Genomic DNA, 130,263 nt, shown 5'->3' with positions numbered 1-130,263 from the left:
AGAGTCTGCCATTAGCCCCACCAAAGAGCCAGGTAGGCTCCAGTATTGGGTCGCCTCAGGCCAAACAACCAACAGGGAGGGAACCCAGCCCCACCCATCATCAGACAAGCAGATTAAAGTTTTACTGAGCTCTGCCCACCAGAGCAACACCCAGCTCTACGCATCACCAGTCCCTCCCATCAGGAAGCTTGCATAAGCCTCTTAGATAGCCTCATCCACCAGAGGGCAGACAGCAGAAGCAAGAAGAACTACAATCCTGCAGCCTGTGAAACGAAAACCACATTCACAGAAAGACAGACAAAATGAAAAGGCAGAGGACTATGTACCAGATGAAGGAACAAGACAAAACCCCAGAAAAACAACTAAATGAAGTGGAGATAGGCAACCTTCCAGAAAAAAAAGTTTGGAATAATGATAGTGAAGATGATCCAGGACCTTGGAAAAAAAATGGAGGCAAAGATTGAGAAGATGCAAGAAATGTTTAACAAAGACCTAGAAGAATTAAAGAACAAACAAACAGAGATGAACAACACAATGACTGAAATGAAAACTACACTAGAAGGAATCAATAGCAGAATAACTGACGCAGAAGAACGGATAAGTGACCTGGAAGACAGAATGGTGGGATTCACTGCTGCGGAACACAATAAAGAAAAAAGAATGAAAAGAAATGAACCAGCCTAGGAGACCTCTGGGACAACATTAAATGCAACAACATTCGCATTATACGGGTCTCAGAAGGAGAAGAGAGAGAGAAAGCACCCGAGAAAATATTTGAAGAGACTATAGTCGAAAACTTGCCTAACATGGGAAAGGAAATAGCCACCCAAGTCCAGGAAGTGCGGAGAGTCCCATACAGGATAAACCCAAGGAGAAACATGCGGAGACACATAGTAATCAAATTGGCAAAAATTAAAGACAAAGAAAAATTATTGAAAGCAGCAAGGGATAAATGACAAATAACATACAAGGGAACTCCTATAAGGTTAACAGCTGATTTCTCAGCAGAAACTCTACAAGCCAGAAGGGAGTGGCATGAAATACTTAAAGTGATGAAAGGGAAGAACCTACAACCAAGATTACTCTACCCAGCAAGGATCTCATTCAGATTTGATGGAGAAATTAAAAGCTTTACAGACAAGCAAAAGCTAAGAGAATACAGCACCACCAAACCAACTCTACAACAAATGCTAAAGGAACTTCTCTAAGTGGGAAACACAAGAGAAGGAAAGGACCTACCAAAAAAAACCCCAAACAATTAAGAAAATGGTCATAGGAACATACATACCGATAATTACCTTAAACGTGAATGAATTAAATGTTCCAACCAAAAGACACAGCCTTGTTGAATGGATACAAAAACAAGACCCATATATATATGCTGTCTACAAGAGACCCACTTCAGACGTAGGGACACATTCAGACTGAAAGTGAGGGGATGGAAAAAGATATTCCATGCAAATGGGAATCAAAAGAAAGCTGGAGTAGCAATACTCATATCAGATAAAATAGACTTTAAAATAAAGACTATTACAAGAGACAAAGAAGGACACTACATAATGATCAAGGGATCAATCCAAGAAGAAGATATAACAATTATAAATATATATGCACCCAACATAGGAGAACCTCAATACATAAGGCAAATGCTAACATGTATAAAAGAAAGAATTGACAGTAACACAATAATAGTGGGGGACTTTAACACCTCACTTACACCTATAGACAGATCATTCAGACAGAAAATTAATAAGGAAACACAGACTTTAAATGACACAATAGACCAGATAGATTTGACTGATATTTATAGGACATTCCATCCAAAAACAGTAGATTACACTTTCTTCTGAAGTACACATGGAACATTCTCCAGGATAGATCACATCTTGGGTCACAAATCAAGCTTCAGTAAATTTAAGAAAATTGAAATCATATCAAGCATCTTTTCTGACCACAATGCTATGAGATTAGAAATCAGTTACAGGGAAAAAAACATAAAAAACACAAACACATGGAGACTAAACAATACGTTACTAAATAACCAAGAGATCACTGAAGAAATCAAAGAGGAAATCAAAAAAATACCTAGAGGCAAATGACAATGAAAACACGACAATCTAAAACCTATGGGGTGCAGCAAAAGCAGTTCTAAGAGGGAAGTTTATAGCTATACAAGCCTACCTCAAGAAACAAGAAAAATCTCAAATAAACATTCTAACCTTACACCTAAGGGAACTAGAGAAAGAAAAACAAACAAACCCTAAGTTAACAGAATGAAAGAAATCATAAAGATCAGAGCAGAAATAAATGAAATAGAAACAAAGAAAACAATAGCAAAGATCAATAAAACTAAAAGCTGGCTCTTTGAGAAGATAAACAAAATTGATAAATCATTAGCCAGACTCATCAAGAAAAAGAGGGAGAGGACTCAAATCAATAAAATTAGAAATGAAATAGGAGAAGTTACAACGGACACCGCAGAAATACAAAGCATCCTAAGAGACTACCACAAGCAACTCTATGCCAATAAAAAGGACAACCTGGAAAAAATGGACAAATTCTTAGAAAAGTATAACCTTCCAAGACTGAACCAGGAAGAAATAGAAAATATGAACAGACCAATCACAAGTAATGAAATTGAAACTTTGATTAAACATCTTCCAACAAACAAAAGTCCAAGACCAGATGGCTTCACAGGTGAATTCTATCCACATTTAGAGAAGAGCTAGCACCCATCCTTCTCAAACTCTTCCAAAAAATTGCAGAGGAAGGAACACTCCCAAACACATTCTATGAGGCCACCATCACCCTGATAGCAAAAGCAGACAAAGATACTACAAAAAATGAAAATTACAGACCAATATCACTGATGAATATAGATGCAAAAATCCTCAACAGAATACTAGCAAACAGAATCCAACAACACATTAAAAGGATCATACACCATGATCCAGGGGGATTTATCCCAGGGATGCAAGCATTCTTCAATATACGCAAATCAATCAATATGATACACCATATTAACAAACTGAAGAAGAAAAACCATATGCTCTCTCAATAGATGCAGAAAAAGCTTTTGACAAAATTCAACACCTATTTATGATAAAAACTCTCCAGAAAGTGGGCATAGAGGAAACCTACCTCAACATAATAAAGGCCATATACAACAACCCACAGCAAACATCATTCTCAATGGTGAAAAACTGAAAGCATTTCCTCTAAGATCAGGAACAAGACAAGGATGTCCACTCTCGCCACTATTGTTCAACATAGTTTTGGAAGTCCTAGCCATGGCAATGAGAGAAGAAAAAGAAATAAAAGGAATACAAATTGGAAAAGAAGAAATAAAACTGTCACTGTTTGCAGATGACATGATACTATACATAGAGAATCCTAAAGATGCCATCAGAAAACTACTAGAGCTAATCAATGAATTTGGTAAAGTTGCAGGATACAAAATTAATGCACAGAAACCTCTTGCATTCCTATACACTAATGATGAAAAATCTGAAAGAGAAATTAAGGAAACACTCCTATTTACCATTGCAACAAAAAGAATAAAATACCTAGGAATAAACCTACCTAGGGAGACAGAAGACCTGTATGCAGAAAACTATAAGACACTGTTGAAAGAAATGAAAGGTGATACCAACAGATGGAGAGATATACCATGTTCTTGGATTGGAAGAATCAATCCTGTGAAAATGACTATACTACCCAAAGCAATCTACAGATTCAATGCAATCCCTATCAAATTACCAATGGCATTTTTTACAGAACTAGAACAAAAAATCTTAAAATTTGTATGGACACACAAAAGACCCCAAATAGCCAAAGCAGTCTTGAGGGAAAAAAATAGAGCTGGAGGAATCAGACTCCCTGACTTCAGACTATACTACAAAGCTACAGTAATCAAGACAATATGGTACTGGCACAAAAACAGAAATATAGATCAATGGAACAAGATAGAAAGCCCAGAGATAAACCCAAGCACCTATTGTCAACTAATGTATGACAAAGAAGGCAAGGATATACAACAGAGAAAAGACAGTCTCTTCAATAAGTGGTGGTGGGAAAACTGGACAGCTACATGTAAAAGAATGAAATTAGAACACTCCCTAACACCATACACAAAAATAAACTCAAAATGGATTAAAAAACTAAATGTAAGACTGGACACTATGAAACTCTTAGAGGAAAACATAGGAAGAACACTATTTGACATAAATCACAGCAAGAACTTTTCTGATCCACCTCCTAGAGTAATGGAAATAAAAACAAAAATAAACAAATGGGACCTAATGAAACTTAAAAGCTTTTGCACAGCAAAGGAAACAAGACAAAAAGACAACCCTCAGAATGGGGGAAGATATTTGCAAATGAATCAACAGGCAAAGGATTAATCTCCAAAATATAGAAGCAGCTCATGCAGCTCATTATTAAAAAAACAAGCAACCAATAAAAAAAATGGGCAGAAGACCTAAATAGACATCTCTCCAAAGAGGACGTACACATGGCCAGGAAGCACATGAAAAGCTGCTCAACATCACTAATTATTAGAGAAATGCAAATCAAAACTACAATGAGGTATCACCTCACACCAGTTAGAATGGGCATCATCAGAAAATCTACAAACAACGAATGCTGGAGAGGGTGTGGAGAAAAGGGAACCCTCTTGCACTGTTGGTGGGAATGTAAATTGATACAGCCACTATGGAGAACAGTATGGAGGTTCCTTAAAGAACTAAAAAGAGAATTACCATATGACCCAGCAATCCCACTACTGGGCATATACCCAAAGAAAACCATAATTCAAAAAGACACATGCACCCCAATGTTCATTGCAGCACTATTTACAATAGCCAGGTCATGGAAGCAACCTAAATGCCCATCGACAGACGAATGGATAAAGAAGATGTGGTATATATATACAATGGAATATTACTCAGCCACGAAAAGGAATGAAACTGGGTCATTTGCAGAGATGTGGATGAATCTAGAGACTGTCATACAGAGTGAAGTAAGTCAGAAAGAGAAAAACAAATATCGCATATTAACACATATATATGGAACCTACAAAAATGGTACAGATGAACCAATTTGCAGGGCAGAAATTGAGACACAGATGTAGAGAACAAACCTATGGACACCAAGGGGGGGAAGCGGCAGGGGGTGGGTGTGATGAATTGGGAGATTGGGATTGACATGTATACACTGATGTGTATAAAGTGGATGACTAATAAGAACCTGCTGTATATAAAAAAAAAAAAAATTAAAAAAAAAGATTAAGTACCAATCCGAGTTTAGGCACTGAGGATAGAACAGAATCAGCCAAAGTCTTTTCCCTAAGATTGCTTTCGGACTAATGGCCGGGGGGTGGGGGTGGGGAGACACACACTTAATAGTGCAATACATTGCAGGTTCTGTAAGAGGCCTCCACTGGGTGCAGCTAGGCCTCAGCAGAGGAGGTGGTCCTTTTGCCTGGGGCGTGACTGGAAGTGTCACAGAGTGTATCTCTATAGGAGTTTGCCAGGCAGGCACAGATGGGGAAGGACAGGCTTTCCAGTAGGTGGAACAGCATAAGCCAAGGCTTGGAGGTGTTAAACAGCCACGCAGCTTCGGCCAACTTCAGGTTCTAAGGGTAGAGGGGCAAAGGGGCAGATGGTTGGGAGGTGTCATGAGACATGAGGATGGTAAGGTAGACGAGAGACACTTCACATAGACCGCCGGTGTCCTGTAAAGGAAATCAGTTTTTACCCCATGACAAAGCTGGTCCTGACCCCTTAGCTCGTTGGCAGTGGTACTGACCCCACTTCTGCTTAAATAACAACTGGGTGCTATAATCCAGATGAGGCATTTGGACGCCATCATTCCAAGATGGCGCTCCCCACTTGCAACATGGATCACCCCAGCTAGGCCAGTGCTCTTCTCATCCCTGAGCCCAGATATCCCCAGCGTCAACACTACTCAGACTTCGCTTTCCTCTTGTGGAGGAGAGACTCTTCAAGGACTTTTAGTTTTACAAGCCCTACCTCATTGTTCCTCCCCAACCTCATGCCCCACAGTCCAGACTCCACGTTTGGCCGTCAGAAAACTTTCCATTCATTACTTGCTCTTTGGCCTCATCATCTTTAAAAACAACAACAACAACAACAAATTTTAAGCACCTATTGGGAATAGAGAACCTCTGAAGAATTTTAAGCATGTGTGTGACATGATCAGTTTTTCATTTTCAAGAGATCGTTTGATGGCAGTGTGCGGGGCTGGAGATGGAAGTACACTCAGAAACTGGTGGTCACCCAGCTGAGACATTGTAAAGCCTCAATTACACAGTAAGAGCGAGTGAAGAGAAGAGGACTGGACTTGCTCCCTATTGGATGCGAAAGTGGGAGACAACAAAATGGCTCTAAGGTTTCTGGCTGGGACGTTGTCAGAGGGGGATGCCTCTTCCCCACTCCTCTGCTTCTGTGAAGGACTTTCCCCAAAACACTGCCGGCCTTTTGTCCAGGCCTTTTTCCCGTCCTGAGATGGCGTAAGTTACCTGGTTAATGGGCGGTAGCCATTTGTCCATGTTTCTTAGAGTGAAGTGCTTAGGGTGCAGTTAGTGTGAGGGCTCCACTCCTTTTCTCCTGCCTCTCCATCCTTGAGCGCTGAGAGCACTGGTCCTCTCTGCACACCTGGATGACCTGCACTTGAAGGCTGGAAGCTGGCAAGCCCATTCTCCTAATCTCTAGTCTCCAAATTACTGCTTCTCTGTAATCAGGGCGATATTTTGGACTGCTGACTTTTGGAGCTAATTTCTCAGTTGGTTCAGATCTCAGTCAGGAAAAGAGAGCTATCAATACTTTTTAAGGGCACTCCCCCCTTAAAGCCCCAAAGCTGTGTTGGTCTAAGGTGCCTATGGGACATCCAGGTGATGCTGTCCAGGGGAGACGGCTGGAACGAGGGGTTTGGAACTCAGGAGAGGCCTGGCTAGAGACAGAGTTGGAAGCTGTAGGCTGGATGAGATAACTGGGGGGAGTGGCAAGAGCAGTGGTCAGTGCTGACTTGCATCCATCCCCAGTGACTCTTGTTAAAATGGAGAGGGTCGGGCTTCCCTGGTGGCGCAGTGGTTGAGAGTCCGCCTGCCGATGCAGGAGATACGGGTTCGTGCCCCGGTCCGGGAAGATCCCACATGCCGCGGAGCGGCTGGGCCCGTGAGCCATGGCCGCTGAGCCTGCGCGTCTGGAGCCTGTGCTCTGCAACGGGAGAGGCCACAACGGTGAGAGGCCCGCGTACCGCAAAAAAAAAATTAAATTAAATTAAAAAAATGGAGAGGGTCAGGCCCCAACTCTGGAGACGGTATATCAGTAAGTCTGGGCTGGTGACAGGAGTCTGTGTTTTCTAAAATAAGCTCAGACATGATTCTGACGCTCACTGAGCAGGGTTGAGGAGCCCTGGTGAGAGTGGGAAGTTTGAAGACAGGCCCACTCAAGGGATGTGTGTGTCTGGGTGTAGCAGGGATTATTGATCAACAGCTATTCGATAATTACCTGTGACTGGTGACATCATTAACAGAAAGGGCTTCCTGGGCAATACAAACTAGGGCCTGGACAGTACACAACCTTGTTACAGAAGAGACAAGCTCATTTCAACTATGAGATGATGTTCTAAAGAAATATATTTAAATGATTGTGCATTCTTGATAACACAATGATTTTTTGTTTTATTTTGTTTTCTAGCAGGATGGCCAGATCTCACAGTTCTAATTAGCCTACATTTCTAGTACTGTATAATTGATTACTTGCCTCCAGAATGAAAGGGGAAAGGGCATCTTGGCTTAAGCAGTGAAAAGGATTACGAGAAATTCACTTGAGTCCATTTTGGGACACCATCTGAAGAAAAGAAATGGAATCCTTTGATTGCTTAATTTAAGGAATTAAATATAGTTTAAATCCTTGATTTAGCTATAAAAATGGGGTTATATTTACACTCCTTTAAAGTATTTGTGTGACCCTGGGAAAATTACTCGAGGCCTCTGTGCCTCCTTCAGTTTCCTCATCTGTAAAATGGGGAAAATAACAAAACTCATCTCATAAGAACTTTGGAAGGATTAAACGAGAAAATACATGTGAAGCATCTAGCATAGTGCACTGGGCACATACCAAACATTCAATAAATAACAGCTGAGAAAGTTTTAGACCAATAACTAAACAGCACTACTACTTACAGATAGTACTAGTTTAACACTCAGTGCTTCCAGCACAGGAGCAGCATAGCGTGATTTAAACTTAATGCATATTACTCAGGCCTGTAAGAACCAGGGAATCTTCCTGGGCTGGGAAATAGACCACTTTCATGACAGAGCACATTCCTTGGCTATTTGAAAAGTTAGCTTCAAAGATCACTTTGAAAACTCACCTCGCCAGGAACTTATTTGGGCCTGTCTGGATGGCAACATAGCCCAGTTTGGGAAGCGTCTGCCTTGTTTTGTGAGGCGAAGGGATAAAACTAAGGAGGCCTTGGAAGCACTGTGATCCAACAGTGCTGATCAAACAATTATTCACCCATCAGTTCAATAAATGAGTATCTACTTCATGCTGAGCAAAGTGCTAGGTGTTGGGGATACAACAGTAAATAAATTCCTTGTCTCCAAGGAGCCTGTGTTTTAGTGGAAGGACAGACATACAAATATGTGCTACCATTTAAATGACGAGTGCCAGGATTTGGGGTATACACAAAATGCCATGGGAGCAGAGGGGAAGGGGACCCCTTCGGACCACCCAGGCAGTTGGGCAGATGGTGATATTAATCATTTGCACTGGGGCTCCAAGAAGAGGAGGAGGAGACGTTTAGGGGAGAAGCTTGGCTTTTGTGATGTCTGAAGCACTTGTGCAACGTCCAAACCAAGATGTCCAGAAGCAGTCGAATGAGTGAGTCTAAAGCTAAGGAGAGAGGTCAAGGTTAGAGACCCAGACTTGGAAGTTATTAGCTGATGGGCATGGACGATAAACTGTCTTGGAAGAATGTTAGAGCTGAGTGATACTGTGGAAGACTAACATTTCAAGGGCAGGCAGAGGAAGAGGGGCCAGAAAGAAAAACGAAGAAAGAATAGAGAGGAAGAACAGGCGCCCAGAGATAATGAGCAGAAACAAAAACTCAGGAGAGGATGTTCAAGATAGTCTCAGTATTTTCAAAATATAACTTTAATGACAGAGTTAGTTAGCTACTATTCCATAAAGGATTGCCCTATTTTCAAAGAATTTGCAGTGTCTTACACGTGTGTTAAAAGATTGAGAAAATAAATTAGAACATTATAATGCACACTTAACACTAAAACTACCGAGCACAATATAACTTTTAGATAGTTCGGAAGGCACTGAGGGATTTTTTTCAGTGCCTCAGGGTATCATTATGAACTCTAATTATTATTGTTCTGTTCAACTGTGGGAGCACTGATAGATGGAGAGTTAATTGCCCTCTGGTTAAACCAACTTTGACTCTGAATGGGAAGGCTGACTAGGGGCAAAAGAGCGGATATGGGGGCTTCCCTGGTGGCGCAGTGGTTGAGAGTCCGCCTGCCGATGCAGGGGACGCGGGTTCGTGCCCCGGTCTGGGAAGATCCCACATGCCGCGGAGCGGCTGGGCCCGTGAGCCATGGCCGCTGAGCCTGCGCGTCCGGAGCCTGTGCTCCGCAGCGGGAGAGGCCACAACAGTGAGAGGCCCGCGTACCACAAAAAAAAAAAAAAAAAGAGGGGGGTTATCAGAATTCCAGCTCAGGCTAGGATGCCAGCTGACCCAATCAGAGACCTAAAGCCATCAGAAAGAATTAAAACAAACCCCCGTGTGTCTATGCGAGACGGTCACCTAGAGGGAAGTTCAGAGAGCAAATCAACCTCCCGTCCCAGTATCCTAATATACTAGAAATGATGGTGACATCAGTACACATGTTTTTCAAGACCTGCCTCTCAACAGCCATCCAAAGGTTTGGATGTGAGTTCATAATGGTCTGACCTACACTTAAAATAAGTTTAATAAAACCAAGAGAAGCTGATTTATAAACTTGTTTCCAAGGCTGAGGCTTCCCTAAGAGGGACCCTCTTGGCTTTAGGAGGGATCCTAACTGACGTTGGAGGCATGGGGGGCTACGTGGATTGTGTGTCTTCCCTAGGCTCTGGGTATAAGGTCACACCATGCTTGTGAGTTAGCAAGCTGTGAATTCTGTTACCGCCATAGTCAAAGACAACAGGTAAATTTGAGTCAAGGTGTTTGGGGATTGCTCTCCCCAGACTGCCGGATTCGGGCACTGCCATGGCCACTGATGATCTGGCAAAAAACGAGGGTTTTTTCATGACAATCAAGACCGTCGACATGGGAAAAATTCCCCACTGTTCTTGCTGAGTGGGATTGCTGGATTTAGAAAGGCATTTGCTGAGTTGCACATCTCCTGGTGAGAAGGAAGTGGGAAAAGAGATGTTGGAAAAGGGAAAGGAGCTGGCTGGACGTGGGCCAGGGCTGCTTGCGGCTACCTTGTGCTGTCTGCATGGGGGTGGGTAGCTGTGCTTCTGTTTTCATGAAAATCAGCTGGAGTTGGGGGCTAGTCCTCATCGTCATCACTGTCATCATCCTCTTCGTCAGAATTGTCATTGTCATCATCGTCGTCGTCATCCTCTTCATCCTCTTCATCTTCGCCGTCATCATCCTCAGTGTTTATCTTCCCAGAAAGCACATCCTCAATCCAGTCTTCCAGCTCCTCGGCTGTGGGCAGGTCATCACCATCTGGAATCTCCATCCAGACACTGTCAGCCTGCAGCCAGAGACAGAATGAGTGAGTGAGTGAGTGCACGAAGGGTCAGCAAGGCCAGGGGGTTCCAAGCAGCTGTGCTGCGTGGGCTCCAGGTCACTTACACTTGTCAGGAATATGTGCACACTGTTAAATGGAAACGCTTAGCTGCAGAATGGCGTGTGTAGTATCCTGTTTGTGCAACCTAAAAGGCAAGGTGTATTCCATTGCATATAGATATATATTTTTCTATTGTATGTATATATGGCCAGTTAGCAATGTCCTTTTATCCTGTTGGTAGATGTTCAGTCACCTGGGAAATTCTACATTTCTTTATTTTGTAAACTACTTTTAAAATTAATAATAATAATAAATAATAATAATTTAAAATTCTGCTCAAGTTAAAACATTTTAAAACAGAACAGTAGGATACAAGGTGAAAAGCAAAAGTATTTCTGGCTGCCCTGACCCCATCCCTAGTCTCATTGGTGGTAGTTTCATGGCTGTCCTACCAGAAGTTTCATATAGATCCTATATATCATATATTCATGAACATACACACACACACACACACACACACACACAATGGTGATTGTCTCCATGGGCTTCTGGGCCCCAGCTTCCCCATCACCCATTGAGCAATAACAACTCCCGGTGTGGGTTCCCTTGTGCAAAGAGACCTTGTTGGGCTTTGGAAGAAAATATAGGAGAGTTTACTTGTGTGGCAAGTTCTAAATAGTCAGTGAACCAGGTTAGGCTGGCTCCCAAAACAAGGAAATGTGCCCATGGAAGAGAACCATGGAACAATAGGCTGGGACTGGCTCAGACTAGGATTGGGCCACACTGGCAAGTCTCCTGAGCTTTGGCAAGGCCAAGGGTCCTGCTCATTTCACATGGGGCCAGGCTCCTATACGTGATCTCATAGTCTGGGCTGCATGGCAGAAACCAGGGCAGGCTGAGGGCATTCGAGCAAACTTTCACGAGGTATACTCACATCTGTAACATTCACCACTCCAATCTGGGGCTTGAATAGGTCAATCTTGAAAGTCTTTTCCCAATAGGCAACAAGCTGTATCCACAAAAAATAAAATTAGACAGCAGGCAGAAGGCATTCCCCGTTAAAGCCACTTTTTGTGGCTGGACCCACCTGCCATCCCATCACAGTAATTAGGTCACCATTGGTTACAGGTCTCCAAAACAGCTGTGGGCACTGAGGAAATTGAAGACTTGGCCCCAGCGTTCAGCACTTTAAATAAACACGAAAAAAAAAAAAGTCATAACACAAACTGTGAAAGCATGTAATATAAAAGCTTCTACAGCTATAAGGAAGAATATGACAGAGATAGTCCAAAGCTGATTCCCAAGTCACTTGAGGCTTTTTACAGTTTATGTGTGGTGAATGAGCCATTTCCCTCCACCTCTCTTTCAATGTCTCACTTAAAAATCCCTTACCTTGCACCACTCTGCTCGTGAGATGCCCGGGAAAGCAGTGGTGTGCTGTAAGTGGGCACACGAGTAAGAAGAGGGCTTCTTCATTCATCCAGACTTGGGTTCCATGAGGACTAATCTCTGACTAGGGCAGGACTAAAAAAGTAAGGGGCCATGGGGCTAAGAAAATGGAGATATTCAGTGGTAGAAAGTCTCCCAAACATGGGACTTCCCTGGGGGTCCAGTGGTGAAGAATCCGCCTTCCAATGCAGAGGGCGCAGGTTCAATCCCTGGTCGGGGAACTAAGAACCCACATGCTGCAGGGCAACTGGGCCCTCGTGCCACAACTACTGAGCTCTCACGCCTCAACGAGAGAGCCCGCGTGCCGCAAAACTGCAGAGCCCTTGCGCTCTAGAGCCCGTGCGCCACAACTAGAGAGAGAAAAATCTGCATACCACAACTAGAGAGAAGCCCACTAGAGAAGAAGCCTGTGTGCCGCAACTGTAGAGAAGCCCACACACTGCAAGGAAAAGATCCCGCATGCCTCAGTGTAGATCCTGCATGCTGCAACTAAGACCCAACACAGCCAAAAAAAAGAAAGAAAGAAAGAAAAAAAAGTCTCCCAAACAAATATATGGTCTCATGGGGACTGGAAGAGTATATCTACCACTTACAGCTTTAACCTCTCCAGCTGTCATTCTTTTCACCTGTAAGATAGGGATTATAGGGCTTCCCTGGTGGTGCAGTGGTTGAGAGTCTGCCTGCCAATGCAGGGGACACGGGTTTGTGTCCCGGTCCGGGAAGATCCCACATGCCGCAGAGCGGCTGGGCCCGTGAGCCATGGCCACTGAGCCTGCGCATCCGGAGCCTGTGCTCTGCAACGGGAGAGGCCACGACAGTGAGAGGCCCGCGTACCACAAAAAAAAAAAAAAAAGATAGGGATTATAATAGTCTGTACTTCACAGGGTTGTTTGGAGGATTGGATGAGATGATGCATGGAAAGAATTTACCATAGTTCTAGGCAGATAGTCTATCAGCCACCCTCACTATCATTACCACTGGGCTCATGTATTGTACAAATTCTGTTTATTCTCTTTAAAACGAAGCTTAACCAAGGCTTTCTGGCCATTGATCACTGACCCAGCAAGAGTTTGGGCTTTAAGGACCTGGGAGAACATGCTGAACAAGACAGGCAGGGTCTCTGCCCTCCCTGAGGGTTTTTTTTTTTTCCCCTGGCTGCGAGGTTTGCGGGGTCTTAGTTCCCCCACCAGGGATTGAACCCGTGCACCCTGCAGAGGAAGTGCAGAGTCCTAACCGCTGGACTGCCAGGGAATTTCCAGCAGAGGTTGTTCTTAACTCTATGCAAAATGTTCATCTCTGAACATTTATTACTTAGTAACTCAGGTTGCCTCACAGCGATGGTCTCCACCCAGAAAATGAAAGAGGTTATAGTAAGGGGTGGTGTGGTGGTGGGGTGAAGGGCAGCTGTGGAGCTGCTGGCAGAAGAATTTCACCCAACACCCTTGAGTGGGCCCTGCAGAAGGACTTCTGGCCTCTAGGGGGTGAGAACAATAATAATAATAACAATAATAATAATTATTATTATTATAATAACAATAATAATATCATTATAATATTAACAATAATAATAATGATAATAACAACAATACAATAATAATAATTATTAATTATTAATAATATTATTAACAATAATAATAATGATAATAACAACAATACAATAATAATAATTATTAATTATTAATAATATTATTAACAATAATAATAATAATAATAATAACCATGTCAGGTAGGCACCAGGCCCTAAGTTCAATGTTGCCCCAGGGGCTAAGATCTCCCACAGTGGGTGGGGACAGCCACTGAGCTTCTGCAAGTGCCCCTCCTATTTCACATCCTCCTTCGTGCATCCAGGTCTCACACTAAACACAAACGTGAGGCTGTGAAGGTGGCCAGGGACGGGGCCCCAGTCTGAGCCACTCACCAGAGGAAAGTCGTCTGGGTCGATCCACACGATGCTCAGGTCAGGGTTGTCCGTGTTGTCCCGAGCAACCTGCTTCAGGATCTCCAGGAACTCATAGCCATCTGAAGCGGGATTCAAGGAGGTTGAGTAAGCCCTGTGCATACATGGCTTCTAATGTGGAGAGCAGAGTGCCGTTATTCCACAAGTGTTTCTTAGGCCATTTGGTGCATACCCTCAATTACAGGATTATTCTATAAAATGAGTCAGATGAGAACTCCAGCCACAAAGCAGCTTCTTCAAAGGAAACAATAAACATTTTGAATGAAGAAATTGAAAGTTTCCCAGGGAAGTGTCTGGTTGTAACGGAAAGCTAAATTGCATATGAAAATTGACCAGCCTTGCGTCAGAAAGTGCAACCTCAGAACAGAGAAACTCCTGTCTGGTCCTCAGGGCTCTGTGCCATCTCTTAAAACTGATAATTTATTGATACTACCCCTGAGAGTTCCCCATAGCATTTGCTCTATGGAGCAAGAATGTTTAGCCTGGATCCTTAGTTTTCTACAACCTGGAGTTCCCACAACCTTCAGACTAAGTGGGCTTCTGACTGACAGTTGGTTTCAAAGCTTTGAGATAGTAAATAGGGTTCCCTCCCCTCCTCACCATTTCCCTGCATGCTATGCCGTCCCTTTATTCAATTCGAAGCATTCATTGCCCCCCAGGGGAGGGATGATTCATAAGAAAAGCAGAGACAAGCCTCAAAGGACAAACTCATAGCTTCAAGAGCACAGAAAGCCTAAATCTTGAAGAAATGAGAAAGATGAACTTTATATCATAGACAAAAATTTTGGAAGAATGTCTAGTAAGAGAAAGGATAGCCTAAACCCTCAGTGTCTCTGCCCCACTCCCAGGGAGAAACAAAGAGTTTAGCTTCTGGCAAGCCCCTGAGAATAAGCTCTGTGCCTGTGTGTATGTGTTTGTGTGTACATGTGCACGTGCGCGAAAGCAAGCCCACGTAGAGAAACTCCACAGTTTCAGGGAGTCCCAGAGTACAGGGGATTCGTGCTTTGTTCTAAAACTCATGAAAATGGAAAGACCTCAGATTCTCTTGGCGAATCCTCTGGTGCAGGAAGACTAGGGCAGAGAAGAGTGTGAGGAGGCCCCGCCGAGTTCTCTGTGGTTTTGAGGAACACGGACAAGGCTAGTGGAGGGGGCAGATCTGAAGAAGTCCAGCAGTTGGGATGAAGGGGACCAGTGGTGACCCTGGCATAAAGCTAGAGTCCAGACAGAATGACGGACTTCTCTGCAGACGCCAGCATGGATAGGTGATGATGATAACTCTGACCAGATGCACACTTCACACATCATACCTGAGAACCAGCAAGACGCCGGATCCCGAGGGACGGTGGGTGGGGGAGGGGAGACCATTCATTGTCAGACCCAGTTTCCACCATCCAGTGGTAAAGTCTAGGTTCAGTTCTAGAAAATAAAGTTGTATCTCTTGCATAGATGAATTTGTGGCCTGAAATTTACCTTCTGTATAAGCAACTAGCTCACCCACTACTTAGAAATTCAGCACGACAACTGCTCTTTCTTTGTGAAAGCTTCCTTCTTTTGTTGGGGGCCCCAGCCATTCTAAGCCCCTCTCTGTGGCCTCTGTTGAACACACCTCTCCTCTCTCCGGCACCCTAGCCTTTGTTTGGCTACCTGGGGCCTCTTGGGAAAGGTTTTTCTCTGCACTTCCTCATAGTTAACATATTCTAGGCAAAATGCACACTCTTCTTAGGAGCTCTGCTTTGAGTGGGTGTAGTCTCTTTAACTGTAGCTAGATCACACTAAAGATTCCGACTCGGCCCCCTCAGGCCTTGTTACCTGGAAGGCAGAGCTACCCTGCTAGTAGAGAAGAGGGTCGTTATGGCCCGCCACCCTCTCCAGCAGAGATCCGGGTGGCCGAGGTGATTTTTCCATCTATGCTCTGAACTATATGACAAATTAGATCGTATGACAGACACTTGAGATGGATGGGGCCTTGTGTTTCAGCGCTCATTATCTATTACTGTAGGGGTTGGGGTGGAGATGGGAGTGGAGGTAGGGATACTCTTCTTGCTGCCTGATGTGTGGCCGAGAAAGTCAAATCCCTCCACAGTGCCACTGGCTGCTGCTACTTGGACACTACGGATCTTCCTTCTCTGGGTGTGTCGCCGTGTCACAGGACGGGGACTATGGCTGCCACCTGGGTTATCTGTGGATGTATAAATATCATTATACACAGACTGCAACAGGGGATTTCTCCTCAACAGCTTCAGTGACTGCTTTCAGCAGCCGAGAAGAGATGAATGGCAATAAATAAGGTGATGTTGCCAGTACTCTGGAAGAGGAGAATCACATGTGCCAAATCAGAAATTCACAAAGAGGATGAAACTCAACCACACAGACCCGAATTCAGGTAGAAAGTAAACTTGAAGGGCAAAAGACTAACTCACATAAAGGGCAGGCAGAAACTGTCTAGGCACAGGGTTGTAGAGGGAGGAGATCTGAACGGAAGCCGAACACACAAGATGGCACTGTGGTTTTCTGATGGAAAAACCCACGTAACGGGATTTATGAATAAGAATGTACATACAGGGATCGTTTCTATGTTTTACAGCAGGTTTGGAGATAAAAAGAGAAAGATTGAAGCAACAAAAACTGGGTCCTGCAAGAAAAATCAAATGGATTGGAGTTTTTACATAAACAAGAGAAGTCAAAATTGTGGCTTAATGCCTATGTTCAAGAATACAAAAAGTTTTTGTGAGGAGGATGTTCTTTGTGTCTATGGAGGAGCAAAGCTCAAAAGACATGCCCAGAATAAATTAATAATTGAGTTGACAAAAGCTGGGGAAGTTTCTTCCGGAGTCAAGGGCAGCTTTTTGGTGTTCAGGATGATGGATTTTATAATGGGCATCATCCTTCTGCATCCCTGAATATTTCCAAGAACAGAACAGAACCTGTTCTTTAGGGAGGGAGCCCAGCATGATGTTTCAACACAAAGGACACTTGGGGCAAACAGTCCAAATCCTGGGTCTGCCATTTAGAGTGTGACTTAGGGCAAGTTATTTAATGTCTTGGTTTCTCAACTGTAAAACGGGGATGATAATAATAGTACCTATTTCATAGAATGACTGTTAGTTAAATGTGTTAGTGTCTCTATGGCCCTTAGATGGTGCCTGGCACATAGTAAGGTTTAGCCATTATTCTTCTGAAATGCTCTGACAATCTTCTGCTTGAATACAAGAAACCTGGCCACTTATCGTTCAATGCATATGTCTTAAGTGCAATGATCTGGGCACAAGGGGGCGGTTAGACACAGTCTCGGCCCCGTGTGTCAGAGAAGACGTACTCCCAAGCAGTTACACCAGGAGGTGGTGTATCATGGAGCTATTCCTTCCGGGCCCTGTTGCTGACTCAGTGACTGAAGTCTGCAGGGGTGGCTGTACCAGGCGGTATGACTATGAGTACCTCACCTCAGTACGTGGTTAAAGCACGGTTTAATTACTTTGTTTTAAAGTCATTAAGCTAATTTGGATATTCCTGATCCAAGGCTCACAAGCCCCATACCTTTCCCCCCATTATTCCCCAGCCTTGAATATAGACCTGTTGGAATGGATTCTCATTCATCTGGGAAAGCGGAATTAAGGCAGTCACACTGGCCTCGCAGGGATTCAGTCGCTAACATTTTATGTTAGAAGTTCAGTTTCCTCTTAGGGACAGTAACTATTTCTTTGTAAAACAGGTGAGCTGGAAAAGGGACGCGTCCACTGTGGACCCTCCCTTTTTGACCAGGAAGGCAGGTGTAGGAAGCCACATTTCGCTTTTGTAATTCACTGTGAAGCAGAAGACAGCTCACAGTTGCAATTATATGAATGAATGAATGAGTTTGAAATTAAGGACTGTTTCCTTTATCAGTGATATACCCAGCTAAGAGGCCTTTTAAGATTGTGGCCATGTAGCTCTCAAAAGGAGTAGCCCATAATTTTTTTCAGAGGTAGGTTAAGAAAAAAGAGGAAATATTATTTTGAAATTTGTAGGCTAGCAGTTATTTCACCATTGAAACTAGAGGACAATTCTCTGTGGTCATTAGTTAGAGAAGCAGCCATTTTCAAAGCCAGAAGGGACTCCCAAACATCCCACAGATTCAGGCAGGTGTATAGCCCCACCCAGAACATTTGTCTGTCTTCTCTCTTGTATGTTTCCAGGGCTGAGCCCCTCGGACCTCCCTAGAGGTCCACTATAGAATCAATAACCCAGACAGACAAGAGTCGTTTTCTTGCATCCAGCTGAAATCTCCTTTTTTCTCAAGAAGTTCGTCTCCCAACTTCTTCCTTTATGAACACAGGACATTGTTCTTTACATGCAGGAAGTCTGCCATCATGTAGCCCAACTTTGACTTTATGAGTATTTCTTGAGCATTTACTGGTACTGAGTCCTTTTGTATTTAATCTTCACATCTAGTCCTGATGGAGGTTAGGAAGATGTTTTTATCTCCATTTTAAAGAGGATGAAGTTGAGACACAGGGAGAGTACCTGACTTGCCCAGCACAACACGCCAGCAAGTGGCAGAGCCAGGATTCTAACTCAGGTCTTTGGTCTGCAGGTCGAGAGCCGTTTCCACAATCCACCTGTGGTCTCCACATTCCTACCAAAACTGCTGCATCTTCTTGCTCGAATTTGTGCTTGAGAGCCCAGTGCCCAGTGTAAGAGCTTCAATGTGAGGGAAGCAAGGGCAGGGGCATGAGGAGACACCTGGGTGCAGAGGGGGGCTGGTGGCCGGCCCCTGCCCTCCCCCGGAGTAATCAGGGCTCCTTCCCCTCCTTCTAATCTGCCGCTAAGCCACACACTCCCCAGCTACAGCCTGTTTGGTTGGCTGTCTCAGCGATTTCCCTGAGTGCGCCTGGAATCTCAGAGGTGGCGCTAACTAAAGAAGAGGGGCCCGGTGCTGTGAAAGCTGTGACTCTGTCCCTGCCACACAGGCCTGGACCCTGAGATCCCACGACCCGGGGTCGAGGGCTCAGGATGGGCCAGGTTTCCCACGGCGAGCCAGAGACCTCTGGGAATCACATCCTGTGGGAGGGGAAGCCGGTGATTATGCTCTCCTCCTTTCCAGGCAGAGAGAGCCTGGGGGGAATGAGGCTGCACAAGCCCTGGGGGACCAGTTCCAGGCCAGTCGCAGCCATGTCAGGAACCAAGGCCTGTCTGGCAGAGACACGTGTGTCTCAGACCAAGCAGTGGCCCCAAAGTAACAGGCCCAGGCCCTCAGCGTGCTGCCCACCCGGCTCTCACACCATCCTCTGGACCCAACCTCGGGGACTGGCGGTGCTCATTCCATAAAGGCACTGAAAGACCCTCCCTGCCGCCACACCATGTGCAGTTATGGGACTCAGGGTCTCGCCCCTGGAGACAGGCCTAGGCTTGGGAAGCCGGGCTGTTTGGCCCAATCCTGTGGCTATTGCTTCTACAGCAGACGACACAGATAAGCAGGCATCACACAGCTTGGAGGTTGTGTCTGGAGTTTGAAGACCCTGCACGGGTCACTTAACCTCTCTGGGGCTTCCATCTTATCGTCTGAAGATGGAGAAAACAGCTCCCTTATTACCTTGGGGGCCCACTGATAATAATGATACCGCTGTTATCATGTGTGGCATTTGCAGAAGGAACTGCAAAGATTTTCGGTCTTTCTTTCCCACTCCATCAACATTTAATTCATTTCAAGTGTTAATGGGAGGGATTCATTTTTTCATCGGGCAGGTATGTTCTGAGTGCCCACATGTATTAGACCCAGGGCCAGGTGCTGGGACACACAGGTGTGGAGGGCAGTCACCTGAGAGGTCCCCTCGCAGAAAGGCCCACTCAGGAAGTGTGGAAGTCTCAGAGAGCTGCGGCAGGGCATCTGAAGCTGGGCCCTTTGGGAGCCTAGGGAGGACAAGGTTGAGAGCACCTCCCAGACAAGGCGAGTCACCCAGTCACCTGTTAGAGTGAGACATCCGCTCAGAACCGGGAGACATCGTGTGGGCCCCATGGTTCCGAGATGGCACCTGCGACATCAGAACACCCTGACACTCCTTACTACAGTCCTCCTTCTCCGCTCTGTCTCCTAACTCTCGGGGCCCAGCATTGGTGGAAAAGTCCAGCGGTACAGCTTTGCTATACAGAGGAGCGTAGGTGGTAGTTATAGAGCTTGGGCTTGGGGCTGGACTGCCTGGGCTGGAATCCCAGTTCTACCGCTGATTAGTCACGTGACCTGGGGACGCTACTTAACTTCTCCATGCCTTTGTTTCCCTATCCGCCTATCGGGGAAGATGATAGTGACGGTACCTACTGCGTACAATAGGGCTGCTGTGAAGATTAAATGTGTTGATATTTAAGGGCCGGAACTACATTTAGCATTTAGCAAGAACCGAATTTTAAATTTGACAAATCAAACTTAAATTTAGAAGCTCAGTTAAGCAGTTGCCTATTTGAGGCAACAGGTGTCAAAAACGAAACCGAGGCTGTTGAAACTCGGTTGGAACAAGGGCTTGGAGACTTTGATTCGGGGCCCCTCACTGGTTGTGCTCCGCAGGCGCAGACGGCAGCCGGTTCGCGCATTTCCAGCTTGTTAGTGCTAATATTGCCAGTGCCCTTGGAGGATATCCAACCAGCATGCGCTCACGTAGAAACGCCACTTTGTGAACCGTTCATCGACTGTTCTAAAGAAGATGTCAGCCTGATGCAGACACATCTGGGGGCGGCCGGGGAGACTAGTTCATTTTCAAACCTGTCACACAGTAGCTCTGGCGGCATTCTGAGCGCAGGAGCTGAGAGGAGGCTGTGAAAGAGGAAGCGGGGCCGCACCACAGGGCACCGGGCAAGACCAGAGAGCCGGAAATGTCCTTCCCAGCCAGGCCCGCCTGCAGGGGCAACGAGGATGAGAGCTCACCGCAGAAGAGACCTAGCGATTACGCTCGGGGCCGGAGAGCAGTCACTGCAATCCCTGAACACAAGCTCTCGGCTGCGAATGTCAGAACCGCTGTGAGAGTCCCTGGGAGACCCGGGTCACTCAGACCTTTGTTATTGCTGCTGCTGAAAAATCGTAGATTCCAAATTTGGAAACATCAGTAGGGAGGAAGTTTGACTTTTCTTCATTGATCGGGCGCTCAAGCTTCCAGATGGCTCCGCTCGCTCCCCTCACTCCCTCTTCTTTCTCGTGCGCTCTCGGCTCCCTCCGCCCCCATTCCTTGCAGCGGCTTTGCGCATGCCCAGAGCCTGCAGCTGGCTGGGAAGTCCTAGAGACGGTAGTGTGGTCAGATGGACAGTGACCAGAGGAGCCAACCAGAAATCTAAGCTTCTGTGTCCGCTGTGCCTCTAACCGTGTGATCTCAAGCGCGTCGTTGAACGTCTCTGGGTCTTTCAAATGTTGGAGGTGCAGGGGGTGGTAAAGGACAGCAGAGAGGAAGGAGGGCGGGCTAAATGGTCACCCAGACGTCCTCAGGGGTAGTAACTCCGAAGGGCCGGCAGACACAAGGCAGGGCCTTGTGGTTCAGGGTGCGGCTGGGGAACCAGACAGCGCTGAGCTTAATTCCAGCTCCACTGCTTCCCAGCAAGTCAGCGGCTCTGGGCCTCAGCTTCATCAGTTGTAAAGTGGGAATAAAAGTAGCACCTCCCACGTGGGGTTGCTCTGTCACCTAAGCATACAGTAAGTCCCCATCATCATCACCTTCTTCCTCAGACTCAGAATGAATTCTGAGGTCAAGAAAGCCTGATAGAATCTGAATCTTGGCTCGGATACATCGAGTGATCTGGGCGAGTCATTTAACCCTTAAGAATCACTTTTCTCATCTGACGCTGGGATGATAATTATTATGCATATATCACAGGGTGGCCTTAGGGACCAAATAGGACCACCTCCATAAAGCTCACAGCACAGTTCCTCCAGACTGTGAGCTCTTTAAGGAGAGCTGTATTATTTTCCTGGATGTATGACCCGTTTTCTTTGGCGAGGGGTTTGGTTGGCGCAGTGGGCTACATGTAGCTTGTTAGCAAAAGCAAGGTATATGAGGAAGTACTGTCTGGGTAGGAATGAAACTCCTAGTCCTGCAGCCAGGCCCCTCTGGCCCGGTTACACATCAGTGACCTGAGAGTAATGACTGACTAGTCGCAGACTCGGGGACTTTCACAGAAAAGCCTTTCCCTTTCCCAGCCCTGAGCAGGCCAGGCCCCCCGCCCCCCCCCCACCCCCGAAGGAAAGATGCTGTGAGCTCCTCCCCCGCCCCCCACCCCCAGCGCATTTCTTCCAGCTTCCCGGTAACAAGCCCCAGCTTGGGCTCCTTTGGGGCGAGACGCAGCTTCGGGCCCAGGGGTGTTTGTGCAGGGAGGAGGTGGAAGTAGTTTCTGGAGCCTGATTCATTACAGCAGCAATCTCGGTCAAACAGGTTCCTGCAACCTCGCGGAGGCCTCTTTGTTCCATTGTTCCCGAAAGCCAGACAGGCCTCCCCGTAATCCTGGGAGGGGGAGGGGAGGGGGAGAGGGCGGGGGAGGAAGCCCCCTGGAGTCTGGCCAGCAGGCTGCTGCGGATGGCGATCTCATCTCTGTTCACACAACACCAGGGGATCCCATTCTGTTTGATTATAGCTTGTAAACCTTGGGCAACTGGCTTTCTTTGCTATTTTCTTCTCCAGGGGCTGAGGGGTGGCCAGAATCTGTGGAAAAAAGCTGGAAGCATACTGGTATATTTTTTTTTGGACGCAGGCTAGATTTTCTTGAAGAGTTTTTCCAAATCTGCAAGTCAATGATAGGAAAACTGGGATATCAATGGACATTCAAAAAAATTAATGGAAAAAAAAGGGGGAAGGAAGCTTTCAGATAATTTGCAGCATAAATTTGTTTTTCATACAATGGAATATTATTTGGCCCTAAAAAGGAATGAATTATTGATACATACTACATACAGATGAATACTGAAAACATTATGCTGAGTGAAAGATGCCAAGCACAAAAGGCCACGTATTACATGGTTCCATTTATATAAAAGATCTAGAACAGTCAAATCCATAGCGACAGAAAGTACATTAAATGGTTGCCAGGGGGTGGGGGAGAAGGGAATAGGAAAGGCTGCTAATGGGTATGGGATTTTTCTGAGGTGATGAACATGTTCTGGAATTAGAGAGTGGTGATGTTGGCACAATTTTCTGAACGTACTGAAACTGCTGAATTGCACATTTTAAAAAGGTGAATCTTATGGTATGTGGATTATATCTCAATTTTAAAAATTGCATGATAAAACATTTGGGTTTCAGCCTGTAAGAAACTATGGAGGCTGATAGTGTGTTACCAAAAAACAAAACAAAACCCAAAAAACTACTGGTCAGACAGTGAAGAATCGGGCTCAGTCTCAGTCAGTCATCTGCCTATCTAATCAACTGCCCACAGGCATTTATTGAGCACTTTCTATGTGTCAAGGCATGGGCGAGAACCAGGTGTATATTGATGAATGAGACAATCTGTCCCTCCTTCATGGCCTCCCTCTAGCTCATTGTGCCCTCTTGGGCAGTTCGTTGAACTTCTCTGACCCTCTGTTTCCTCATCTGTCCCTATGAATGTATAAGAGCCTGAGGTCCTAGGAAAATACGACAAAATTGTATCTTACCTGGAACAGTGGTTCCCAACCCCGCGGTGCATCAGCACTTGCCTCAGAGCCCCGTGAACTGACAGGTGTCTGAAGGTCCTGTTTCAGTCAGCCCCAGGTGGCTTTGTGGCACTATCAGGTTGGGAATCCCTGCCCAGGCACCTCATAGTCCAAAGCCTGACTGCTTAGCCATCCCAAAGGAAGTTCCCTGCCTTCTCTGGTTACATTCTGGATTGCCCCAGGTCTTCCAAAACACACTTCAGAATCACCACTGACACCTCCCTTTGGGGACCCTTTATTCACAGAGCACTGCTGAAGGGACCCGGCATTTTACCACCTGCAAAATTAATTTTTCCTGCACTTCGCTTTCCACTGGTGTTAAAAAGAGTGAAACCAGGAAAAAGTTCCAAAATAAAACAAAATTACATATCCATTTATAGGGTCATTTTGTACTTTAGAAATAAGCTGCTCGTTTTGCCCAGTTCTGATTATTTGGGAGAATATGTTCTATGAAGTCTCCTAAGCACAGACAATATTTTTCAGACCAAAGGGTACATGATTGTTATTTTAAGGTAGGATTGTGATTCACATAGGCTAGGTCACAACATTGGTAAATGAACTTTAAATGTGAACAGACGTTTACGCACACACACACACACACACACACACACACACACACACACACATCCTTAAAGCTAGGACGTTTTAATATCCTCAACCTCAGTACTTGGTGCTTCTTCCTAGCTGGACAGGTAGGCAGAATGAGGTTCAACGTTCTGTTAGCTGTGTGCACATTTGAAGGTGGAGTCGTCCCTAACAGGCGACCACCAGGGGGCGCCCGATACCTTGCGGTTGCGAAAAACCGGAAGTGACGGAAGAGAGGATGAGGGCTGACAAAGGTGAGAGGTCAGTCAGGCTTAAGGTGTACAGGAGCAGACAGGGGGCTTCCTACCTGGATCACTCCTCTCCGCAAAGGCCACAATGTGGATCCCGTTCAAATCATCTTCCTATGGGAGAAAAGAATCAAAGTAACTCTCCTGGGTAGAGAGGTACCAAGGACAGACTCAGAGACTGGAATGGAAATGGGAGGTGGTGGAGGGGGGTGGACGCAGGGGCACAGAACAGCCGAGCAGGGCATGCATTGAGGACAGGAATACTGATGAGCCCCTGGGAGGAATGTGTGGAGTTTGATCAGTGGGTTTGCAAGACAGGAAAACACCAACTGCACACAGACATTAGCACTAAAGGGGCCTCACCCCGGTGGGCTGGTGGGTCCAGGAGAACAGCAGTAAAAGGCAAAATGAGGAAGAATGTGAGTCTGGTTTATCAGGAGCTCTGAGGGCAACAAGCATTCTGGACACAGCTCAGTGAGTGCGCACGTCCGTCTGTGTTCTCAAGAATTCACCCCCAGCAAATATAATCGGCGATATACCAGATTGTGGAAACTTCCGAATGCTGCTGACAGATCCTGAAGCTGTCCCCAAACAGGCAGCAGACAGGACTCTATGCGGTAAATTAGGATGTGAGTCTGTTTTGGTCACACGAGGATCATATGCAAGTGTAGTGCTTCCCTGTTAAGACATCTCTTATTGAAGGAGCAGAACCTGTGTGGTCAGTAGGGGACGCCTTGCTGACTGTGACCTCCAGGCTGTTTCCTTGGGGTCCTTTCTGCTCTGGAACCCAAGCTTGCCAAAGCAGGATAGGCCTCTAAAACATGTCATGAAAGTGGGAGGCTACAGGGAGAGTCTGGAATTTGGAGTTAGGGAAGGTTGAGGGTGTGACAGTAAAAGTGTGTGTGGATGTGAAGGCTGGGACGAGGTAAAGAATCTAGAGAGAGTATTTCAAATCCAGGGACAAGCAAGTGGCATTCCATGTTTCTATGTCCTGGGCAGAAAGGACCATATATATGTGCCTTGTGTCTCCTCTGCATTGATTATTCCTGCAGAAGGAGAAGCGAGAGCTTAGAGGGACCCTTCTTTGGGAAATGTGATCCTCAGAAGACCTGGAGAGGAAGTTGTGTGAGAACGAGGCACCGGGGACAAACCCAAGTGAATATGATTATCACTGACACCAGCAGAGGGATTCACTGGATGCCCTGAATGTGTCATATCAGAATCATCCTAGGGAAAAAAAAAAACTCCAGGCATCTCAACCCTCCCATGATCTCTGTTTCCATTTCAATTGATTTTAATGCGGGTGCAATCCTATCTAAATGCTAATTTTTCCCCTTTGAGTTTGGAATGGACAAAAACCTCCAAATAGTCTAAGAGAGATTAAATGGAAACTATTATTATTAAAAACAAGAGAGTAGGCACTGCCATGGTCAGACTCTCTGGGGAATTGAATTTTACAGATAACATGTGTGTGTGCGTGCGCGCGTGCATGAGTGTAGGTTTATTACACAAAACCGACAGCAACCAGAAGGGGAGTCTGAGGTTTCCCTATTTTACATTTGCTATTATCGCCAGACAGAATATCTTGATCAGTTCTCATTAGGCTGCCCCGTGTCTCTGTCTCCTGCCATCAGTTGGAAGTAAGCAGTGTTAATTCTGTTCATTTCTGTGTGCCCTTCTAGAATGCATTTGGAAATTGGTTTTAGAATTAAGAATCCATATTCGTTTGCTAAGAGGCTGCTTATAATACAGCTGTCACTCCCCACGCCTTAGGTGGTCCCTGGATGGAGAGCCATACGTAACCCAAAGAAAGAGCCTCTCTCTCTGTGGGTCTCAAAGATTCAGCCCACAAACCTGTATTGAACACCTGCAAAGAGGCAGGCGCTGCTTAGTGCCAGGTGTTTTCAGTATTTTCAGTAATAAACTCACAGAGCAAGAATCCACGGACAAGCCAGTAAGTCAGGGTTACTCGATGAGAATCCAACGTGCATGGGGGGAGGAAGAGCCGAGCTGACCATCCACGGGCCTGAGAATACCCCAGGGGCTTTCTCTGAACCCCACAGCCTTTGCTGCCCAGATCACCCATTTAGTCATCGCCTTGCCTTGGAAATAACCTTTTTTTTTTTTGTGATACGCGGGCCTCTCACTGTTGTGGCCTCTCCCGTTGCAGAGCACAGGCTCCAAACGCTCAGGCTCAGCGGCCATCTTCCCGGACCGGGTCACGAACCCGTGTCCCCTGCATCGGCAGGCAGACTCTCAACCACTGCGCCACCAGGGAAGCCCAGAAATAACCTTTTTAATTGCACAAATCTCTTCTCAACCAGATGGCAAGCTCTCTGAGGGAAGGCATTATGGCTTAAAATGATAATGATGATGAAAATGGAGACAATAATATTTGCCACCCTCTGTATCAGTACTCTGTAAATACATTGTTTCTAAATCTCAAATCAAAGTCTCATTCCTATTCAATGCTTCAAGAATTAAGTGACTTACCTTAAGGCATGAGATGGTACGTGACATAACTGGGATTCAAGCCAGTTCTGTCTGGCCCCAGAGCCCATGCTCCTTCTCACTGAAGGGGTCCAGAATAAGCCACTGTGGCATAAAAACTATTTTGGCTGAAGGCATTTGAATTCCTGAAATCTTTTATCTGCCTGAAAGTAGAGCCTCCCCAAAGAACTTGTCATCACTCTAATTTTCTTTTCTCAGATAGACATTATCACAAAACTATCATATCTGCCATCTCTTCTCCTAAGGGCCCATTTATCTTTCCAAAAAGTCATTTCGTTCTCCCAGAAGTGCTCCTCTGCCCCTACCCCCCCCCATTCCCCATTAAGATGGTATATAAGCTCCTCCTTGAATCACGTTTGTGAACTCGCATGCATAAATAGCTAATTAAATCTTTTTTTTTTTTTCTCTCTTGCCAATCTGTCTTTTGTCAGGTTAATTTGTAGGCCGTAAGAAATGAACCTAAGAGGGTAGAGGAAAGATTTTCCTCCCTGACATTATGAACAACAGCAGAATGGGCTCCTTAAATCTATTGTCTCTCCACGGGCTTTGCAGAAGATGTTGCAAACTCTGGTCAGTGGCTCTTATTTAAGTTGAAAGAGGCCAAGAAGGGGCTTTTATACAAAGTGGCTGAGCACCAGATCCCCCAAAGAAGTGGAAATTTGGGAGTTACTTTGGTGAATACCTTACTCTAGATTCCCTAGCACTTTGTATGTCCCTTTGTCATAGCGGCAAGCATACTGGGCTGGTGTTGTATTATTGCAACTGTTTCATCTACTTAACCTCGAATTCCTAAGGACAGGACAGCAAGGCTTATTTTTATAACCTCCGTACTTAGCACAATGTAATAGGTTCTTCTTAATGTTTATTGACTTAAAAAAAAAAGAATATAGTGATAAAAATCTTACATACCGCTTGAAGAAAATTAGCAAATATTAGAGATACCAAGGAGAAATGAAACATCAATTACCCACCAATCAATTACCATTGTTCATATTTAACTCTGTTCCTTTCCAGTCTTGGTTGAATGTTTGCTCTCATGTTGAATGAAGAGATGCAAAGGAAAAAAAGAAGCAGTTAAAACTGTCAGACTCCCTAACTAAGGGGCAGTGAAGTGGTGCAGGGGCTCACCTGGAGGAGCTCTCTGCCCCTCTCTGGGAATTACTTGCCTATTGCAACCAAGGGAAGATTCTTTTAGAAAGAACTGCTGACTCCCATTTCTGTGGGCTTTTGCTAAGGACTCTGGCTGGCCACTTGCTAGGATGGAGAGCTGGTGGAGTCTCAAAGAGGAAGGACAGGTCAGCATTGGGTCTGGACCACCCTGCTCTACCTCGACATTCTTTGAATATTCTAAATAAATAAATAAATAGCTGTCTGGGGCTTCTCTGGTGGCGCAGTGGTTGACAGTCCGCCTGCCGATGCAGGGGACACGGGTTCGTGCCCCGGTCCGGGAAGATCCCACATACCGCGGAGCGGCTGGGCCCGTGAGCCATGGCCGCTGAGCCTGCGCGTCCGGAGCCTGTGCTCCGCAACGGGAGAGGCCACAGCAGTGAGAGGCCCGCGTACCGCAAAAAAAAAAAAAAAAAAAATAGCTGTCTGATTTTCACACAGCAAATATTACTAGGCATAATGTTTTTAGGAATAATAAGTTATGTGTTTTCTATGATTTGCTGCTTTAAAAACCTGTAGAGTTTGGGAGAGAAGAAGGTCAATAGTTGCTTTAGCTCTACCTAGTTTTACTATTTTATTTAAATATCTTGCAATGTCTAAGGAAGTGGGTATTGAAGATAAAGACTTTAAAGTTCATGAGCTGGTCACTTTCCCCAACATGTGGGGTTTAAGTTGCTATGGCCAAGTAGCCCAGGAAGATGCTGCTTTGGGGGTGGGCACATGTGGATGGGTTGGGGATAGGCAGAGGGGTTCCCCAAAGAGCCTTCTGACAGACTGATTTCTGCTCCTCCTTTTTCAGGATGTGAAGATAACCCTGGATGGCCTGTCTTGCCCTCCCTCCCTAGTTGGAGACTTGGATGAGGGGCTGACTAGGTCTGGCTAGAGCTTCTGGGAATCACGTGGGTATTCCATGATGGGGTGTTGGAAAGCAGTAAACCAGTCTGGTTGCCCTTTTCTCTACCTGGTTAACTTCAATCCACAGCCCTTTCCCAACTAGAAAACAATTGAATATATAATAATGTGAGCCATCACTGTTATCTTATAGTATAGCAAAAGCTGTATCTTACTAAGTGAAAAGAAAGCAGAGGATGGGTTCCAGTGAAGCCAGGCAGTGAACTTTCTTCCTGAACATCTACCTCCGATATGGGAGAGAGAGCATTTCTTCAGGGCAGTGTGGAGGATTAGGGGTGTCTGTGAAGGAGGGGACAGGACCTCTCCCGCTATGGTGTGGTGGTTCGGGATGTGATACTGCTATGTCCATGAGGAAAGGCCTGAGAGAAGGGTTCTACAGTTTTGCAGTGTCTCCCTTCCAGGAGCCTACAGACTTATCTCTTAAGAATGAACAAAGTAAGAAGAAGAAGTAAAGATAAAGGCATAGCAGAACGGAACAGTAATAATCACTCTCGATTTAAAATGGTACCTTGTGTCATGAAAGACAAAAACCAATGACCTCTTCCAGATTAAAGGCAACTGAAGTAACATAACAACCAAACATAAGCCTGTGATCCAGGATTGGATCCTGGGCCAGGAAAAAACAAATGTTTTCTCTTGCTATAAAGGATATTAGTGACAACTGGTCAATTTAAACGTGGAATTGTATTAGTATTAATTTCCTGATTTTTGATAAGCATACTATGATTGTATAAGAGAAAGTTCTTGTTTTTAGACAACTTCTGAAGTATATAGGAGCAAAGGGGAATTGGCTCTGCTACTTAGTCTCAGACAGTTCAGGAAAAAATCTGTATATCACGAGAGTGTGTGATAAAGCAAAAGGAGTAAAATGTTAACATTTGGGGAATCTGGGTAAAGGGATCATGGAATTCTTTGCACTATTTTTTATAAGTCTGAAATTGTTTTAGGTGAAAAGCAAAAATAATTTAAAAAGGAATATTATTTTCAAAGCACTGTTATATGCTTTTTGTTATTTTTAAATCTAATAATGAGACCTCCTAAAGGTTAAATTTTTGAAAGGTTTAAATGTTAGGAAAAGATGTTTCTATTGTGCTGTGTTGCTCTTCTATAGTTCTCTCCTCTGGACCAGATCATTTGCCTTCGGTGTGAAATGTTTGTTCTACCTTCAGACATCCAAAGAAGTTACGTGCCAGTAAAACAGAGGGTGTCAAGTTACTCCACGGTTCTGTTCATCTGTCACTTTAGACTCTGAGTTAGAGAGTAAATATATGCTTCCATGTTAATCCCTTTCTGCCCCCTCCCCGCCAGAATGTTGCCTTATGGGGACATGGCCCACTCTAGGAGGTATACTGGAGAAATGAGATTTGGCCCCAGGTGGTCTAAATTTAAGTCCCAAGATCTAATGCTTATTAGTTATGTATCCGTGAGTAATTAATCTAATCTGTATGATTGTCAGTTTCCCCAGGAAGCTAAAATAATACTTGTTCTATATCACTTTCTAGAACTGTTGAGAGATCCAAGTAAAAAGATGCATGAAATGCTTTGAAAAATGCTCCATAGACTTTGGTTGTTACTGTTTACAGAATTTTGTATAAAGCTGGGGGGTGGGGTGGGGGGAGTGTATCTCCAAGGCCCTCTTTCTAATGCAATTTGACCCACCTTACGTCTTGTCTGTGACACAGACCTAGGGGACAGTCTGACTCAGCATTTTCCAGTGCCTTGAGTTGATATTTACAAAAACAGCTACCATGCATTAATGGAGTGCCCCCTATGTCTGGGTTCTTCACACCTTTCATACTTACAAAAAGCCTGATTTTAGATACAGAAATTAAAGCTCAGAAAGACCACGTGACTTGATCTACGATGCAAAGCTACTAGGTGGCAGACTGTGGGCTTCAGCTCAAGTCTGTATGTAACTCATGGTCTGAGCTCCTTCTACCACGTGACCTTGGGTCTCTGGTGGCCAGTGAATGAAAGCCAGTAGAAACTCTAGGAAATGAACTCAGAGATAGAGTAATTTTGCCTACTGGCCAGCCCAGAAGAACTGGGTTGTAACTCAGTGTGATATTGTCCACATTTCAAACTCTCCACCATCCAGACATCCACTCCAGGCAAATAAGACTTGGTTTGAGTTTTGGAACTCAAAGGGGTATCCCTCCTGGGGAATATACCCATCTCTACAAAGCAGAAAGAGTTTGCCACTTTCTTACCCATGTTTCAAACATATCTTCTGGGCGCAAGCGACGTAGAGTGGGTCTGAAAAAAAAAAAAGATGAGCTTTGTTGAGTAGGGATTACCTTGGCTGACTCCAAAGCCTCAGCACAGTGAAACGTAGAATGAGATGTTAGTCCATTTTCAAGAGTGTCTACGTACCTGTTGTCTCCCCTAAGGAGACAGAGCAGATTGACCCTGTTGTGTCACACACAGAGCTGGGCCTAAAGCTCTCAGCCTTTTCATGGGCTCATTTGATCCAAGGATTATAAAATCTATTACAAATAATAGGTCAGAGGGCACGGAGTCAGCTCACTCCCAGGCCAAGAAGCCATTTCCCTCCTCACATACAGCTGCCACTCCTGAGAACCCAGAGCAGGCCCAGAATGAGGAGACCCAGGAGAGGAAACAGCCCAGAACTACAGTTGTTTTATCACAGGGTCATCCATCAAAAGCCCTTTAGGGAGGAGCAGGTTGGGTCTATCTTTTGCTCATGGTTTCATTTCTTTTTGAATGTTGACAAATACTGTTAGACATGCTGATATTTGTTCCTCCAGGTGCTGCATCCCTGGAGGGACCAAGCTGACTGGGTGATGGAATCATGATGCTCCAGGTTCAACGAACCTATGCGAGCATGTGGAGGGGAGGGTGGGTGGGTGAGAGGGTGAACCACCACCATATTCCATGTTCCAGTATTGTCCCTCCCTTAAGAGCTGGGGTCAGCAAACTACAGCTGGTGGGTCAAATCCAGCCAATGGCTCCTGTTTTTATAAATAAACTCCCTTTGGGACACAGCCACACCCATTTGTTTACATATGGCCCGCGACTGCTTGCACACTATAACGGCAGAATTGAGGGTTTGCAACAGACACCATCTGGCTCATAGAGCCTGAAATATTTATTATCTGGCCCTTTGTAGAAAAAGCTTGCTGATCCATGCTAGAGCTGGTGGTATCAACGATTCCTCTCCCAGAAGTTCTAGGCATAAAGTGTTCATCCTTGACTAAGTTACTCAACTACCCTGAGCCCAATTCCTTGATCTGTAAAATTAGGATGATAATAATTACCCCATAATGTTGAAGAGTCGGTAATATAGTTTCCAAAAGCACCTAACATAGTACTTTAGGAGGCTGTCACTACATCACTATCATTATCATTGTAGAATTTACTTACATCCTACTGTATGAGGTGATTTCCTCACTGCAGGGAGGTGGTCTAACCTTGTTTGCAAGTGTAGACCCATATTCAGAAAATATAGCAACATCCCTGCCACTGATCAATGACCAACAAAGCCACACTACTGAGTTCAGTTCTGCTCGGTTACTAACTCCAGGTTGTTGCCCTTGGGGGTCTGAAATGGTAGGACTGAGAGGCTTTTCTCCATCTCCCAGGCCCTGGATCCCCCCTGCCCCCACCCCTGCATGCCATCTGGGACACCTTTGGTGCTCCTTCACAAACTCCACAAGCTCCTCTTCTGTGTAGGGTTTGTCAGGGATGGCAATGGGCTCGTCCATAAATGGCTCATAGAAGTCAACCTCATTCATCTTCAAGGACAATTTCTTGGCAACCTGTAACAGTTAGAAGTAAGACAATAGTTTCCTTGAACACTAGTCTAGAGTAGCAATGGGTTGTCCGGCTACAAGTGTGTGTGTTCTCTGCAAAAGACATGAAAGTGTATGCATGGTTTTTACTTAAACATTGAAATGATAGGAACTCATCACCTAACTCATCGGTCCACCTGGCTGGACCGATCTACTTTTGTGATCAAAGGACAGATAGAAAAAAACTTCTCTGGCAAATGAGATCCAATCAGGGCCAGAGAGCAGTCAGAATGAAAGGTGGGAAATTTAATTCCATTATCACCATCACTCTACTGTATTTGCCAGGGGCTGGAGGAGGAAGCAAATGTCAACAGATCATGTTCAGTGTCCTGGGATGTATGGATTTAATTGAATCAGTTTTGATAGAACAGGCAATTGACAGAAACCATTTAAAGCATACAGGTACTCAGAATCAGAGGCCAACTCAGGAATCTGTCCTCGATCAGCTCATAAACCCTAATTGCTATTTTGGTTGAAGCATTGGCCCAAGGGTTGTCTCTCAGTCCTGGGCTTGTTTTATGGTTTCTCAGGCTCTGGGAGCTGCCTGGTTAGTTACCTGTCAGAAGGTGACCCACCATCCTGGTTTGTCCAGAGTGGAGGGGTTTCCCAGGATTCAGACTTTCAGTGCTAACACTGGGTTAGTACCCAGCAAGCTGGGATGAGTTGCTCACGCTGTACCAAATAAAAAGCATGGGGAGCCAGCCCATAGCCTGGGAGCCATCTGCGCTCTTCATTAACGTGGCCACGCGGCCTGGTCAGGGCAGAATGGTTGCTGTGTTCGCCTGCAGAGCTGCTGAACTCTCATCTCCTTTTGTGAAATGATTTGAGAGGCCTGGAATGTGCAACGCTCTGTAGAAAACCAAATGTCATTCTTTTCTAGTTCAAAGCTGTGGTCCAAGAAAGCACAGGGATGAACAGTGGTTCCCTTGAAAATAAAGAGGAATTGCCTAAGAGCTGACGCCCTGTGGTGGTAACCAACAGCGTGGAGGCCCAGGGCAGCCGTGACTAATTGGTGACGAGGAGGAACTGGGTATTACATAAGCTGTTACACAAGGAGGTCCATTCTGAGCACACACTGGTATCCCTATGGCTTTTGTCATCAATTGCTATTCATCCAGGTCACTCTATTCCAAAAGACATTTCTTAAGGACCTAAGGGAAAGAAATACCAACATCCTACTCAGAGCTAACGAAAACAAGCTGTGTTAAGAGCCGCAGTCAAAGAGATTTAATGGTCATGCTGATTTGGTTTTAAAGGACAAGAAGGTGTGGGTTTTTTTTCTTACTTTCTTCCCTCTTCAGTGGGGTGGGGGTGAGGAGTGTGGTTGGAGGAGGGGAGGAAAGAGCAGCTCTACAACCACTGTTTGGGTTTACGCACAGTTCTTCACAAAGCTGGGCCCATCATAGAATGGGCTTGAAAATGACATTGGATTCTGGTTTTCTGAGTTCACGTACTACATATTCTAGGAACCAGGAAACTGTGTTTATATGAAGTAGGAAGTGAGCAGATGAGCAAAAACTAATAATAGCAAACATATGGAGTGCTTACCATGTGCCAGGCACTGCTGCAGTGTTTTCAGTTGATTACTTTATGAATCCCCACTTTGACTGTATGAGGTAAGAACTATTATTATACTAATTTTACAAATGACAGACCTGAGGCACAATTTGAGTTCTCAAATTGTTCTCAACTAACAATTTGCCTCCGTTCCAACTTTCCTCTCATCTGAAAATTACCTTCTTCTTGACACTGTACAGAAAGGAATTTATGTCCCTTTAAATATTGCCTTGACACTGCGCATGTCACAGGGAGAGGCTTCCTTCTACCTCTTGTAACATGCTCTCATCAGTTCATCCCTAGCACAGTCTGCTAGAACGAAGGCTTCCTGAAGGTGAAAAGGAGCTCATCAGACCCTCCATTGAGGTAAGCAGTGGAGACGCACCTATGCACATGAGTGTGCATGTGTATATGTGTGTGTATGTTAGGGTCTGTAGTGTTAAGACCATGAATGTAAAGTTGGATTATGATATTCGTAAGTTTAAGTCTTTGGAACCCTGAGCAAACTTTTCCAGAGACCTGTTCACTATATCCCCATCACTACCATAGATTTTCCTCCTTTTGAATCTCAGAGAATTCCATTCTTTTAATTGTATCTTGGATGGTAAAGACTGAAGGAGATTTGATTGATTGAGGCATTGATTCTTTCATTCCTTCAATAAATATTTAGTGGGGTCTACTATATCCAAGGTTCTGTTCTGGGAGGAGACCTGTTTCATGGATGGTAAGAATGGATTTTACTATTAAAAACTCAAGAGGTCCGTATAATGAATTCTTTTGTACTTAAAAAAAAATAGTTGGAATAGCGTATGCCAAAGACAAGAAAGTTACAAAGTACAATTTTTTTGACATTTGCATGTGTATGAATTTTGATAACAGATGTTTTTCTACAACTTAGCAAGCCATTTTGGTTGTTGCAGATGAAAACAACTCAATGAATTTAGGTTTTCTCAACATCTGTCTTGCCCATCAACTTTGTTTAGAGAATCACAGCTTCTTTTGGACCAATATGGTTCAAAAAATGATTTTGCTTCTCACTGTTCACTCCAAGAAAAGAACAGGCCAGTGGGAGAGAGCATGAGATGATTAGAACTGACATTTTTCAGGCTGTGAGGTGCCACAGAGTGGACACCATCCTTAGCCCTCTCACTGTTGCTCCATTTGCTTCAGGGAGGTTAGGCCCTTGTGTGGCTTGATGTAGGATCAAGATCCACAGATCAGTGCTGGTCCCAAACCTGTGTGCCAGGTAAAATCTCTCAGGGAGCTTTTAGAAAAATGCATATTTCTGGGCCTGGTCGCAATGCTAGAAAAATCCAAATTTCCAAGATGGGACTCAAGAATCCTTGCTTTTAAAAGCTCCTTGGGGCATACCAATATGGACAGTGGTTGGAAACTACTAAACTCCCAAATCTACATCAGCGGCCCTGATAGCTCGTCCTCTTTACAGTTCTCCAACTCATATAATACATTTAATATAATATATTTATTGGATTGTTTACTTACTTTCTGTCTTCCCGTCTTTTCCTCTCCCAGACCTTACCCACCAATCCCATATACTAAACTCTAAATTCTACAAGGATAGGAATCTGTTTTGCTCAACGTTGTGTCCCTGGCATCTGGAAGAGTGCCTGGCACATAACAGACACTCAATAAATGCTTGCTAAGTGAGTGAATGAATCAATAAATGAAAGATCCTTCCAGTTGAATGTCTTCCCAGCTTGTAGAGATTAGAGCTCATCACCCCATCTTATGTTCCTATATATAGATTCTTCTTCCTAGATTTCCTAATGTTTTCAGTAGCTTTACAATCTTTGCTGTCTTGAAGCAGAGACTTGCGATCTTAAGTTATTGGTGTGTCTTCTCTCGTCTTTCTCTCCTTCATGTCAACAGAGGCCAGGTCCTCTAGTCATCTCAACCTCTGCCAGTTAGTTTGTCATCTTTGGGACTGTATTAGGGCTTCCCGGGGGGCCCTTGCCTCTCCTGACTTCAAACGTCTAGAAAGCACCTCCCCTTCCCCAGGTCCCTCTGGGATTCCCTAGGATGTGTCTCACAACCAGGTCCTTCCACCCACCTCTTCTGCTCTAGCGCCCCCTGCTGGACACCACTGAGGCTTAGACTGGGGACAGCCATGGCTTCTGGACACCACCGTTTCCCCCACCCCGCAACTGATGAGTGCAACTTCTCAAGTCCCACATGGCACGATCTGGTCCGCTCAGTGAAACAGCTCTTCCTTCTGTGTTCTCTATAGAGGTAGAGAGTGCAGCTTTCTCTTTATAAATGTTCTAAAATCCCACAAGTCTCTATGAACAAGGGCACTTATGACTCAGTGTCTTACAGAGTTTTTAGTGAAGAACCTTCTGAGTTTTTGATTATAGCCCGACCTCACCTTCTTCATGGTCCACAGATATGAAGCCATATGGTCGGGCCGGGAGGCACACCTAAAAACAGACACTACCCTGAACTCAGCATTGGACCAGCCTTCTAAGAACTGAGGCTTTCTTGCTTAACCTGGCTTGCCCACCTGACTCTCTCTTTCCTCAGATGAGTTCTTACCCAGAAGCCACCTTATTCACTCCTGGCCCATCGTAACCAAAGGCCAGCGATGAATTTCCTTTAGGCTCCTCTGGACCTCCCCTTCTCTACTAATATCCCCTCCCAACCTCCATCCTCCTGGGCTTAGAGGACTGCCTCTTCTTAGCAATAGTACTGGCTAACATCTACTGAGTGCTTACTACGTGCCAGGTGGCAGCTAATCATTTGACACGTAGTGTTTCTCTCTCTGGGGTGCAGAGCAGTTGACTTTGAAGTCAGCCTAACCTACTCACTGTGTGACCCTGAGCAAATCACAGATCACTTCATCTCTTGGCGCCTTGGTTTCATCTTCTGTAGGCTGAGAATCCTAATCCCTCTTATACAGGGGTGTTGAGAGGATTAAATGAGAAAACCTGTGTAAAGCTCTTAGCACACAGCCTGACACATAAAAAGTACTTAATAAATGATAGTTATTATTCCCTTTGATATTCTTGTTCAAGCTCTCTCCTAACTCTAATCCAAACCATTAGGGTAAACTTTCTTCAAGTTTAGATTACATTACTTAGATTATAGAGCTCCCTTCTGGATTATAGGCTTGTAGACTGGGGTCAGATCCATAGAAGTGGTTATGTCTATATATTTAATGCAATCTCTTTTCACCATACTCCTTCCCTGCTCCAGCACCTACAGGCTGCCTCTTGTTTTTCACAGAAAACTTGAACTCCTCAAAGTAGCAAGGCCCATGAGCACTGTTCTTCAATGCCTTACTCCTCAGTAGGAGTAACTTTTACCTTTTTTACTTTCAACTTTTACCACTTGGATTTGATCAGGATTTAGTTTGTCCTAGATTTATTTGTTCTAGTAAACGTTGTGATTTAGGGCTTTAGTTGGGGTACGTCTGTGTAGGAGGGCGTGGATGTAAGTTTGAATGTATGTGCACTGGGAGTGTTATATATGTGTGGGTGTGAGTGTGATTGTGTGAGGAGGTATGTGTTATGCTTGTATGTTGTGTGAGTGTGTGTACTGTGTGTGGTTATATGGGTGTTGTGTATGTGTGTTCTGTGTGTGTTGTGTGGATGTGAGTATGAATGTGGGTGTGTGGGTGTGCACCCTGAATCTCAAGGGCAGAGTTTGCTGCTTAATGGTGTGGTACGGAAGAAATGGCATGAGTTTTAGGTAAAGATTGTCCTAAATTGTGATCTCAGCACTACTACTAATTCGCTGGAGACCTTGGATACTACTTAACCTTTCTAAATCGTTTTTCTCATCTGGGAAACAGGGTATTTTACTTTTCAGAGTTGTTTTGGAGTTGTTTAAAGGATTCGAAATAGCATAGATGCAATATATCAAATTGTGCCCAACACACAGAAAATACTCAATAAGTAGCCATTTTAATAGTAACTGGAGCCAGAATGGAGTACTGCAACCTTAGTAGACCCCAGATAAATTACCCATTGATCCAAGATCCCTCTATCTCTGCTGTTCTTTGGCTTAAAAAAGAACTTGCCACATCCAGAAAATATAGATCCATTGAATTACAGACAAGTACGTCAATAGCTTCTCCTGAGGATGAAAGTAACTTTCTGAAGCACCAGGGCTTCAGATGGTCAGTGCTCCTCTCCACTTCATCCCCCATCCTGACCCAGTAGAGGGGGAAGTATGCAACCCCAGGAAGGCAGAGGATGGCCCTAAACAAAAAGGAAGCAGTGACCAGTGTCCTGGCACACTCTGGGCTCACACACTTCCCATTCTTAGTGTTGAAGGTGATAAAGAGTGGTTCATCTCTCTTTATTGGATGCTTTCAGAAATACCCTTATAGAGATTCTGAATTAATCATCTTCATACTCATCTCTTATTCACTGCCATATTTCCTGCCATATTTCTAACGCTTCTGGAGAAAGTGTTAATGGATAGAGGATGGTTAATGTGGCCAAAAGAAAAGTGGTGGGAAGTTCAATCTTTAAAGCAGTTAAAGTGGGTTTTCATAGGTACTTACCCCTTTGTCGAAAGTAGCAAAAAATTTGATGTACGGCTGGAAATGTTCAGCTGCCTCTTCAAAAGCCTTGTAATCTAAGAGGAAGAAGATTAAAACGGAGAGACATTTTCAAGATACACACTGCATCAGAAATTTCTCTTTTTAAATAACGTAGAGAAAGTGGGAAACCAATTAATTCTGATTGGATAGTTATTTAGTAGCCATTATTTAGATAGATAATTATTTGATATTATTTTAAACCCCAAGGAATTTGAACTGACTGGCATTCTATCACCCAAAAGAGGAACTCTTTATCACACTTTTCTGTGTTTTAGGAAATTGGGTGACAGAAAGGAGAAAACAGAAGAAACAAAGAGAGGACAAGGGAGAGAAAAACCAAAAGAAATTTTTTCACTCAAACTCACTGCTAGTTACGTGTGCCCGCTAAAGAGTACTGCTGTATAAGTGAGCACTGAGTAAGAAGAAAACCACTTAGTATGCAAAGCAACTCAATCAAAAATGACACCACAGAAGAATTTTAAACTTCTTAACAGGAGTACTTCTTTGGGTAACTCCTAGTTTTTCTTTCCCTCTTTTTAAGTTTTCTTTTTTCATTCTGATCTCCTGAGAGATGACTTAAAATTAACCAAGCCCAGGGACTTCCCTGGTGGTCCAGTGGTAAAGACTCCACATCGCAATGTAGGGGACACGGGTTCAATCCCTGTTCAGGGGACTAAGATCCCACATGACACGGGGCAACTAAGCTCGCTCACCACAACTACTGAGCTCACACACCTCAGCTAGAGACCTCGTGCCCCAAACTACAGATCCCATGCACTCCGGAACCCACACACCGCAACTACAGAGCCCACATGCCCTGGAGCCTGCGTGCCACAACTAGAGAAGAGAAAACCTGCACGCCACAGCTAGAGAGAAGCCCGTGTACCACAACGAAGAGCCTGAGTGCCACAACAAAGATCCCGCGTACCACAACTAAGGTACGATGCAGACAAAAAAAAAAAAAAATTAACCAAGCCCTTGCTTGATTCTGGCCCCAAACTTGAATCTAAACTGGTCAAGATAGGCATGAGACCACATGAGTGTGGCCATGCTGTGCCTCACTACACCTAGATAGTTATTGTTTGGTAAAGACATTCGTATTCCTGTCTGATATGTGAGGGTGATGGTAATGGTGTTGGTGTTGGTGGTTGTTCTGCATAAAGTCTATAACCCTGAGAGTCAATGAACCTATGATTCATTCTTAACAAGATTACCTTTTTTTCCATTTCATGGAATTTCATATCTCTTAATCATCAGAGGCATAAACTTTAGCTAGAATCCCAAGAGCAGGCAGAATTTTCTAATATTCAATGAAAAACATTTCAAGAATCATGCTGACTCAGGGGACACCAAGACGAGTAAGACAAGGACACTGATCTCAAAGGCTCACAGCCAAGGAGGGTTATGGGCCCTTAAAGAACCACAATGCAAATGATAGCTGCTAGAATGGAGGAAAGCATAATAAACACAGGCGAGACAGGGGTTGAAAAATTTACAAGAACAGCTGTACAAACTGATACACGTTTACACAAACTCATTCCTCATAAAAGTAGTTGTGTCATCAGAAAATATATCGTAGGGCTTCCCTGGTGGCGCAGTGGTTGAGAGTCCACCTGCCGATGCAGGGGACACGGGTTCGTGCCCCGGTCTGGGAAGATCCCACATGCCGCGGAGCGGCTGGGCCCGTGAGCCATGGACGCTGAGCCTGTGCGTCCGGAGCCTGTGCTCAGCAATGGGAGAGGCCACAGCAGTGAGAGGCCCGCGTACCGCAAAAAAAAAGAAAATATATCATAAAACCTGAGAGTTGGGATAGAGGATTAGGTGGAGGGGAAGAAGATGGGTGAGAGATGTGGAGAATGAATAGAGAGACAGTGGGAGAGTGTAGAAAGTGGAGTGGTTATAGCCGTACCTGTTATTTACGTCTCTCTAAGGCAGCAGTGGGCTCCATGAGAATCCTCTGTCCCCTCTTCCCAGACCCCCTCTTCCGGGTGAACCTCTCCCCACCTCCATGACCCCCTATCGTCATAGAAAGAATGGCCCTGATCTGTGTCCAGAGATCTCTCTTCTTCACTTGAGGAGCCAATCTACATCCCTTTCAAGATGAAGAAGGGTAGAGAAAGGTAATTCTCCAAGTTGGTGCTTCAAACTGTGGTTGAGCCTTTAGCCTTGCCCAAACAACAGCTGCCTTCCAGGAAACCCGGTCTAGTCTTCTGCTCTATTGATCTCATGTGATTCCCTAGATTTTTCCTGCCCTCGTGTCCTGTTTTTGTTTGTTTGTTTCCTCATTCCCCTCTGGAATGGGCTCCTGAACATCCAGCCTTCAACCTCCAGCTTATTGCAGACGTGTCTTAGCATTTTCTCACCTTTCTTGCCCATCCCTCCGGGTTTTCCGTACTGGGTATTGACCCTTTAGCTCCAGATTTCCCCCAGGTTGGCATTCTTAACCATCAGCTGAGTTCCCCTAGGAAGTTCTTGTCACGCTCACTCAACGCTAGCATCCACAGCTACACGCTCAAGCTGGAGATGGACTTTCATGCCCAACCTCCCTGGAAGATGTAGCCTCCCAGTTCTTCCAGGTCCTTTCTAATCTGGTACCAAATCTCTTAGGCATCCTTTTCTGCTAAGACTATTCCAGTCTACTTATGTTTTAAATCCTTCCAGTTTCTCCACTGCCTCCATTGTTCTTGTTCTATAGAAAAGCTTGGGACCATTTGCAAAGCCAATGCCTTCTGTTCCATTAAACTTTCCTGACCAATCACCCTCAAACTACAGCAGAAGTATAGGACTCTCAACAACTTCTTCCCTGGGTGCCTTATCCACTCCTAGCTTCCCCACCCACTGACCTTGGCCTCTTTTGAAAGGCAAGAAGAAACAGACAGAGAGATGGGAATGCCAAGTAGAACATCCTGATGCTTTCAGCCAGTGTGTGATGGCCACGGGTATGTTACAAGGAGCTTGATAGACATAAATTTTTTTGGTGATAAATCTTTCTAGATGTTTTCTACAGCCATTCAGACTTTACGGTAGTTAATATTATATTTGAAAACAATGGCTCCCTCTATAAATGTTCTGTTTCAATAACAATTATTTTGTGCCTAAGACTAGCGAGCATCACAGCTAGAGAGAGGCTGCTCCCCTGTCTTCCCCACTGGATCTTCTCGGTGTGATTGTTACTTTAGTCCAAGTTTGTTTATCATCAGTGAAATTTTTTGGTTTGTGAGACTCTAAAGTATTTAATTTTTTTTTTATTTAATTTACTGTAATGTTCATATTTTTCTACTAACACTAATGGAATGCATGACTGCTATCTGTTTATTAGGTTAGTAATCATCGTAATCAGTATTATCAACAAAATATGGCATTCGGTATTCCTAAAGAGGGCAAAACTGATTTTCTTAATTTTCTGAATTATTCAATTTATCCCTTCCTTCCTACCATCCTTTCTTCCTACCTTCCTTCTTTCTTTTTTCTAATGCCTGTAAATATTAACAATTAGCCAATCTAATTCTAGATGGAGTTTTCATAATGAATTATTGTTTGTCTTTGTAAATTAAAAATATTTCTTTCAAAAATAATCATTGGACATAATATAATTAATTGATTCATTAAAGAGGACTGTAGGCCTTTGGCTTCAGAACTGAGGGTGAGGCTGTAATGACAAGAAGGTGTAAATAAAGACTGTGTTGTCAAGTTCATTCTGAAAATCTTGATATTCAAGCAGTATTTATTCACAGAAATTCTTTGTTATATAAACTTTACCTATTGGTCTGAATTCCACATATAAGATTGTTATTAAACAGGTGATCCTGGTAACATCCAAATCTTGATAGCCCCTTCTCTTCTTAGCTCTAGGTGAAGAAATGGGTTCAGAAGACCTGTCTCTGCTATTTCACACTAAAGCAGTCTAACTGTCCCAGGGGAATTTTACTAAGAGTTTATGAGCTAAGAGGTGAATTGAAAAAACTGAATTATGTTAAAAACTCTTCAAAGGATAAATTATTGGCTTCAAAACATGCCGGACCTTGCTGAGATCCTGAATGAAGTTAACTGAAAATTCCAAGGACCGTGTGAAATACACAGTGTACTGACAAAGTTTGTCAATTTAAAAGCAAAAATTTAACCTTAAAAAGGAGGTTAAAATGGCTCACTAGTAATTTTATTATTTAAATCTTAAGAAAAAGTGTAAGACCAGTAGAGCGATAATTGCATATTCCTAAGGAAATGCTTCATTATTATTTTGAAATATATAATATGAAAGAGCCGGGCTTCCCTGGTGGTGCAGTGATTGAGAGTCCGCCTGCCGATGCAGGGGACATGGGCTCATGCCCTGGTCCGGGAAGATCCCACATGCCGCGGAGCGGCTGGGCCCGTGAGCCATGGCCACTGAGCCTGCGCGTCCAGAGCCTGTGCTCCACAACGGGAGAGGCCACAACAGTGAGAGGCCCGTGTACCGCAAAAAAAAAAAAAAAGAGCTCAGTTGGATTTGAAATCCATTCAAATGATCATAAGAAATATTAACACTACATTTGTCATTGAAAAGGAAAGTAATAGCTGTTAGATGGAAAGAATGCTCACATTCCTGAAGGACAATTTAGAGATTAGATTATCTAAATTCTGTTCAATGGCAAGAAAAGATGGTTCATCAATCAAAGAAAAAGCAGTGAATGTTGTCCTGTCATTTGCCACCATCCACATGTGCCAGCAAAGTCTCTGGTCAAGGGTGACTATCCAGAATTCAAAGAGATCATTTAAAACCTTGATCAGGGGTTTCCCTGGTGGCGCAGTGGTTGAGAGTCCGCCTGCTGATGCAGGGGACACGGGTTCGTGCCCCGGTCCGGGAAGATCCCACATGCCGCGGAGTGGCTGGGCCCGTGAGCCATGGCCGCTGAGCCTGCACGTCCGGAGCCTGTGCTCCACAACGGGAGAAGCCACAACAGTGAGAGGCCCGCATACCGCAAAAAAAAAAAAAAAACCACCTTGATCAGGAACTGTATGTTGCTATTTCAAGCATAAAACCTAATATCAAAAGCTATATTCTTAGAAACAAGCACAAGATTTTCATTCAAAATCTAAAAATATTTTACTTGGTAGTTTTCTACAATGTAATATTTGATATCTTTCCTATTATTTTGTATATTATTATATTAAGAAGGTAAAGTTTTGGGTTTTTTTGCTAGGCCCAAGTAAGTCTCTTCCAGTTTACCACTATGTGTCTTACAAACATGGTCACATTTCATGTGTGTCATGACCCGACAAAGCTGTGAAGTCTTGGAAGTGCAGCCCAGTGGTTCAGTGTATGAGCATTAAAGTCAGATGTCTGGGGTGTAAACCTTGGCTTTACCATTTATTTGCTAGCTGTGTGATACTGGGTGAGTTCACTCAACCCTTCTGTTCCTTCATTTCCTCATCATTAAAATGCTGATAATGATGGTAACTGCCTTACAGGCTAGTTGTGAGAATGAAACTAAGGCGTCTACAGAAAGCTCCTTGCATGGGCCCTGGCATAGGATATATGTTAGTTAAATGGAGCTATTATTGTTATTCATTTAGGGTGGGGGAAGGTATAAACTGGAAGATGTGTTTTGTTTTGTTTTTTGCCACACTGTGAGGCCTGTGGGATCTTAGTTCCCACACCAGGGATCGAATCCTGGCCCTCGGCAGTGAGAGCGCAGAGTTCTAATCACTGAACCACCAGGGAATTCCCTGGAAGATGTGTTTCTTATCCCAGTCTTGGCCTCGTCTCCCTCCCTATATGCTATCCTGAGCTTAATGGAGGAAGAGAGAGAAACAGAAGGATGGAAATGGATAGAAACAATTGAGGGGGTCGGGGAAGGCAGAAAAAGATTAAGGGAAATAGAAGGAAGTGAAATAAAGAGGAGAAGGTAGAAGGGGTCAGGAGAAGCACCCCGGAGTAGTCAGCATCTATATAGGAATGTGAAAATTGAAATAAAGTCACCTAAAGAACTTGGTTGAAACTCCCTGGCTAGGCTCCTTCCCACAAACACACCCTTAAGGAGGGTGAATAGAGGCTTTTATGTAGAAAACGAGAAGACAGTTGGGTCATGAGAGAGAGAAAATAGGTGGGTTGTTGATGAGACGACTAAGGATGCCAGTTGGCCGATGGGGTACAGAAACGGCTTTACAAATAATTTCAAAATATTTTGAAGTTTCCAGAAATAGTCACGAGCAGCCCTTATTTGCACCTCCCACACGTACGAATGCTACCAGATTCTCTTTCATAGTTATGCCCACTCCTTCTAACACTGTCCCTCTCTCCAAGGCTCAGACACCAGAAAAAGCCTTAAGTCATATAGGGCCCTTGTTGCCAAAGCAGTTTAAACAAGTGTCCTCAAAGTAGTTGGCCTTCCTGGTTCCTTCTCTTCCTGACTCTTCCGGACTCCCACTCGCTACACCGATCACCCCTGTGTGTTGTGGTGATGTCTGATATGTTCCTCTGCCCACCCCAAAGCTGGCCACAAAGCTTTCAAAGGGAGTGTACCAAAGGGCGTGGCTGTGCCGTTGCAGGCAGCCTTGGTGGTCAAGGGGGGCTGGCCAGCAGTCTTCCACATTGTGCTGTAGCTCCCAAGCCCATCCCTACCCAGATTTTCCTCTAATGCTGTCCAAGTAACTGAGAAGCTCTCCAACTGCTGACCACAGGAGCTGCCGATGTCTGAGAGACAGCCCACTCTCTGCCCCATCTGGGGTTGGTGGGCAGGTGGAAAAGGCGGAGGAAGGGCTTTTCTCTCTTCTGTCAAATACTCGGCCCCCTTCAAGGTCAGCAAACAAGACCCAACCTTAATGTTCTTTCAGCTCCCCTGCCTGTTTTGCATAATTTCTGCTCATTTGTCCCATTCCATAGGGTGCAAGGAAGATTCTCCCTCTATGCTACCTAGCACGTGATGTGCTAATGGCTCATCTTCTTTCTGGATAATCTAACACACCTTGTAGGGAAAAGGGCCTTTAGAGTGACAGGCTGGGGTTGACAGACAACTTACACTCTGAGTCCTCACTCTTGAAAAAGCCGATGAGTTTGATATGGTCCTCAATGCGCTCAAAGGCTTGGACTTCCAGTTTGCTGTTGATGATCTCCACGGGGTCTTCAATGAGCTGGAATGCCACACACACGCCACAAAAGCTGTTCAAATAAGAGAACTTTTCCCTCCCCAGAGGGGAAATCAGGAACATGTATAGAGGGCTTTGGAGGGAAGTTGTGGACTAGGTCCTGGCGCTTCAATGGCCACCCCACCTTCCCCCGTGAGCACAGTTCTTTTCTTAGAGGAACTGACCTTACCTCAAGGGGTAGGCTGATCGGTCTGGGGGCAACTCCATTTCTCTTGCCGGTTATTGATTCAGGAATGGCATGTGACCCAATCCTGGCCAATGAATCTCCAGGGTAAATAAGCCTGAAGGCCTGAGGAAAGTTCTGCTTTCCTTTTAAGAGAGCAATGGGAGGCCGGATTTCCCTCCCCCCCTCAGTGGATATGAATGAGGAAATGTGATATATCAGCTCCTGCTTCTGGCTATCTTATAACCAACCTGAGAATAGTCAGCCTGAGGACAAAGCCAACACCCCGAAAAGAGCATTATCTGTGATTTACAGAGAAAAACAGAGCTACAGCCCTGACTGATCAAGTCTAAAATGTGCCCTCGTCCTGGTCTTCCATTTGTGTGGGTCAATGACGCTGCTTCTTCTTTAAGGTACTTGCATCTAAAAGCCCCCTCCTGGTTGACAGAGCCAGAACAGGGCCATGGGGCCCACAGTTATCCTGTTGCCTCCCTCAGCTTTTTTGAGGGCTTATAGGTATGGGTTAGCGAGAGGGCCAAGCAGAGCCTATGCGCACTTTTTTGTAGGAAGTAACCTCCAACTTACTTCCGACCCTCTCTCTGGGTTTCTGAGGCAGTGGGGAAAAGGCAATAGGCCACTGTATTCCAGCTGGTAGATAAGGAACCACCACTGTGGATGTTCTATATCTGCACAGGCACCTGTGTTCAAAAGAACTTGACTTCACAGCTGTTATTGAAAGTGTGAGTTTATCTATGGAAGAATATTTTTATAATGTTTGTTGCTCTGTTTGCCTGAGCACGTGGACCCCAGGGTGTTGGACCTCCATGGCTGAGAGGGAGTGTGATATTGGGTGTCTCATTAGCCCTGCCTCTTTTCATCCTGCCTGAGGGGTCACTCAGCAGACTGTTACCCCTCTCCCTACCCCATCTTCCAGGGACTATCCAACTCTCTCTCCTACACTTTTCTTCAGAAGCCCTGGAACAAAGCCAAGGGGATTCTGGGGATGTTTGTGTATAATTGCTAAGAGAATTAACATCTTACTACTACACAGTCCCGATTTGTGACCCTAAAAAATAGTTTCTGAGGTGATGGAAGGGCCAGCTTCCCAGTAGACGTATTGCCGTGATATAGACATGCTTTAGTTTTTTGTGAAGCTTGAGATATCTTTCTTAGACCAGGTCAGTTTATTCACCTTCTCTGTTCTTACTTTGGGCTTTTACTTCCCCCTGTATTTGAACCCAAACAGCGCCATGCAGGGCCACTGTGCATAAATGCTTACGTCCAAGAGAAACTCCACCAAGACATCAGCTGCAAACTCGCCATCAAACTCAATTGTGCGATCACCCTTAAGAACATACAGACTTCCTTCTTCATCAAAACCTGAAAAAGAAACAAAGAGTTCCCCAAATAAAGTCATTCCAATGTAGGAAGAGCCATCCTATTGGCCACGGTCTGGCTCAGGGTCCCTGGGTGACATGGGGTCAGGCTCAGTGGAACTAGCATGAACCCTAGGATCAGTTCCCTTGCAGCCACACCTCTGAAGGGCTCCCAGAGTGGAAACTCAAAATGAACTAGTCAAGAACCAAAAATCTAATCTCCACTCCACCACTGCTTTAATTTTCCAAAAGTATTGCTGACCCCATTCTTCTTATCAAAAAGTTTTCATGCCCACTGCCTACCTGGCTTTTTAGCCTGACATTCAAGCCCTTCCACAACCTAGTGCCAGCCCTATCCTTTATATCCTCCCTTGGGTGGACCCGTGCTCCCTTGAGAACTGCAGTCCTCATCCCTGTGCAACTCCCTTGGCTTTTTGTCCAAGAGCTGCTGTGAAAGGGAACATGAAGGAAAAATCACAGCACATGATTCTCTGCACAGATGTTCTCCTTGGGCCTAGAGTGACCTTCACCACCACCACCACCCCCTTGCCCATCTCGGTCAACTCCTTTGGGTCTCAGCTTACGACCCATTTTTCCAGAGAAGGCCGCTCCAATCTCCCTTGCCATTATAGATCTGCTCTCAGCTCCATTTAGAGGTATTCGCTATAACAGCGAGCCCTCTATAAGGGTAGGGCTGCTGTCCTCTTGGGATCCCAGCGCCTCGAATGGAGTCTGGACACACTGGGCCCCCCATAAATGTTTGCAGCCAGAATGAACAGCTTGCTTTTCTATTGTAACTGAATTCTGCACATCTTTTCCCAGTCTGCTGATAACGCTGCAAGGGCAGGTTCTGCATCTTCTTTCCTACCCTCCATCACTCTCAGCGTAATGCTGTGTACTTTCACAGATGCTTGCTGGAGAACTGCATTTCCCCCCGGGGATGCTAAATAGCTGAGGCTGGCCTTAAGTCCAACGGCATGGCATCCTTAATTCCTTAGATTAATTGCTTTCAAACTCTCAGATTAGCTGAAGGATGCCTTCTCCAGATGAACTCTTCTGCAGAACCTCTAGGAAAGGGAGGCTGCCCACCGTGTCCCAGGGCACTTCTGAAGAACCCGTGGCACACCACGGAGCACCGTTTGTAAACCTAAAGGAGCAATGGGCCAGGTATCCCTCAAGCAGGCAGTGACTGATCACAAAGGGTGCCATGGGGAACCTCAGCCAGTGTCCCGCTGTTAGATTTTTCTCTGAGTGAAACCAGTTAGGAGGTTGTTGCACCAGTCCAGAGACCAAACTCAGGCACATGGAAATGGGGATGGATCACGGAGCAGGTTCACAAAATACAACTGTCCTGTAAACTCCGAGGATCGAATAGTCAGAAAGAACCCGCCCCATTTCATTTAGAGGTTCATTTAGACATTTAAACCCCCATCACATCCTCCATGGGGAGGATATCCACCAGTCCATTCTTATGAATATTTACCCAGCTTGTCCTCCGTAAATTTTTAGATTTCTGGAACACCAGCGTTTTCCTCTAACTAAATTTACTGGAAATTCTCCCAAATTCAACTTCTCATTAAAACAGTGGGAAGGGAGGGCTTCCCTGGTGGCGCAGTGGTTGAGACTCCGCCTGCCGATGCAGGGGACACGGGTTCGTGCCCCGGTCTGGGAAGATCTCTGGGAAGATCTCACATGCCGCGGAGCGGCTGGGCTCGTGAGCCATGGCCACTGAGCCTGCGCGTCCAGAGCCTGTGCTCCGCAGCGGAAGAGGCCACAACAGTGAGAGGCCCGCGTACCGCAAAAAAAAAAAAAAAAAAAAAAAAAAAAACAGTGGGAAGGGAGAAGACTAGGGTATCAAGAGGCACTGGACAGCTCATCAGCTTGCTTTTGACTAGGGAAAGAGTTGAACATGCTTTGTTCCCCTGCTCAAGGGAAAAAAACTTCTTAATTTATCTCCTGGGAAAGAGATACCCCAGGCATTCTTAATAATTCATTATTATTTTATAGTCATGAGTTCTTCCTTGTAGCTAACCCTAAATATTGTTTCTTTTTTTAAAAAATATTGTTTCTTACAATTTAAATCTTTCTTTAAAAAGCTATTCTTGAACATAAAATAGAAAACAATTGTTTGAAATTCTCTAAGATAATGCACTTTCGTGTGCCTGAAGGTATTTACTGAACCACCACTAATCTTTTTTATCCTGTGCTTACTACTCCAAATCCAATTAACCTTTCTTCAAAGGTCCTGTTTTATAACCTCCTGCTCTCTTTTAATAGCCATCCTTCACTGGTCATGCAGAAAAAGTGAAATGGGCAATACACATCTGGGGGTGTTTCAACCCAGCGGAGTAACCTATATTCTCTCTCCTTGGGATTAGAGGTGTAAGAATCTTGAAGTGCACTTGCACTTAACCATGACATATTGACACAAGAGATTACAACTTGCACTGTGCAGTCGCTTGCTTAACCATACCTCATCTAAATCCTCCCTTTCATCCTTGGTGACAATGCCCAGCTGGGCTTTGGACTTAAATTTAGAAACCACTGGGACCCTAGAGTCACTACTATTAATGACATTCTTTGTTGGCTGCTTCAGCCAAGAGGTCAGGAAATAATAGGTGTTGGAAAAAGAGATTTGATCTCCCTCAAAGAGATCACCATGTCAGGGAGATAGAGAGGTTAGGCTTTTTTTTTTTAATTGACGTATATTTGATTTACAATGTTGTGTTAGTTTCATATGTACAGCAAAGTGATTCAGTTATACATGCATATATATTTGGTTTTTTTAGACTCTTTTCCCATATAGGTTATTACAGAATATTGAGTATAGTTCCCCGTGCTATACAGTAGGTCCTTGTTGTTTATCTATTTTATTTATAGTAGTGTGTATATGTTACTTCCAAATTCCTAACTTATATTTCCCAACGCCATCGAGAAGCTAGCCTTTTAACATGATCTAGAAGCTGGAAATAAAGGTTTGAATCTTTTTTTTTTTTTTTGCGGTACGCGGGCCTCTCACTGCTGTAGCCTCTCCCATTGAGGAGCACAGGCTCCAGACGCGCAGGCTCAGCAGCCATGGCTCGCGGGCCCAGCCGCTCCGCGGCATGTGGGATCCTCCCGGACCGGGGCACGAACCCGTGTCCCCTGCATCGGCAGGCGGACTTTCAAGCACTCCGCCACCAGGGAAGCCCAAGGTTTGAATCTTTAGTGTCCATTTCTCCAGGAAGAAACCCTCTTCCTTGTACTGATACAAAGATATATTAGATGACTAATGTGAAATTATTTAATTCAGACCTGTATTTACTTTTGTGAGACTCTTCCCCAAGCCAAGACTAAGGTATGCAGGATCTTTTTAAATCTATTCAAAAATAGTCTAGTTATCATGCAAGAAAAAATGACCGTACTTTTTTTTTTTGCAAGACACATTTGTTTCTTCATGATATATCTCAAAGAAAATCACACTTACCCAGTTTCTTGGCAAGCTTGGCTTCTTTCTTGGCATCCACCATCACAAAGCCTATATCTTTATGTTCCAGGACTTGGGCCACAAGCTGAAGGGAGAGACAAGTGGGAGAGTAAGTGAATCAAGATCAGAAAGACTGTAGAAAATACCACGGGATACTATGTTGATATGTTGACAAGAGGATTTTCCTCCATACTTCCTGTTACTCTGTGACCAGTTCAAGCAGCAATGTAGGGGTTCTATGCTTATGCCCTCAGGAGAAGGATGATTCAGTAGAATTCTGAGAAGGAAGGAGAGAAAAGTGTAAGGACCAGATCTAAGGTATAAGATTTGGAAGACCTTGTCGCACACCCTTCTCTGCCCTCAGGGTAGATAACATTTGAATTGGGAGACAGCAGGATCAGAAAGGAAGCAAAAAGTACTAGATACCCACAGATACCTAACATGGGGCCTGGAGCCCATCGCAGCTACCAAATGAACCTTGGGTTCGGTGGGGTCTCAAAAGATGCCGGATAGGCTGAGGGACCTTAGGACAAAGGAGACCTGTGACCCCAGTACCCAAGATAATCCTCAAGTCCCTCCACCTCGTGGGCTTGAGGAGTAAGAATGCCCGTTGAGTGTATCTGGTAAAAAGACCAGAGGCAGCCTCTGAAGTTTTCCTGCTTCCAGTTGAGAGGAAGAACTATCAGAGTACCTGGGTGGAAGTATAGCCCCGAAGGTGAAGAGGATACAACAGTGTCAGGTGGACAGATGGCTATAAACTACTCTGGGTGGACACCAGCCTAGATGATGACACCAAACACAAGACTGACATCGTGTTAAGCTCCCTGAAACTTAGATATAAGGAAGTAGGGAGACCCTCCGTTGCCTGAGATCTAATTCCTGCCACCTGGCTGAATGGAAGCTTAAAATAGAATAGAGTGGAGAAGCTACCAAAAAGATCATGTTATACTAATATTACATTTCTTTATTTACAATTTAAAAAAAAATAATTGTAGATAAACATGCAGTTGTAAGAAATAATACAGAGAGATCCCTCGTACATTTTACCCAGTTTGCTCCAAAGTAACGTCTTGGAAAACTATAATACAATATCAAAACTGGATATTGGCATTTATATAGTAAAGAGGCAGAACATAACCAAGAGGATCCCTCATGTTGTCCTTTCATAGTCACATCCACTTGCCTCCACCTTCATCCCTTCCCTAACCCTTGGCAACCACACCTTCGTCTCTTCCCTCACCTTTGGCAACCACTAATCTGTTCCCCAATTCTTTTCATTTCAAGAATGTTATATAAGTTGAATCATATAATATGTAACCTTTTGTGTTGGTCTTTTTTTACTCATCATGTTGCTCTGGAGATTCATCCAGATTCTTGTGTATATTAATAGATCATTCTTTTGTATTACTGAGCAGTATTTCCGTGGTACGGAGGTACCACAGTTTCTTCAATTATTCACCCATTGGAGGACATCTGGGCTGTTTCAAGTTTTTGGCTATTATGCATAAAGCTGCTATAAACATTCATGTACAGTTTTTCGTGTGAAGGTTAGTATTAATTTCTTTACGATAAATACTCAGGAGTGAAATTGCTGGGTTGTATCATAATTGCGTAGTTTTTAAAGAAACTGCTGATTGTTTTCCCGAGTGGCTGTACCACTTTACATTCCCAACAGCAATGTAGTGATGAGAGATCCAGTTTTTCTGCATCCTTACCAACATTTGGTATTGTCACTAATTTTCATTTTAGCTGTTCTAATAGATGTGTGGTGATATCTCGTTACAGTTTTAATGCATTTCGCTAATGGCTAATGATGATGAACTTATTTGCCATCAGTAAACTGTCTTCCATGAAATACCTGTTCACGTCTCTTGTCTATTTTCCAAATAGATTACTTTTGGTAGTTGAGTTTTGAGAGCTCTTTAAATATTAGTCCTTTGTTGGATATGTGGTTTACAAATATTTTCTCTGACTCTGTAGCTTATCTTTTCATCCTCCTAATAGGGTCTTTCACAGAACAAAAGTGTTTAATTTTGATGAAATCATATTTATCAGTTTTTCCATTTATGGATTGTGCTTTTGGTGTTAAGTCTAAGAACTCTTTGCCTAATACCGTATCCTGAAATTTTTTTCTAATTTTTTCCTAAAAGTTTTAGAGTTTTTTGTTTGTTTGTTTGTTTGTTTTGTTTTGTTTCCCATGGCTTTCAGGATCTTAGTTCCCTGACCAGGGATTGAACCTGGGCCATGACAGTGAAAGTGCTGAGTCCTAACCACTAGCCTTCCAGGGAACTCCCTAAATGTTTTAGAGTTTTAAGTTCCTCTAAGGCTAAGGATATTGGGCGGAAGCTCAGACAGCTGCTCTGTGGAGTGCCTCTGGTGATGGCGGCGGGGTGTGTGTGTGTGTGTGTGTGTGGACACGACACAAATAACAAATGACACCCGCACCCCTCAGGCGGTTTTCTCTTCTTTCTTAGATTTTGACTGAGACTAGGAAAGGCTTAGGATGAAAGGTATCATCAGTGTTTAGATTATGACTCATCTTGAGCGTCCCTGTAATGCTTAAACAGGTCTTTCTGCGAAGTCACTTGGCTTTAGTCTATTGCGTTCAATTTATTAGACAAGGTTATTTTTGAATGAGTTTTCTGGTTTTCAGTGTAAGCCACTCTGTCCTATTTAGTGCTATCAAAACCTTAACTTAAATGCTCCCTTTCTATCATTAAAAATTAATGATGATGAGACCTGATGGCTTTGTGATATTAGTAAGTTTCCCAACTCCTAAAGCATGAGCCTCTAACAGTGGTTCTTAAACTTCTGTGTGCATAAGAATCACCTGGAGCACTGGTTAAAATGGGGCTTCTGGGCTTCAGCACCGGAAAGTAGAGAATAGAGCTGGGGTGGAGCTCAAGTGTCTACATTTTCATAAACCACACTACCAAGCCCCATGATTCTGACGCAGCAGGTCCCGTACCACACTCTGGAAAACTGTTATAAATGCTGGTCAGTTCATCCAAAAGTGCTTGGCATAATATTTTCCAGCTGTGACCCACGGGCCATGCTTAGCCCTGTTGGCCACTTCACCTTAAGTGTAGGAGAGAAATATTAATAATAGTAAGAATATTAGAGATTAACTGAGAATTAAACAGAGAATTTAAATCTGACCTCTCCTAGACATACATCACCACATTTTATTGGTTTCTTAGGTAGATGCCAATGTGTGCCTTTCCTAGGCTTGTAAAGCATGCCCTTCTCATTACGTTATTGGTATTTATATGTGACATTTGAAGATATATGAGTGGAAGGTGCTAGCTCAGGCAAACTCAGTTCTGTTTTTCTGCTTTTCTGTTTAAGCACAGCCAATTATCGTCCTAGGCACGGATGGATAGACAGAGCTGGCAGTCACAGATGGCCCAGGAACCTGTGCTAGCTGACACCTGCCCACCTTCTCCTTGGTACCCTTACACACAATCCCTGCGGCGTCCTGTCACTCTCGCCTCCCACGGCGATTAGGCCCAAAGCCTGCCCACTTGAGCTCTGTCATCACTTCCATCAGCCCTAGCAAGCACCCTTCTTGGGCCTAGGTCAAGGGTGGCCAGGGCTGGCAGCCACCCAAGAGAGAGCAGTGAGATGGATAGGGGAGAAGGGCTGTGGTGAAAGACTGGGAACTTCTGGGCTGACTCCTAACATGACCATTCTCTCCAGGACCAAGAACCCCTGCTGGGCTGATGGGGCTGGCCAGACACTGTCTGCCTCTCCCACTTGGCTTCATCTCCACCTTTGCTCTGGCCCTAGATTTCCAGCTCATAGTTTCCATTCTCTTGCACCACAATCCCACCGGGCTCACTCCAGTTGCTGCCAGCCTGGCCTTGACTGCAAAGCCCAGCTCCAGACTCATCTTTGAGTCCAGCCTCGTTTTTGTGAATTCCAATAGCCCATTACAGGGACACAGCACTCTGGCTCTTATTTTGCAATCACTAGGGTTCTGTATTGTGCATCTTCCCTCCCTAAGGAGAAAAAGCCCATTTTGTGCTTCTTTTGTATCTCATATCGTTCCTTAGAGACACTCAGCATACTTTGGATGAATGAATGGACTGGCCCAAGTACTTCAAAAGTTTAAGAGGCTTTTGAGCCAAAGGGCGAAGAGGAAATTGTTACCAATTACAGTGATTAAAATTTACAACCATGAGGAGGAGAAAAGATAGAGTCAATATGTTTCCTAAATTCCCAGAAAACTGGAATACTCTTTTCAGATCGGACTCCAGTTTTCTCCTGTTGACTTATAATCTTTCCCCTGCTGGTTTTGTCTGGTTGGTTGGTTGGTTGGTTGGTTACTTCTCGGATGGTCTTGCCTCTTGTCCATCCTAGAGAATGGGGTTGTCTCATCAGTTGGTACATGCAGCCGCTGGGCATTGGTGCAGTGCTCATTCTTTCCAAGAACATTAGGATTTGCTTTGACCATTGCTGATTCTTTTGAGTACAAAAATAACTTTATATAAAAAAGTTATATTAAATAATATGCGTAACTCAGTAGTAAAAATGTGGATATTCATAGTATGTCCTTTCTCTTTTTTTAAATAAATTTATTTATTTATTTATTATTTTTTGGCTGTGTTGGGTCTTCTTTGTTGTGCATGGGCTTTCTCTAGTTGCAGCGAGCAGGGACTACTCTTTGCTGCGGCTCACAGGCTTCTCATTGTGGAGGCTTCTCTTGTTGTGGAGCACGGGCTCCAGGCACGCGGGCTTCAGTAGTTGTGGCTCGCGGGCTGTAGAGTGCAGGCTCAGTAGTTGTGGCACCCGGGCTTAGCTGCTCCGCGGCATGTGGGATCTTCCGGGACCAGGGCTCGAACCCGTGTCCCCTGCATTGGCAGGTGGATTCTCAACCACTGTGCCACCAGGGAAGCCCTCTGTCCTTTCTCTTTTTAAATTTTGCATTGTATAGGTATTTATTGTACCATTGTTACCTCTGTAATGATGTGGTAGAAATAGATCTCAGCTTTAAATGAATAAATGACCCAGGAATCCTAGTGGTTAAGAGTACACAGCTTGGCATCAGAGACCTGGATTCCTGACTTGGTCATAAGTACTCACTCTTCTGTAAAATATGGACAATACCAATATCTATTTCATAAGGTTGTTTTGAAGAAGATTAAATGAGATAATGTGTAAAGTTCTTGACACAGTTTTTGGCATGCAGTAAGTGCTTAATAAGTGTTATATTTTCTTCTTACTATTCTGACAGCTGGATAGGGTTCTGAACCTTGTACTAATTCAGAAATACCAAAGCCTAACATATTGGGATGGAAAAAGAACAATAATTATTAATTGAGGACCTACCGTGATCAAGGTTCCTTGCTAAACAAAAGTGTAAGACACATTCCAGAGTCAAGGACCTTGTGATTTCATTAGGGAGGAAGCTAATGAAAAATTAGCTGGTAAGTGTTAAAGGACTAGGACAGAAAATAAGGGCTATGGAGACAGAGCAAGAGAGCTCGTGGGCAAGGAGGTCAAATCATACAGAGCTTCATAAGCTATGATAAGGAGTATAGATTTAATTTCTATGCACTCAAGATGAAATCCAAAATCTCTAACATAGCCAGCAATGCCCTGCACGGTTTGGCCTGCCTGCCTCTCCAGCCTCATTTGGGGCCACTCTGCCTCTTACTTAACACACTCGTCTTCGGCTGCTCAAAACAGCAAATTCTTTCCTGAATCAGGAGGTCTTTGCACAGGATCACCTCGTTCAGCTCCCATGTCCTAGACCAAGACATGGGCCGCAGCTGCCCACAGGGATGCCTGGTTGTATTCACACAAAGACACTCAACATGCTCTGCTTCTGTGCATGCCCTTCCCTCTTCCTAAAAGATCTTTCCCTCCACTCTTTGCCAACTCCTATTTCTCCTTGAAGTCTGCACATAATGTCAGTTGCTCAAAAGGCATTTCCTGACTCCCAGTCTGAATTGGGTGCCCTTTCTACACTTGTCCATAGTGCCCTGTGCTTTCCCTTCACAGCCCTTTCTCAGTTTGTAAGTACACGTGCACTTATACGATCATTTGTCTATCAACTATCCACGTGCAAGCCTGTAAGCTCCATGTCCCTGTCTGCTTTTCTCCATATACTATCTCCAGCACCCAGTACAGTACCTGAGCAGAGGAAAGCTCAAAAATATTAGTTTATTAAATAAATGAATGGAAGAAAGAGGGGAGACCAGCTAGACCTTGAAACAGGAGGAGTGTCTGGATAAGCAGAGGAGAGCAGCAAAGACATCCAAGGAAGAAAAAGCAGCATAAATAGGTGAAGGTTTGGAGGGGCAAATGCACAGTGTGAGTGTAAGAGAAGAGGCTTCTGTCCTCGAGCAGAGGGCTTCTCAGGGGAGCTGAAAGGCGTAGTGTATTTAAGGCATGTTAGAAAAAGAGCACATAGGACTTGGAATATTAGGACTAGCGGTTCCGATTTGGGAGATGTTTGAGTAGAAGAACAATATGGCTAATTTGAGTTCGGAGAGGGTTGATCTAAGGGCGTAGACCAGACAGATAGAAAGGAGAGTAGAATCGAAGGTGACCGGTTGGGAGACTGAGTGGGAGAAGACTGGTCTCCAGCTAAGGCAGCACATGAAGTAACTTGTGAGGTAATGTTAGAGGTGGAGAATCATTCAGACCTGGTAACTATTTCATGACTTTGGAGAAGCTGCGGGGAACCAAGGAGAGAAGGAGGCAAGATGATTCCAGGGTCTCCAGCCAGGGAACAGAGTGAAGGGCAAACAGAGATGTCAGGAGGGCATGCCAGAACCACGAGCCAGCTTCTCAGCTTGGATTTAGATGCAATGAGTTGACGGGCATGGAAATCCAGCCAAGAGCTGGAGGTACCAACCTGGAGCTTGGGGGAGAGCTCCTGAAGGCACTGTGCAAGTGAGGGGTGAAGGAGTGAGGAGAGTGTACGAGAAAACCACAGGGTCCAGGACTGGCCACCTTGTAGGAGGTGAGAGAAGGAGGCTGTGTGGAGGCCCAGAGGTCTGTGGGAGAAGTAGGAGACCAAGGAACACAGTCTCGTGACTCCAAAGTCATGAGAAGCTTGAGAACGAGCAGGTGGTCAGATCAAGTGTTGCAGGGAGTCACAGAGATGGGACCACTGTGAGGTCTCTCCTTTCAGGATAGTAAGACATGGGTGACCTTTAGCGAGGAGCTGGGACAGAAGCCAAAGCAGTGAGAGTGTGGCCGACGAGTGGGTGGCAAGGACACATTAGAGCAGATGTGGATCACTTGGTCAAAAAGTTTGCCACGAAGGGAAGGGGATACTAACACAGCAGCGCCAGGGGACACGTTCCCTTTGGCCTCAGAGGACAGGACATGCAAGATGCCCTCTCTGTCTATGTGTGTCCCTCCAAGTCCAGTCCCTTTGTGGGACATCTCAGCCCTAAACCAAGGACGGACAGGAATAAAGATACATTTGTACCACTTCCCAAGAATGGTCTTCCTGGAGGAGAAAGACTGATTTGTTTCATGGTCAGAGGAAGCTGGGGAGGCACGCGGTAGCAGAGACAAGGGAGTGTTTACTTATTAAAGGGAGCTTAGGGGGGGTTCCTTTTGCAGGGTCAAGAATCTGAAAAAAATCAAGGGCTGAGAAATTTGGGGGAAAATGTCACAGATCTTTGCTCCAAGTGAATGTCCCTCAGGCCAGTCATTAAAAATACCCTGGCTGCAACCCTGGTCTTTCCACGTAAGCCAAGAGCCAAACAGCTCTTTTCACCCACTGTCCCTGATACCATCTGGCCACACGTCAAGCAATTCAACTACTGTTTGTGTCCTCCCCTGAAACCGGAGAGCTGACGTTCATCTCCGGTAATCTGTCACTTGCCACCGCCCTCAGATGAGGCCCGGGCTATGTATAGCTGGGGGGTTGGCACATGATGTGTCCATGCTAGAGGCAGGCAAGGGAATGGAACAGCTATTTTATGAGATTCAAGTGAACATGGGGGCCTCTTGGGGCTGGACTGGGAGGCTTCTAAAAGAGCCTTGAGGGAAAGGGAGGCTGTTGATTGTTTTTATTAGCACTTTGGGGCTATCACCTTGGTCAAGGCCAAGGAAAAGACCCAGAGGTCATTGCTATGTGTTCTTTCCACTCCACCACATTGAGAAGCAGTATAACAACAACAATAAAAATAGCGTCTATGGAGTGCTTGCTACATGCCAGATACTGCTCCAACACCTTACATGAATTATCTTATCGAATCTTCACAAAACCCACATGAAGTAGAAGTTTGAGATGAGGAAATAGAGGCACAGAGAGGTTAACCAACTTGCCTGGGCACACAGCCACACAGCGTTTAAGTGACACAGCTGGGATTCCAACCCTGACACTCTGGCTCCAGGGCCCAAGCTTTCATCCATTACATTACATTCCCTTCATCTGGGCCTCAGAGGGACCTGGGCCCGAATCCTGGCTCTGCCACTTATCAGGTATGAGACTCTGGGTAGGTCACAACTTCTCTGATTTCAATTTTCTAATCTGAAAATGCGAGATCTAATTCTTACAGGAGTAACATGTATGCAAGTACTTATGAATGTTTGTTCCCTAGAAATTCACTATAGGGCAACCTTATTACCCAAGCCGGTGGTTCTTGAATCTGAGCCCGCGTCAGCATTACCTGGAGGGAAGCCTCGTAAAAACCCAGATTGCTGGGTCCAACCCAGAATTCCTAATTCGGCAGGCCTGGGATGGGACCTACGAGTGTGCATGTCTGACTAGGTCTCAGGAGACGCTCATGCTACGGGTCCTGGGTCCACACCCTGAGAACCACCACCTTACAACTGTCTCTAACATATAAACACGATCTCCCTGGGTAGCATTTTGTAATGTCCAAAATGACTGACTGAGGGAGGCTGTTCCTGGAGTCCAGGGGTTTTTTTGTTTTCTGTTTTTCATACTAAAAGTATTATTGCAATGGGATTTGGGGGGGAAATGGATTTGACTGACATGGGGGTGAGGCCATGCCCTTTTCCAATTTTTTCTCAGCAGAGCTCTGTTCCCGAGAGCCTGTGAAAATGCAGTCTGGTAGCCCAAATGCTGACACCCCTTGGTAACCCCCTTCCTGGGAAGAGTCCCACACATTATCCACCGCGTTCCTGCAGCCAGAGAGAGACTCCCCCTTTTCTAACGAGACTTTCCATAGGTTGGTGCACTTCCTCAAAAAAAAGAAAAAGAAAATCAGAGGGAAGGACGGAGGCTGCAGCTGGGAGAGCCCTTCTAAATGTAAAATGATGGCAGACAGGCCTCTTTGCTGCATCTCCCCCATAGCGTACACTAAAAAGCGGAAGAGAGGGCTTCCCTGGTGGCGCCGTGGTTGGGAGTCCGCCTGCCGATGCAGGGGACACGGGTTCATGCCCCAGTCCGGGAAGATCCCACGTGCCACGGAGCGGCTGGGCCCGTGAGCCATGGCCGGTGAGCCTGCACATCCCGAGCCTATGCTCCGCAACGAGAGAGGCCACAACAGTGAGAGGTCCGCGTACCGCAAAAAAAAAAAAAAAAAAGCGGAAGAGAAACCTGCTGCTGCTTGACTGAACTTTACGAAATGTCTGACTAGTGCTTATTTTGATAACATCTCCTAATGACAACAAACGCCACGTATAACTAACCTGAGAGTTAGTTTTCAATGTACTTTCACATACACAATACATTTTAGAATAGTCCTTTCCTGAGCACCAGATGTGGGCCGTTCACGTTACACACACCCCTCTCTTCTCTTCAGAGGAACCCTGGGACAAGGGGTTGGTGGTCTGTCTTTTACAAAGGAAGGGGCTCAGCCTTGAGCAACTCAGTGACCTGCCAACTGTCTGGACAGTGTAAGGACTCAGACCCACGGGGTCTCCCTCCTCAGTGTACGCTTCTTGCATTGCTGGGCCACGGTGCAGGGCTGCTGTTCATGGGTTGTATTCACTCTTTCCTTTGGCTTCAGGAAATGCTCTCAGTTCCTTCACAGGGAAGCTGGGTGTGTGTGGCCAGGCTAAGGTATGGCTTGGGGTGCTGAGCCAGGGCAGTGTAAGGTAGAGGCAGGTGAGCGTGTGAAGGAGTATCTGCTGGCCCGTCTCCCTGCCCAGCACACGGCAGATGGTGAGGAGAGCTCTGCCTGGCTTGGGGCACCGGGCAGCAGGCGGGCGCTCCTGGAACAGGCTCCCTGGGCACTGAGAAGTGGCTCCGGCCTGCCCAGCCCATCGCACGGCAAGATGGTGCTCTGGCCATGTTCCTGCATGTCTTTCCAAACAGAAAGGGCTTATCTGGATCAAACCACACTCAGTCTACAGAAGAGGGAACCTCAGAGGCTCCATTGGACAGATGCAGTACTTTGTGGGGACTGGCTTTTTTAATGGAACAAGTTATTTTTTTTTTTTTTGCAATACATCCTATTTTTATTTTTTAAAATTGAACTAGAATTGATTTACAGTGTTGTATTAGTTTCAGGTGTACAGCAAAGTGATTCAGTTGTACAGGTATATGATATATAATATATATAACATATATATATTACGTATATATATCCTTTTTCAGATTCTTTGGAACAAGTCATTTTAGATGCTAAGGCTGAGCTGATAATTATGCAAAAATACTCCACACCAACCAGTGAAGCTCAAACTGCAATAGGGCTGCTGCTTTTAAAGAAAAATCTTGTGATTCTGAAACAGATTTTGTTTGTTTCTATTTTGCTACTTTACACTACAATTATCCTTATAATACTTTTATCACAGTGACTTTCTTGGTCTCTCATATCTCCATTTAGAAATGTATAACTTTGGGAGGAGGTCTGCCTCAAGGATACGATGACTAGATATCCTATTTGGGCTTGAATATTATCGAGGGCTTTTGCGGGTGGGAGGAGTGAGAAAAGAAGGTTCCAATGGTCTAAAAGCTTCTGAATCAACAATGTATTTGCCATTTTGTAAAATCTCTATTTCCGTATTAATTCTGTATATGGAAGAGAACATTTAACTGTAAGCAACTCAATCCACACTCTTACCATAGCACTTCTTGTCTTTTCACCATCTCACCCCAGCCTCTAGTTTTATTACTGAGAAGTGCAGAGCAAACACGCATCCAGCAGTTCAGTGGCACATGGGCTCTAAGGAGAAGTGCAACTGAAGAGTGAGCCTGGGCGCTCATCTTCTGAGAGCACTGGCTCTATGTGAGGATTTAGTCTCAAAGCCAAAACAAAATAAGCCTGACCTCATCTGAGTATTCCGAGTGCAGCAGGTGCGAGTTTGGAGAATCCCATCTTTGGGCAGTGAGCAGTCGGAAGAAATACCTGAATCCTGTGTGTGTTGCGATTCTCTGCCCAGTGTTCCCACATCATCCCATCTGTGGATTCACTTGCCTCCCAAAATTTCATTTTGCCTTCCTCTCTTGAGGTTTGGAAATGCAACCACTGGGACATTTTCCAGTGCTAAATAGGTTTGAAGACAGCATCAGCCTTAGAGAACCCAGAGGTTTCTGCCCATACTGTGTATGTATTTTGGACTGAGAGTCCCATGGTTAAAAAAAAAAATCTGTTTTACCCATATTTCAGCAGGATTAAGCAGGGATGACAAACAGTTCCCTGAATCTGACAGATTCAGTTTAATTTTTCACATTTCCACTCAATTCTTTTTTAAAAACTGATTTAATTTTTAAAAGATATCAAGGAGAAATATATTTCCAATGTAGGCAATGAATCTGTAATTCCATGCTTTTTTCTTTTCTCTCCATCCATCCTTCTACCCACCCACCCAACATTTATTAAATACCAAGTAGGTGGTGCTAAGCATTAGTCCCTCTACTCACACCAGTCACTTCAGTTCCACACATAGTCCAGTTGTGAAATTAAACACTGCTTAAGTGTGGGTGAAAATCCAGAATTCAAACTAGAGACACTTGTCCTTTTGTAAGTTGGCCCTTGCGATCCAATTCAGCAATCCCAGTTCCTTGGTGTAGTGGAAGGAACATGATGTTTGGAAACAAGTAGACGTGGGTTCAAATCCTGCTTCATGCTGTGCCATTCTGTAGCTTTGTGACTTTGGGCAATTTCTACTCAACTCTATGGAATCATTTCTTTGTACATAATGTGAGACTACGTTGTAAGAGTTCAACAGAATGACATATGCAAAGCACCCATATTGGACATGTTTCATGGTAAGTTCATAATAAGTGCCATTTCCATACCCCTCCATCCTCATCTGTTCATTTAACATTCATTCAGCAAACACCGTTGAGAGCCCACTGTGAATCAGACACTGATCTAGGTGCTGGAGTACAGCAATGAAGAGAACAAAGTCCTTGTCTCTGTGGGTTTTACACTCTACAGCAGTGTAGCACGATATGCACTACGTCAGCCAAGGGCTATGGAGAAGCATAAAGTAAGGTTGAAGGGATAAGGGGGTGCTTGGAGAGGGTGATTTATATAGGTGGTCAAGATGACTTCTTTCATGAGATGACACTTCAGCATAGACCTAAAGGAAGTGAGTTCTCATCATCAACAAAAGAAGACCAACTCCTTAGCTACCAGGGACCATGTCATCTGCATTTTCTAAGTAAGCAGTGCATGAATATTTGACAAATAAATGAAAGAATGAATATTTCTATTTGGGTGTTCACAAGTCTTAGTTCCACGTTATAGAACACTCACCAGTTTTCTCTGAGCAGCTTCCCAATACTTTTCTGTTAAACATGCTAACATGTTAGTATCCCATATTCATATACCCCCAGGGTTCTCAGATTTTTGTCATCTCTTTTGGAGGAAAGGGAAGTGTGCCATGGCAACCAAATAGATGCTTTTCCTCCCTTTCTGAAGGTAAATCCTGGACCCTGATCTAAGATTCTTTAAGGCACCTTCTGATCTGGCCTTAGAAACCCCTGTAATTCCACTGGAAACCTCTCAAGGAGGGGGAGGCTTCCCATGGGCCTAGATCTTCCCTTTCTTAGGAGGTCCAAAGTATTCATCACTGACTGTGTGAGCGAGGGGACCGTGGGAGAAGACCGGGAGACCTGGCAGAGTCCCTAGAGCAGACCTGAATCCCTGCAGCCCCCAAACCAACTTCACGTCTCAGCAGTTTTCCAAATCAGAGGAATGTTGACAGGTCCATTGTCATTCAGGAGAGTCAACAGACAAAAGGTCAAGCAGGTGCAACATGATTATGGTCATCTGGAAAATTTCTCCAACCCAACAAACCAGTATAGTGCTTTGCAAACTTTAACATGCCTACGAATCACCTGTGGATCCTGTTTAAATGTAACAAACACCCTGGTTATACCATTGCCGCTGGTGTGGTTTGCCGTCCACATTTTGAGCATCAAGCCTCAAGTGGTCCCCAAACTTGGCTGCACGTTAGAATCACCCAGGGAGCTTTGAAAAACTGTAGCACCTGGATCTCATCCCTTCCCCTACGACCAGTTAAATCAGTGCTGGTGGGGGGTGGGGGGGGGGTGGGAAAGACCCAGGCATAGTTGTTTTTTAAAACTCCATAGGTGAGTCCCACGTGCAGCCAAGGTTGAGAACTACTGCAACTGGCCAAGAACAGGGGCTACCTTTCAAGTGACAGGTGAAGGGAATTAGCATTGGATAAGCACCAGCTGTATTTCAGGCACTCAGCAGGCTACCTAGTTCCTAAGTAGTAAACAACGTAATGAAGTAATAATACCTGACACTTGTCCAGCTTCTTATAATCTTATGAGAAATTTTTATTCATCTATTTTCACTGAATTCTCTTAATTCACTGAGGTAGAAAGCACACAGTTGATGTTTTAGATGAATAAAATGCGATGCATATTTGTGACTTGCCCAGGATCAAATAGTAGATGAAAGAGAAATTCAGTTTCTCTGACCCACAGCTGTCTGTTTTGCCCAAGCACTGCGACCTCACCTGAAGTTGGATACACGAGGATGGCTGTGCACAAAAGTCATGTCGACGACACTGGGCATATGGCAGAACCTAAAGAGGCTGCAGTCACCCCACCAAAGATTTCTCACTGATACATAGATTGATTAGGAAACTGAGACCTGAATATAGAAGGGAGCTCGGTCTGTTGTGGGCTTTGGCAGACTGAGAGCAGCGGCGTTAGGACACTTAGCAGAACCCAGAAGCCTGCATTGCACGGGATTCAGATTCTTGGTTCTGCCATAGATGATGGGACCAGCCTCCTCCTCCCCTGTAGGGCCTAATGGATGATCTGTTCTGGAATCACCGTCTAAAAAGTATTGGGAAATAACCTGCTTACCAGCCCTGGACAATCAGTCATAACAATAACCCTCCCTGCTGGTGGACAGGCCATTTCCAATAATTTTTAGGTAGTGATCTTGCCATTTGATATCCAAGAGGGCTCGGGAGAGAGCCCCTGGGCAGGTCATGTGTGGGGATGGCAGTGGCTTTTTTGTGGTGAGCGAAGTGGGACCTCCTTAAGCAGGAAGAGCAGAAGGCCCTGCAGAGGGGATCCTCTGGGGAAGCAACAGAGGGGATGCAGAGGGAAAGCAGCCTCGGACCTCCCGAGAAACAACAGGTGCAGCTGGTCAACCTGGCGGGCAACTACCGGAGTGATGTGGCTATTTCTGTGCCAGGACCCCAGGTTGCCTGCCAATCCCAGGGACCAGTCACCCTAAACAAATGAAGTGATATTTACTGTTCACAGTGTGGAAAGCATTGCTTGTTCACCACCTATTCAGTGACTCATTCATTCATGCTATGATTCCTGAGAGTCCCACTAAGAGCAAAAGATATTTGACGAATGAATATTTCTATTCAAGGATTCACAGTACGTATTTTCATGTTCTGAAACACTCACTAACTTGCCTGAGAAAAATCCCCTGTAGTTTTTCCTAATCCTGTAAATGTATATTGGTTACAGGTTGGTGTGTTTAGTTGCTCCCATAGGACATACATACACAGTGCACAGCCTCAGCTCTGGAGATGAATGTGATCAGAGTGCCCAGCGATTCCAACACTGAGGCCTCCTTTCTCCTTTCCCTCTAGAGATGTTTAAGTGGCCATGAAATCATTTCTCCGTACGCATGAAGCTCACTAGGAAAAGCTTTCACCTTTTCCTTCCTTCTTTTTCAGGTTGGAATGCTGGTTTCCTAGAGGTGGAGTGGTGTAGAGGAAAGGAAATGGGCCTTGGACTGGGGGATAAGATCTGTGTGAAGGTAGGAGGGGAAGAGGAAGAAGTAAATGGTTCCCCAAACCTGGCCTAGGCATTTGGCAGGACCATGACACCGTTTCCAGCGGGCTCAGGAACTCACAATGTGGACACCATACTGCTGGGGTTCCTTCTGACGTCAAGGCATCCTCTGTCACATGACCAGGTCATTCATTCAGTTGTGTTTTTGGTTCACAAGCAGTTTTTTTGTCCTTGTCCATAGGAACTTGATTCCATCTCTCTTTTTTTTTTTAAACTTTCCCCCCTCACCAAGTTTGCTTTGAATTCAGTTGCCTTCAGGAAGCTTCCAATCTAGGGGGAGAACTCCAACATGTGTCTCCAAGGAGAGAAAGAGTGAGTTAGAAGGAGCCTGAAGGGAATGGAAGAACTTCTTAAATGCAAGGAGGCTGCAGTGTGACTGAAAATGTGGAAGGGGCCTAATTTAAGAACTGACGCTGATGATGTTGTGGAATCTATCAGACACAGGCTCCGTAAGCCTTGGCCATCAGAGGGAGAGGGTCTGTGATCAGGGAAAGTCACTCCACCTTTCTGGGCGTGGCTGGCTGTGAATAAGCAACATGGCATCACATCACCAGTCCTGAGCTCTCTGAAAGTGGCCTGGGGTCCTCAGTCTCTAAAGTGACGGGTTAGGCTGGGCTGTATCTAAAATCCCAACTGAAAGGGGGTGAGGGCTGAAAGGAGTCAGCATTTTTCCAGTACCTTCTGTGTGCCAGAAGCTGAGCTCTTGCCATCCTGCCTCACTGAATCCTCACGCCATCTCCAGCATCTCACATCACAAGTAAGGAACCTGAACACAGACAGACTTCCTTGGGAATTAAACCCAGGTCTGTCTGATTTGGAAGCCCACGTTAGAGCACACCACCTCTCAAGCATTTCAACCTGAGAGAGGTCAGTGATGTCGAATGTGGGAGGACTTTCTCTGGCAATATTTATAGAACATGATAGGCATAGCACTTGCACTGCAGTTTCAAGGCGAAGGTGGAAGCAGGCAACAAGGGAGTAAGGAAGAATCAAATTCAGTGCCTGTATCCTCCTCTTGTGTCTCTGAGTCTTGCGGTACTAACAGGATTCAGCCATTGTGGTATGACTACATTTGCTGACTTGGCCAAAGCTGAAGGAAATAGTATACAAAATTGCAACTCCCTTTATAATCTGAGTTGACACCTCAATAGAAAAAATGGGGAAAAGACATAGAAAAATAAGAAAAAATGTAAATGGCAAATAATTTTATGAAAAATTCAGCCTAGCTAGAAATCAAAGAATGTCCATTAAAACAACAATAAAAATATAAATAGACAAAGGTTTTTAAAACCCTGAAAATTGTGTCAGTGTCCAAAAAGAAAGAAATTCTGTAATGGCCTATATGGGAAAAGAATCTAAAGAAGAGTGAATATATGTATATGTATAACTGATTCACTATGCTGTACACCTGAAACTAACACAACATTGTAAATCAACTATACTCCAATAAAATTTTTTTTAAAAATTAAAAGGAAAAAAAACAGAGAAATTATCTTAAAAATATGTATGATCATACAATGGAATACTATGCCAGCATTAACATTATGTTTGTCAAGAATTTAAAGCTATTTAGTGACATAGGAACACTCACAATATACTGAAACGAAGTAAGCAGGAAACAAAACTATAAAAATGGTATATGGGCTTCCCTGGTGGCGCGGTGGTTGAGAGTCCGCCTGCCGATGCAGGAGACACGGGTTCGTGTCCCGGTCCGGGAAGACCCCACATGCCGCGGAACAGCTGGGCCCGTGAGCCATGGCTGCTGAGCCTGCGCATCCGGAGCCTGTGCTCCGCAACGGGAGAGGCCACAACAGTGAGAGGCCCGTGTACCGCAAAAAAAAAAGGTATAAACCTAATTGGAAAACGTGAGCTTATGCGAAGAAAAAAATACTGGAAAGAACTCTATCAGAACATTAACCATGTTTAGCTCTGGGTGGCAGTTCTTATTGCCTGCTTTGTCTTTTCCACATAGTCTAACATATTCTTACACTAGTGTGTTGTTACTTTGTGGATGAAATGCCCAACCAAGAATCAGGATTACCAGCTGTGTAAGTCACAACACTGGAAGGCCGCATGTATGACGTGAGAGGTTCAGAAAAGTCTAGATGGTTCACAAGGTTCTTTTGAGCTCTAGCACGTCACTCATTCATTCAACAAGCATTTACAGAACATCTGTATAGAGCTACGTACAATGCACCAACACTGGGGTCCCCCAGAATTAGACCCCAACCAAACGCAAAGCAAAGTTTGAATGTGATGCCTCCCAGTGCCATTTGACTTAGCCTTTTTCTGCCTAAGCTTTTAATAGCCTCATATTCTTCCCTTTCTCCTCTTCCCCTTATCAAACCCTGCTCTCAACATAAAACTCAAACTTGATCCGATGGAAGTGTAAATGGATAGCAATGTCTTAAAAGATGGCTTCTCCCAGAGGGGCTTGACTAAGTAGGGATAAAAATTTTACCTACAGGAATGAGGCCCTCGTGGCCAAATTTGAGGAAAAAGCTAGTGGGGTGGAAAAAGATTTGGGAGCTATCAGAACCTTAGCTCTTGCGGTTCCCTCCCCGACCCTCGCTTATTTGTCTGGTAAGTTCTACTCATTTTCACAAATCAATTCTTCCTTGTCATGCCTTCCACATCTCTCCCAGAGGGCGGGGTGCTTCCTCTTTCCTCTGCGCTCCCAGAGGACCTTATATTGCCCTACTGTTACAGTGACCCCGTTGCACTGCGGCTTTTCATTTGTATTGCACTATAATTTCCACATCAGGCTATGAGCCACCTGAGTGCCTCACGTTCCCGGTATCCACGGCGCGCACCCCAAGGCCCAACCTAGAGTAAGTGACAGATGTATGACTAAATGATATGCATTTCAAGGCCCCAAGTCAGGCAGTGACCTCCTTACCCTGTGGATGGGACTGTTTCTGGGTGTTTCAACGTCAGTCCTTACAGCAGCAGACAAAACATTGACCATAGTACCTTTGGATTTTTTTAATCAGAATGGGATGGCCTTTATGTGACGAGTTTTGAACTTCTAATTCCTAACTTTCTAACCCTTAGAAATTCCCTGGGTTTTCAACCTGAGGATGGCAACTCATCACTGGAGAGGGAAATCAATTTAATAGGTTGGGATTAGTATTTTTTTAATGAAATACAATAGAAGAATAGAAAATAACAATAAAATAGGAGACAAAAGTATTTTAAATCCAAGTATTCCCCAAATAATAATGTGTTGTCCTATGAAACTTTTGTTTCACCTGTGTATGTGTCTGTACACATTAGGTCATAGTGAGTTATGATAAAAAACATGGACAGCCACCTTCCCCAGGGGGGTGGTGGTGGGATGAATTGGGAGATTGGGATTGACATATATATACACTAATATGTATAAAACAGATAACTAATAAGAACCAGCTGTATAAAAAGTAAATAAAATAAAATTCAAAAAGAAGAAAGACAGCCACCTTCCCAAACGATTGGGAGGGAAGGAGCCCGCCCCTTCCTGTGCTGTCTGCCCAGGGCTGAGATTTCACTGTCTCCTCCCTTCCTTCTATCCCAAACAGACACAGCTCTGGGATGGGCAGGATATTTTCCTTAGTGTAGGTTTGGAGTCCAGGGAATTAAGAGGACAAAATAGGATTTTCTGACCACAAAAAAAATTTAGAGGCTCACATCTACCCTCTCGTATCAGTCATGGGATTCCTGGAACCAGTCTTGTCCTGGATTCTGAGGAACAGCGGGCACCTGACAGGTATCTCAACAAAGGCCCACCCCTCCCCTCCCCGACCCGCGCGGAGGGAGCCCTACCTCCCCCAGGGTTTGGACATTTGCATGAGCAGCGCCTCTGGGGCTCCGTGCCTCTCAGCTGATACAGATGATACAGCTGGCATCACCAGGCCCGGGCTCACAGGCTGAGTACTCTATTTAAGGAAGACTCTTGAAATAATACTGAACAGGGTATCCACCAACTCCTTGTACATCGTCTCATCTGATTCCAGCAGTAACACAGTATAGGGGCTAAAGCTGCCTTCACCCGCACGAGTAGAGTGATCTTGGGCAACTTAGCCTCTCTGTGCCTCAGTTTCCCCATCTGTAAAAGGGGGATAGTAACTGTATCTACATCAGAGAAGTACTGTAAAGATCAAACCAGCTACCACACACAATCCCTGCACGCAGGAAGCATTCAATAAATGTTGATTATTATTATTTAATCATCTCATAAGCCTGTATGATAGTTATTTTTTTCATTTATAGATAAGAAAATGAGGCTCAGAGAAATTAAGTAACCTGCCCTATGTCATGCGTCCAGTAGAGGCAAAGTCAGAATATAAATCAGGAACTCCTGACTCCAAGTTCTGTGGTCTCTTTCCCTTAGTGATTTAGGAGTCCGTGGGGCATCAGACTACCTCCTGTGCTCAACTTCCTCCTTGTCAGTCTCTGCCGGGCACTCTGGGATCAAAGGTAGCTGGAAGGATGGTAAGTCCAGGGCAAAGCTCCTTCTCAGGATTTTCCTTGGGAGTACAGAATTCATCTTTGGGAGAGACAGATTCTTGGGGGAGTTTGTGTGTGAGTGTGTGTGTGTGTGTGCATGTGTGTTAATATAACAGGGAATCAGAAATGGGGTCACTGCTTGCACTGGCATTCTTTTTGAGTTCTAGGCTAAGTGGATAGATACAAGCAGATATGGTAGAATCCTTATACCTTCAATTAACTTTTCATAAGTACGTCTCTATAATTGAGTAGGGCAGTTTGAGATGGAGATAATCATGTGAGTGAGGATTTCATGGGCTGAGCAGCAGCTGTGCTGTATGTCCTGGTTTTCTCCAGCCTGTAATTTTCCCGTATATATAGTACAAAGACCTAATAACGGTCCCTGCTTTTTCCTCACTCGTAACCCACAGAGGTTTCTTGTCCACCAGAGCTCTCTGTAATGACCACACTGCCGTATATAAATCCTCTGAAGATAGATACGTGTGTGGTGATCGGGAGACACAGGATTCTGCAATACTTTTTTAATTATCAAAGGTATTTTGATGTGTTTGGGGTGGTTTTCCTGGATTTTATTACAGCCACTTTTGCTTGAGAATTAAAATCCACGTGGGTTTTACATGGTACTTCTGTGCATCAGAGTCTTTGATTATAAAGTATGTCAGTTATGTCTCAATAACACTGGAAAACAAGAAAGAAAAAAAGGCATCTGATTGAGCTGAGCTTTCTGGCTGCGCCGGTTAATAAACTGCTGTAGTTCTCCAGGAGTCCTTTTCACAGATTTGTGCCTGGGCTGAGCCCGACCTGGGGACTGATAAGGGATCTTGGTGCCTATTAGAATTCTTGGCGCTCACAGGTGTTCCTGAGTGTAAGCGATCTGAAACTGTCCAGGAGGGACTGTGGGAGGAGTTCCTGGAGCACTCACACAGGATTAGAGAATGGGTCCCAGCGCCAGGTTTACGGACAGGCCATGTAATGCAGATGAAATAAGAACTGACTTCAGCATCTTCCCTGAACTCACACCAAGAACTTTCTGAGAGAGAGAAATATTCCCATTAATGAACGCGCAGCTTAAATCTTCCCACGTCTACACTGTGCAATGTTGACTAAAACCGCGTCACAGGAGAGGCTCATCGCTTAGTGATATTCCCCATCTGACCCACGAGGACAGGCAAGGTCAAATGACTCCTGCTTCATCAGGATCATGGGGAGACTTAAGGGAACAAAGAGTAGGAAATTAGCACGCCGAAGGAAACCTGCAAATAATCCTGGATTTCATTTCAGTCAGGCTTTTTAACAATAGCTTTAACATTCTCTGAGAAAAAGAGTCGCTGGAACTATTGCCCTTGAGAAATCAAGAGGACCATCAGATGACAGACTTTACATCTTTACAGACTATTATGCACCATGCAGCACGTTCAATTGTCCCGTCCTAAGAGTCTGGACCCACCCCTGTTTTTCACACATCCCAGCTTTGCAAAAAGAATATCTTCAGATTTGCCTCAGACTGAAATGCGGCAAGACTTGAGGATATACTCTCAGCGACCTCAGGTCCTCCCATGCCGACCACTGGCCACCTCCCGCTCCCTTGGGCCACGTGGTCTGGGGGCCCCCCACTCACCTCCAGCACGATTTCTTTCAGTTGGAACTGTTTCTGCGTGACTTTATCTGAAGACACGGGCTCATGGTAGTAGAGACAGAGCAGGTCGTATTTCTTCAAAACCTGCTTGAAGTTCTTCTCGGTTAGACTGACCACGCGGTCCTTGCCGTCATAGGTGGGGAAGTTCAGCCCCTCCTCTGCCCTGCAGGAGGACAGCAGGTAGACCGCCACCACAAACAGGTGGGTTCTCTTCATCTGGGCGAAGTTTTGTTTTTCCTTCCCAGAGACACCGTGTGTAGGAAAGAGGCTGGTGCCTTAGAGGACTTGCTGGGAGCAGTGGGGAGCAGAGAGGCCGATCTCGTCTCTCTCCTTGGCCCTTCCTGGGCCCGAGAACCCCCTCTTCACCTTCTCCGGCTGCTGACTGTAATCGTGGGCTTGGGACGAAGCGTGCAGAGGCTCACACCCATGCATGTGTAGAACCAGAGCCAGGCTAGGCGGCCCAGCCCCAGATACCTCGCATAGCTCTGCCCAGCCCCTGTCTCATCAGGAACTCCATTTTTAGGATGCAGTTGTTTCAGGCTAAAAATAAATCATGCAATGAATTAAAAAGTTAGATATGGCACTGTTGAGGGATTCGCTGATACAGTTTGTCAGGCCGGTGGAGGAGGAGGTGGGAGGGAGACGGGGGGGGGAACGTGTGCACATGAAATAGGGAGGGCGGGAAGGTCAGAGGAGAGAAGTTCACTCAAGAGGGAGGAGGAGAAGAGGAGAGGAGAGAGACGTGGCACTTGGATGTGCACAGGGCCACTCAGACGCTGTTGAATCGGTCTATTACCCCAGGGAACTATTTCAGTCTCTTCCTTCCTGGCAGGCTGCTCATCCCCTACCTACTCACTGCTGACCTGGGGACCAGCCGGACCCCCAGGTGGACTTGACGTTCTGCACCTGCCTTTTCCCTGGCTGGCCATTGCGCCATGTCCCCATGGCTCTGCCGGTCACTGGGCGAGGAATGTAGGGTCACCCTTTCTCCACAGAAAGCGTGGAGCTTCCCAGGAGCCCAGCCCACCAGGGGTCACAGTTCCTCTCCTTCTGCCCCGGCTCACTGCTGAACGCTGCTGACACCAGGAGATCCTGCCCCATTATAAAATTAAATAAAATAAAAGTTCAACAGTCGTCCTCAGAAGCCCTCTTAGGCTTTTTGCTATCATCCCCGTCATCTTTCTTTTTTAACATTAACCCCCAATGTATCATTTTTGCCCTTTTCCTCTTCATTAGAGACAGACTGCTGTAGAGAGTCCAGGAGCCGGACGGATCCGAGTTCGAAGACGTGCTCTGCCTCTTAATGGCTGAATAGACTTTGGAGGGTCACTCACCCTCTCTGATTCTCAATCTCTCCCCCCCACCACCACGCCCACCATGTAAAATGGGGATAATTACGACTATATTGTAAGGCTTGGAACACAGAGATGGGAAGGCATGGTACAAAACAGTTACCCAAACACGGCAGCTATTATAGTTACTTCATTCTTCCTGGAGATGGTGGAACGTAGGTTATTGTAATAATTACTTCTCAGTTTCTAATAGTAATGGTTTGTGAACCCTTTTCTCTCTGCCTTCTTGAATCCAGCAGGCAACTGGGGCAGACGTGATTAGGGCTCATTGCACAGGGGAGCTAACTGAGCTTCAGGGAGCTCAGCACCCTGTCAGAGGTCGCGTCATCAACTGCCTGAGTGAGGGTTCAGCTCTGCCTTGGAGCCTGGCGCTCCTGGGTGCTTTCACTCTGATGGGGCAATTCCCCCACAGACACTTCTTTTCTTAAGTGGCTCCACCTTTTCTGGTCAAACAACAGTACACCCCTGTCTTTCCGCTCTTTAGAGTAGTCTAATGGCTCTCATGATTTAGGCCAAATTTTTCTTCTTCTGGTTGGAAAATCAGCTTTGGAAATAGCAAGGACTCTGTCCCATACAAACTTTGCAGGGAACAGAAGGAGAAAGGAAGTTCAGTGGCCTGCATGAGTGAAAGCAGGCCCCTCCACTGCAGCCAGAGGTCCTGATGCTGACAGTCAGGCTGACGGGAGTTGTCTTCAGGACAGGTTCATGTCCAGGAAGCCAGGACCTTGGGGAGCCCCTCGCTGAAACCCATGACAGCATTCAGTTCTTTCTGATGGTGAATTCTCTAGGTTTTTAAAGATAAAGCCAAGAGGGCTTCCCTGGTGGCGCAGTGGTTGAGAGTCTGCCTGCCGATGCAGGGGACGCGGGCTCGTGCCCCGGTCCGGGAAGATCCCACATGCTGCGGAGCGGCTGGGCCCGTGAGCCGTGGCCACTGAGCCTGCGCGTCCGGAGCCTGTGCTCCGCAACGGGAGAGGCCACAGCAGTGAGAGGCCCACGTACCGCAAAAAAAAAAAAAAAAAAGATAGAGCCAAGAATAGCCGTTCTAAGATGTGGTTAGCTTTTCAGGTCACTTGCAAGTGTGCAAGATCTCTGCTTTCTTTAGAAAATTTAAGGGGAAAATGATTTTTGAGTGAAACAATGTATGTCTTGTCTTTTCAAGGTCAGCTTCCCAAAACTGTTCCCACTTGTCTCAATCTCACTGGCTTATCTTTATTTAGAATTTGCTCCACTTCTCTTAATATATGCTTTTTTTTAATGTTACCAAAAAACTGAGAGATGTTTAAAGTCAGAGTCTTTGAATTTCCCACTGACTTGCAACTGATGAAAAGTACCAGGGTAAAGGGATAATTTAAAAAAATTCAGTTTAGCCCTCAAGTCTGGCTTATGACCAGCTGTGTATTAACAGAAAAAAAGCTCCAGTGTGGAAAGTTCCTGTCCCTAAATCCTGGCTCAATTTGGGGCCTCAAAGCCCAGCCCTGAGGACGGCATGGCTACTCACACGTGTTGTGGTGATCAGGTTTCCCACTGTCCACCCACACCGAGACATGGGGGGTGAAATGCGTGTCCCAGGTTAGGTTTGCATGATCGACTTTTTATGTCCCAGCCATTTTTTTCTGACTGCTTTTTATTGTTTTTGTTTTTCCTTTGCTTTCTTGCCCACCAACCTTAATGTATTTATTTTTTATTATTTTTGTGTGTGTTAGTTTCTGCTTTATAACAAAGTGAATCAGTTATACATATACATATGTTCCCATATCTCTTCCCTCTTGCGTCTCCCTCCCTCCCAATGTATTTATTTTGTAAACAAGGGATGCTTCTGACATGTCTGAGTCAATGTGGCATCTAGCAAATCAGCTTTTCATTCCAGTTTTAGCAGCTACCCAGGTCAGGGTGTCACCTGCACATGCCTGGTTTATGTGACTTTGCTGAATTGTACGTGTGTCTTTATATGCCATTAGCAGGTATTTTTTGTCTTTGTTTTTAAACAAGAAAGGATAAAACAAAGGAAGGAAATCAGTATAAATGTACGTTAACTATTGTCACGATATATGACATAGGCCCCTTGTTTTTGCTAACAATTTCCAGTCCCTCACTCCAGTGGCCACTCCCTAGAATCCCATATTCTAACCTCCCCCTTTCATTTGTTTACCCTTGACAGGTGGCAGGACCATTTTGCATATATTATTTAACTGGATCTTCACAATAACTCGTTTTACAGATGAATCAGGATTTGAAGCCATGATCTTTCATTTATTTGTTAATTAAATACATTTTTATGGGGCACCTTCTATGTACCAGACGCTCTACTGGGTACTGGGGTTGGACACATTATTCATCTGAACTCACTGAGTTTACATCCGAGAGGGGAGATGAGCAGTAAATAGTCAATGTACTTAAGGGGTATATGTGTGTGCACCCGTGTAAAATAGGACTTCAAATAGAGGCACGTGCTCTAAAGAGCAGCTGAGAAGGACAAGGGAGAGCCTGCGACAGTGGGTGGGAGGTGGCCCTTTTGGACAGGGGGTGAAGGAAAGCATCTTCAAGGAGGGAACCTAGGAGCAGCAGGGAGGGCAGGGCTGAGGCAGAGAGCATTCTTCTTCCAGGGAGAAGAGGTAGGTGCCTCCGCACTGAGACCTACGGGGATTCCACCACTAGGGGGCGTTGCATCCACCTCCGATGGAAGCATCAGTTTTCTCTCTCAGACTTTTTTGTCTGTTAATAAGACATATGGGCTCACACCTACATGGGTGGGTCCACAGGGTAGGGAACCTATCTGAACGACTCGGAGGCAGCTCAGAGAGAGCTGTGACCCGGAAGCCAGGACACCTGGATCCTGGGCTGGTGTGACACAGCTCAACCCAGCTGTGTGACCTTGGTGAGTCTCCTCACCTCTCGGCCCTCACATTTCTAATTTGTGGAAAAGAGGGTCAGACTCACTGGTCTCCCATGGCCAATTTCTGGCTCTAAACTTCTAGAATTTGTTCTGCCCATAGAATATTTTCTTTCCCAGGATAGGCCCTGGCACAGGCCACAGGTTTGAGGAAGTTCGTTGACTGTTACCCGCGGAAGAGGGTTTCATGGGCGTGACTCACAAGTCCAAGCTTGCCTCTCCTCCAAGGCAGAGGTCTAGGACTTCACTGCCTCCAAAAGCCCCTTCTTTGGCTAAAATACTCCACCCAGTGGACAAAGTGGAGTATGGCATCTTTCTTTCTTTGAGCCCATTCCTCCCATTCCGCTGCGCCACGGGCCAGGGGAGTCAGCATGCTGGCCTGGAAGAGAAAGTCCCAGAAATGCCTGGGTCTACAGCCGGGTGCTCGAGGCTTCCTCTGGTCAAATCAGAACAGTCCTGTCCGCAACCCCAGGGCCTTCCTTTTCCTCTTGACTCTGAATATCAGGCAGTCCCAGGAGCCTTCCCTGGTCCCCAGCACCAGAAAACCCCTAAATAGAGCCAAGCAGAGAAAGATCAATGCTAGCTTTAAAAAGAGCAAGGTTGGGGGCTTCCCTGGTGGTGCAGTGGTTGAGAGTCCGCCTGCCGATGCAGGTGACACGGGTTCGTGCCCCGGTCCGGGAGGATCCCACATGCTGCGGAGCGGCTGGGCCCGTGAGCCATGGCCGCTGAGCCTGCGTCTGGAGCCTGTGCTCCGCGGGAGAGGCCACAACAGTGAGAGGCCCGCATAAAAAAGAGCAAGGTTGTAAAACCGTCCAGATCTTAACGAATGTCACTTCCTCAGGGAGGCCCTCAGGGTAGACCAGGAGCTGACATTCACTCCCCTTAGGTACCAACCATACTTCTCCTTGGGAACATCCCTCCCATTGGGGATTCTTTTTTCCCCAGCTAGACTGAGCCTTATAGGAACCGGCACAGCATCTGTTCAAAGTATTCCTTGAAACCGGCCTTGCCAATAGTAGTTCTCATTAAATATTTGTTAAATAAATGTGAAGCACTAACTTTGTACCAGGTCTTATTTTAAGTACTTTACAAAATTTAACTTATTCTTAAAAACCCAGGAGGTTGATAGTTTTAGTATTCCCATGTATTCCCATGTATTTAGTATTCCCATGTAGTATTTAGTATGATGGGTAAGCAGAGGTACAGAGAGGTTAACTAACTTGCACAGGATCACGCAGCTAGTCATAGCAGAGCTGGGGTTTGAACCCAGAAGGTGGACTTTGTGCTTTGTTTCTGTTTTCTCTACCACTTGCAACCACAGCTAGATGCCTCTCACAGGGGCTCATGAAGTCACTTGGACAAGCCAGAAATTGCTTCAGAACAATAGATGGCTGCCCACAATGTGAGACTGCTCATTTGTGGACATGTTCTGGGTTTTGGCCCTGTACTGAGTCACCTCCTGTGCTTTCTTGTGTGTATAAGAGGAAAAGCAAGAAGGGAACTAATGTTTTCAGTGCTTGCTATGAGTCGGTCATTGGGCTCATTACATCTTATACATCATCTCATTTAAAATTCTATCAAGCTAAGTATTATTCCTTCTATTTCACAGATGAGGAGACTGGGATTCAAGATCAAGTACTCTACCAAATTAATACAGCTGATGAGTAACAGAGACTGGATTTGGACCCTGTTCTCTCTGGCTTGTCATGATCCCAGGCTATTCTACATATTCTCTGTCTCCTCCAGGAAAAAACAAAAATAGAAAAACTTAGAGAAAATTTAAAGGACAAGAAAATAAAAAGAAATCAGCTTTTTTTTTTTTTACAAGAGAGAAAAGAGGAACAATTGGAAAAAAGAGAAGAAAGAAAATGAGAAATTTAGTTCAGAAAAAAATGTACATGAGAGCAGATACAAGGGAAGCTTACGGTTTATTTGTCCTGGAACTACAAGGAAATATAGACTTCTCAGGGAAAGCAGTAAAAGAACAGAAAACCAAAACCAAAACCCAAAATCACCTGGTTAGAGAGGTTACGTCAAAGTGTCCAAATGGAGATTGTGACGGGCAGAATACTGCCCCCTCGATCCACTCCCCAAGATGTCCAGTTCCTCACATTTCCATGTGAACTTCAGAATCAGGTCATCAAGTTAAAAAAAAAAAAAGTCCATTGAGATTCTGGTTGTGTTTAATATGTAAACCAATGTGGGGAGAATTGACATCTTCACAACACTAAGCTTTCCCAAACATCAAAAGGCATATACCTCTCCACAGATTTATGTCTTTTTTGATTTCTTCTGGCAGTTTTTTGTAGTTTTCAGTATCCAGGTCTCATAATATCTTTTGTCAGATTTATCTGATAGCATTTCATTTTTTTAAATTAATTGATTAATTAATTGATTGATTGATTTTTGCTGTGTTGGGTCTTTGTTTCTGTGCGAGGACTTTCTCCAGTTGCAGCGAGCGGGGGCCGCTCCTCATTGTGGTGCACGGGCCTCTCACTATCGCAGCCTCTCTTGTTGCGGAGCACAGGCTCCAGACGCGCAGGCTCAGTAGTTGTGGCTCACGGGCTTAGTTGTTCCACGGCATGTGGGATCTTCCCAGACCAGGGCTCCAACCCGTGTCCCCTGCATTGGCAGGCGGATTCTTAACCACTGCGTCACCAGGGAAGCCCCATTTCATATTTTTGATGGTATTAAAATGATAGGTTTTTTTAATTTTTGATTTCCATTTGTTTGTTGATAGTGTATAGAGATACAACTGATTGTTATATGTTGATCTTGTATCCTGTAAACTTGCTAAATGCACTTATTCTAGAAGATTTTTGGAGATTCCACTGGGTTTTCTGCCTAGGTAGTTATGTCATCTGCAAACAAAGATCGAAGATTTTCTTTCTTCATTTGAAATTAGGACACCTTTCGTTTCTTTTGCTTGCCTTACTGCGCTGACTAGGACCTTCTGCACATTGTTGATGGTCGTGGGAAGGGTGGACATCCTTGCCTTGTCTCTGATCTTAGGAGAGGATCCAGGCTTTCACTACTAGGTATGATAGTAGCTGTAGGTTTTTTATGGATGCCCTTTACGAGGTTGAGGAAAGTTCACTTCCTTTCCTAGTTGGCTGAGAATTTTGATCAGAAATGGGTATTGAATACTTTTGAGAATGGGTGTTGAAAATACTTTTTCTACATCTATTGAGATGACCATATGGTTTCTCTTTTTACTTTGTTGATTTGGTGAATTACCAGATTTATTGGCTGATTGACTTTTCTTTTTTTTTTTTTTGCGGGCCTCTCACTGTTGTGTCCTCTCCCGTTGCAGAGCACAGGCTCCGGACGCACAGGCTCCGGATGCGCAGGCTCAGCGGCCATGGCTCACGGGCCCAGCCGCTCCGCGGCATGTGGGATCTTCCCGGACCGGGGCACGAACCCGTGTCCCCTGCATCGGCAGGCGGACTCTCAACCACTGCGCCACCAGGGAAGCCCCTGATTGACTTTTGAAAGGTAATTCAACTTTGGATTTCCAAGATAAAGCCCATTTTGTCATGATATGTGATCCTTTTCATAAATTTTGGATTAAATTTACTAAAATTTTGTTTAAAATTTGTACCTTTGTTCATGAAAGATATTGGTCTGTAGTGCCTTGTGAAGCTCCAGATTGCCATCCGGTATTTTCCTTCCACCCAGAGGACTTGCTTTAACATTGCTTGTGGTGCAGGTCTGTTGACGATTCTTGTAGCTTTTGTTTGTCTTAAAATGTTTTCATTTTGCTTTTGTTTTTGAAAAATATTTTCACTGGATAAAAGTTCCAGGCTAACAGTTGTTTTTTTTTTTCTCTTAAACTCGTTGTTCTACTGTCATCTTGCTTGCATTGTTCCTCACAAGCAATTGCTGTCATCCTTATCTTTGTTCCATTGTATATAAATGTTCTTTTTCCCTGTGGTTGAATAAAAAAGATGTTCTTTTCATTCATAGATTTTTAACAATCTGATTTTTAGCCTTGGTTTAGTGGCTTGGTTTTCTTCATGTTTCTTGTGCTTGGGGTTTGTTGTGCTCCTTGGAACTACGGATTTATAGTTTTCATTAAATTTTTTAAATGTCTGACCATTATTTTTTCAAATGTTTTATCTGTCTCCTCTCCCTCTTAAGAACTCCAACTACACATATAATGAGTCACTTGGGGTTGCCTCACAGCTCACTGATGCTCTTTTCATTTTCTAACATTCTTTTTCCCTCTCTGTGTTTCATTTTGGATAGTTTCTATGGCTAAGTTTTCAGGTTCACTAGTTTTTTCTTCTTCAACATACAATCTTCTGTTAATCCCAGCCAGTGTATTTTTCATCTCAGACATTATAGTTTTCATCTCTAAAAGTCTGATTAGGTCTTTCTATATCTTCCTTGAGTTAAATTTTTGAAGATATGGAATATAATTATAATAACTCTCTTAAGATCCTTGTCTGCTAATTCTAACATCTGTGTCGATTCTGGGTCAGTTTCAATTATTATTATTCTCATCATTATGGGTTATATTTTCTTGCTTCTTTGAATGCTTGATAATATTTGAGTGGCTGCCAGACTTTGTGAATTATTTTTAAAATTTTTATAAATCTTCATTTATACATAAAGTGCTTTATTTTTAAATTTCGTATAAGTCTTCTTCAACTTTGTTCTGTGATGAAGTTAATTTTTTGGAAACAGTTTAATCCATTCTGGTCTTAATTTTAAGTTTTTTTTTTTTTTTTTTTTTTTTTGGCAGGACCAGAGCAGCAATTAGCCTAAGACTGATTATTCTCCATGGCTGAGACAAGACCCTTCTGAGCAGTCTACCCAGTGTCCCATGAATTATGAGGTTTTTCAGTCTGGCTGGTGGAAACAGGCCCTCTTAGTGGCTCTATATGAGCAGAGAATACCCTTGTGCAGCTCTCTACTCTGGTTCTATGGCCTGTGAACTTTAGCTTTTTGGTCTCCCTAGACCCTCAGCTCCTTCTGCTCAACACAGGGACTCTGTCTTGGTTACCACTTTCTGTTCTACTACCTAGAGGCTCTCTCCAGGCAGTATGCTGGGGCAACTGTAGGGCTTAAATCCTTTGTTTCCTCTCTCTCAGGGATCATGCTCTTTTGCTGCCTAATGTGCGGTGTCTTAAAAACTGTTATTTCAAATATTTTTCTAGGTTTTTTTTTTTGCTTGTTTCAGATGGGAGAGTATTGGCTAGAAGCAGAAATCTTTGAAAATTAAAATTTAGCTATGGATTGTACAAGGAAAACTAGACAACAACTGCTTTTATTATAAAGATGTGGGTCATTCTTGTAGATTGCACTTATCTCAACAAATTCATTTTTATAATTTTTTTAGTTTATTTCTAAAGAATTATAAAAGCTAAAGGTATAGCAGTGAGATTATGCTAGGATGCAAGTAACAAAAAGCCCAGGCGAGCTGGCTTAGCGTGTATTACTGGAGGCAGGGAAGGCTGTAGGGTTGGTTTGATTCATCTGCTTGACGGTGTCATCGGAATCTTTTCTGGTTTCATCTCTCTGCTCTGCCTTCTCTTGTCTTAAATCCTCATCGTATAATTGGCTGTGCCTGGTTGTTGTTCGCTGACTGCAAACCACTCTTGGGCTTCATGCTTTCTCTTCCACTTCCAGGAAGACAGTGTGGGTATTTTTCCCAGAAACCACCAGCAACCATCTTCTTTAGCCTCCTGAGCTAAGAGTAGGTCACAGGCCCACCTCTGAAAACTAGAGCCCAGGGGGTTCGCTTACAGTGAATCACTGGGACACGGGTGGGGTCAGCTTCCCTCAAAGCCCTGGGCTGCCAGGAAGGGGTGGGATACCCAAACAACACTCAGCGTCAGAGGGATGAGGGGAAGCCATCACAGTGTCCACCTGGGTAGGTGGCAGGTTATTTATAAGTACTCTGGAACAAATAATACAGCATAGGTATGAGTAGTCTATTCCTAATAAATAAAAACCCCAATTCATTATAATTATGATAGTATTTTTTGGATTCCAACTTTAGAAATTTTGGATATGTCTGGATATGTAAAGTAGGATTTGGGTCAGATAAATTAATGGGGAGTTATATATATAGATCACCTCCAGATGCATTCACAGAATTAATGAATACTTATATGCTTCCTCTTAATGTGTGTTTCAGCACCAACGTCCCTTGTATTTCTTGTCTTTGTACAATAGTGCATTATAGGCACAAATTTGAAGGCGATGACTAAGACTAAAGATTACTGAAAGCTCTACAATCGCCAAGACCACAGTGGCAGCTGAGGGATACTCTGAGTGCCTGAGTCAGGAGCTGGCTTATCTGACCCCGCTAAGGGGCATGTACACTGATATGTAATTGGAGGCTCCCAAGCAGTTTTATTTTAGGTGGCAAGATTTTAATTTAGTATTTTAGGTACGTAAAAGAACAAAATTGAAAAAGCAGTCTTAATGCCATCATATCACGAGCACTTTGAAGAGTGTCATAGCCCCCAGCTGAGAAGTGCTAGCATAGGTCACCTCTAGGGCTCACCACATGCCAAGTACTGTGGGAGCACTTTACACGTAACTGCAAATACATAGTCTCAGATACCCTGTGAGGTTGTTCCTCTGGTTATCCACAGTTTACAGATAAAGAAACTGAGGCACAAAGCGATGAAAGTCCCTTGCCCAATGCCACCCAACAATAAGTGGTGAAGCTGGGATCGGAGCAGCTGGGATTCTTGCTGTAGAACCACTTAACCACTACACTGTAAGCCTCTGTGAAGTGCTTGGGGCAAATTTTTACACAAATAATGGCTGTTGGCTTCACAGCTATAAGTAAACCCACATAAGAGGTCCCTGTATTTCACACCAAGCTCTTGTCTCAGGAAATATTATTGCAAGCGCTAGCAGTTCTTCTGAGGCTTAAGTCCAGACGGCCCAATCAGTGATTCTCAGCCAAAGATGATTTGAAGACCCAGGAGACATTTGGCAATGCCAGGAAACATTTTCAGTTGTCGCTACTCTGGCGGAGGGCTTTGGGGTGTTCCTGGTACCTAGTGGCTAGAAGCCAGTGGTGCACTAAACTTTCAATGCACAAGACATCTCCTCACAGCAAGGAATTGTCTGATCCCCAAATGCCACTAGTGTTGGGGTGGAACCTGACACAGAGACCACGATGGGCTGGTTGACGGTCTCCTCTGCGGACCCTCCCTAGTGTTTTGATCTTTGTGACTTGCGTAGCAGTGATCTTAACCCTGCGCCCAGGACCTGAAGAGGGTGTGACACACTCATTCCTTGTTTGTGCAAGGGCACTGGCGTTGCCTGCATCTCTAGCCCCGGCTGTAGAGCTTGTTGCTCTTCACAGCTCTGTCTCTTTGCCTCCTGGGCCACAGGATAGGTTTCGATTGGGAAGGACACTCTATTCTTAGCTGTTCCAAGATGAGTCACCACAGCCTACGTGATTCTTTTGCTCTTCCCGGGGTTATCCTTTAATATGGTCCTCTGATTACTCTTTCTGCCCGTCCTGTTTGCTGAGTCCTGTGATGGTAGCTACCCACTGCCTGCAACACCCTGATTGTCCATCCTCAGCACATGACCAGCCTGATGGAGTGGAGCTACTCAAGGTCCTGTGGGATTGTGTCCTGTGGCAGAGTTCTCAGGCCTAACGAGGCATGGACACACGACCAAACTAGGGCAGGGGCAGATCAGTGACACCCTGAGACATGGGGGCTTTACAGCAGGGATGATCCCCTCTAGACCATCATGTCAGCAATGTTCCAGGAATAGCTGCTCTATCTGGCAATGGGTGGTCTGGGTTTGTGACGTCCAGAAACATTCCTTTGTCACTCCTTCCAAGGGCAGAAGGACGGCTAATCCTCCCTCTGACTCATAACTAAAACCAGCTTCCAAACTGGTGAGGTTGTACAGCTTGACAGAGGGGCCCCCTGGCCACAAGTAATCTCCTCCACCTGTTTGCTGCCCCAACACATTCCTACACATTCATTTAATGTTATCACTTACTCCAATTTTACAGATGAGAATCCTTAAACTCGGAGAAATTAAGTGGCTTTCCTGAGGTGACACAACTCATGAGCTAGATGATCCCTAGGTATATATTTCAGACTCCCTACTCTTCGCTAGGTTATTCCAAGGGGCCTTCTGGCTGGAGTGAAGGTTGTGTGCAGCCTTCATGAGCAATAATGCTGTGAACATACACGGGACCCAGACTGAGCAAAGCTGTGAATGTCAAGTGCAGTGGACGTCTGCTCTTTTTCTTGTCCCTTCCTCTTTCCCCCTTCTTCTCATAACAGTCTTCCATTGGACCCAGCCACGTGGCTCTAATGGATTCTGCCCACCACAGAGCATACTCTACTCTTCTGGCCACAGAAATAGGTCCCAAGGAGCACTGATAAACTTCACTTTCCTGGCTGGGCATGAAGACATGCCTGAAACCTGGTGCACAGAGCCCTGCCTTGCTGGTCAGAATGACTAGTGATACTTATGGAGGCTTGCCTTGCTGATGGCAAGTCAACTGGAAGCATCTTGGTCCAGGATATAAACACACTGTATCCAGCATGCTGGAGTCCGACACATCATGCACACTGCACGGATCTGTTTTCTTATAAAATCAAACCATAGAACGCTCCAAGGGGTAAGCAGAGAAGAAGGCTGGGGGGAGGGGCTGTGAACAAGAATTGTCAGAAACAGTTCCCCTGAGTTTCACCTCCCGCTTGGGATTTTCACCACAGGGGACATCAGTTTCCATTTAAACTCAGGCTCGAGGGTGGACAACATTGTTTCCCTTGGTTCTTCACAGCACAGCTGAGACAATCTGACATTTTCAAAAAGAACTTAACTAAATACTAAGGGAGAACAAAAAGGAAATAATAGCAGACAATACAAATAGCGAGTTTCCAGAGCACGAGTTTTCTAATGCTAAGATAACCAAACACTGGCCTTAAGGATGGGGTAATCATTTGGATTATTGTTCAGAAAATATTCATTCCCTACACCCTCTCACTGTGGATGGAATATACATCCTGTCCCATTGATACTGACCTTGGCCATGTGGCTTTCTTTGACCACTGAAGTGTTAACAGGTGCAGCACGAGCAGAGGCCTTAAATGTGCTGGCATGGATGATTTTTGCATCCAGCGATCAGCTACAAGAAGAACATGCCTTGGGTAGCATTGCCTCTTCAGCCTGGACCCTAGAATGACACATGGAATAGACCTGAACCCCTCCTGAAGCCAGGAGCCTTGCCTAGCTGACCCACAGCAGAGCCTCTCAGGCAGCCCATTCTAGATCAGCCGAACTGCAGAAAAACTACAGACCATGAGCACAAGCATAAATTCGGGTGTGGTGACTCGCTGAGTGCCGGACTGACTTGTTTTTCAGCAGCATCGTGACAAAAGCTGACTGATACAGACGATCCAATGTCACAGGCCCTGTCGAAATCCCTCCCTTAGAGCAAGTCCTGCCCATCGTACTGTCTGCTGCCCAAGAGCTGTAGCAGGACATCTTGACCTTGTTCCTGTTAGACAGACAACTGAGTGAAACACAGGACCTGCCTTCCACCCCCTGCAGAGGGGGAAGTTTACCATCTTACTCAGGAAGAACCCCTGCCTCATCACCTCACTTCTCAGTGGAAAGCAGCCTTGCCTTGCAGACAGCCTTGGCTGTATACCGTAGACCTATAGCATAAAATGTGTGAACCAGACAATAACTGATGCAGTGAATACCTGTGATTGAAGAAGCTTTTTTGGCCCATGCTGCTCCAGCAGGAATGCTCACCCTTCCCTCCCTCAGGGAGTTAATGCCACTTGTCCTTCAGCTCTCAACTCAGTTGCCACTTTCTCAGTGGCCTTCACCAATGAGTCAAGTCCCCCACTAGCCACTCCCACAGCTCTTTGCTTCTTCAGAGCACTTAGAGGTGCAGTTTCACATTTGATTTGTTTAATGTCTGTTTGTCCCCCAGACTGTAAGCTTCATGAAGCCAAGGGTAGGCTTCTGGTTGTTTTCTTTTCACCACTGCATGCTCCATGCCCAGCATGTACCTGGCACGCAGAGCCTTAGTAAATATCAATTGAATAGAGCAGGCTCTTGTCTCTCCCAACCCTCAGAAGTGCCCCTTTCCTAGGTAATTATTTAATTTCCTGGGCTTTATTTCCTTTCTCTCGCACTTTTTTTTTTTTTTTTTTTTTTTTTTTATGGTACACAGGCCTCTCACTGCTGTGGCCTCTCCCGTTGCGGAGCATAGGCTCCGGACGCGCAGGCTCAGCAGCCATGGCTCACGGGCCCAGCCACTCCATGGCATGTGGGATCTTCCCGGCCCGGGGCACGAACCTGTGTCCCCTGCATCGGCAGGCGGACTCTCAACCACTGCACCACCAGGGAAGCCCTCTCTCGCACTTTTTAATCCACAGCTCACGAACTCGTATGGTTCTGACCGTAATTACAAGGTCCCTTCCGGTCCCTCAAGGTCACACATGCAGGAACAGAAATGGAATCTTTGCTCACAAAAAGGTCTCATCATCTGCGTGGAAGTGAGGGCACCTGCCTCTCAGTTAATAAAGAGGGAAACTGAGGCACATTGTCCCAGTGAGTTTACTTGGCCAACATTGGCTAGTGTTAGAGCTGTTGACAGGAAATTGGTTCTGCCCTTTTGTTGTCACCGTGGTCATACATTGTTTTCCTCGTGTAATGATGACTTTGGCACCAAATACCTTTGGTCTGGAACGCCTGATCCTCGTTAAGCAGCCCCGGCTTTAGAGGGTCTGCAGGCAAGTAGGGACGGATTGGGAGCCGTCCACTGGCCAGGTGTTTGGTAGCAGCTGCCGCTTCCCTTCCTTTGTTTTTCCACCGTCGCTGGTTTTAACCCTCATCAAGAAGGCCACTTTGTCTGGGACAGGGAGGTAACTTCATCTTGCGTCTGTTTGGCAGCTCCTTGATTACCAGCTGAGCCTGATTACACAGTCTGCGTGCCTGTCCCAGGACAGACATGCCACAGCCGCGCTGGAGGATGGAGGCAGCTCCAACTGTGAAATTGCATCTTGGAGTCTCACTTCCAACACCTCTCTGGGGCTAACCCAAACCCCGTTCCAGGGGACAAAGGGCTCCCCGGTTCCACAGTTAATTTCAAAGCTACCTGTGCTGGCTTTCTCTCTCCAGCAGGAGGTCCTAGTGGCTTAGACCAGGCTATCCTCTCTCTGCAGACCTCAGATCTGCCCCTTTGCTGGGCAATCCTTGGACTTCCGGTGGGGGGGGGGGCAGTGTGTGTGTGTGTGTGTGTGTGTGTGTGTGTGTGTGTCTTACGTACTTTTGTGAGAACAGCCTCCCATTCGTGAATTTAACAAGCTTGACCACACTCACAAACGATGATTGAGGACTTCTGTGCGAGGAAGTGAAGGTGTAGGTTGAGTAAGACACGGTTCTGACCCCAGAATCTTTCACGGTGGAGATGCAGACAGATATGCAGTGTGGGGAGTTGTAGTCGTGGGAGCCCAGGAGAAGAGATTCCTTTTCTCAGAGAACGACAGAACAGAGTAGATCTGGGAAGGCTTCCTGGAAGATGTGCCATCTTGACTGGGCCTTAAAGAGTAACTGAGATTTTTTTTCCAAATAAGGAAGTGATGGAAGGACAGAGGGAACATTGTGAGTAACACAGAGGCATGAAAACTCGAGGTGTGTGAGGTGGGGAAACAGCATGGGTAGGTAACCCGACCGTGGTGAGTGGAGAAAGGGCAGCAATCGGATGTGCCTGGAAGACACACTAGGAGGGGCCTGGGGAAGGAGAAGGGCGAAAATAAGGCTGGAAAATAGGGCTGGGATCAGAGGTGAAGGATGTTACATGATAAGCTAGTCCACTGTGAGGAAGGCAGTCACCAACGTCAGCACCCGTTGGAACACGGAGCAGATCATCAAGCTTCTATAAGAAAATATCACTTTTATATGATAGATCAGATATTTCTCCTGGATGTATCAATTTCTGATAGATAAAGTACATGTCATAGATAAACCAAGGAAGATAACTTTTAATTTTTTTATAATTTTATTAAAGTATAGTTGATTTAGATAAACCAGAAAAGATAACTTTTAATTTTTTTATAATTTTATTGAAGTATAGTTGATTTACAACGTTGTGTTTAATTTCTGTTAATTAAATTAGCGAAGTGACTCAGTTATACATATTAATTAATTAATTAGCGAAGTGACTCAGTTATACATATATATATTCTTTTTCATATTCTTTTCCATTATGGTTGATCACAGGATACTCAATATAGTTCCCTGTGCTACACAGTAGGACCTTGTTGTTTATCCATCTTATATATAATAGTTTGCATCTGTCAATCCCAAACTCCCACTCCTCCCCTCCCCCACCTCCTTCCCCCTTGGCAACCACAAGTGTGTTCCCTGTATGTGCGAGTCTGTTTTTGTTTTGTAGATATGTTCATTTGTGTTGTATTCTAGATTCCACATATAAGTGATATCATATGGTGTTTGACTTTCTCTGTCTGGCTTACTTCACTCAGTATGACAATCTCTACGTCCATCCATGTGGCTGCAAATGGCATTATTTTGTTCTTTTTAATGGCTGAATAATATTCCATTGTATATATGTACCACATCTTTTATCCAAGGAAGATAACTTTTAAAAGATCCTTTTATAAAATGGGATTAAGGCTGGATTGAGAATAATTGTCAAATGGAAATTGGGGCCTGGCATCACTGAGCACATATGACGCACCCGGCACGATGTACGCACTTGATATACGTTTACCTCACCTAACCCTCAGAACGACACTACAAGGCAGATATTATTACCATCCCCGTTTGGTAGCTGAAAATGCCGAAAACAATGGGCTTTCTGAATCATGTAATTTGAACCCAGTCGGTCTGATTCTGGGGGTTGTGTGGTAACCTATACTCTATTTGGGAGATAGTAAGAATCCTAGGCCAATGAATGCCAATTTTCTCCAGGCAGTGGGGAGCCACAGAGGGTTCGAAGCAATAGGGAAGGTGTATCAGTGAATGATGACTTCTCTGTTGAGCGAATAAGGAAGGCCGAATAAATACTTGCAGAAGTTTCAGGGGCAGCTGTTCAAACTATGAGTGGGCCATTGGAAAGGGGAGCCAGACTGGTGGGTAGGGCTCTTCCCGAGAAAGACTTTGTGCTATGCTAACTGTGCCCCTAAGGAGCCAAGCTGCACAGAGTGATGGGCTCTGAGGACAAGGGGCTGTCTCTGCACATCAAAGAATGGCACAGACTTGACTGCATACTGATCTTCTCGATCATCCATATGCCTTAAAACACCCCTCAGCGAGAGCACCTGCAATTAAGAAGGCAGAGATCCTAACTGAAATTCCCTTTGTCTCCTTATGATTAAATCCAGCACTCTAAAGACAATCTCACAGACCTTTGCCTTGCCCGTCCAAACTCCTAAAATGATGGATATGTTCCCTGACAAGCAGGGGTTGCTTGTGTTAACGACCGTTGCCAGGACGCTTTCAGAATTCCTGCAGCCCGAGATGCCTTTCACCTACTGCGTTGGAGTTCCTGCCTCGGATTCACCATTTCACTGCTTTCCAGCCTTCTTTGTCCTTTTCTAACCACCTTTCCAAATGAACCTCTGAATTTCATCCCTGCTCTTCCTGGGGTCGCAAATCCTCAGTAATGAGTAGCCATCTGCAGATTTCATTTTTATGCAGTCTCCCCTCCCCCTTCAGGTTGGTAATAAAAATATTAAACAGGACTAAACCCAGTGCTGACCCCTGCAGCGCCCTGCTAGACAACCCCCCTTGGGACTGACTGCCTTTTATCACTGGCCTTTTTTTCCTGCAGTTGTTTGGCCAATTTATAGTCATCTCCCTCTGTCCTCAGCCTAGTCAATTGAAACCGATTTTGAAAATAAAAATGTTGAAAGATATCCCCAAATTTTCTAAAGTCCAAATCTGTATTTTTTTCCTGTACAGCAGGAAATAATTATGGTATATAACAGAGTCCTTTTTTTCCTAACAAGATATTAAATATCAGCATATGTTGATGTGATCTAGAGAGTTGAGGAAATGTTTTATTTTCAACAGGTTCTTTGCAATCCTGTGTTCATGAGCTAACAATTGCTAATAAAGAGTAAAAGTTTCACTCAGTTTCTCACTCAGGTTTGGACCATTTTATGCTCCAGTTTTTTCCAGTATTAAAAAAAAGAAAACTGACAAATTTATGTTTATAACAAACTCCAAGGAAGTATTTAATAGACCTACAAAGGATTGTTTACCGCCTAGAAATGCTTTTGTCTTTTGACACAAATATTCCCCCATGTTTGGGGATCCCACCTAGAGAGATGCCAGAGTGATCTTTTTTTTTTTTAAGTGATGGCTTTTATTTATTTTTTTCTTTTTTTAACATCTTTATTAGAGTATAATTGCTTTACAATGGTGTGTCAGTTTCTGCTTTATAACAAAGTGAATCAGTTATACATATGTTCCCATATCTCTTCCCTCTTGCGTCTCCCTCCCTCCCACCCTCCCTATCCCACCCCTCTAGGTGGCCACAAAGCACCGAGCTGATCTCCCTGTGCTATGCGGCTGCTTCCACTAGCTATCTATTTTATGTTTGGTAGTGTATATATGTCCATGCCACTCTCTCACTTTGTCCCAGCTTAAGATCTATTTTTTTAAATAGACTTTTTAAATTCTTTTAAAAATAGACTTTATTTTTTAGAGCAGTTTGACGTTCACATCAAAATAGAGTGGAAGGTCCAGAGATTTCCCATGTATCCTCTGCCCTCCCCATAACCTCCCCCCCCCCGTCAACATCCCCCACCAGAGAGGTACATTTCCTACAATCCATGAACCTACACTGACACATCATTACCATCCAAACTCCATAGTTTACATTAGGGTTCACTCTTGGTGGTGTACCTTCTATGGGTTTTGACAAATGTATAATGACATGTATCTACCATTATGATATCACACAGAATAGTTTCACTGCCCTAAAAATCCTCTGTGCTCTGCCTATTCATCTGTCCTTCCCCCTAATGCCCCAGCACCCACTTATCCTCTTACAGTCTCCATAGTTTTATCCATTGCGTTTTTATTCTGCATATACCATGCTTTTAGAAGTCCTAGAAGAATAAAAGTAGCATCTCACTGCTCTGGGACTGCATTCTGAGTGTATAAATGTGCTATGAAATTTGAATTCATCTGTTCCTGGACAGAGTTTTTTTTTCCTTGCCCTCCCGAGACGTGGCGCTTATGGAGTCAGAAGCTCAGGTGGTAGCATCTGGCCATGAGAAGACATCTTTTCAGGCTCTGTTTATCTTTGCCTCAGTACCCTCATCATAGTAATGAGGATGGACGGAGATTTAAAAGCAAATATGATCTAACAAATAGGCCAGACCACTTCCTCATCCAGCATGCAGAACAAAAGATAGCACTTCTCAGAATTTGCTCACCAAGGGGGAAACAACCTCATCTAGCTCTGTTATGCCTTTCACTTTCCCTCTCTCTCTCTCTCTCTATATATATATATATATGTATATATATATATATGTGTGTAAAATGTATATATATATAAATATGTCTTATGTTTTTATAAGGACTCAAAGGGAGAGCCTTCAATATTTGGACCATATTTTTAAATTTTTTGTGACATTTTTCTTAGCCAGGAGTGCTTTAACAAACAAAACCATCCAAACTGGAAACCTTAATAATATTTTTTACATTACAACTGAACAAACAGCATGAAATAGTAAGAAGCCCCCTATTCTCAATATATTTTAACTCTATTGAATAGAGAGAAGATACGACAAAAGGGAAAAGAATTTTATAGTTCACAGAATACCTTTATCTATCAACACAAATGTTATTTGTATTCTTAAGATGTCATTATACATGATAAAGGGATTTATGAAAATAATATATTCTATATAGCATACATAGTAAATTGATTTATTCTGTACACATAATATTTGCTTGTGTTGTATATTACATAGGCGCATTTTTTTGCAAATGTATTTATAAAAACATATATAAATGTAATTTCACCGGTGAGCTGTCTCTCATTGAAATGGTGATGTGGTCCTGGCCTGGCTTTCTTTGTATTACACTACATCAGGTCTCAATGGCAATGGAGTGGGAGCTGTCCCGTTTCTGAGTCCCAGAAGGCCAGGTTTGTGTTTGTGTATGGGTAGAGTTAATGAGAACAGAATGGCTTTCTTTCCCTTGCTTCCCCAATCCCATCTGTTCAAACAAAAGGCTGAAAGGGAAAGAGAACTGAGACCCTGCTGGTCAAGGGGGGAGGAATAATAACACATATCCTTGGGCAACATTTCAGCACATGCAACCCTTTTATACTGTGCTAGAGCTTTTATTCAGACAAAAGGAAGTCAGACCAATGTAGGTTCCATTAAAAAAATCATTATTAAAAAAAAAATACATTAGGCCCAAAGGCTAGTATTTTGGTTTTTTCCAATGACTGCATTTGTAAGTCTAGATTAAAAACTGGAAAACATGTAAGGGGATAAAAGCAATTTGGCTGTAGTGAAATCTGCTGAGTAACCCACCTGTGTAGGGAGTTGTAGAAGAACAGTTTTCACTTACTTTGCATCAAGTTCAAGGTCCTAGTCATTAATATGATCACAAAAGGAGTAAAAGAAGGCACTTCCCACTCTTCCTAAAGAGAGTCTATGAAAATATTGGAATTTCCAGTGGTGGACAAGAAAACAAATTTGCCCTCTGCCCTTCAGATCAATAGCTTGTCAACAGAAGCCTGGAAAGCATCTCTCCGGAAGGTCTAAGAACTTTCCCCAGAACAGTTCATTGAGGTTGACTGGCTCCTAGAGATGGCTCCTTGAATACCAATGGGACATCCTCAAGGGATTATCCTACAAGGTTTCCTGATGCTCTGATACATCAGAAAGACTTACTGGATATTGCTCCACTAACTCCAGGCCTGAGCTATTGGATGTTCTTAACCACAGTGGGGAAAGTGAATTTGCCATCAAACAATTAAGTTTCTTTTATCGGTATTACTAATCTTATGTTTTAATAAATGATTCATCACAATAGCCGTGTTGCCATCATGTACAGACAGCCTGATCATTCTTTTGAAATTGTGTAAAATGAAGTCTGTCTTCTCCTCTTGAGTGAACTCTGATGCTTTCACTCCTGTGACAAGGAAAATAAGAAAGGAGGGAGGGAGAGAGTCACAGAGATCACCAAGGCTGTTTAGGTCACTATATATTTAAGAAAGAAAGGAGACCACATCTTCAAACTATTTTCCAAAGGATGAAAAAGAGAAAGGAAGTGGAAATTAAAAAGAAACTGTGAGTGTTAAGAAATGTCATTTTAGAATCTCCTGGGAATTGTGAATGTCTGAGGAAACTTCAAAAAGAAATGCTATTAGAGATCCCTAGAGGGGCTTGCCTGGTGGCGCAGTGGTTGAGAGTCTGCCTGCCAATGCAGGGGACACGGGTTCGTGCTCCGGCCCGGGAGGATCCCACCTGCCGCGGAGTGGCTGGGCCCGTGAGCCATGGCCGCTGAGCCTGTGCGTCCGGAGCCTGTGCTCCGCAACGGGAGAGGCCACAGCAGTGAGAGGCCTGCGTACAGCAAAAAAAAAAACACTACCCTTGAGATCCCTAGGACACACAGAAGTGTGGAGAGCTAATTCACCCCCTAGAAGGTCCATCAGCGTGAAAGGCAAATCAGACCTAAAATCTAAGGAGGTACAGACTGAAAACAAGAGACATTTCCTGAGAGGGGAGCCTTGAAGTTTAGTAAGGCACAAGTTTTACAAATCTTGATCATCTTGGTAGCAATATTTTCTCATAAGTGTTCCTTTTCATCACATAGTCAACATTCAATTATTCATGTAAATAGAAAGGAAAGCAGGGAAAAGACAGTCCAGAGTGGTGATTGATCAAAACTGTAGTATCTGCCTTTCACCTACATCATATTGTTCTTTTTTACAATGCATTTTCTTTCCTCATTATTTATTTTCACTTGGGCTAATTTTAAAATGAGTTTTTATTCCCTAGGTACCTCGGTCAGTGTTGGCCCAGAATAAAAAACACACCCCTTATAATCCACAGAGAATGTAATCCACAACATTAATAACTGGTGAGCTGAATGCATTTGCCTACCCCATCTCCCTCCTCTATCCCTAAAGAAAAAGAGGAATATAATTATACCTACTTTACAGAATAGATGAGTTCGTAAAGGCTTGCCTACAAATGTAAATTTTGGGTGAACAGAATTCTGTTTTGCCATGGTTTTCTGTCTGAAAACTAAAGTTCTGCACCAGATGAAAAGCCTTGCTCTGGGGGATAATAGAAACCAGACTTAAAAGATAATAAAGCTGTTAAGTGCATTTAAAGGAAAGTTGATCAAGGCTAATTGTTGGGTGACTATCATTATACTGTCCCTACTAAGTGACAAGAGACAAGTATACTATGGTAGTTATGACAAGAGATCCCCTGCCCCAGCTCCCAACCATAAAATTTCAGACACCTTTAAGGAATGTTTTGCTGGTTTTTGCCACTGTTTTGTGTAAGAAGGTAGTCATACAAGTAAATTGGATCCCTTCTCTCTGCCATCATTGGCAAGATGTTTATACGTTTGAAACAGTTGCTATCTTCTGACCATTTGACTTAAATGCCCGTGTATCAATACATTCCATAATCGTTCATTGTGAGAGACTGAACAGAGGCTGCAGGTGATTTGGAAAGGCTGGTACCCAGTTGCAAGTGCGGGAGTGGAGGCTGTGGTCTGCCAGGTTTGGGGCTTGGGTATCTATCCTGAGGGTGACGAGGAGGTGCTGGATGTGGGAAACAGGGAGGACCAGAGCGGATCACTGCGACAGTAGTGCTTATAGTCTGTATCTGATTTAACCAAACTCTTCGTCACTAGATGAATGAGTGGCATTAAGAGATTCCTGCATAGAAACAGCAGACCAAAGCAGACAGGAGAAGGGCAAGGTCACTCCTCTACTCTTGAACTTTCTGTCAGCCACATTATGGGGTAAAAGCAAAAACAACATAATTAGCTCTAACAAAAAGCCCCCAAATTAGAAATTATCAAGACTCTTGAAAGAGCAAATTTGTAACACTAACCACAGGGTACAATTATGGTGTATATTGTCTGTTCAGAAAGTGAGGTGTCATTTCAGCCATGTCTGCCATGAAAATCTAGAGGGAAGTCAAAAGGTATGAACTTCCAGTTATAGAATAAGTCAGTCCTGGGGATGTGATGTACTGCATGGTGACTATCGTTAATAATACTGTATTGTATACTTGAAAGTTGCTAAGAGAATAGATCTTAAAATGTCTCATCACAAGAGAAAAAATATTGTAACTGTGTGTGGTGATGGATGTTAACTAAACTTATTGTGGTGATCTTTTTGCAATATATACAAATATCAAATTATCATGTTGTACACCTGAAACTAATATACTGTTATATGTCAACTGCATCTCAATAAAAAAAATCTAGTGGGAAAATAAACTGGGCATAGAACCATGTTTTGAATCACTGCATTGTAAAATGTTAAACCAAGTTTGTTTGATTTTTAACAAAGTGTATCCAACTATATTGCTCTCCCTAAAAATATTATGAATTATAACGTTAAAAGACTCTAAGAGGTTTTTGTACCGTTAATAAAGTAAAATAATTTTAGAAATATTTTTCACTTCATCTTTCTCATTTTCTAGAACAAATCATCCCAAAACTTTGTGGCTTAGCACACAACAATACTGACTTTGCTTACTGTTTCACAATTTGGGCTCAGCTTAGCAGGGAAAGCTTTTCTCTGCTCCACATGGTGTCACTTGGGTCAGTTCTAAGGCTGGGACCTGAATCATTTGAAGTCAGGAAGTTAATTAATCAAACTGGCCAAGTGGAGCTGACTGTCAGCTCCTTTCCACGTGGGCCAACTACTCTTATATATTGGCTCAGGGCCCCCAAGGCACACATCCCATGAGAAAAAGAGCCAAGCAAAGCAGTATCTCCTCTTATGACCTAGTCTAGCTGGGTGGTCACGAAGTTCTGTCCAGGTCCCAGGGCAGGAAACACAGACATCACTCTTCAATCAAGGAGTGTCAATGTCATGTTGCAAAAGAGTAGATCATATTGATATGCCATTTTTGGAAAATACAATCTTCCAAATTTTTCATCTTTATTATCTTACTCTATTTTATGTATTTTGCACAATATATCAGTACATGTTCACATTTTATCCATAACTAAATATGTATATATGACATTGTCAATATGTTTCAAACATTAGGGTACATAATCAAAATTTAAAACTTCTTGTAACTTCTCACTCTGTGCGTCCATACTTTTCCCAAGTTCTTGGATCATCTTTACAATCATTACTCTGAACTCCTTCTCAGGTAGATTGCTTATCTCCATATCACCTAGTTATTCTTCTGGGGTTTTATCTTGTTCCTTCCTCTGGAACATATTCCTCTGCCATCTCTTTTTGTCTAAATTCTTATTTGTATTTTTATGTATGTGGAAGTTTCATTCATTTCTTGGTCTTGGAGAAGTGGCCCTCTATAGGAGATGTCCTATGTGTCCCAGCAGTATGCTTCCCTCTTGTCACCCATGGCCCAGAGACCAGCTAGCCCCAGGGTAGGTTTGACCTATGTTTGCAGACTCTGTTCTACAGGCTGCAGGACTGTAGTTTTCTTGCTTCTGGTGTCTGCCTCCTGGTGGGTGGGGCTGGTCTAGAGGCCTGTGCAGGCTTCTTAGTGGGAGGGACTGGTGCCTGCCCACTCGTGGGTGGGGCTGGGTCTTGGCCCTCTGGTGGGCAGGGCCATGTCAAGGGGCATGTCTAGAGGTGGCTGTAGGCTCAGGAATTCTTTAAGCAGCCTGTCTACTGATGGGTGGGGCTGTGTTCCCCACCCCTGTTGGTAGTTTGGCCTGAGGTACCTCAGCACTGGACCCTACTGGCTGTTGGGTGGGGTCAGATCTCGGTGCAAAGGACCCAAGCAAGAGGTCTGCTCCAGCCAGAGTTCAAGTACATGAACACTCTGCTATATTTCTGCCACCAGCATTTATGATCCCAGAGAGAACCACAGCTGCCCCCTGCCTCCCCAGGAGACCCTCCAAGACCAGCAGGTAGGTCTGGCCCAGGCTCCTTTTGTTGCTTTTGTCCTGGATCTTGGTGTGCAGGACAACTTGTGTGTGCCCTCCAAGAATGGAGTCTCTATTTTCTCCAGTCCTGTGGGGCTCCTGCAATCAAGCCCCACTGGCCTCCAAAGCCAAATGCTCTGGGAGATTCTCCTCCCGATGCCAGACTGCCAGGCTGGGTAGTCTGCCGTGGGGCTCAGAACTCTCCTGTGGGAGAACTTCTATGATCTCCGGTTTGTGGGTCACCCACCCCAGAGGGTATGGGATTTGATTATATTGCGAGTGCACCCCTCCTACCCTCTCTTTGTGGTTTCTTCTTTGTCTTTGGATGTAGAATCTACATAATTAAAATTGTTTGAAAACCTCTAATTTAGGAGATTGAAGGTAAATAAAACAACCTGTGCTTGCATATCATGGCAGGCACTCAACATATTTTAGTCTCTTGATCCTTCCTCATTGGCCTGCAGACTAGCAGATGGGTAACTGCCTTGTAAAAGCAGTGTTACACTAGGACTCCTCACCTTAATTCATCTTGTTCCTCTATATTTTGATAGTATATTATGCCTTTGGTACCACATTTCCCACATTTTTTTCGCATTCAAGTTATGTACGTAGATGTCATATAAGACCTACTCAGCTCTGTATACTCAGTAGCTAGCAGGATGCTTTGTACCTAGTGGGTACCCCCTTCCCCAAATATTGAATGGAATGGACTTGCCAAAGTATTAGGACCTTTCCTCCAGGGGTAGAAGGTGGTGGTAGGAGAGCTGACTGAGGAGGAGGGGAAGGGAGAAAGAGCATACTATTCCTCACACCAACAGCTCTCCCTAGCATGTTCTGTTCATCTTCCAAGCCAACTGGGAGGGCCATAACAGTAAGTGAGGAAGGTGACTAGGCCCTTAATCCAAAGGACTGTAAATATCTACCTCCCACCTTTGACACAGGTACCAATGTGTCTGATCCCATGTCTCATGGTGAATGGAAATAGCTCCAGACTGGCAGTCATGATGTGGTCAGTCACTGGTGAATATAATCTTTGGCCAACTAACTCTTGGTTTCCTCATCTAAAAGGGGTAGAGTTGTTCCAGTAAGGTCTTAGGTGCCCTGCAGCTCAGAAAGGTTGTGATTCTCAAAACCCCTGAGATATGGTTCTGTGTGGGTCGTCATGATGGAGAAGCAAAGGTAGTGGTCCTGATTAATGGTCTGGATATGGCACTGTCTTCCGGGCTTGTGGTTTAATGAAAACCATGGAATATATAGATTATTCCCCAATGCCTAGCATAGTATCTGGCCCAGCATAAGTGCTCAGAATATTTGTTGAGTACAATATAATAAAGAATACAGCTGGCCTTTTTTTTTGGTTCCTGGCACAGAGTTGCAAAACTTCTTGGAATTTCCTGAGTGATAGTGATGTATTTTATTAGCATAAGAGCCCCTTTTGACCATACCTGAATTTATGCTAATGAGGTGACTTTTGATGGGACCTTAAATAGTTTAAAGGCAGAGACTGGTCATGTAAGAAAAGCCAACCATGTGATTATAATGAGAGGGTTAGAACTTTCAACCCCACCCCCCAATCTCTGGGAAGGGGAGGGGAGCTGTAGATTGAGTTCAGTCATGTAGCCAATGATTCTTTTAAAATTTTATTGAAGTATAGTTGATTTACCATGTTGTGTACAGCAAAGTGACTCAGTCATATATATAAATATATATATATATATGACTTTTCCATTATGGTTTATTACAGGATACTGAATACAGTTCCCTGTGCTATACAGTAGGACCTTGTTGTTTATCCTATATATGATAGTTTGCATCTGCTAATCCCCAACTCCCAGTCCTTCCCTCCCCCAACCCCTCCCTTGGCAATGAAAAGTCTCTTCTCTATGTCTGTGAGTCTGTTTTTGTTTTGTAAATATGTTCAGTTGTGTCATATTTTAGATTCCACACATAAGTGATATCATATGGTATTTGTCTTTCTCTTCCTGACTTACCTGGCTTAGTATGATAATTTCTAATTCCATCCATGTTGCTGCAAATGGCATTATTTCATTCTTTTTAATGGCTGAGTAATATCCCATTGTATATATATTGTATGTACCACATCTTCTTTATCCACATGGCCAATGATTTAATCAGTCATGCCCATATAAGGAAACCCAGCAATCAGGAGAGCTTCCTGGTTGGTGAAGAGATTGATGTGCTGGGAGGGTGACACACCAGAGAACGCAAGGAACCTCTGTGCCTTTCTCCCCAAGGGTTTGCCCTACGCGTCTCTTCTATTAGGCAGTTCCTGAGTTGTAGCCTTTAGTCACTCTAGTGAATTATCAAACCTGAAGGAGGGTCATGGAAACCCCCTAATTTGTAGCCAAGTCAGACAGAAGTGCAGGTATCCTGAGAAAACCACTTGCAACTGGCGTCTGAAGTAAGGGCAGTCTTGGGAACCTTGCCCCTTATCTTGTGGGATCTGACACTGACTTCAGGGTCCTTAACTTGTGGGGTCTGTGCTTACTCTGGGTAGTTAGTATCAGAATTGAATTGAACTATAGGACACCTAGTTGGTGTCAGAGAATTGGTGTTGGAACATAGTAAGAACTTGCGTAGGTAAAAATAAATAACATTAACGAACCCTTGCTCTGTTCCAGGCACTGTTCTGAGAGCTCATCTAATCCTCACAACAAAACTGTGAGGTAGAAGTCATTATCATCCCCACTTTATATGCAGGAAACTGAGGCATAGAGAGGCTAAGTAATTTCAACATTACACATCTGGTAAATAGCAAAATTGGGATTTAAACCCAAACAATGTGGCTTCAGGACCCACATCCTAAACCACTGCCTCCATGCAGTCCCGCTGTTCAGCTCTGTCTCTCTGACCCCAGGGCAGCTGAAGCAACACTAAAAGAGTCAGACTTGAAGTTGTTGGGCGAACCTGATGGCAAACATTCAGAAAAATGGAAAGGATTTCTTTTAAGACACTTCCTAAAAGAGGCTGTGATATGGTTGCCAGTTCCTGGAGAACTGAAAGGATGCCACGTGCCTCATCTCAACTCGGGTGTTAAGTGTGAAATTCCTCAGACCCTATTAACCAAAGCAATCTCTAGAATCAATATTCATTAAACAGCCATGTGCATGAACAAAAGTTAATCACAAAGAAGACATAGATGCTGCTCCCAGGTTGACTCTGTCCAAAAGGATAGATAACGCTAATGGAGATAAACCTTTCTTCCTGTCTTGGGAAAAGAGAGGGTAGAAGAGAGTCCCACTTATCTGAATGGATTTGAAGCACTCCACAGCTGCCCCTGTGCCCTGCTCATATCTCTTCATATGTAAAGTATTTTCTATTTGAAGGACAGAGCAAGACTAGATTAATAGCTGGACTGGTGACCCTTATCTGTAAAGGGCCTTGGCCTCTCATAAAAATACTTAATAGAGTTCTTTCCCTTTAATTGCATGCCACAATCCTTGGGGGCCCATCCATCTCTATGGATCCTCCAGGCACTAGCCTCCTTTTATAGTGTGACTCTGCCTGAGTGTGGAATCAGCTGATGAGGCCAGGGGTCTCAAGGCAGTACACCATCTGGTCAAGGTCATGGGTGGCACATTACCAATTAGAAAGCATGGCAGGGAGGATGTTGTGTGGCTGGGGGCCAGGAATAGATGGTGGATCAGCCATTAGTAAAGGAACCAGTGTAGGTGTTGCAACAGATTAATACACAAATCTTTGCTCTCAGGGGATCCTGCATGAAATCTTAGATTTGGTCACTCAGAGCCTTCGGAGTGGATAACGAAGCAACTTCATTAAAAAATGAGCGTGCACTTAGAGCAGTGGGTCTCAAACTTCAACATTCATTTGAGTCACCTGGGGATCTTGTTAAAAGGCTCTTTCTGATTCAGTGAGTCGGAAGTGGGCCTGAGATTTTGCATTTACAATAACCCAGAAGATGCTAATGCCGCTGGGTAATGGACCACTCTTTCAATAGCAAGATCTCAGAACATATCCTACCTGAATTCTCTGCTTCCCCTCCAGAAGACTTCCCTGCAATTTTCTACATCGTTGGAATCTGGTTCCTATAGTCAGGCCTTCTACTCAACACCTTAATTAAATGAGGTTTCTCTTGTATGTTAATAGTGAACAAGAAAGACCTGTCTCTAAACTTTCTTTCTTTTTCTTTTCACTTACCTTTTAATTGTGCAAGTAATTCTATTTTGGACAACTTAAATATCATATCATTTCATCTGTGAGCTCTTCCTTGTCTATCTCTAACATAAGGACTCTTAAGAGTAACATAACCACAATACAATTATTATTCTCAAAAACTTTAATAATTCTTTAATATCATATAATATCTAGTTCATGTTCAATTTCAGATAGTTATCCCCAAGATGTCTTTTCATAGTTGGTTTGTTTGAATCAAGATCTAAGTCAGGGGCTACCCTGGTGGCACAGTGATTGAGAGTCCGCCTGCTGACGCAGGGGACACGGGTTAGTGCCCCGGTCCGGGAAGATCCCACATGCCACGGAGTAGCTGGGCCCGTGAGCCATGGCCACTGAGCCTGTGAGTCCGGAGCCTGTGCTCCGCAACGGCAGAGGCCACAACAGTGAGAGGCCCGCATATCGCAAGAAAAAAAAGAAAAATGATCTAGATCTAAGTCAGGTCTACAAATTACATTTGGTTGGTTTGTGTCTTAATGTGTTAAATCTCTTTTAATCTCTAACAGCTCTTCTTTTTTTGTTTGCTTTTTTGGTTTTGTTTTTCGCTATTTCATTCCCATTATTTGTTTAAGAAACTAGGTTATCTGTTCTGTAGAATTTCCCTCATTCTGAATTTGTCTGATTGCATCCTCTTGGTGTCATTTACCATGTTCCTGTAACCTCTATATTTCCTGTAAATAGGTAGTTAAATCCAGAGACTTGACTAGATTCAGTACCCTTTTTTTTGTTTGTTAAGTAATAATCCTTAAGTGGTGCTATGTACTTCCTAGTCTCTCACATTGGGAGGAACATAGGACTGGCTGTTTCACCTTTAGAGATGTTAGGATTCATCCTTGTGTTCAGATGATGTTAACCGGAGCCACCTATTACAAAGCCCTTCGTCATCCCTTGGTTTCCAGTTTTAGCCATCATTGATAATCCCTGTTGGCACTCTTGAAAGTGTTCCTGCAGCACTCTGTGCTTCCCTATCCCACCACTTCGTTCATCAATTTTCCCTATGTTATGGTGAATTTCCTCAAGGCAGGATCACGCCTCTCTTTAGCGCCTAAGCCAGTACCCGGCATAGAGTTAATACCCAGTAAATAGTTATTGAATGAGTGAATTCTGCTGCTAACATCTCCTGAGAGGAGTGGATGCCCGCCAGGGATTTGTTCTTCGGTCACATTCTTCATGGAGGTGTCCAGGACTTTTAAAGGCCTGGCAATATAGAAGGAATTCCTTTTAGAAATTCAACCACTATTAGGCTTGGCGCCACCTCAGAGACAGGTATTTAAGACACGACTGGGGTTCCCAGGCCCCATGGTGCCACAGAGGAGGTAAGGAGAGAAAAAGGAAGAGCCTTTCTCAGTCTCTGAGTCAAGGAACAGATCTCTCGGAGTCAGATACATGGTCACAGGCAGAGAATTACTGAGGGGACAGAAGTTCCTGCTTTGGAGGGAAGCAAGGAATACTCCAGGCAACAATTTCCTATATGCCTCTTTGCCTCCTTTGAACCCCAATAACCTATTTCTGAGTGGAGGGATCACTGACGTTTGCACTGAACTTTGTTCCCCTTCTTCCAGGATGTCTTTGAATTTAACAGCCCTCGTGTGGAACAGTGCTTCCAAACTGCTCCACTTGTGGGATGGTAGATGACCTTTGAACTTCTTCAGTGTATTTGTGACAGGAAATAAAATGTGGTGGGTTGCTTCAATATCCCAGCTCAAGGGGCAAGATCTTAGTTTTGGGAGGCTGAAGGATTAATAACAATATGTCCAGTAGGGGGAGCCCTTACCAATGAAGATGCCGATGGTATTTTGGAATAAGGAGGAAAGGCTAAGCGAAGGTACTTGCTGAGGTTCTGAAGACACCCCTTAAAAGAAATGTGTAAAATTAAAGGGGAACTGCTAAATTTCCAGGTTCCAAATGCTAACAACCTCATTCTCTCCCCTACTCCCTCTGCTAATGTGAGTTTACACACGGACGCGCAGTGTTCGTTAAAACACTGGTTCAACTGGGGATGATTTTGTGCCCCAGGAGACATTTATCAATGTCTGGAGATATTTTTGGTGATCAAGACTGTGGAACGGCTACTTGTATCTAACGACTCCAGGCTAGGGATGCCACTAACCATTCTACAATGCACAGGACAGTCCCCACATCAAAGAATTGTCTGGCCGAAAATGTCAATTGGGCTGAGGTTAAAAAACCCTACCTTCAAACAATCTTTTGTCCCTTCACCAGTTATAGTCACATTCAATTGCACAAACTCTGAGACACTTCAGTTTAATGTCTTCCACCTGAATTCCTAAAATCCACTCTCACGTTCCTTGGACTCTCCCTTCAGATTTATCCAAGGAACAGTTCTGTAATATTCTTCAAAATCAGAGGTCCCAAATGCATTTCTCTTTTACTAGCCAAATCTCTGCCATTTCCCCATTCAAGTACCCTATTCCATTTATGTGTGTGTTGTTTTTTAAGCTTTGCTTTTCATACCTCATATTGTTTTAGGAAAGATAATACAGAAATATATAGAACAACTAATGAAACAAACGAAAACATCTCTTGTTAAAATATTTATTTTTCCTGAATACTCCCTACACTCCCTATTTCGGAGTTAAGGAAGGTCCCCCCGCCACCAAGATCCAATTAACCAGGGCACTTTTGGGGGCAACTGCAATCAAAATTAAGAGATTGATGCTTGACAGAAAAGGCTAGGAGGTTTTAACCTTTGCTGAGTTCGAAAATGGAAAGCTATGGCATCTCTGCCATCAGTGAGTTTCCTTAAATATTTTGATGAAGGTGGTAGAAAACCCAAATGATAGAGTTGGAGAGTTACAGAAACTCTCAAGTCCTAGCTTTTTTCCTGTGAAATAAAGGGTTGTCTCCAGGACCCCTTCCAGCTGCAGACTTAGAGTCAGTGCCCACTCTTAGGAACAAGGGGCTAGATTGAAAGTCTTTCTGGAACTAGTCAGAGGAGCTAGAAGTTAAGTGGGCAAGGCAAGCTGGGCTGCAAAGAGGAAGATGTTTCAGTGAAGCTGTCTCATCCCCTCATACCTTTTCCTGGGAGTATTATGATCTCCTTAAATCATCATATCCTCTTCAGCATCCTCACCATCACCATAAGCCAAGTGCTAATGCTTTACCTGCTAATCCGCAATCCTCAAAATAATTTTCTAAAGACCATAGAATATAAGCGATTTTCTCAAGGATGGATGTATACATATTTGTATCTGAGGAAGGGAGTTTGGAATGAGAGTAAAACGGAGAGAGGACTTCTGAAGGAGCAAAACCTGGTCTCAAGTTCTTGAGTGCCCAACGAGACAGACCAGCCATCACTCACCGAAGACTGACAAGCTCAGCCTCACCGTCTGATGAGGTCCATATTAGTAAATGCCACGTGGTGAGTTCCCAACCTTTTGTATTTCTTCCCTGTCCCCTCTTAGAACTGTAAGCGGTCTAGATTGCCAGCTTTCTCAATCTGTGGATGAAAGTAAAATTATATTACTGGGCTTCCCTGGTGGTGCAGTGGTTGAGAGTCCGCCTGCCGATGCAGGGGACACGGGTTCGTGCCCTGGTCCGGGAAGGTCCCACATGCTGCGGAGCGGCTGGACCCGTGAGCCATGGCCGCTGAGCCTGCGCATCCGGAGCCTGGGCTCCGCAACGGGAGAGGCTGCAACAGTGAGAGGCCCGCGTACCGCAAAAAAAAAAAATTACTAACAACCAGTAGAAGCTTTTATTTTTGTCCCCACTAACACCCACCTGCCTCACCTCTTCAATTCCTTCTCTCCCCTACCCCCATATTTTCGATAGTCCCAGAAGAGGTGCCACTCATGAGTTCACAAACCACTACATGGTATCTGTCATCTTCTTCCTCTTGAAGAATCGTGAAGCTTCAAGGAATGGCAATATTGACACTTTAGATGATGTCCTCCCTTTTTTAGGAAGGCAGGATCCATTCCAGGATGCTCCTAGTCACCACCAGTCCTTAAAGTGGCAGAGCTGTGCTGAATTTTATGGAAAAGTGGGGGGCAAGTCTTTTCCTCGTCTCTGTGTGGAGCTGTGCAGCTGCCCCTCAAAGCTTTGCCCAGAACTCAATCAAAGACGTTCAGGAAAACAGCCTCTGCTTCAGAGGCTACTAATTGGCCAAGAACACACATGCGCACACACGTGCACACACACAGGCTCACATTAGCAACAGAAGAGCTGAAATCTCTGTTTAGAAATTTTTTTTTTCCAAAATAAGTAGGGTCTGCAGAGAGGCAACTTTGCCTAAAACCGAGATAACTTTCGTCCAATAACTTACAATTGTTTTCTCCCAGCTGTGGTGTCTCAAGCATCCCACTTCACAACTATGGGCCCTGCTTTTTACTTACATATTTAAATTTCTATTCCAAGAGTTTTCCCAGATTAAAAGAATAGTACCTCTACCTCTTACAAGACAGAAATCTCTTGCAACTTTTGAATCATAGTTTTAAAAGCTATGTACCCTTCCCATGAAGGTCCCCAAATGATTAGGGCAAAGCTTCAGTCAGAATTCAGGTTCAAATGTCTTTGGGTTTCTTCTTGCTTCAGCATGTGACCTGGAAATCACTTCTTCCCAAGGAAATGGCAGTGGGAGAGGAGATGGTAGCAGAAGGCATAGTTTCCTCTTCTATACTCTTTTCTAGAGATATAGATCCCTTCCCTGCTTAGGGATCCTGGTCATATGTGGAATGTTAGACTTGAAGGGACTTTAACGGCCTGCAGTAGATGCAGCAAATTGCCTGACTCAGCTTCCATCCTCACCTCCTAGTATGCTTCCTGCAGGTGCTGGAAAGTTCAGCATTTCATTTCCCAAGCTTTCCTTGCAACTAGGGTCTTGCATGCAATTTAGGTTCTGCCACTTACATGCATAAGCAGGGTTCAAATCATGGAAGTGAGCCAGGGGCTGTCTTCTTGCTCCACTGGCTGTTGCTGCTGCAGAGCAAGGTCAGGGACATAGGCGTGTCCTGCAGCAGCGTCAGTTTCTAGTTTCCTGGTGCCTAGAGGCAGTTGTGGTGGAGGTGGCAGAGGCCATGGATGCTTGGTTAGCAGACACGGCAGTGTGGACTTGAGCTCAACGGTTCCAGGGCTGACTTTCTGGAGCCCAGTCTAGAATCCACTCCCCTGGCTCTTCCAATAACTTTGCCCTACCGCATTTCCTGTATTAAGTTCGTTTCTGCTTAAAACACCAGATTTCTGTTTCCTGCTTTGAACCCTGCCTCATACAAAGTCATAAACAGATGAAGAACCTCTGTCTTGCTTTCCACTGATCCAAGCACAGAAGTGAGGGCCCCAGTGTAACAGAGAGTGGGAAATAATAAACAGGAAACTAAGCCAGGGTGTGTCAGGGCCTGGGGAGACCTCAGGGCTGCTTTACAAAGATGTACTAGAATATGTTCTTGAAGCTCATTAGTTTAACTGAAATATTACAAAAAGTTTCTAGTTCCTAGGCTTGGAGTTGAAAACAAGGATGAGCTCGAACTGCAAATTAAGCAGAAATACCTGTTAATCTAAAAGTCCTTTTCCAGATAAATGTGAAGAGGAGGTGGGTACTGTTCATTAATTCCCTCTCATGTTCTATAAATAAACTGACGAAGTGGTAAAAGTTGTGCACACAAAGCTTGTATTCACACAAAATCACACCTCACATTTCCTGGTTGTAGCTCATATACCCATTGCTGAGAAGTTTAATTTCCCTGTTGTGTTACATCACGTTGTTCGAATAACCTATACATTTACAAACCAGCGATATATTGAGTTTCTAGGGCATACTGTAGATGCTCACATCTGTTGTTCAGGGTAAATAATGTTTTACAGGATGGAAATTGCCTACAGTTATGGGTCCAATTTTGCTACAACTATCTGGCAAAAGAAACAAACTGGAAGGGTGGAGGGAGGACATTAGGCTTTTTGAAAAAGCTGAAAATGAAAAGGTAACGTGCTCTGTTGGATAATAGAGGTCAGAATCAAAGCAGGACCAAGAGGCCACTGGGAGAACAGCAGAGTGACCTTGGATTTGGGATAAACTGGAAAATAGCCTCTGGTGTTCTGGGCACTCCTGCCCACCTGTTCTGTGCAGCACACACAGTGTTCCACTTAGGTCGTTTGCACGGGACTTGACCCTCATGATGCCTCACTCTGGGCTGAAATTCCACGTTTGGGCTGAGTGCTTTCCCAGCTGTCCCAGCTGCCGTCCCCCTAGGGTGGAGTGTGTCAGAGGTCCACCAAGACCACCCTCAGGCTGGATGATTCATTAGAGGAACTCACGGGACTCAGGAAAGCTTTTATACCCATGGTTAGAGTTTATGACAGCAAAAGGTTACAGATTAAAATCAGCAAAGGGAAAAAGCACGTGGGGCAAAGTCCAGGAGAAACCAGATGCAAGCTTCCAGCTGTCCCCTCCCAGCAGAGTGATGGGGACATGCTGAATTCTCCTGGTAGCAGTGTGTGAGAACACATACAACGTATTGCCAACCGAGGAAGCTCACCCAAGCTTGCTGTCCAGGGTTTTTATTGAGGGGTCTGTCACCTAGTCATGCTGTGCTGTGTGGCTGACCTCAGCTACCCGGACTCCAGCCCCCAGAGCAAAACAGGTGTTCACCACGAATGACACTGTTTGCATAAACTATCTGATCAAACTGGTAACACCTGGCCCAAGGCCTCAGCCCTACAAAAACACTTTTATTAGGCAGAGTATTCCAGGCCCTCAGAGTTCATCACCCAGGGGCTGGCCAAGGGCCATTCCTGAAGTCAGGTTTTTTTCTTGGAAATGTGCAGGGTTTGAGAAACCCAGACCTTCTGAGCTACCCCTTTCCTGCATGGGGAGGGCACACCCTTCTTGGTCAGTGGCTGCAGGACTGAAGCCTTGCTCCATGGAGTCTCAGCGCCCCCAGTAGCTGTGCTTGGTAACCACAGGCGTCCAGTCAGGCCGCCTGCACTGGGCATAAGGATGGATGAGCATGCAAACGAGCCGTGCAGAGCTGGGGAGTGTGGGAAACCTGCTGAAAGATGGAGCTGAGGCCATGAGTCATCCTCAGGGAGGCTCGGCCCTTTGTTTCCACCCAGGACCCGCCCACTTTACCCTTAAACATTTCTCGGATCTCCCCTGTCCTCTGCATCTCTGTCCTCCCTCACCTGGACCATCGCAGCAGCAGTCTCCCTCATCTCCTGGCCTCCTGTCTCTTCCCCACTGTAGCTCGAGTGAGCTTTATTGAAAGTAAGTTGGCCCTTCAGTAGCTCCGCATGGCCTGCAGGGTGAAATTCAGGCTCAGGGACTCTGAATGGAACATCCTCTTGCCCCTCCTCCAGCCTCCAGCCTCCTCTGCCTTTCCTCCTTGCCTTTGGTTCTCGGCACAGAGCTCGTTGTTGTTTCTCATCTGGGCTGTGCATTTGCACCAGCACTGTTTTCTGGTTCACGGATCTCTTCTCACTTCCCCACCTCAGTGTAACCACCCTCTACTCCTTCTGGATTGAGCCCGGGTATCACCTCGAAAAGTCTTCTCCAGTTTCCTCTTCACCCCGCAAGCCAGGTTAGCTGCCTGCTCTCCTCTGTGTGTTATAATTAGCTGTTCACTTGTCTGCCTCCACGCTGAAACTGTACCTCAGATGGGACTCAAACACACAATCTTCCAACTGAAACAGCAAAACTCATTTCAGGACTTAATGAAGCTCCGGTTCTTTATATTTCAGTGCAGAAGGAATTAAGCAAGAGGCAAAATGATAGGTAAGCAACAGAGTTATTAATAATCTTTGTAAGAGGTTGCAGGAAAATGGGGCACCAGAGGACAGTCATGTCCCAGGTCTCGGATGAGTCCCTGGGACGGGCTGCCAAGTGAGGGTCCTTGGCTTCATGCAGGAGAGAATGCAAGGGTGAGCCATAGGAAAGTGAAAGTAGAGATACACATTCCATGGACAGAATGCAACCCACCTCAGAAGGCAAGTGCTGCCCTGAAATATGGGGGTGGTTAGCTTTTATAGGCTGGGTAATTCCATAGGCCAATGAGTGGGAGGATTATTGCAACTATTTTGGGGAAAGGGAGGGGATTTCCAGGAATTGGGCCACCGCCCACCTTTTGGCCTTTTATGGTCCCCTCGAAACTGTCATGGCACCTGTGAATGTGTCATGTAGCATGTGCTAATTTATTGCAATGAGTGTTATAATGACGCTCACAGTCTACTGGAAGTTGAATCTTCCGCTACCTCGGGCCTAATCAGTTCTAACTAGTTTATGTCATATCCTCAATGGCCATGTCATTCTTTCAAAGGTTGTCCTTTGCCCCCTTCCCTCCTGTCTCCACGTCTAGACTGTTCTCATTAAGGGCAGAGATGATCTCTTATTAGTTTTTTATCTTAAATACCTAGCGCAGTGCCAACCATATTATATTGTAGGTGCTCAGTAATTGCTTAGTGTTTGAATAAATTCATGAATTCATGAATTCATTTGTTAATGAGTAAATTAATCCATGTATGAATAGATGTGAGAATGAGCCCAACCTGAGCCAGACTTGTCTTGCTTTTTTTTTGAGAAGTCTATCTTCCCCTCTGCAGTTTCATGCACCAGTCAGAAGCACAGACTCTGTGTGTCTCAGTTCCTCCCCTTAGTAGCTATGTGAGCTCAGACCAGCGACCTGATGTCTCTGAATCTCAGGTTCCTTATAATAAATCAGGGACCATCACAGGGTTGATATTAACATTAAATGACATGAGATCTATGAAGTGCCTGGCACAGGGCCTGCCACCTAGTGCTTCGTGTAGGGAAGCGCTTTCATTACTCCTGATCTATTCGCCTCTGCATCCTACCTGGTCTTCCAGCCGGACAACTGGAAAAACCCTCATGGCTGTAACTCCCCTGAATCTCCAATGCTTACAGTCAGCGGATGGCAGAATGCCCCATGCTCCTGAGACTGGCATTCGGCTGGGAGGGAGGGGACCTAAATGCCAAGCGGGGGGTCTGCTGTTTACTTGGAGCCTTTCCTTCTCCATCTCCTAGGCACTTGCCCTCCTTGATTCCAGGAGCAAATTGGCCACCAGGTCTTCTGATTCTACCCTCTCAGAATTCTAACTCCAGTTGTCATGTTACAGCTAGCAGACTCTAGAGTCCGGGCCCTTATCCCTGGACCCTAAGCCGCTGAAGTTACGTCCTCTCCTACTCTCTCTCCCCTAACCATCTGCCTCTGGTCCATCCTCAAACTACTGTGTGAGTTCACCATGCTCAGGGGTCATTATGAAGGTTAAGTGAGTGAGTGCCTGTGAAGTGCTTAGCACAAAGCCTGGATCGCAGTGAGGACTCACTCCATAAACGGTCCATACTGTCAGATTTGATGATGTCATTCCTCTACTTAGAAACTTTCACTTGGTTCCCCACGGTTTACAGAATGAAGTTCAAATTTCTGAGCACAGCATTCAAGACCCTCAATGGTCAGAACTCCATGGACCCTGAACTTTTTCAGCTTTGCCCTTGTCCTATGGCATTCCTCCCCCTTGGAATGCATTTTTCCATTCTGCCTGTTGCAACCTGCCCACTGAGGCCCAGTGCATATACAATGTCCATGAAGCATTTCCTGATTCACTTAGTTGTAATTGATCACCTTTTCTCTTGGGCTCCCATAGGGTTTAATTTATATTTCCACCCTACCCACTTTTGCCCTATGTTTGTGTTAGTAAGTTCTGTTATCAGACTTCTTTCAACGAGAGAATGAACCTGAAGTCCAAAAACATGTTTGAATTGTTGAATACAGGAGATGTTGGCAACAAGTGATAGAAACTATGTGGGTGAGGCAGACCCAGCCTGCGAAACAGAACTGCAAGAAAGGCTGTTGTAGTTGAATTTGTTGGAGAAGGCGTGCGAGGACAGTAGGCCAAGGGAAGCTTATCCATGTCGGGGCAGCCAAGCTGGGCTTCCAGGCACCAGAGAGATCTGGTATCAGTGGTCCAGGGAAGATGTCTGCTCTTCAGAGAGGATGTGGACTTTATCTGAGTGGAGACTGATTGAAGATTAACTGTCTCCACAGCCTCAGGGGCCAAGCTGCCTGAGAGACACCAGAAAACGGAGGTAGTTTATAACTGCAGCTCCATCCCTCACCAGTAATGAGATGAGCACAGGCCGCAACTCTATGCATTGTCCCAAGTCAGGCAAAGGAGAGGGTTAGAGAGAGGAGACCCCTAACTATGAACCCAGTGTGAGAGGAAATGTGATCCCTCCTGCACGTGGCTTTGAGGGGAGCCCAGTCCTTTGAGCCTGTGATGGACAAGAGAGGGTGGGTCTTGGGGCAAAGGAAAACATGTTCCCCAACTCATATTCTGTCACAACTCCTTCCCAGACACAAAACTGCCCTACTTTTCCTTCATTCCTGCTGGCCTTTTCCCTCCCTTTCTCTTGTCAATTCTTTTTCTCTTCTTCATTCCTGCCCATATCGGAGTCACCTTGGGTCACCTTGTCCTTAGTAACTGTGTCAATGCCCAGACCATCAGCTTCCTTGTTTCAGGCTAATGTTTACAAACACTTTATTTTCCTAGTGTAAGTATGTGATAATCCCCAATGAAAAGTATCAGGAAAGTCACGTAAGATGGGGCGTTTTCCATCACACAGGATTTGGGAATGAAGGATTTGGGACTTGACTGTCCTTGTGTTGACCCTGTCTATACTCTCCCATCATGGTTGGGCTGGACATGCAAAATGTACCATCATATAACTTTGGCTTTGAACAAACACCGCAAGAAATTATCATTCTGTTTTATTTAATTAGGCTTTGGTGGACAACTTTCCTGGAAAGCTAACACCTAAGGTGCTCCGTGAGGCCCAGAGGTAAGAGGTTGGAGACTACGAGGGGGCTTGTCATTGCCAAGTTTTTCTCTGCTCTTGGTAGAGGGTTGTCCTGCAGCCCTGTCCAGCTTTCATTGCTTTTATTCCATGATCACCAAGGACTCTTTCGGATCATAATTCCCTTGGCCTTGTAGGCTCACCACAGAAAGACGATGTGGTGGGCAGCAGCCTTGAGAATACAGTCTGCTAATAATCATACTTCTCATGGTAAAGTTAACACTTGGGATGTGACCTGGGGAAGAAGGGGGGAAATGATGTAAGACTGGAGACAGCACTACATACTCTGTCTTGTGTTCCCTGGCTCCCACTCTCTCCCCACCAGTTCATGTGTTTTTATCTAATAAATGAATAAATGGACAGCACTAAAAGGTAAAAGTACCAGAGGGGAGCAGCTGGGAGAGGGGAGAAGCTTGGCTGCAGAGTCATGGAAGGACGTAGGGGCTGGTTGTGTGGTTGAGCCTGGGGCTTTTCAAAGCCCTGACTGAGGGAGCCTTGTCCTTTTACTCCATCATTTACTTTCCCAAATTACTGCCTGTGATTGTAGACTGAACTCAGCAAACTCACTTCAGTAATTTACAGCCTACTTACTTTTCCCTAGTATGCATGAGGAATCAAATCAACTCCTGGAACTTAAGAAAAAGAAAAGAAGTCCCTCTTGGGGCACAGGGATCAGATGGGAAAGACAGAAAGATAGCTACCATCTAGTTCTTATTTCCTAATCCCTGGTCCTGGCGTGCTCCCCCTAAGGTTGGGAATTATCTCACATGAATTGGTGAGCAATTTCCCATCTCTGCTGGTCAGGAGGAAAACCTCCAAAATAAGGTTGGATCTATAGTTGGACACCAATAGATCCAACTGATGTAAAGAAGGCAACCTAAGTGTTACCAACCCAAGTTTGAGAACAGGGCCCAAATCTTTAAGGGTGTCCTACTTTCCGAAACCGTCCATTACATAACCATATTCCCATGGTCTGACTCCCCCAAGGCCATTATATCAGAAGTGTGAGGCTGATCTTTCATTAGCTATTGTCTGCTAATATCCGGGCAGAAGTCTAATTACTATTGCCTCAACTACTTTCTCCTACTTAGGGAAATGTTCATAAATCACAATATTTTATTTACAGTCGATCAATATAAAGCTATCTTTTAATTTGTGTCACATGAAAATTAGTTTTAAAAATTTACCTAAGCAAATAGTTACGAAAGTAAATGGTCCAAAAGTGAAATGCCACAAGTCTTTGCCCCTCTGCCCAAGTCTGCTTTCCACAGGCAACCACTTTTTTTTTTTTTTTTTTTGCGGTACGCGGGCCTCTCACTGTTGTGGCCTCTCCCGTTGTGGAGCACAGGCTCCGGACGCGCAGGCTCAGTGGCCATGGCTCACGGGCCCAGCCGCTCCGCGGCATGTGAGATCTTCCCGGGCTGGGGCACGAACCCGTGTCCCCTGCATCGGCAGGCGGACTCTCAACCACTGCGCCACCAGTGAAGCCCAAGGCAACCACTTTTAATGGTAATTGTTTTTAATTCTTATAGTGGTCCCTTCCATACCTCTAAATCATCAGATTATCAGTTAGACATTCCCTGTTAACTCCATTTAAGGTGGGCAATACTTTATACACCTTTCTCCACCCTTCTTCATTCCCACAACATAGTAAAATAACTATTTTTTAATTTCTCTCACTTCAGCAAAAATATGTAAACCCCTCTTTCTTGTTTTATCAACTCTGATTTCTTAATCTGTAAGTTAAGGATAGTAAAAGCCCTACACTTCTTCCCACCTCCCCTTCTCTCCTGCAAGTACGATCAGCTGTGCTCTTTCTTTTGCATTTCCAAGGTTGCTAACATCTATTTTGTAAGCATTATTAAGCCTGCCATAATTTGTCTACAGCTTTATTCTATAATTTAAAGATCAATAAACAAAAGAGATTTGAATCAATGAAAAAATACACTTTCTTTTTTTTAAAATTCCATCTGTTTATTTTTATATTGTTTAATATGGCTACTAGAGAATTTAAAATTACATATGTGGCTCATACTTGTGGTCTGTTATGGGTTTTTTTTGAATTTTATTTTATTTATTTTTCTATACAGCAGGTTCTTATTAGTTATCTATTTTATACACATTAGTGTATACATGTCAGTCCCAATCTCCCAATTCATCCCACCACCACCCCCAGCCCCCTTCCTCCCTTGGTGTCCATACGTTTGTTCTCTACATCTGTGTCTCTATTTCTGCCCTGCAAACGTGTTCATCTGTACCATTTTTCTAGGTTCCACATACATGCGTTAATATACGATATTTGGTTTTCTCTTTCTGACTTACTTCACTCTGTATAACAGTCTCTAGATCCACCCATGTCTCTACAAATGACCCAATTTCATTCCTTTTTATGGCTGAGTAATATTCCATTGTATATATGTACCACATCTTCTTTATCCATTCATCTGTCGATGGGCATCTAGGTTGCTTCCATGACCTGGCTATTCTAAATAGTTCTGCAATGAACATTGGGGTGCATGTGTCTTTTTGAATCATGGTTTTCTCTGGGTATATGCCCAGTAGTGGGACTGTTGGGTCATACGGTAATTCTAAAATAACCCTTTCCTGAATAGGAAGATTCAACATAAAAAAAAGGTCTTGTCTTCCTAAATTAGTTTACAAATTTAATGTAATACAATAAAAATACTATCGGACCTTTTTTTCTGGGCTAGATAAGTTGATTATAAAGTCCATTCAGAAAACAAAAAACAAGCAAGAATAGCTAGAAAAACTCTGAGAAGAAGAGCAGTGGGGCTGGGTTGAGGGCCGAGATCTACCAGGTATTAAAAGAACCTTACAAAGCTTTGTAAACCATAATGAAAACAAGATGGTATTTGTCCATGAATAGACAGAACAATGGAAAAAGATCTTATAAAATCCAGAAATATTCAACTGCATATGGAAATTTAGTATAGGATTAAGGAGAAATTCTGTTATTAGGAGGATGCACATTTAGGATCGTGTCTTCTTGGTAAATTGACCTTATCATATGAAGTACCCTCTTTACCTCTGGTAATACTTCTTGTCTTAAATTCTACTTTGTCTGTTATTAATATAGCCACATCAGATTTCTTATTATTACTATTTGCATAGTATACCTTTTTCCATCCTTGTGCTTTTAAACTGTTGGAACTTTGAATTTAAAGTGAATCTCTCTTTGATCTTGTCATGATTTGCCCTAGGAGAATGTTGGAATAGACTGTAATTTCAGATACTTTTGGTTCACGTTTGGATTCTACTCTGATAAGTTTCCAGAATCCAATCACTATGAGAATGCATATAACTAAATGATATCTCTGCTTACTAGCCCCTCCTCCACTGGAAAAACTTGGGTAAAAATCCCACTTCCAGGCATCTGCCCTTCACATACACTGGCAAAAACATCAAGGACAGATGCTCAAGATTATATATTGCAGTGCTATTTATAATAGTAAAAGACTAAAAACAACCCTAATGTTCATCAGTAGGGAACTGGTACCTCTACACAACAGAGTATAGTGTGGCTACAAAAAAGGAAATACCTAGGAGTGGAATGATTGGGTTGTAATATAAGTGTATGTTGCACTTTTGAAGAAATCCACAAAATATGTTCACACAAATACTGGCACATGAATGTTCATAGCAGCTTTATGGGGAATAGCTCCAACCTGAAGGTAACCCAAATATCCACAAGTAGGTGAATGAGTAAATATTGTGGTTTATCTACTTAATGGAACACTACTCAGCAAATAAAAAGGAACAGACTACTGACACATGCAACAACATGGATGAATCTTAAAATTATTGTGCAGAGTGAAGGAAGCCGGTGAAAAAGGAATACAGATGATATGATTACATTTGTGTAAAATTCTAGAAGGTGAACTTGAATCTATAGTGACAGAAAAATTGGAAATGGCCTGGGGACAAGGGTGGATGGAGGAATGAATTAGAAAGAGGCACAAGGAAACTTCTGGGAGTAGTAGATGTGTTTGTTGTCTTGGTTGTGGTGTACACACATGCCAAAATGGATAAAAGTTTACACTTTAAACATTTGTAGTTTATTATCTTTCCATTACACCCTTAAAATATTTTTTAAAGACATGTGACTATGTCTACATGTTCTTATAGAGTGATTTCCAGGATATATTAAATGAAAACACAATATGAAAAGAAGTACATATAACATGCCACTGTTTAAGAAATTGAAAGATATGATATCTCTCTATCCATATTTTGCTTATATATATATATTTTTTCTTATATAAAAAAGAGAAGGATAAACCATAAAAACGAGTTTTCTGTAGGGAGAGGGAGGAAATATAGTGGAGGCAATGATGGGAATATAAAGTTGATTCTTTAAATATACCTAATTCTGGGCTTCCCTGGTCGCGCAGTGGTTAAGAATCCACCTGCCAATGCAGGAGACGTGGGTTCGATCCCTGATCCGGGAAGATCCCATATGCCGCAGAGCAACTGGGCCCATTGTGCCACAACTACTGAGCCCACATGCCACAGCTACTGAAGCCCGCGTGCTTAGAGCCCGTGCTCAGCAACAAGAGAAGCCACTGAAATGAGAAGCCCGCACACCACAACGAAGAGTAGCCCCCGCTCACCACAGCTAGAGAAAACCCGCGTGCTGCAACGAAGACCCAACGCAGCCAAAAGTAAATAAATAAAATAAATAAATTTATTTAAAAATATATATATATACACCTAATTCTATAGATATGCTTTTTGAAACATGTAAATAGTCTGCATAATTCTAAAACAAAATTAAATTTAAAGAAGCAATTCTGGAAAATTGAAAGCAAAATGAAATAAATGATTCCCAACTATAAATCCAGTTGGTGGTGTTACCATTCAGAGAGAAACTATTTCAAGTAATTTTAAAATACAATAAATATGACTATGCATCTCTAGTGGTATATAACCTAAGACAAAAAGAATTACCAGAGGGGAATCTTTGAAACCATCTTTGCAGTTATCTATTCACTTTCTGAATCCTCCTCTTTACCCGTTTAATGACTTTCAAATGTAAGAGGCTAAAACATCCCCGTGCCCCGATCCCTTTAATTTTATGCAGGAACGCCACATATATTGGAGACACATTTTGGTTTCTCCTGGCTGCACCGTTCACTCTGGTATGGGTCAGAAAGATGAGCAGCAGGTTTGGAAGCCTGGTGGATCCCCACTCAAATCTCACCTCCTGCTCTGGGAAGAGAGTAGAACTCCAGGCAGCATTGTTAGATCTACAGGTCAGATCACCCTACTTTGCCTCTTAATTTCCTTGAAACTGATTCTCTTTAACCTTTCTTTAATCTTTCCCGATTTGGATCCCAGGATGTGGCTTCCTCCTTTTTTTTTGTTCACACTGTGGGCTTGGCCAGGCTGCACTTCTCTTCATGTTTATCAACAGCTGAGAATATCATCACCTGTGCTTATACAGTCGATACCGGTACTAATGGGCAAGGCTTCTGGACTAGTGTTTGTATTGCAGGGGGAGGGGAGAGGAGAGGGCCACGAAGACACTAAGTTGCTGCACAGTGCTGCGTTTGGGTAAGAAAGCCTGGGTGGGGTGGGGCAAGTGGTGGAAGAGAAGGGTTTCCAAACAGCAGCCTGTTACATACCACCTTGAGATTATTTCCTCCTTTTAAAATCATAATTATTATGTGAATGTTTTCACGTGTTAACTGTGCCTTTCCTCCAAGGAGCTGGAGACTGGCCCCTTCTGCAAAACCCATCGTGCTTTGCTTCCAGAGGCCATCTCCTATAGTGTCACCACCTCTTTGAGGGGCACACCTCCAAGAGATACAGATCGTCCAATAGAAGAGAAAACCTGATAAAAATTCCCCTGTCCTTTGTACTAGAAAATAATTTTAGCATCACACTCTGTCCATCTGGACATCATTAATATTGTCAACCACTCCCTTCAGTAGCTTTTAATGTCTAAATAATTACTCCCTGTGGCCAGAATCCGACATGATGTCACTCCCCTCCTGGTTTGCATTTCATAGATAACAGACAGCTTGGGAATTACAGGAGGCTTTGTGAGCTGTTCTGAAACCCTAACACTCCCACCATCACCTCAATCACATCACGTCCCCTCCTCTGAATCTGTCACCCAACGGTGCAACCTTCCCCCAGTCAATTACCCTTTTCCTTCCATTACACCGTCACTGGTTCTGTCTATACCAAGCTCACCATCCTGATTGATAACTGGAAACAGAGTTGACTAATCGGGACATTTCAGTGCTTTGCTTGATGCGGGCATCCTTGACAGGAATTTTGCCTTTTCATTCCTGTGTGTGAGAACACCTCCTCCCAATACATTCATCACTTTTTCACTTGGTAGTTGCACCTCTTTTCAGACACACAGCTGCCCACCCAGGGAGAGCCTAATGTCTGGGCACACGCTCCTCTATTCTCCTCCTGGGTGTCTTCCAGGTCATCCTTTTGTCCCCTTTTCCCTCACCCAGATGTGGACAAGCAGAAATGCTTCTCAGGAAGCCAGGTAAGAGTGAGGCCAGGAGGTGGGCTGTCAGGAAACAGAAAGTTGTTCTCTTTTTGAATATTTACTTGTTTTCCTTTTTACCTCTTTTCACATTTTTCCCCTTTAATTTCTCCTTTTCTTCCCCCATCTCTTGGCCTCCCTCTTCCCAGTTAGTTATTTTCCTCCTCCACGTCTAGGTTCGGCCTTTGTCTACACAATAGCAAGCATCTGGGTGTACGGTGCGAACATGCTGTCAAATACGCAGATGTTTCCAAACATCTGGGCAGTTTGGCACCCCGCAGCAACAACAGCTGGATACTGGAATTAATTTCTTACTTTTCAGTCATCACCTGACATCGGATGGACAGGGTCTTACCAGCCACAACCTGAGCACAGCCCATTATCTGCGAGCAATTCTTTTCTCCTCTCAGGGAATTATCTCTGTCAATCATTTCATTGTTGAAGAAAAGGGGAAGTCTTGGGCCTGCAGTACATCATCACTCTATGCCTCAGTTCTTTTCTTATTGAAAGAGCTAGTGGGAGCTGACAATTGCTTTGACCTTTCCCACCCCAGAGGCAGGAAGAAGAAAGGGTAAGACATGTGAAACATGGTTTTCTCCACACAAGTCTGGAGAATTTGACAAGAACTTGTTTCTTATTAGAACCACTCTATCTGGTTTGAGGTTTCCCCCACTCCCCCCATTCTCTCTTGTATTCTTGGTACCACTCTATGAGAGAAAGCAAAATGATGACACTTTATTATTCCTGTCCATGGTGTTTCATGAAAGGCCCACGTTATCTGTTTGCATTTTTCTCAGGCAGCTTAGAAAAACATTGCTCTGCCACACTGGGGCCTTCAGGAGAAGGCCCTAGAGTCTCTAGACGCTGCCCCAGACAGCAAAGTGTTCACATTATCTCTGCTTATCTCTGGCGTCCTCAAAGTGACTTCCAAATGTTAATGAAGCTGCAGGACGTCACCAGGGTAGAATCAGCATTATCTCTCTCTACCACTGCCCCCTCTGGCTCTCTCGCTGCAGGACAAATCCCTGCAGAGGTGCAGTAGCTGTGCCCACCCAGGGCTACAATCACAGAGGTGCATCTGTGTCTACACCTGCAAATTGGTGTGGCTTAATTAGAGAGAGAGAGTGTGTGTGTGTCTCTTTTCAGGAGATTTGGTGGAATAGAGACTCAGCCCCCAAATCAGTGCAGTCAGAAAATATATCAGTCAATTTAGTGAACACCAGTTCCAGCCTGAGTGTTGGCCGGAGCCGCGTAGACGCGGCCAAAGTGGCCGCAGAGCACGGCAGATCAGTGAAGAGCCTGGGGTCGCAGGCCCACACCGCATCCCCAGGGTGGCAGTGTCTCCCTGCTCCACATCCCCGGCGCCGGCCAGGCTCCTCAGGAGGCAAGCAGAGTGTCCTCTCCCCTCCCCCGCCTCCCCCTTCCTCCCTCCCTCCCATCACCCGTCCTCTCCCTCCCTCCACCTTCTCCCAGAGGAGGTGACAGACGGGCCTGTAATTTGGTTCCATTCGCTCGACTGGAGCAACACCTGCCCCCCTCCCCTGGGATGCGAGGGTCTCATCCCAAACCATGCAAGCAGCCAAAGACAAATCTGGGCCCACATGCAAATACGACAGCACAGGGGCAGCAGCGCGGCCTGCAGCTTGGCCACTCGCCGCATTCTGCCCACAGACCAAGAACATCACAGCCCACTTGAGGTTCCAGCCACTAAAAATCATTAGTTTTAAAAAAGTAATCATTAGCGATTGTAGTAAGTAATATCTCCTCCCTCTCACACCACAAGACACTAAAACAAAGTGGCTGCCACTGGAGGTCCTGATAGCTAAGTTCCAAAATAGAGGGACAGGGGAATTGAGATACGTAGATGTGACAGCCCTAGACCCCTGGCGGTCTGTCACACCCACGACACAGTAGATGTTCCGTTCCTGGATGGGCTCATTTTCTTCATGTAAGTGTTCAGTGCCCACACACAGCCTCCCTAGTAAGAACACTCATTTCTTTTTTCCATTTATTTAGAATTGGACCGGGACGCTAACCACTAGGCTTTTCTGAACATTTTCCAAAGTCTAAAGTGTTGTCAGGATGGTCCCGCTAGAGTGACTCGTTCTGGCTTGTCCTGAGGCTTGATGCAGACCAATAAGATGTGGCGCTGTCAGTCCCCAATCCTCTACAGCCACACTCAGAACATGCCCTGCCTGTATGCCTTGACACTGATCCTCTTCTTTGCGACACTGAGGTCTCTCAACAGGAGAGGACAAGTCCAGGGGCCCAGGCCAATGTCTAGTCCAGGGCCAAGGCTGCTTAGAAGAGAAAATTTGCTCTTTCAATTGCTGTAGTTTTTTATTTTATGATTTTCACAAAAGAGAAACTTTTGTATTTTTTCCTTCTTTTCAAAGTATAAGCTTTTGAATTTTACTGCCCTTCAGCCTTATTTTCCCATGCAAGTCCTTACTACAAGCATGACCTTGGCCATGTTACTTGACTTCTCTGTGTCCTGGTGTCTTGTCTGTAACTTAGGAATAATAAGAGCCCCTGTCTTACTGAGCTGTCGGAGGGTTAAATGAGTTAATGGGAAATGCCTGGCGTAGGGTGAGTGCTAAGTGTTTGCAGTTGTTTTTGATGATATTATTATTAGTCACCGGGCTACTAACTACACGCCAGGGCAGACAGCGTGAGGTCGGTGTGGAGAACGAGCACGGGATTGGTGTCAAAGGCTTCTAGGCGGTTCTGGCGCTGAGAGGGTGTGAGACTGGATGAGTCACTTAACCCCTCAGAGTGTTGGTCGTACCCCGGTGCCAGGCCTGAGGGACTCACAGAGACAGCATGTGTGACAGATTTGTGACCTGAAAGGACGTGCTAGGGGAGCTTGTTACCGTTGTTAGTGGTCCTCAGGGCTTCATAGGTGCTGCTGTCCAGGGGGTCTGGCAGGTCCTCACTCCCGAGTCCCCAGAATGCTTTCTATGCCACGTCACCCCCTCACCCCAGTTCCTCAACCACAGCTAAAAGAATCCATCTGACTTTTTGTTTTTACATCTTTAAAATCAGCCTAAGTTGCGCTCTGGCCATGTGTCCACTCTGTCGTGTTCTAGCGATCCCTTCTCCATCACCCTGAGCTGTAGCTAGCCAGCCACCAGCCACCAGCTACCCCAGCACGGCCCACACAGCAGCCGTGAGTGTGGAATGGCCTTCTGTGCCGCAGTGGCCAGTTACGTCCATCCATGATGGGGCAGGGGGAGGGTGGCCAGAGGGGCACTCTTGTCCGATATGTGAGTAAGAGAACATGCCAAAGTTAAGGAGGACAGGGGATGGATTTTTAAAATAGAAGGAAGACTACCGGAGAGACAATCCAACTGGCTGGCAAAAAAAGATAATCAGGAAATATGGGTTAGACCAGCTGTGAAATTCCCCTCAAAAATGTAGGTGCTCACTGACAGTATTCAGGAAATACTATTCATTTTTTTCACTGTAATAATGGCATTTCAGTTTTGTTAAAATAATAAAAGAAAAAGAGTCCCTTAACTTTTAGAGATACTTACTGGTGTATTTATGAATGAAATTGTGTGATATTTGGGATTTGCTTCAAATCGCCCAAAGTGGTAATGAGGAAGCATGGGTAAGTGTACAAAGAAATGTCAGTTACATTAGAAACCAGTGTACTATCCCCTTAGCTTTGGTAGATGTTCTTAAATCATCCATAAGAGTGTTTTTTGTTTGTTTGTTTATTTTGGTTTTGTTTTTAATGTAGTTGCTCAGAAAGTTCATGCAGATTGATTTTTACTCACCAGGCCCCACTTGACTCGCACCTGAACTAAGGTAACCTCCCCCCTCATCCTCACCTCCCCCTCCAGTGCAGCTCACCTCCCGCTGCTCAGGGGAGAAGCCCCAGCCCTCATACTGCTCCACAGAATCGCCTCTCGAGGATTTTCTTTCCTCTCTTGCCCTTCCATCAGTCGAACCCTCTCAGGCAGGCAGACCCCAATGTCCTTTTCCTCCTACTTCTCCCATCCTGATTCCAGGTGATCCTAGGGAGTCTGCCCCTTCTCCTCCATCCACCAAATCTTACCACTTTTCCTGTGATTCAAGAAGCTCATGAAATCTTCCCTACTTTTTCTTTCTTTTTTTTTTTAATTGAAGTATAGTTGATTTACAATGTTGTGTTAGTTCCAGGTGTACAGCAAAACGATTCAGATTTATATATATATATTTTATTCTTTTTCATATTCTTTTCCATTTTAGGTTATTATAAGATATTGAATATAGTTCTCTGTGCTATACAGTAAGTCCTTGTTGTTTATTTTATATATAGTAGTGTATATCTGCTAATCCCAAACTTCTAATTTATCCCTCCCTACCTGACCCCCTTTCCCCTTTGGTAACCATAAGTTTGTTTTCTGTCTGTGAGTCTATTTCTGTTGTGTAAATAAGTTCATTTGTATCATTTCTTCAGATTCCACATATAAGTGATGTCATATGGTATTTGTCTTTCTCTGTCTGACTTCACTTAGTATGATAATCTCTAGGTCCATCCACGATGATCCAAATGGCATTATGAACTCTTCCCTTTTCTTGGTATATTTCTGGAATGATTAGCAAGGAGATGAGGAAGCTCCCTCCTGACCCAGAAATACTTAGCAAACTTCATTAGGAAATTTCAACAATTTCTCTCTTCATTACCTCAAAAATAATTTAACTATTTAACTTTTGAAAAAGTTATCTGCCATAAGAGCTAATACAGAAAATGCTATTGAGATCTGAAGGTGCACTGGATATGTTCTAAGTGATTTATGTGAATTAACTTAATTAATCCTCCTAATAAAGCTACAGGGTAGGTACTACTATCACCCCCCCATTTTACAGGTGAGAAACCTGAGGCACAGAATTAAGTAAGGCCACAGCTACTTAGTAGGAGATCCGGAGTTCACAGCATTAAGTGCGATGGGAAAAACCAAGATGATAAAAGAAGAGGCATTGGCCGGGCCTCCCACATGGAGTGGAGTGGGATTCTCATACATAACTTTAGATGCGTATGTTTATGGTCTATTCTGTGGATTCCTATTTACTTACCTATGATGTTTTCTGTTTTATAGGACAGGGATTATTACCGTCTGACTTTCTGTAGAGTTAATCATGTGTCATATGCAGATGAATACAGTTGGTAGAGACCACAAATCATGAATACATAAATGAATTATGAATGTATTATTATTTTTAGCTTCTCTCATACAGCTTCCTATGCATACTATAAATACAAAGTTAATAATAATCGTTCACATTTATCAAGCACTTACTATGTTCTTCCTGCTCTGGAAACACTCTGCCTTATCCCATGGAAGCCTCACAGCAGCATTTGAGAAGGGTGCATGCATTGTCCCATACCACACATTTGAAAAGGAAGGAAATACAGTCACATGTTCAACATCATACTTTTTTTTTTTTTTTTTTTGGTGGTACGCGGGCCTCTCACTGTTGTGGCCTCTTCCGTTGCGGAGCACAGGTTCCAGACGTGCAGGCTTAGCAGCCATGGCTCATGGGTCTAGCTGCTCCGTGGCATGTGGGATCCTCCCGGACCAGGGCACGAACCCGTGTCCTCTGCATCGGCAGGAGGACTCTCAACCACTGCGCCACCAGGGAAGCCCAACGTCATACATTTAGAGTAAGTTGGAGCCAGGGTCTGAACCTGGCCGCAGAGTTTTAGGTCTCAAACACAGGGATGGGAGAAAGATAAGTTCTGGCATAATGACGATTGTACCTGGGAGTCAGAGAGCAGAGCAGCTCACGCTGCCCAAAGAAATTGAGGAAAGTTTTGTAAAGTGGTTACACTGGAGTTGGGTGACAATGGCATCGTTGGAATTTTCTGGGCCAAAATAAAGTTGGAGGAGAGCATTCTAGGCAGAGAGAAAACAAGTAGAGGTTATAAAGGACAGGCATCTCCAGGGAAGTGAGGAAATCTGAATTTGGCAGGAACACTTAACTTCAGGGAAAGTGGCTGAAGGTGATGCTAGAGAGGATCTGAAACAAGGTTGTGAAAGATTTCTGTGCCCAGAGAAAGAATTGGAGTTTTATTTTTTTATAGGCATTGAAGAGTCAAGAAAAATGTCCAGGCAAGGGATGGTGGGCAGTGTGAGGATGGGCCTTGATGTGCAGAGGCGTGTGGATGGGGGAGGCTGAGGAGTCAGGCTCACCCGTGTGGTGGTGAAGAGTAGTACCATGGACAGTGTCAGCGCCAGACTCCTGCAGGAGGGGCTGATTCAGGACTGCCACTAGCCCGCAGTGTCTTCCCAAGAGTTTAGCCCCAAGTCAGGGCACATGCTTGACCCGGCAAGCGGAACAGAGGCTCAGTCTTAGCCTCCACGTGGCCCCTTGGTTTGGTAGCTGGTGCGTGCACTGCAGATCCTGCACTCCTTTGGTATGTCTGATCTGAAGCTTCCCCTGATCACATGGGTGGAGAGATGGGGTACGGGAGCTAAGGGTGGGGGTATGTGCACGGCCCCGCCGTCCCTCTGGCAAAGGAAAGCCATGGAGTATGAGGGGTAAGAGCAGGGGTTTTGATGAACTGACAAACATGACTTTGTGACCCTGGGCAAGTTATTTTATTTCTCTAAGCCTCAAGCTCCTCATATGTTAAATGGAGATAAAAGTACCTACTGCATTGGGTTGTTGTGAGTTAAATGAGATCATGCCTGCAAAGCACTTAACTCGGTAAGCACATAGTATACACTCAATACATGTTAGCTATTAATATTTCTACCACTACCAGTACTGAATGAGATAGCCCTTCTAAGCCCAGAAAAAGTGTATCAGCTGTGCACACGTTCACATTAGCTGTCCCCACTCCCCTAACTCCTGCTGCCCTGAACCTCCATGGGAGGAAGACAGGCATCCAGTAACAGACAGCAGCGATGGGAACTGGATAAATCCCAGTGTTACAGAGGTCGGCTCTGTCTACTAACCTCATCATAGCATCAGGCGATGCTTGTTCAAGGGGCAGGGCCACTGGAGGAAGCCCCAGGAACAGGGTTCATGTGGGAAGCAGGCATTCCCGGCCCCAGCCCTCCACCTCCACTCAGCCTCATTTCTTTCTGTACCCATTTCCCCTGACCTCAGGCTGCTCTTCCTTTCCTGTTGCATCCCACCACCCACGCCCTCTGCCGCTGCTCCTCCCGTTGTCTTCCCCGTGCAAGGGAAGGGTTTTTTGTTTGGGGTTTTTTTGCCCAGAGCTTTTCTTTTTTTTTTGCAGTACACGGGCCTCTCACTGTTGTGGCCTCTCCCGTTGCGGAGCACAGGCTCCAGACGCGCAGGCTCAGCGGCCATGGCTCAGGGGCCCAGCCGCTCAGCGGCATGTGGGATCTTCCCGGACCGGGACACGAACGAACCCGCGTCCCCTGGATCGGCAGGCGGACTCTCAACCACTGCGCCACCAGGAAAGCCCTTGCCCAGAGCCTTTGCCCCTTTTCTCTGGATGTCTCCGAACAGTGGCAGATGTGAGGGGACATTTGGGCATAGAAATATGCAGCCCAGGTGTCCTTATCAGCTGGGCCAGGTGGGGCTGAGTTTTCTGGGGAGCAGCAATGCCCTGGTGAGTTGCTGGGCAGTGGGGACAGAGAGCAAAAGGGGTGAGGAGTAGTTGGAGGAACTGTGGTCCCAGGTCTGCCTACAGAGGGAGCAAGCTGGGGGTGAAGGGTGAGGCTGCTGCCAGTGGGGAATGGTGAGTGATCCCCAAGAGCTGTGTTGGTGGCCTGAGCACAGGTCAGGTTAACAGGATGCTAGAAGAAAGGGCACGAGGGGCAGCAATTGTGGAGGCTGCTGGTTAGGCAGAGCTAGGTGGCTACTCAGAGGTTTCCTCCTCAGAGAGGCCTTTCCTGACAGCTCTATCTAAAATAATACCCTCCACCAGCACCCTCGGCTGCCATTCTCTATTTCCTTACCTTGCTTTATTTTTCTTCGTAGCCTTGAGCAATACCTGAAGTTAACTATTATTTATTGTCGTCAGTGTACTGCTCTTCTCCAGTAGACTTTGTCTCATCTGTTGCTCTATTTTCAGCACCTAGAACAATGCCTGGTACACAGTAGGTCCTCAATAACTATTTGCTGAATGTCAGACTGAGTGATCGCCATCATCATTATTCGGAGAAGACTCTACTCCCTTACGTATGGCTGAGTACTCAGAGTCCCTGCCACGTGCTAGGGAGCAGCCAGTCACCCTCTGGTCCAGCAGAGCGCCACAGTGTTGTCCTTCTTTTGGGGGGCTGCTCACAGGCCTCAGATTTGAAGTGACATTGCAAAGATCCTCTCCTGAGATCCCGTGGGCTGTGTACCTGGGAAGGGATGTTGCCCTTTGTCCACGTCTGCCCTACGTCCAACTCCAAGGGCAAGGGACTTAGTCTAGAGAGGGGAGTTAATAGGCTCCTCCTAGGTGTCAGAGGGAGGACTGTGTTGGTCAGTTGGAAGTTGGGCTCATAAACCAGAAAAGGGAGGCTAGATGTTGACTTCGTTTCCTTGGCAAAGGAGCAGGGCCGATTTCTCTGCCCTACAACAGAGAAGTGCTATTAGGACGCGGAGTAGCTACCTCACCACACTCCTTGAGGTGGGAAGGGAGACCTGCAAACACTCAGTCCAAAGGTAGTGTGTGTGCAGGCCAAGCAACTAACCACTGCTGCAGGGACCACAACTTGGTCCAGATACAAGGCCAAAGAAGCCACCATTATTTTTCATGTCCTAGGAAGTGCTCTCCTCAGCTGAAGAAGAGAATGAAGTCTCCCTGATCAGGTATCTGTGAACCTGACTACAAGAAAAAGTGAAAAATTCTCAGAATCCCAGATATTTTATAGCTATAAAACCAAGCATCCACACAGTTGCGTTTTTTACTTTGCAACCAGAGATGTGGTGTGATATGGACTCACAGTTGATAATATTCTCTCTATGTGTGTGTACATATACACATATAGATAGTCTTTAAGTTATTCGTGTCTTCTGCTTATAGACAGAGTACTCCACATTTTTATATTAAGTATAGGCTTTTGTAGATAACATTCTTCATATCTCCAGGTTGGTCCAGGGTTTAGTTGTCTTTTCTTCCTCTCAGATATCATGTCCTAAATCTATGTCCTGATGAGATGTCCGAGTGCTATAGTACAATAGTGAAATGCACCTTGTTCTTAATAAGTGCCATGAGGACTTAGAGTCATCATCTTGGGGTCTTCTCATTTTCATTAAGTAGCTATGGGACTTAGTGCAGGGCATATAAACTCTTTGGACCCCAGTTTCCCAACTCTAATTTGAAGAGATTGGGTTAGTTACTGAATTTGCTTTTCAAGCAAAAGAATCTATGATTCAAGCAATGTTTTTATATAAACACTGATAATCTTTTTTCTTCATTGAGAGAAACATGATTTCTGTCACCATCATATGTGGGGCATCTATTTATAGACTGATCAGCATCCAACTTTAGGAAGAGCATCAAATATCTCAGTACATGTCAAGATTTGGTTTTGTTTTTGCTGTTTTCTAATTTTAGCTCCTTTCTGAGGAATTGAGTCCATTAAGATATTTCTTGCTCAGCCAGTATGTTCATTATTTTTAGACAGTATGCTTAAAATAAAGGAGATGACTTTATTTGATACCTTTATTTATATGCAAAACAGCGCACCATTCATGAGATATGAAAAACTCGTCAGATAGAAACCAGATTATATCTATTTTCACTACAAAATATTGCATTATATAAAGCAACAGAGACACAAAAAAACCCTGAAAAAGACTAAATTCTTTGGATAGCAGATGTGGTTTTTTTTTTTTTCCCTTGTCTCTAAAATACACTCCTTGTTTTAAGAGTTTCACAGCTGAGAACATGAAACATTTTCAGGTTATAGACTTTTCTTTTTGGTTGTCACAGAGGAAAGTAGTTCTGAATTCTTTTTTTTTTTTTTAGGAAAATAACTTAATTTCCTAAAATCATCCCACACACAAACATCACACACACACAAAGAAGCTACTCTCCTTATAAACGGTTTGCAAAGTACTTTTCAGACATAACTACAGATAAGGATAACAACACTTACTTTTTTTAAAAAACTATAACAGTGAAGTGCTAGTGTTGCTGATCTCACAACAAAAGAACCTTTCAGGAACAAACATCTTAATATATAAAATATGCTTAGAAACAGGGAGATGTGGGAAATTTGTTATACAAGTGCAATATAATTAGAGCAAAAAGAAAGACCACAGTATAATCTCAACAAACACGTAAAAAGTTAGACATAATTATTCCACAGGAGAAAGTGTAAACACTTGACTATAAATAAATTGGCACAGAGTGTCCAAAGTAAAATTATCACCACTCTGAAAAATAAGTGTCTTGAAAAAAATACTCTACTCGTTCTAACATAAATAAAAATAGCTTGTCTTTTCTAACTGCACCTATGGGTCCACATATTTAAGGTCACAAATAGATGCTTTTGGATATATAAAGGGGCACTTCGCCTGAAAAAGCAATCAGATATTAAATTTTCCATTTAAATATGGATATTCCTGTCTACATTAGCGTCAGACCTTGGGGTTTAAAAATCTCACCAAACTCAAATCTTCCCACAATATCTGTTTGTTCTCAATGTATCTTTTTAACCTTACCATATGTTCTAGGCTTGTCTGTTTTACTTGGATTCTAATATAATCTTTCTTTTCACAACGGA

At 44.5% G+C, this 130,263-nt stretch overlaps 2 protein-coding genes across 3 annotated transcripts in view; both read right to left on the bottom strand.

The window, feature by feature from the left end:
* Positions 1-9,211: 9,211 nt before the first annotated feature.
* On the bottom strand, positions 9,212-73,011 carry CASQ2 (calsequestrin 2). The gene is made up of 11 exons (XM_004263235.3): positions 72,642-73,011; positions 51,352-51,436; positions 47,789-47,889; positions 46,220-46,331; positions 39,186-39,259; positions 32,937-33,067; positions 31,499-31,544; positions 24,758-24,812; positions 14,190-14,290; positions 11,757-11,831; positions 9,212-10,786 (listed from the first exon to the last, which is right to left on the bottom strand). Exons 1-11 carry the CDS (start codon positions 72,873-72,875, stop codon positions 10,577-10,579), a joined length of 1,224 nt encoding a protein of 407 aa, XP_004263283.1. The 5' UTR covers positions 72,876-73,011; the 3' UTR covers positions 9,212-10,576.
* Positions 73,012-129,477: 56,466 nt separating this feature from the next.
* The window catches only part of NHLH2 (nescient helix-loop-helix 2), a 4,825-nt gene continuing 4,039 nt past the window's right edge, over positions 129,478-130,263 (bottom strand). For both annotated transcript variants that reach the window (XM_012534370.3, XM_004263236.3), the window contains one exon: positions 129,478-130,263. This exon is cut by the window's right edge and continues 961 nt beyond it. The gene's annotated coding sequence lies outside the window, so the exon portion shown is untranslated.

Source organism: Orcinus orca, chromosome 1 (genome assembly GCF_937001465.1).
Source record: "Orcinus orca chromosome 1, mOrcOrc1.1, whole genome shotgun sequence".
Classification (NCBI taxonomy): domain Eukaryota; kingdom Metazoa; phylum Chordata; class Mammalia; order Artiodactyla; family Delphinidae; genus Orcinus; species Orcinus orca.
Note: the sequence above shows the minus strand (reverse complement) of the source record. Positions and strands in the feature narration are given on the sequence as shown.

Bases quoted from the DNA above. Each gene is read 5' to 3' on its own strand.
- CASQ2 (XM_004263235.3), bottom strand. From the start codon at position 72,875: ATGAAGAGAACCCACCTGTTTGTGGTGGCGGTCTACCTGCTGTCCTCC. The intron at 51,437-72,641 runs GTGAGTGGGGGG...CTCTCCCTTCAG, and splicing joins TGAAAGAAATCGTGCTGGAG to CTTGTGGCCCAAGTCCTGGA. The intron at 31,545-32,936 runs GTGTCCCAGATG...TTTTTTTTTCAG, and splicing joins TTTGTGAAGGAGCACCAAAG to ACCCACTCTACGTCGCTTGC.